The sequence below is a fragment of the Populus nigra genome, chromosome 1, assembly GCF_951802175.1.
Source record: "Populus nigra chromosome 1, ddPopNigr1.1, whole genome shotgun sequence".
Classification (NCBI taxonomy): domain Eukaryota; kingdom Viridiplantae; phylum Streptophyta; class Magnoliopsida; order Malpighiales; family Salicaceae; genus Populus; species Populus nigra.
This window is the reverse complement of record NC_084852.1, coordinates 22,372,481-22,508,458: the sequence shown is the minus strand read 5'-3', so window position 1 is coordinate 22,508,458 and position 135,978 is coordinate 22,372,481. Positions and strand designations below refer to the sequence as shown.

Genomic DNA, 135,978 nt, shown 5'->3' with positions numbered 1-135,978 from the left:
TAGAGAGAGAGAGAGAGAGAGAGAGAGAGAGACATGAACGTTCCAGTTCCTATGATGTGATGGTTTTCGTTGACCTAACATCTTATGTTCTGTGTCCAAATGCTCTTTATAATGTTGAGCGCAATCAATCCAATGCGTGCCTGTTCCATAATTTTCTGGTAGCAGTGGACTGAGTGAAGTGCCTGGTGTTTCCCTTTTCTTCTCTGCCAGGCTTGTCGATAATAGTTTACCTAGTTTTACTTGGAATTGTTGTTATAGTTAATGTTGAGGCTTGTCAATGTTTAGTGCCTTGACATGAAACCCAAAGTGAGCGTTGAGTCTTTTGTGTTCGTCACTGCTTCCTTGATGTATGTTTAACAGGTGCATATAAGTCACCCGAATTCGATCTGGTGATAGATATTGGAAATGCATACAGAGTATTTTCAAACATAAGCATCACAGTAATAGTGAACATGAAAATAAATTGCAGTGGTGTCTGTAGGCAGGACACAGTCAAAATCTTGCATTTGAGAACGAAGTATTCATGTACCAGAGAGTTTGATTCATCCATGACAGTTTGCAGATATATTTATCTTCTTATGATGCATATACAAGAAAGAAAAAAATGGTTTTCTATGCAAGAACTCTTCACAGAGCCTGATTGCCGTTCCTGTCATGGACATCAACTCATGCATTAACAATCATTTGAAGTTGGTTCTGGTAGATCTGTTGCGTGTGATTCTGTGAGCCGACTATTGGAATGCCAATGCACAAACCTAATGTCCTTCATGATAAGCTGTTTTCTTTTGCGTTATATGTAGGTGGTTATTCCATTTTCCCTTCGCACCTATTCTCCCTTTATAAATGTTTAGATTCTGAGTGTTATATGCTGCTTTCGTTCCATCAGGATTATCGTTATCACTTGCCAAGTCAATTATGTTAATTTATTTTGTCAAATGAATTTATAGAATGATTCATGGTATGCGCATTAAGGATGGAAAAGCAGCATATGTCAGTCGATTTGTCAGGACATCACGACTTAAACAAGAAGAGTTTTTTGGAGGTGCCAAGTTTATGAAGGTACGTTCCTGAACCACCTGAAAAGGGTTTCGTTTAAGATGGAATTATTTTGTGAAATTTCTGGGGGATCATTTTTAGCTTACGTACAAAGCTCTGATGTTCTCATTATCCAACTCTAAAAATTCAAATAGCTGTTGTGATTTTAAGAGCGATTTCAGATGTGTAACATTAAGGTTGTGGAAAGTATGTGATGCCCTGCCTCTCTTCTGAGTAAGAGGTTATTCGTTGCATAAATATTGCGAGTAATGCTCCATCTTCCGCGATCGGAGCTCGCTAACAGTATCCTTGTTTGTCTCTGTATGCTTCAAGTATAGTAAATAGCTGAGTTTAATCACAATTTCAGTCCCATTAAACCATCTAAAACTTTGACTGGGAAGAATCTTCGATTAAAGTAAGCTACAAGGCTGGATGGAACACTCCCTATGCAGTGCGACCTGTACATGCGATTATATGAAATTTTTTCTTTTGCCTTGTCTTTATAGTACACATAGTAATTTGGCTATATTAATTTATGAATCATTCCTGGGAAACAGCAGATTTGAATTTTATAAGGTAAATATTGTAATCTCACTGCGAAGTTAGTAGCCTTGAGTAAATTTTGGATCTTTGACATTGCTTGATGCTCTAAGGGCTCCTGCATGCACTCATACCTCTTGTAGCTTTGCTCATAAATCAAGAGTATACGAACCTTTTGCTGCATATTATCTCTCGAATAATTTTCTTCTGTTCTTTGACCTGTCATTTGCAGATTGGAGACCTCAAGGGGCTGTTTGGATTACTTATGGATAACATACAATTACTTCGACTGAAAACAAAAGTATTGGACAACTCATATGGAATTGGGACCGGTAAGTTGGGTTTTTTTTGGCTGGCTATGAAGTTTGGTCCAGAGATGCCATTATACATATCAAGCACCCTCATAAAATTTAGTGCAAGAAGAAACTTATTGTCTGCAATCCTCTTCCAGGCAATACAAATCTCATTTATCACAATAGAAAACTTTTAGCACTTCAAGAGGCTGATAAACCCTGTAAGCTCATCTTCTCTCTCTAATTTACTTCTGTGAAGATCATAGAATTTCCCGAGTGAGAAAGCTGTGTGCTCTTTTGCGGTCCTTTTGTGGAGAACTGGAGTGATGCCCTTTGAATCTTGCAGACGTGGTTAAAGTTATGGAAGATGGAGACCTGCAAACTCTTGGCCTGTTGGATTACGACAAAAGACTAAAACATCCTTTCACTGCTCATCCAAAGGTGGATCCATTCACTGGTAATGTCCACCTGCGTGAAAAGAAATTCAGCAACTAGTTTTACTGAAGTGGAACACTAACATTACAAAATCCCTTCTTGCAGGAGAGATGTTTACCTTTGGGTATTCAGTTGAACCGCCATATGTGACATACAGAGTCATTTCAAAGGATGGTGTCATGCATGACCCTGTACCAATAACAATATCAGACCCCATCATGATGCATGACTTTGCAATTACAGAGAACTATGCAGTTTTTTTGGATCTTCCTTTGTACTTCCGACCAAAGGTACAATAATGTCTCAGTTATTGCAGTTTCGGGACACAGTTCATAAAACTTATACTACATTTCTCCTAAGAAAACAACACTCTAGCATTTTCAATTGATTATATGGGGGGGGGGGATCATTTATTTTGAGGTTGTGAATGATTTGACTGCATGCCTGCATATACATGTATAATTTTACACAATCCAATCAGGTAAAGTTTCTTTATTCCTCTTTTTAAAGATAAATGACTCTAAATCAATATTATAAGATCTTTGTATGGCTTGATGAGTCAACCTATAATCTAACCAGTTCAGGTAAGTGGAAAAATTCAATTTTTTTTTTTTACCAAAACGACATTAATTTTAGGTTTCTTTAAATAATAGTAATGAAAGCACCTGCGTTAACCTTCCCGGTTGGCGACTCCAGCCTTGAATCGGGTCAACCTCAGGCCTAGTATTTAACTATGCTCTAAATAGAAAAAATATCAGGCCAGTAATTTCAAAAAATACTGAACAAGTCAAGTTCCGCGTGTTAGTTTCTGTTACTTGTAACCTAGACTAAGCAAAAGCACTGCATAATGCTATGCATGGGTTAATTATAAAATGCCTCTCGATCGAATCTCGTCCAGCCATAAGAAAGTTATGGTTGTTTTCTGCAAACTTTTATTCCAAGTTCTTGACCAAATATGAATGAATATATATCAGTTTCCTTCACTATCGGTTTGCTTTTCACTTTCTCCCAGATTTTAATTCTAACAGAACTTTCTGGACAGCTAAAAGCATCCTTATGTAACTTGCATGAAAAGTCACTTTAGTACTTGAGTTTTTGTACTAGATTTCATTCATGGTATGGAATGTAATAGAAACAATGAGCCTTAAATATTTTCCTTGACAACTTTTCAGGAAATGGTGAAAGATAAGAAGTTCGTATTCACATTTGATGCAACAAAAAAAGCTCGTTTTGGTGTCCTTCCACGATATGCAAAGGATGACCTCCTAATCAAATGGTTTGAGCTTCCAAATTGCTTCATATTCCACAACGGTGAGCTCCTTTCTTTCCCATGTTTTAAATTCCAAAAACATTAGCCTCCTGAGTTGATAAATATGTAATATGAACACACTTAGCCAGCATGTCTTTAGGTTATTGTGCTTTATCCTGGTTTCTATCACTGGCTAGGAATTTGATCCTTTGTGTCTTTAGCTTACATCAAGCTTCATTGTCTGATTTGCTGGAACCGCCTAGCCAGATCTTCTTGCCAATTAAATTCAATCAACATAGAGGCATCCTCTCGCAAAATATGTAGCCAACGTTTACATGCATGTTTTTCAAAAATTGTCACCCTTGGCACTTGACATGCGTATTGTTGACAATCAAATTTAGAAGACATAAATTAATAAGTCAAAGTGATGTAAACAAATATATATAAACTGCAGTAGGCTGTCTTTTAGGTTTCTCTTTAACCTTGAAAAGTCTCTTTATATGCCAGCTTGCTGTTCCTAAATTTATAGTCTGGCTTCTCTTATGTGTAACGTAAAAAAGTTGACTTTATTTTTGGAAGTGAAATTTTATTTTGCCAATGCCGCTGATATATCTTTGTGGAATTTCAAATATACAAAGGCTTCTATTTGCTTATGAACAAGACGCCAGATTTTTTCCTGTCTTCAAGAGTCCACTCTAACTTTATTTGCTGACTTTTGTTAGCCAATGCCTGGGAGGAGGAGGATGAGATTGTTTTAATCACTTGCCGCCTTCAAGATCCAGGTTTCAATGTGGCCAATTGGGCTGTCAAAGAAAAGCAAGAGAATTTTGTAGATGAACTGTAGGAGAAATATGAAACATTGCAGTGAATTTTTCAGGAGTTTGATTTTTAAGTGTTTCTGATGGCCCTTTTTTTCTTTCTGAGCAGGTATGAGATGAGATTCAATATGAAAACTGGTGTAGCTTCACAAAAGAAACTATCAGAATCTGCTGTTGATTTTCCCAGGGTGAATGAGAGTTACACTGGCAGGTTTACATCTACTCTGTGCAGCATTTGTGTCAACGAAGTGCTGTTCTTTGGTTTGAGTACATTTTGCTGTTTCATATTTTACATGTGGTGTTGAGTGAATCAAGTCCTTTTCCTATCATTTTTATCTAATGATTGTCTTGTGTGAATTCAGGAAACAAAGATATGTATACGGAACCCTTGTGGACAGCATTGCAAAGGCCACAGGGATTGTCAAATTTGATCTACATTCAGAGCCTGAGCCAGGAAAAGGAAAGATTGAAGTTGGAGGAAACGTCAAAGGCATCTTCGACCTTGGTCCTGGTAGATTTGGTTCAGAGGCTGTCTTCATCCCTCGTGAGCCAGGCACCACTTCCGAGGAAGATGATGGATACCTGATATTCTTTGCACATGATGAAAATACTGGGTAATTGCTTTCACTTTCACTTTCAGCAATGAAGACCTGGCTTTCACTTTCACTTTCCCTTTGACTTTTCTGTTTCTGTTATTCTTTCCGAGGGGCATTAAGGACGGGGTGGTTTGCAGGTTCATTTAAGGTTTAAGCTTAATTCATGGTTTATTTAGAAATTAACTTTCCATCTTTAACATGCAGAAAATCATCAGTGAATGTAATTGATGCAAAAACAATGTCAGCCAATCCTGTTGCAGTTGTTGAGTTACCACACAGAGTTCCATATGGGCTCCATGCCTTCTTTGTTTCAGAGGTGAGCGTAATCTTGGTTGCTTCCAGACTTTGTTTAATTTGAATCCTCCATACTCGATTCATTTCTGAACTTCCTTGCACTGGAAGTTGTTTTCGATGAGAGGGAGGAAGGATTTCCAGGGGGTTGTGGAGTGATGCCATAAAAATTTGAAGTTTTTTTTCTTTCCCCATTGAGAAATCAATCAACTGAAGTTAGGAAGCACCAAAGAGTTGATGAACAAATAACAGCAAACAGGTATTGATTTGATTCGTAAGATGCGGAGATTGAGTCGACCATCTGGGATACCAAGCAACCGAACAAGTATCTGGGTAGCTACTTTTTTATTTTCTGTGCTGTGATTCTAACCATACTTCATCACATGTTGAACAGGAACAACTTCAAGAACAGGAAAAACTGTAATTGCGCAGCAGAGTGTCTAGACAACCATTTCGGCATGAGATGTCAGACCATCTGTCAAACGGAGAACCGGAAGCAAAGTAATTTACATTTGTCGTTACCTCTTACGCTGCAGTTTATTCCTGTATTCACTGCAAACCCTTAAACTATAAAAGCAAAATAAGAATAATTCTGCACTGTTACATTCTGATACAACAATTACAGAAACACGCGCGCAAATACAATCCATGACAGGAGTTACCACTGTTCTAGTTCTATTCCAACCCAGTTACCCAGAGTAATTTGTCCTGAATTGAACTAGAGAATACCCTTTTCTTTGCAGCATTGAATGGCTCCATCAAACATTTCGTCAAGTCCATACCTAAATTTGAAACCAGAATCCAGTAGTTTCTTTGAGGATACATTAGGGATTTTAAAGCCTACAACATCCTTTAAATATCCGCCTAAAAAGAAATATGAGCACTTGGTTAATTTTCAATTTTAAAGATTAAGTGAAGAATTTTGCAGAAAGGAATAGACATTACTCACTCTAATGTTGGTATTGAGGGGGTACTTGGCACAAGAATTTTAGACATCTCTTCTGTAATATCTCACATCGGCGGGTGAGGAGTTGGTTGTTGGCCTTATTAGTAGTGTTGGTTGCTAACATGTTGTATGTGTTTTGGGGAGTCCGGCTCAAAAGTGGGCTCGCATCACCAAGAACAAAACCGTGATGGCGTTAAGGTTCAAAGCGGACAATATACAACATGTTGGGCTGGGCTGTTACATTTGGTATTAGAGCCGGTGTCATTGGTTGTCCGATGGTGCCGACGGAGTTGTCGGGCTCCTTAAGAGGGGTGGATTGTAATATCCCACATCGGCGGGCGAGGAGTTGGTTGCTGGCCTTATTAGTAGTGCTGGTTGCTAACATGTTATACGCGTTTTGGGGCGTCAGGCTCAGAAGTGGGCTTGCGTCACCAAGAACAAAACCGTGAGGGCGGTAAGGCTCAAAGCGGACAATATACAACATGTTAAGACGAGTTGTTACATCTTCAATTATCTTCAATTGTTATTATGTCTGAAGAACAAATATATCTTCTTTTTTTGCTTCAGGATATTCAAGGATGAAAATATGTGCCCTAGCCACATCATCAATGTGTACCATAGATGTGTTGATTACTAATTCGTACAGTTTCTGATCATCTGAAATGATGTCCGTTAGATCAACAGCTTTCAGAACATCATAAAAGAAAAACTTATTTAATGTGCAAACCTTTAGATATCAAAATTTCTTCGGTTGTTCGAGCCGGTTGAAACCATATTTTAGAAATTTGAAGTTTCAATTATATGTGAAACTTCAACCAAGGATTAAGGTGCAAAAAATACGAAAATACAAGAATTAAGATTTATCATATCAGGGGTCAATTTGAGTTAAATTGAAAGTTTGATGAAAAATAGAAGTTAAATTGCATAATTTAGAAACCAAGGACTAATTTGAAAAAAAACACGTAAATTAAAGGATCTTAATCAATGTTTCTAAGGACGTAATTGAAAAGAATAGAAACTTTTTGGGTCAATTGAGAGTGCATATGTTGAAATTAGAAGAAAAGGGACTATATTGAAATTTCCTAAAATTTATTTGAAAACTCTAATTTTTAGGGTTTAGACAAACAACATGTCACTCAGGCTTTAATGAAGAGAATGAATAACATATCGTTTAAATCTTTGTGCCTTCTTATTCTTCAGCCAAAAGGGTTAATCAAGAGGTCACTTTCAGACGAATAAAATTGGCATCTCCAATCATCTCAAAGGCTCTAATCAACACCAATCGAACAAGAAAAACTTCCTTTACAAGGATAAAAATATCCTCATCAAATGTTTGTACCTCATTTACTTGACAACATCTTGTCCCTAGTCAGTTCCTCTGCATTGTCATATTCAAGATGATCGAGAACTAACCTTTCAATCAATGAATGTGGAGTCTCAGACCTCCAAATCAAATGTGGTTTGTTCTCAATGGTAAATCTATATCCTTTCTACAATATTCAGGTCCATAAATGATGCGATTATGTCTTAATCTCCACAATGATCTCGATAAAATACCTAACCCAGTCAACTATCATTGAATAACAAATTCACCTATGAAAGAAAAGACTCCAAAGTTCTCCTCATGCTTGGATTCAATTTAAAAAAAGAAAAAAAAATGAGACTATACAGGTTTTGGAAGAGAAAGAATAAGAATCTTTCATAAAATCTCTTGGCAAACCACCATTGTTTTGCAATTGCCTGTTTTGGTTTGCTTATAAAAAGGTAGATGCTCTTGAGTAGTGGATAAAAATAAACAAAGAAAAAATAGAGAGGAGAAACACAATATGAAATCATAGAGAAAATAGAAAGGAAAGACAAAGAAAATTTTGAAAGAAGTTCTTGAGTTATTGAGAGAAAACTCCAAACAAATATTGTTCAAAATAAAGAAAAAGGAAAGGCATTGAAAATTAAGGATAAAAGGAGCTAGAAACTAAGGTAAAAGAAGCAAGAAGCTATAGAAAAGAGGACATGAGGGACAGAAAAGCATATTGCATTTTCAAGGTATACACCTATTTTAGATGAGAGGTTTTAGCTTATTGGTCACACTCCCTCTTTTTTTAATGCCTTTTAAACTTTTGTATGATTGTTTATTATTCGTACATTATGTTTTAGTTGCTAATGCTTGTGTTTAAATGCATTTACTCATGTTTGAACTAATATGCATATGCATGTTTAAGATAAAATTTGATGCACAGTTTGTAGTTTTAGGGCTGAAATTTGATGTTATTAATGTTGTTTAAAAGTCATTCTAGCATGTTTAGATGTCTAGTTTAATAGACAAATCTATTTTTATTCTTTTTGTTTCTCAACAAAATGTGACTATATGTTGTTCTTGATGAAATATTAGGTTGATGAAGCTAAGTTCATGATAATGTCAATAAAAAATAGGTGTTAGAATCAATAAAACAATGTTTATAGTTAATGATATGCCTTTTGATTTGTTTATGGAATGTATGGCTAAATCATTGTTTTATGTTTCCATTTGCTTTCTTTTATGTTCATAAGAGTTTTGGTAGGTCAATACAAGCACATTTGAAGCAATTTTGATTGGTTTAAGGTTTGTTTCTGAGGGTTTTTTAACTTAGTTTCTAGGTCTATGCATTTTCTAGGTTTTTCTAGGTTTTGAGTTTGAATGTTCATTGTTGTTAAATTTGATTTTTCATAAATGATTATTTTAGCCCACTTTATGTAATTTGATCAAATCTTAAACCAATATATAATGATTCTCTTCCATTATTTTCTCCATTAATTACTTATCTTGGATCAATTGATCCTTAAAAATTTGAATGCTTGAGTTTGTGTTTTTTACTGTCGAGTTTGATTTCAAGCCATTCTTGGTTTATTTTTCTTATGCAATGCATCATTATACTTTAATATTCCATACTTTGTGTTTCTATGCCTTTGACTGGATATGATTTGACCTAAATTTGTAATTTTGTTTCTGGATTCTTTGCTAGTTCTTCATGTTTTTGGCAAGATTCAAACAAAAATCTCCTTTAATTTTCGTTCTTGTAAATCCAAGGATAGGTCATGTTTTTGAGCATTTGGGCTTGGACTGGAAAGCCCATCCTAATTTTTAATTTAACTATTAAGCCTATGATTTTTAATCGAGGACGTGTTTGACAAACACTCCCTACTGATTCTTTTCTAGCATTGTTTCATTTTCTTTTTTAATGTTTTCTGAACGCAACCCTTGTTTTTTTTTTAATTAATTCAATTTTATGACTTCAAGGGATTTAATTTACAATATTTTTTTATGCCTCTCATATTTTGCTTTTTATTATTTATTATTTGGAACTATAACCTATACGAGAGGTGTTTTCTAATATTAAATAAACATGTTTCCTTTCATAAAAACAACAAATTTTTATTTAAAAAATGCATTTAAATATTTTTATTATATATGACCAAGTCTTAAAGTAAAAAAAATAAATAAATAATACAATTCATGATTTTAGCATTCCTTGAAAATACCAAAATTTTTTTAAAAAATAGTTATATATTTTTACATGCGTTTCTGGATTTAATAATAAGATTATGATATGTTTTGAGTGAGAAAAGAGTTATTACAATAAGAAAGGGAGACATATATAGGGATTGTTTGTCTTTAAAGTTGTATACGTGGCACAATCTAAAGTTTAAGAGTTAAAAACATAATTTATGTTTTTTTACTTCAAAATCTGTGTTGCAATTTCAAAGACAAACACACTTTATTGGTAATGATAATTAACTATAACTAAAAGAGTTCAATATTTCATTGTGGACTGCACTGTTTGTTTGTTTTTTTATGCTTTTCAGTTTTTTTTAATGATTTTTTTTCTTTAATTTAATTTGTTAATGTTACATTTTTTTTCTATTTAGTTATCAGACTTTCAAGACACGGATCCCGAGTTTGACAGGTTAACCCAAAATATTTTTTTTGCTTTTTTTTTAATTATTTTTTTTTGTTTAATTTAGTTTGTTAATGTTAAATTTTTTCTATTTAGTTATCAAACTTCATGACATGGATCTCGGGTTTGATGGGTTAACCTGGTTTGATGGGTTAACTCGTCAAATTTTTTTTTCCTGAGTAGTTTTTTCCCCCTGTTTTTTATGCGTTTCACTGTGGACTGCACACTACAGTCCACAGAGAAAAAGCTTATGCCTTTCAAGTTTTTTTTTTTACTTTTTTTGTGTTTTTTCTTTTTAATGAATTTTTTTTGTTTAATTTAATTTGTTAATGTTAATTTTTTTTTCTATTTAGTTATCAGACTTTCATGACACGGATCCTGGATTTGATGAGTTAACCTTGTTTGAAGGGTTAACCCAAATTTTTTTTGGTTTTTTTCTTTTTAATTAATTTTTTTCATTTAATTTAGTTTGTTAATGTTAAATTGTTTTCTATTTAATTATCAAACTTTCATGAGATGGATCCCGAGTTTCTATTTAAATAATTTTTTTCATTTAATTTAGTTTGTTGATGGGTTAACCTAGTTTGACGGGTTAACTCGTTAGTTCTGGGTTAACCCGTCAATTTTTTTTTTCTATTTAGTTATCAAACTTTCACGACACGAATCCAAGGTTTGATGAATTAACCTGATTTGAAGGGTTAACCCAGTTGATTCAGATTTTTTTTTCTTTTTCTTCATTAGTTTTTTTTTTCTTATTGGTTTTTTTCTTTGTTTTTTTTCTTTTTAATTAATCTATTTAATTATCACACTTTTATAACACGACCTTGCGACCAGACTTACATCCAAGGCTTTTGAGTCTGATATTGCAGCCAGACCCACTTAAACTTAAGTCATGCAAGTTTAATATTATTATTAATATTATAAATATTACTCTTGGGCCAAGTGTTGCACTTAGACCCAAGGCTCTTGGATATATCTTTCAGAAAGACCTACCACTATTAGATCTTAACCTCTTTTTGATTTTTTTATGCAAAAAAATAATAATAACTCGCGGCGTATGATTTTCTTTTTTTGATTTTTTTTTTGGTTTTTTGTTTTTAGGCCTTTTACTATGGACTGCATAATGCCCACAATGAAAAGGTTGATACCTTTTTTTTTTTGCTTTTTTTAATGATTTTTTTAATTTAGTTTGTTAATATTAATTTTTTTATTTAATTATCAGACTTTCATGACACGAATCCCAGGTTTGACGAGTTAACTTAGTTGATTCATATTTTTTTTCTTCATTAGTTTTTTTCTTCCAGTAGTTTTTTTTCTTTGTTTTTTTCTTTTTAATTAATCTTTCCTTTTCATTTAGTTCATTCATATTAATTTTTTTTCTATTTAGTTATCACATTCTCATGACACGAATCTCAGGTTTGATGGGTTAACCTGATTTGACAGATTAACCCAATTGATTCAGATTTTCTTTTCTTTTTCTTCATTATTTTTTTTCTTCAATTTCATCATTTAATATTATAACTATAACTAAAAGAGATCAATCTTTCACTATGGATTGCACTATGCAAATCCATAGTGAAAGGCAGATGCTTTTTAGTTATAGGTTTTTTTTCTTACTTTTTTTTTTGTTTTTTTAATTAATATTTTTTTGTTTAATTTAGTTTGTTAATTAATTTTTTTCTATTTAGTTATCATACTTTCATGACATAGATCCTAAGTTTAACATGTTAACTTGGTATAATGGGTTAAACCAGTTGATTCAAATTTTTTTTCTTAAATAGTTTTTTTCTTCTAATTTCATCTTTTAATATCGATTTGATTAAGGATTAAACTTTATGATTTGTTTTGTTTATTTTTTATTAGATTATTGTGATCTGATGAGGGGATTTTATTGTACCCCTCCTTGCAAAACACTATTTCATTGGAATAGTGCTTTGTTTTGTTTTTTTTTTCAATGAATTTTTTTTTTGTTTCCTTGAACTCATAAAATAAAACTTAAAAAACAAGGTACAACAAGAGGAACAAGGAAAAGTGAAAGTGAAAGGTGTTAGAACATAGTTTTTAAATCTATATTACCCGACAAATACTAGTTTGGATTTTTTTAAAAATAAAAATATAAATTTATCTAGTATGTCACGGTTAAAAAAGTAGATTGATCCATAAGCCTTTTAAATTAGGTAAAACTCAGTTATAATTCAAACAAAAACTGTTAAATTTAGTCTGATTAACCTGATCTGTCACCATCAAAAATTTTGTTTCAAGGAGTAGTCTAATTATGTATGAATAAGAGTATATTGGACACTAGAAAAACAGTAATTGCACATATTTAGTTATAATCATAAAATACAATAATTATAAATGTTAATTGCATCTGGAAGTGTGAGAATGGAATTGAGCAAACGAGTTTTTGAGCATAAAATCGGGGTGGTGGTTATTTTTTAAAATATTTTTTATTTTAAAAAGTAATTTTTATTTTTTTAATATCAGCACATCAAAATCATATAAAAATATTAAAAAATTTAATTTTTTAATTTTTTTCTAATAAAAAACAAGTTAAAACTCACTGGTATTATCCGCCGCAATCCTTATTAAGTGCAACTGTTCGCATCTGGGATAACGGGAGCTATGCTTTTTAGGCGCTGAAGACAGGTGAAAGAGACCTTGTACCTAGAACACACCAACAGCCTTTTAAAAAAATAATAATCGATTGAGCTTGTTATTGCATAAGATATTCAATTGACAGCCTCAACATTTTTTTTAATTCGATGAACAGCTAGGTTTCTTTTGGCATTTTCTTAGCAAAGGCACCATACCTCTGTCTGTCATCAAGTTACGACCAATTGAGTAAGCCAACAACATAGCATTTTCTTATAGTTAGCAAAGATACCATTCTTCTCCGTCCTTAATGACCAGAAATTTATCTTTTGATGCTTTCCTGTCCTTGTTAAGAAAAGACCCAAAGGATGAAACTGGTCCTTTTTTAATCGTTCATACCAGTCTAATCTGCTCAAAAAAAAAAAAAATACTAATAATAACAACGAGATGACATGTCCGCGCGCTGCCGCGGGCTTATAAAAGAAATACACTTAATAGCGTTATAATTATGAACCAACGCTAGATAAGTAATATAAATTAAAGGTATGATGGAGCAAATATTTCATGACGAAAAAAAAAGTTGTGTTGGTGATCAAAAACTTAGAGACTGAACAAAATGATTTGTAGCAATTTACCGTATTTTGTGAGGTAAAATACAGTGCTTTCGCCACATGATTTAACTTTTCAGTTAATAAAAAGAAAAAAAAATTACAAAGCTAAATTCTCTACCAACTTAATATTAAAAAAAAAACCAACAAAGATAATTTTGAAAGGAAAAAAACCTATGAGAAAAAACGTTGTAGCAATTGACAATGTTTTGTGAGGAAAACTATAACGTTTTTCCCAATAAAATAAAATAAAAAACCATTTAGAGAAATATTGTAGCAATCCACAGTGTTATGTGAGAAAAACTACAACGCTTTCCTCATATGATTTAGTTTTACTGTAATTATAATTCTTAACCAACTTAATATTTTAAAAAAAAAATCGACAAAGATAATTTTGGAAAAAATCATAAAAAAATCACATGGAAAAACACTACAACAATTCACAGTGTTTTAAAGAAAAAAATTACAAAACTAAATTCTTAATCAGCTCAATATTAAAAAAAATCGACATAGATAATTTTAGAAAAAAAAATAACAAAAGAAACACCAAAAAAAGAAAAAAAATCATGTTGGAAACACTGTAGCAATTCACAGTGTTTTGTGATGAAAGCTACAGTGCTTCCCTACATGATTTAGCCTTATTTGTAATGACTTGTAATTATAATTTACAAACAACTCAATATTAAAAAAATAAAATTAAAAAAGATAATTTGAAAAAAGTTATAAAAAAAACCATACGGAGAGACACTGTAGCAATCCACAATGTTTTATGAGCAAAGCTACAATGTTTTCCCCACACAATTAAGCTTTATTACAAAGTTAAATTCTAACCAACTCAATATTAAAAAAAAATAAAATCGACAAAGATAATTTTGAAAAAAAATATCACAAAAAAAGAAACACACAAAATAAATTGAAAGAAAACCATGTGAGGAAAAACTGTATCAATCCATAGTGTTTTGTGAGGAAAAACTTGTATTTACTTATAATTGCAATTCTTAACCAGCTTAATATTTAAAAAATAAAATTGATAAAAATAATTTTAGGAAAAAACATTATAAAAACAGAAAAAAAACCATGTGGGAAAAAACACTGTAGCAATCAACAATAATTTTCAAAAAAAGTTACAGTGCTTTCTTAATATATTGTAACTATAATTTTTAATCTGCTCAATATTAAAAAATAAAATAAAAAAGATAATTTTGGAGAAAAAAAACCATACGGAGAAACACTGTAGCAATCAACAATGTTTTAAAGAAAAAAAAATTACCAAATCAAATTCTCAATCTGCTCAATATTAAAAAATATTAACAAATATAATTTTAAAAAATAAAGAAATAAAATAGAAAAACTATGTGGAAAAATATTGTAGCAATTCACAGTATTTTAAAAAAATTATAAAGCAAAAATTTTAACCAGGTCAATATTTAAAAGGTAAAATCAACAAAAATAATTTTGAAAAAAAATAAAAAAATAAAAAAATAAGAAAGTTGAAAAAAAAAAAATTTTAAAAAGGAAAAATAATAAAAAAAGAGAAAAAAGTTAGAATAAAAAATTCACTGTTATAATTAACATTGAAATATGTGTAGGGAATCAGTGATTCCCCACACCATTCAGAGTATGTTTTAATAATGTCAAGCGTAGCAGTCATGCCTGGCACCCACGTCCTCGAAGAAATATTCGTCAGTCATCCAGCATCAATTTTCTCCAAAACAAACAAAAATCTCCAGCTCCAATGGCTCGCACCTCCCATACACAAACAAGTGGTCGGCATCATCGCCATGAGAAAAACACAGCCCTTCTCCTCTATAAAAAAAGACACGCAATGCAACTTCTTGTTGTTTCCATCACAAGTTAGTACCATCTCTGCCAGGAAGAGAAACTGAAATGGCGGAGAAAAAGCAAGAGGACGGCGTCGGAGCTGGATGCCCAATAGTGGAGGTGAATCCAAAGCCGCAAAAAGGACTGACTTCAAAACTCGTCGACTACTTGGAAAAGCTGATTATGAAATTGATGCATGATACATCTCAATCACATCCTTATCTCTCCGGTAACTTCGCTCCGGTTCTTGAAGAAACTGCTCCCGTTAAGGACCTTCCTGTCGAAGGTCACCTCCCTGTAAGTACTACTTGCTAATCACTGTTTGGCTTCATAATATTATATTATATAAATAATATCTGAAAGTAATAAATAATTCATATACTCCTTAATTAGTAGTCAGCTAACGCCCGCTTTGTCGCGGATCGTATCAAAAGCCTTTTTGTAACATAAATAAATATAATATGTACGATTATGTACCTGTTGTAGCGTGTTTTTGTATATTAAAAAAAACAATTAGCCATGAATTGAAAAATCAATATTAAACATAAAAAATAGTTATTAATATCAATTAAACACTAAATTAAAAAATTAAAAGATAAATACAAATTAAAATATCTATCATTGAGGACTTCTTCAAAGTTTTTTTTATCTAAATATATATATATAAAAAATTAATTTAAATCTCATCCAAACAAAATAATTATTATTAGAATAATTTATCCTTTTCTTATCACTATTTTTTCTTAATATAGCTTTTCTAGAAATGTTATTTGTTCGGTTAAAACTAAAAGCAACTAGAATAAATATATATAAATTTTTTTTTTGTTTAAATATGGATTTATGATTCATGTAATTTTTTTATAAAAAAATAATTTTTAAAAAATAATCATTCATAAAAAAATAATAATTAGAATGACTTGAAATTGTTTTCATAAAATATTTTGCATAGCAAATCTACGTTGAATAATCAATGGAATGATTTCAAAAGAAAAACTTAAATCCTACTAAAACAAATAATATTAAATTGACTGATATCATTAAAATAAAATCTTAAATATAATTTTATTTATTTAATTTTAATTACATTTAAAAAAATAATCACTAATGGTTGAGAAAAAAGTGTTTGCTATTCAATTTTAAAAATAAAAAGCAAATAACTTAAAAGCTCCGATCAGCAAAGGAAGGAAAAACCTTAAACCCTAACTTTCCAATCCAAATATCTATATTCTTTGTTTATAGCTGTTTGAAACTTTAAAAAGTCTTTAAATAATATTTTATAGAATGTTTGATCTTTTAAACCATAACAAAATTGAACAAAAATGCACTTGTATACTTTTTAATGAAATTATTATAAAATTATTTATCTATTGATGAAGAAAATATAATAATATTTATAAATTCTTTACAAATCTAACTTACTGATTACAATTCTCTTTTTATAATCCTGAAATGTATTTAGTCGTGATGAAATCAAATACTTAAAACCCTAATTAACTAACAAAAAAGGTAAAACCTTAAACCCTACCCTAACATTCATTTTTTTAAAATATGTTTAAAATTGAATAGTATTTAATGGAATAATACTCTAAAAATAATTATATGAAATTTAAATTAAAAAATAAATAAATAAGGGATCATAAAATTAGCCAAGTAGCCTTGTTCTACAAGGCCAGTTTCTAGCCCAAACAAAGCTGATTAAGCACACACAAGCTTGTAAAGATAGGGTCAAGTGCCTGGCTCACTTGTATTTTTTTTTGGGTCAGAATAGATGGACAACACATTGTTTATAGCGAAAAACAACTCATCGTCAACTGATGGAAATAGAACTTTAGCCACTTTAGGTGACTGAAAAGTTGGGTTTTCAACTTTTAAGTCAAAAAACTATTTTCAATCTTTTTTCAAACTAAAATCACTTAAGAAATATCCTAGAGATCTCAATAAACCATTTCTAGTCTTAAATATTTAGCATTTAATAAGTTAAAAAAAGTAAAGTAAAAAAACTTCTCGAGCCCCAACTTATTTTTTTAGTAAGATAAAGGTTAAATAACATCTTAATAGAACTTTCTTGTTAAATAATGTCAACCAATCACTTTTTTTATTATTATTATTTTTTAATGATTTTTTCTCTCTCTTAAATGGAGGGGCTGAAAATAAAAAATAATGAACTTTTAAATTAAAATTAAAACTTTAAAAACTATAAAGGCTATAAAGTAATAACAGGAAAAATAGGTGGATTAAAAAGAACTTCCGGTGAGAATTTCAAACTAACCATAGTTTTTTACTTGTTTTGTATTTTTCTATGAATTATGTGATTCTATTGAAAATTCAAAATTTAGCTCATTAAATTCAATTACAAAAGGATGTAGTTGAAAAAAAGACTAGAGGTATGAAAATGAAAAAAAGTAGACATTATGGATTCAACTAGTAAAACCGTAGAGTTCATCATCTGGTTGAAATTTGATTACCTTATGACTAAAAAGTTAGATTTTTAACTTTTATGTCTCAAAAACTCATTTTCAACCATTTTTTACACTAAAAATACCTAAGAAACATCTTAATAAACCCATTCTTGGTCATAAATCAACATTTAATTTGTTGAAAAGCAACTCGAATTCAAAAAAGATTTCAAGCCTCGTTCTTTTTTTTTTTTGACAAGATAAAGTCTAAACGAAACTTTAATTGAACTTCTGTCACCAAATGAAACATGTTAACAACAAGATCGATCTTGTTGGAATGTGGCTAACTTACAACTTTCTCTCTTCTTCGTAGTTTTCTAGCAACACTCTCTCATTTCTCAAACCTTGAGATTGAAAAATAAAAAAAATGAACTTTTAAATCAAAACTAAAATCTCAAAAATTATAAGGTCTATAAAGGAAGAAGAAGGAAAATACGATGACTAAAAAGATTTTTTAGCGAGAATTTCATATTGCTACAAAGTTTTCCATTATTGTTTTATAGTTTTGTCTTTTTTCTTTAAATTTTGTGATTCTACCACGAATTTAAACTATAGTTCATTAAATTCAACTGTAAAAGGATGCAATTAAAAAAAGTTTGAGTACACAAATAAATAAAAAAATTAGGCACTATGATTCAAATATTAAAACCACGAGCTCTTTAGTTATATTGTAAATAATGTAATGTAAATTGTCTCCGTTTTGTCCATGTGAAGTTTATAATGTAAGGACTATGGACACCACTTATCTCCACATTGGTATGATATTGTCCACTTTGGGCCTAAGCCCTCATGGATTTGCTCTTGAGCTATACCCAAAAGGCCTCAAACCAATGGAGATATTTATCCATCCTTATATACCCATAATCCTTCCCATTTCTAGCCAATGTGGGACTTTGGTAGTATACCCAACAATCCTCCCCTCGAACAAAGGACCACCGAGCCTCCCCTCAAACCGATCATTCATCCATCCACTCTCTACCAACCAAGATTCTTCATTCTCTACTTCACCGTGTTTGGGTCAGGACACGTCCATGAAGCATCCGGAGAGCACTACCTGACTTGAGAGTTTGCTCTTTCTAGGTCAACTCCTCTTCACCGTGTTGGGATCAGGACACGTCCATGAAGGGAGCACACCGCCTATCCAATAGAGCTGCTCCATGGATTACATCGTGATTGGGGGCCCACCACCTTCTGTTCTGCATTCCGAGGATTCATCCATCATGGGCTAACTCCGGGGGCCTGGCTCTGATACCACTTGTAAGGACTATGGACACCACTTATCTCCACATTGGTATGATATTGTCCACTTTGGGCCTAAGCCCTCATGGATTTGCTCTTGAGCTATACCCAAAAGGCCTCAAACCAATGGAGATATTTATCCATCCTTATATACCCATAATCCTTCCCATTTCTAGCCAATGTGGGACTTTGGTAGTATACCCAACATATAAACCATTCATTACGTTCTGTTGTAGTTGGAAATTCCATGATCATTGGCTCGTTAATTAAGTAATCAGAAATAAGGTTAACGGATGTTGGATGACCGCTGGAGTTTACTGGTAAATTCTAAAGGAAAATTAGACTGTGATAGAGCTCAGCACAGTACGACAACAGATATATTAAGTCATGAAAATGTTCAGTTTAACAAAGATTTAGAATTATTAACAGTAATATACTAATCTTAAATCAATTAAAAGAAAAATGGACCATATCTGTGTAGTTTATTTATTTTGTTAGGCAATAAAATTGAAATGAAGTTTCACTGATTTTTCTTTATTTAGGAATGCATGAATGGGGAGTTTGTGAGGGTGGGTCCTAACCCGAAGTTTGCACCCGTGGCTGGATACAATTGGTAACTCAATGCTTGTTTGTCATTGTAAATGAAAATGAAGTGGTTGTTCAGCTGAGCATTTGTGCTAAATCCTTGCTTGGTTGGCTGCGCAGGTTTGATGGAGACGGGTATGTTGCGCTGATACATTGCTGATTTTGGTTTTTCCTCTACTCCTCTCTGCATATATATATATATAGAGAGAGAGAGAGAGAGAGAGAGAGATGAACGTTCCAGTTCATATGATGTGATGGTTTCTGTTGACCTAACATCTTATGTTCTGTGTCCAAATGATCTTTATAAGTCAATGTTTAGTGCCTTGACATGAAACCCAAAGTGAGCGTTGAGTCTTTTGTGTTCGTAACTGGTTCCTTGATGTTTGTTTAACAGGTGCATATAAGTCACCCGAATTCGATCTGGTGATAGATATTGGAAATGGATACAGAGTATTTTCGAACATAAGCATCACAGTAATATTGAACTTGAAAATAAATTGCAGTGGTGTCTGTAGGCAGGACACAGTCAAAATCTTGCATTTGAGAACGAAGTATTCATGTACCAGAGAGTTTGATTCATCAATGATGGTTTGCAGATATATTTATCTTCTTATGATGCATATAAAAGAAAGAAAAAAATGGTTTTCTATGAAAGAACTCTTCACAGAGCCTGATCGCCGTTCCTGTCATGGACATCAACTCATGCATTAACAATTATTTGAAGTTGGTTCTGGTAGATCTGTTGCGTGTGATTCTGTGAGCCGACTATTGGAATGCCAATGCACAAACCTAATGTCCTTCATGATAAGCTGTTTTCTTTTGCGTTATATGTAGGTGGTTATTCCATTTTCCCTTCGCACCTATTCTCCCTTTATAAATGTTTAGATTCTGAGTGTTATATGCTGCTTTCGTTCCATCAGGATTATCGTTATCACTTACCAAGTCAATTATGTTAATTTATTTTGTCAAATGAATTTATAGAATGATTCATGGTATGCGCATTAAGGATGGAAAAGCAGCATATGTCAGTCGATTTGTCAGGACATCACGACTTAAACAAGAAGAGTTTTTTGGAGGTGCCAAGTTTATGAAGGTACGTTCCTGAACCACCTGAAAAGGGTTTCGTTTAAGATGGAATTATTTTGTGAAATTTCTGGGGGATCATTTTTAGCTTACGTACAAAGCTCTGATGTTCTCATTATCCAACTCTAAAAATTCAAATAGCTGTTGTGATTTTAAGAGCGATTTCAGAGGTGTAACAGTAAGGTTGTGGAAAGTATGTGATGCCCTGCCTCTCTTCTGAGTAAGAGGTTATTCGTTGCATAAATATTGCGAGTAATGCTCCATCTTCCGCGATCGGAGCTCGCTAACAGTATTCTTGTTTGTCTCTGTATGCTTTGAGTATAGTAAATAGCTGAGTTTATTCATTTATGAATCATTCCTGGGAAACAGCAGATTTGAATTTTATAAGGTAAATATTGTAATCTCACTGCAAAGTTAGTAGCCTTGAGTTAATTTTGAATCTTTAACATTGCTTGATGCCGTAAGGGCAATGCTCTCATACCTCCTGTAGCTTTGCTCATAAATCAAGAGTATATGAGCCTTTTGCTGAATATTTTCTCTCGAATAATTGTCTTCTGTTCTTTGACCTGTCATTTGCAGATTGGAGACCTCAGGGGGCTGTTTGGATTACTTATGGTTAACATACAAATACTTCGACTGAAAACAAAAGTATTGGACAGGTCATATGGAATTGGGACCGGTAAGTTGGGTTTCTTTTGGCTAGCGATGAAGTTCCGGAGATGCTATTTTACATATCAAGCATCCTCATAAAATTGAGTGTTAGAAGAAACTAATTGTCTGCAACCCTCTGATCCAGGCAATACAAATCTCATTTATCACAATGGAAAACTTTTAGCACTTCAAGAGGCTGATAAACCCTGTAAGCTCATCTTCTCTCTTTAATTTACTTGCGAGAAGATCATAGAATTTCCCGAGAGAGAGAGTTGTGCGGTGCTCTTTTGCCGTCCTTTTGTGGAGAACTGGAATGACGCCCTTTGAATCTTGCAGACGTGGTTAAAGTTATGGAAGATGGAGATCTGCAAACTCTTGGCCTGTTGGATTACGACAAAAGACTAAAACATCCTTTCACTGCTCATCCAAAGGTGGATCCATTCACTGGTAATGTCCACCTGCGTGAAAAGAAATTCAGCAACTAGTTTTACTGAAGTGGAACACTAACATTAAAAAACCCCTTCTTGCAGGAGAGATGTTTACCTTTGGGTATTCACATGAACCACCATATGTGACATACAGAGTCATTTCAAAGGATGGTGTCATGCATGACCCTGTACCAATAACAATATCAGACCCCATCATGATGCATGACTTTGCAATTACAGAGAACTATGCAGTTTTTTTGGATCTTCCTTTGTACTTCCGACCAAAGGTAAATTAATGTCTCAGTTATTGCAGTTTCTGGACACGGTTCATAATACTTCTAAAACAAATGAATGAATGGTTTACGAGGTCGTATGAGTGTGTCTTTGATGAATATCTATGCAAGTGAAAGGTTCTTATTTTACGTATCTGCTCGTACACTACATTTCTCTTAAGAAAACAACACTCCAGCATTTTCAATTGATTATATGGGGGGGGGGGGGGGGGGGTGGACAGGAATCATTGATTTTGAGGTTGTGAATGATTTGACTGTATCCAATCAGGTAAATCCTCTATTTGAAGATAACTGACTTTAAATCAATGTTATAAGACCTTGCATGGCCTAACAAGTGGCGACTACAGCCTTGGGCCGGGTCAACTTCTGGGCTAGTATTGTAACTATGCTCTAAATAGAAAGAATACCAGGCCAGTCATTTCAAAAACACTGAACAAGTCGAGTTCCATGTATTAGTTTCTTTTAATTGTAACCAAGTCTAAGCAACAGCAAAGCATAATGCTATGCATGGGGTAGTTATACTATTTTGATTTTAATCACCATCATTTTTATTTTAAAGGTGAAGGAATGAATGCTGGTCGCTCATCTCTGTTGATATTTTTGCAACCAACAGAACATCTAGCTAATTTCTAGCTAGAAAATACCACTCAGTTCTCGTCCAACCATAAGAAAGTTATGGTTTTTTTCTGCAAAATTTTATTCTAAGTTCTCAACCAAAATGCATGAATATCAGTTTCCTTGACTGTCGGTTTGCTTTTAAATTTCTCCCAGATTTTAATTCTAACAGAACTTTCTGGACAGCTAAAAGCAGCCTTCTGTAACTTGCATGAAAAGTCACATTAAGACTTGAATTTTGTTCTAGATTTCATTCATGGTATGGAATGTAATAGAAACAACGAACCTTAAATATTTTCCTTGACAACTTTTCAGGAAATGGTGAAAGATAAGAAGTTCATATTCACATTTGATGCAACAAAAAAAGCTCGTTTTGGTGTCCTTCCACGATATGCTAAGGATGACCTCCTAATCAAATGGTTTGAGCTTCCAAATTGCTTCATATTCCACAATGGTGAGCTCCTTTCTTTCACATGTTTTAAATTCCAAAAACATTAGCCTCCTATGTTGATAAATATGTAATATGAACACACTTAGCCAGCATGTCTTTAGGTTATTGTGCTTTATCCTGGTTTCTATCACTGGCTAGGAATTTGATCCTTTGTGTCTTTAGCTTACATCAAGCTTCATTGTCTGATTTTCTGGGACTACCTAGCCAGATCTTCTTGTCAATTAAATTCAATCAACAAAGAGGCATCCTCGCACAAAATTTGTAGTCAACTTTTCTATGCATAGTTTTCGAAAATTGTCACCTTTGGCACTTGACATGCGTAATGTTGACAATCAAATTTAGAAGTCAAAGTGATGTAAACAAATATATATAAACTGCAGTAGGCTGTCTTTTAGGTTCCTCTTTAACCTTGAAAAATTATGCCAGCCTGCTGTTCCTAAAATTATAGTCCGGCTTCTCTTATGTGTAACTCAAAAAAATCGACTCTATTTTTGAAAGTGAAATTTTCTTTTGCCAATGCCACTGATATATCTTAGTGGAATTTCAAATATACAAAGGCTTCTATTTGCTTATGAACAAGACGCCAGATTTTTTCCTGTCTTCATGAGCCCGTTCTAACTTTATTTGCTGACTTTTGTTAGCCAATGCCTGGGAGGAGGAGGATGAGATTATTTTAATCACTTGCCGCCTTCAAGATCCAGGTTTGGATGTGGCCAATGGGGCTGTCAAAGAAAAGCATGAGAATTTTGTAGATGAACTGTAGGAGTAATATGACACATTCCTGTGAATTTTATGGTAGTTTGATTTTAAGTGTTTCTGATGGCCTTTTTTTCTTTCCGAGCAGGTATGAGATGAGATTCAATATGAAAACTGGTGTAGCTTCACAAAAGAAACTATCAGAATCTGCTGTTGATTTTCCCAGGGTGAATGAGAGTTACACTGGCAGGTTTACATCTACTCTGTGCAGCATTTGTGTCAATGAAGTGCTGTTCATTGGTTTGTGTACATTTTGCTGTTTCATATTTTACATGTGGTGTTGAGTGAATCATGTCTTTTTCCTATCATTTTTATCTAATGATTGTCTTGTGTGAATTCAGGAAACAAAGATATGTATACGGAACCCTTCTGAACAGCAATGCAAAGGTCACAGGGATTGTCAAATTTGATCTACAGGCAGAGCCTGAGCCAGGAAAAGAAAAGATTGAAGTTGGAGGAAATGTCAAAGGCATCTTTGACCTTGGTCCTGGTAGATTTGGTTCAGAGGCTGTATTCGTCCGTCGTAAGCCAGGCATCACTTCTGAGGAAGATGATGGATACCTGATATTCTTTGCACATGATGAAAATACTGGGTAATTGCTCTCGTTTCTTACCTCAATTTGTAAATCTGCCAACGACTATTGCTTTATGTCTTTCTTCAAGAAATTTTCTTTCCATTTCCATCCAACCTAAAAAGTGACTATATGCCCACCAATGAAGACCTGGCTTTCGCTTTCACTTTCACTTTCCCTTTGACTTTTCTGTTTCTGTTATTCTTTCCGAGGGGCATCAAGGACGGGGTGGTTTGCAGTTCATTTAAGGTTTAAGCTTAATTCATGGTTTATTTAGAAATTAACTCTCCAACTTTAATATACAGAAAATCATCAGTGAATGTAATTGATGCAAAAACAATGTCAGCCAATCCTGTTGCAGTTGTTGAGTTACCACACAGAGTTCCATATGGGTTCCATGCCTTCTTTGTTTCAGAGGTGAGCGTAATCTTGGTTGCTTCTGGACTTTGTTTAATTTGAATCCTCCATACTCGATTCATTTCTGAACTTCCTTGCACTGGAAGATGTTTTCCATGAGGGGCAGGAAGGATTTCCAGGGAGTGGAAGAGTGATGCCATAAAATTTTAAGTTTTTTTTTTCTTTCCCCATTGAGAAATCAATCAACTGAAGTAAGGAAACACCAAAGAGTTGATGACCAAATAACAGCTAAAAGGCATTGATTTGATTCATAAGATGCGGAGATTGAGTCGACCATCTCGGATACCCAGCAATGGAACAAGTGAGCTGTGATTCTAACCAAACTTCATTACATGTTGAACAGGAACAACTTCAAGAACAGGCAGAACTGTAATTGCGCAGCAGAGTGTCTAGACAACCATTTCGGCATGAGATGGCAGACCTCTGTCAAACGGAGAACCGGAAGCAAAGCAACTATTATCACTGCTACAAACACCCCCTCATCTACCAGAGAGGCGGTATTCAACTGTCATATTTCATACTCAACTTTACGCAAATGTCAGTTTTTATGTTACCAGGATGACTACTTATATGAGTTTTCTGCTATTTATTTCGCTTAGAATAATAAAGAAAATCACTAAATCTTCAGATTAAGTTAAACTTCATGAAATAAATTAGATAATTCCTTTATATTCATAGTGAATCCCTAATATAATATAATAGTAATTAAACATTTTTTAAAGAAAAAGTATAAACAACTCCCAATTCGATTGGGAATCAAATTTTCAAAGGAAGAAGCCACTCGGATTTATTTGCAAGTAAAACTAAAATAAAATGAGATCAATAAATTTATGAAAAAAAAAGGAGAGAGACCCATCCCTCAGCACAAACGCCTAGTATTCACCTGCAGGTGCAAGAAACCTATGAAAGGGTTGGTTAGTTCCTCTGCCTCTTCTTCTGCGGATTAAAAGAGCATCCAATCCATCCTTCCCTTATAAATTGTTCTATTTATAAATAAAAAACAGAGATTCGATTTCATGCATCGTATCCCAACTCCCTGGAGGTTGAAGCATTTGAAGAGCAGGGGCTTGTTTGGTCCTGATTGTGTTTGGTGCACGTTGTATTGATGTGCTGTGCCACTACGTTGTAAGATTAAATATATCAAATTATTTGATAATAAAATATTATGAGGTTGTAAGTAAAATCATTATAAAAAATAACTTAAATTAAACATTTTAAAAAAACTAAATGAATAGCTAAAAAGTGAATTCTTTTTTAAGAAAATTCGTATTTATTACCACAACGTACAACCGAGACATTCCTCTAGGCTCCGGTGATGGCACGCCTCCCAAGTTCATGAGCACATCCATGTTTCCGAGTAAACCATTCATGCGCAGGAAAAGCTATTCAATGCCCCCATGATTTTGTCCTCGTTCTCTCCCTCGTTGCCCGACAATAATACAGAGCTGCCTCCAAATCTCTCCACCCCGAACATTTGGCAGAATGGCGATGAATTTGACCCAAAAGATCAATAAGCATATCCGTGTGCAATACGACAAGCCAAACATTTTTCGAAACAATCACTAATCACTAGGATGAAGATGAGGTGAATCCCAAAAGGAATCAGGAGGGAAAAGACAAGGAAATAATAATAACCGACTCCTTAAAACTGTTGAGATGGTAGGGTAAAAGAGGTAAACCCTCTGCTCACACATAAAGAAATGATCACACGAAAGTTAAGTTCAAACGCAGACCACTGGAATTACTACATTTGGGATTAATTCCTGCAAGGTAGATACACTAGTTTTTGCCATATTTACAGAAGCGACGAAAAGAAGAGATATGCAATTAGTTCAAGTCTGAAGACAGCATGAAGTCCATCACAACATATGATATGCTCCACTCACACCACCAGCATGCACCAAGTAACAAAGACCCAAAGCCAAGAATGAATTGCCTGAGAAACACCACACGCTGAAAGTTCCCCCCCCAAGTTGGACATGGCTGATGCCTCCAGCTTTGCCTGCCAAAGAGAAACCTCCCATAAGATACAATGACAGGCAGGGAGAAAAGGGAACTTAAATGGTGTCTATATCATTTTAATCATCAAACCAATGGAGTAATGCTGAAGGGGCACGTACAACTCAAAGGTGGAAATTTAATAAATGGAGACGTTCCCATTAGACACCCCATTCCCATGTGTGGTTTCCTTCTGCTGACCCAAGAAGCTGCCATCATCTGATAATGAATGATATCTTGATGAGAGTCCATTGCCATTACCATGGCCATTGGAGGAAGCGTGTGTTTGCATGTCTTGAACCATGGACTCTTTTCCTTCCTGCAGATCACCGGAGGAATCCAAATCTCCAGTACCTTCAGGGGGCAAACATTCAGAAACTGAAAAGTAAGGGGATTGTTTTCTAATATTAGCACCAGAATTAATACCTTTATCTGACGTTGGATTGGCAGCATTATGATCAAGCTTCTTTGTATTAAGGAAACGACCTCCACAACCCCTTGCCCTTCTCATAGCATGCTGGTGTCGAGACTCATGAAGATATGGCTGTGGCAAACAACAAGAGACTTGAATCATTTAACCGGCAATTTCTAAATTTAGAATGCAAACTGTAAGTGCAAAAAATCACCATTAATTTCAGACCATAACAATAAACAGTGAAGAATGACAGACATTTGCAAGTGCAAAAAATCTCCATTAATTACTTCGACACTCAAAGCAGTTTCATCCCACTTCATGTGAATTTGTCTATTCAAAATGCTCATTAACTCGGAGATTGTCAACTATGGGGTGCTTCTTACATCCATTATATCAAAATGACACTCATTTCTCTTTCTTGACTTGCAACATTCATCAAAAATACATCTATTTACTAAAACCAGGAAAAGCCAAATCAAATTCCCAATGTGCCTCTCCTTTCAAAAGAAGTAGAATTATCCAGGGAAAGAATTCACAATCATATATGTCCAAGTAAATTTACTACTGGGAACAACTTTAAAATCATCATCAATAAGTAAACTAGGCCTTAAATAAGTGACTGTTCGTTAGCCCAGGAAAAGGATACTGAAAATTTAACTTCTATCAACTCCATTTATGGAAGAACCACATAAAATCAATGAATTTTCAAAGAGAATTTAAGGTGGTATCTATTTATCTAAACCTAAAATTTTGCCATTGGAAATACTAAATGATTTCAGCGGATGAAAAAATTGATACATCGATTTTACCTTTCTAACTTTTACTGCTTTCTTTTCAAGCTCTGCCTTAGCACGTGCCTGTCTTCGCCTCATAATACCATTAAACTGTTTTGCATTTACATAAACAGGTTCCTCTTCCATTTCAAGGGGCAAAGGCATCCTGGCGTGAGTCATTCCATAAAATTGAGGCACCTAGTATCACAGCAAGAAATTTCTTCTATAAATGTCTGAAAACAATAATTAAATAGAAGAACATTAATTTAATCATTTCTCATGTCATTATCAGGACCAAATAAGACAGCACTCTAGCTGGCTCTCAGACCAGACATGCAATGAAATACCCATCGAAAGATGGTCAAACCAACAGTACTGAGAAAAAACCAGCATAAGACCATAAGTTGAACTTCAGGGTGGATTTTATCACATTAAATCCCAACTAACAGCCATGAAGTTTTGACTGGCCTGTGTCGGTTCTATATCTCAAATTTTATCCTCTTACTGTCAAACAATAAAAACAAAAACAAATAAGTCAATACACATGCACCAAAAAAAACATTTGTCAACCTACCATAAGAAATCATTTGGTTTTCATCTGACGATGAACATGATCTTTCTTTTTTGTTTTTTCATAATTTAGTCTACAAGAAATAAACTTAATGCATAAGTGGTGGTCCAACCATGAACCATATGCTCAACAGCTGAATTGGTGAGCCGATGACTTGACCATTGATGGGTAAATGTATGTAATTGTTTGGATAATCATGAAAAACAGAGTATAGAAATCTGTTGGTCTTGGTTGTCTCATTCCTCGATCAACTTCTGTTCACGATGCCAGATCACCACTTGAATGGGAACTGGCAATGTGAACAAAAAACTGCAAATATAAATTCAATAATTAAACAGAAGAGTGTTTCTAAACTAAGAAGCAATTATAGGTATGAAACCGTGAAGTATGCCAAATGTAGTATGTAATAAGATTTGGATATGGAGCATGCCAAATGTGGTACAACTGTCTTTCTGTTGTTAAAGTTTTACTATATACATGGGACCATGAAGTTCATACCATAGCTTGTGGTCTGTACGAAGCAAAGATCCCACCGTACTGTGGATCTGTATATGGATGTGAAGTCAAAACCTGAAAAAATAAGAGAACTCAGAATTCTGGGTGCATAGAAGTTGGAGCCAGGTAAGGCAAAGTCCAAGAGACATTTAGCTGCCAGTGGCAGACAACTGTGTGTGCTCACAAATGTGCACGTTGAGTGTGCACTAGAAAGACAGGTGCTCACATGCACAGAGGAAAGACAGAGAAATAGAAATCTTACAATTGAGTGGCCAACAAGTTCCATCTGGGAATTTGGTTCAAGGTGTCCGTCCATAGTAACAGTTGTTGGTGATGGGACATGATTGAGATGGTGTTGCCCAATACCTTCATCTGGTCAAGAAAAGAAACACTGGTGAGTACTCACCGGCCAAAGTGTGAAACTTGCAACGATATCATCCATCTAAGAGAAAAGGGTACATCTGAATTTCTTGAACAAGGGGCAAACATGTCATACTAAATTTTATTGTGCTGAAGATTAAAAGTCACTAAGGCACCAGTAATCAACACAAAGCAAGCATTCTCACACATTTTTTATCAAAGTAAAAAATAAACTCAGCACGTGCATTTATATCAAAATATTATTCTCAGGTGGAGGGATTTCTAAACTGTTGCTACAATTTAATCCCTTCAGTTTTCTGCATCTGATGCAGTACATTGAGTAGAGTCACGTCTTCCTACCAGAATTTGGGCGGTGGCAGAGGTAAGGGAGTCTAGCAGAATACTACTGGCCGAGAACAAAATACAAATGGGGTCAAAGAGAAGACTACAGTAAAAGGAAGACACTGTTCCGAATCAAATTTGCAATGTGTTTGGACTTTGGACATGAAATTCAGAGAAACAAATTGGTATTAAAAACTTTATGCTCATAATATTTATCTAACAGCAGGAAAAGAAAAATAGCCTTCGGATTTTTCTTTTCCTTGAGTTGTTCTCCACATCCCCACTTCCACAAAAAGACCTTTACAACTTCAAGAAACACAACTGGGAGTATAAACCTAATGCTCCCTTGTCTAACCAACCAAAAACAAAAGAAATGATATTTTAAATGTACTTGTGAGTCCTAAACTCAAAAAAAAAAAAAAAAAAACACATTCAGGATTTATTGTTAAACAGAAAAAAATAGAGGAACAACGAAGCCTCCTAAATAAAAGATTTCTCAAAGACTTGACATTCCCTGAACTCCTGAAAGTGATGAGGAAGGTTAGATATATACAATAGCCCCGATACACTACCTTCAAAATTCAAAATGATTGAAATACTTTTACATGAACTCGTGTACCAGATGCAATTTTAAGTGCATGTCCTAACTGTGGAGCTTGATTATTTTCAGGAGCTCTCCGTCATTTTGGAGCCTCCAACATCCATATTACCTTTGCAAATGAATATGATACCCAGAGTGAAATAAAAGGAGCAGTATCCTTGCAATACCGAGAAACTTTGTCCATGCTAGATTATTCCTCTTCTTCCTTTTCCGTTGTGCAAGATCGAATCTTGTTCTTTCTAGCTAAATTTCATCATTGTTTAAGAATAAAACCTTCATGTAAAAACTGTAGAGAGTAAGTAGAATATGCATGGAAAAACCAATTTGTGATGTTAACCACGAACCATTGAATGCTTGGCTGAGTAAGTTAAATTCAATGACCCATTTTAAAGACATAGAAACATCATGTTGATCACTTTCATGAAGCAAAAAGAAGCGTAATGCCTAAACAGTTAATATAAGATAACTGTTGAGATAATAATAATATCTTCGTGCAAACATACTAGCAAAAGAAAGAGACGGTGTCAAGGATTACTACCAGATAGTGATGTTACATCGGTCTGCGTATCTTTGTTCAATATAGCTCCTTTCTGTAAGCCAGTATTAACTTTTGATTGTGTCACTGCATTCAGAAGAGAACCGTTCAGGTTCTCTACTGAAGACAACTTCGATGCAGTTTCGCCCAAAGAGGGATTGTTCCCCACTTCACGCCACCAAGGTTGGGAGTAAACGTTTGATTGGAACAGGCTCTGTCCACTGTGGTCTAAACGTCGATCTTCTTTTTCAGATTTTGCCGGCATCATTCACGTCGTCCTCCTAGAAAAGATTCAGAAATCCTAATTTCTCAATAACTTATTCAAAATAAAACTTTATATATATAACACTTCTATGCAAAATCCAATCTCCATTGAATTTCTCAACATCGCAGCCACCGCCAAAAAAATAAACGGAGTGTCACGGAAAATAAAGAGCTTCGTTTCAAGCTTAACCAAAAACAAAGTTTATTCAAAATTCAATAGCTTCAATACCAAACTCACTTATATAGACCTAAAAACAGCAAATTTTAGCTCAATTAAGGTATGATTCTCATCAAGAAATCCTAAATCCACTCCATCCTATAAGTTTCACAGCAAAAAGCAATCAAATCAAGCCAAGCCAAAGTCCAGTTCTAACTACCCTTTCTATTTGAAGAACCAAAGATAAAAAAAAATTCCAAATTTCTCCTTTCCCACAAGTTTTCTAGCAGCCCAAATACAGAAATTCTCCTAAGAACATGACCTTATCATGAAAAACACAGATTAAAGACTCAATTAAAAGCCCACAACTAAGTATAGATCCAAGCATGGGGAGAGATGAAGAGAGAATTGCTTACTGTGAAATTAGAAACACTAAAGAAGCTTGGATTTTTGGAGAATCTATAGGGAAGTCATTGATTTTGTTTCATCTTTGTTAAATGTTTCTGTGTGTAAGGTAAACCCCAACAGAGAGACAGTGGCATTTTGATGAAGAGGAATATATATTATAGAAATTAGTGTTTTGGATATTTCAGAAATAATAAAAATTCATTTCTTTATTATTATTATTATTTCCATTTACAGTTCACGGAAAGGTCGTTTTCTTTGTCTGTTCTTTAGAAGAAAATGATAAATTTAAGGACACGAGGTATCTCAACTTTCTGGTGTGACAAAACCACCCTTGGGTCAATTCAGATCTCCTTGTCTCTTTCTTTTACTTCCGTTCTTGTCTTTGATTACAAATCAGTGGAAATTCTGTTCTACCATGTATATTCTAATTTTTTAAGAAAAACTAAAATGGGTAGTAGATTTAGACCAGGTTTGTTTACGATTACATGCCATGCTTTTCAAAAAAATCTTAATTTTTTTAAATTATTTTTTTAATTTTCTTATTTTTTATATGCTAATATTAAAAATAATTTTTTTAAAATAAATAAATATTATTTTAATGCATTTCTAACTAAAAATAACTTTAAAAAATAATAATTATCATAATGTTAGATATTATTTTATTCTAACTTTTTTACTGTTGTTCTAGATTTATTAGAATTGCGTATCAGAATAATAAAATTATAATTTTACTCTTGACAACAAAACATAAATGGTCTTAGCAGCGAAGTAAAGTGGTATTTTTGTTGTTTTTACAGTAAAATGAATAATATACTTTTAGAAACAGAAATTGGCTAACTAGTGGGTAGGGTCTTTTACAACTTTTTCGTTTTAAGTGCATAGTAAAATGATAAAAATATCTTTGTTTATATATATATATATATATATATATATATATATATTAATTTAAAAATGTTGGTCGTGAGTGAAATTTACGTAAACGCACATGGGTACTCCTGTATTTTTTGGATGGTGTGTACGACATCATTTTTACGGTCAAACTTCAGTTTCCACAATGATGTTTTAATCCTCACGATGTCACCTTCATTCCTGGACGGCACATGTGGCAAACAAGTATCGGCTTTTGAGCCGGTGACCTTTTTTATTCTTCTTTCTTTCCTCTCTCCTTGGTTTCGTAGCTTTCCTTTGAACATTTTCAAAGCAGACTTTTGATTTCTTTTTTTTTATTGCTATTTTTTTATTTTAAATAATCTATAGATTAGGAATTTTCTTTCGATTTAACCCTTTGAATTTTTTTACATTTCAGAATTTGTTCACATTCTTTTCATTGTTAATTATTTTAATCATTCTCTTAATTAAATTATCTTTTCAATGGCATATATTTTAATTTAATTTATTTTATGTCAGATTTAGTTCTTATTTTTTTACTGATATTTATATTGTTTTTAATTCTTTTTTATTGGAACTTTTTTTTTCGATTTCATCCATTGGTATTTTATTAATCATGATTTTGTTCAGATCACGATTTAAAAGATTGGACCAAGTTGGTTTAAATCTTTCTTTTCATGTCTCTTTTCTTAAAATTGATTTTTTCTGATTTCATCCCTCCATGGAATTATCTCAATCTTATGTGTCAGGCAACAGGTTTCACGTGTTAATCTAACTTGACCCAACCCAATATTGTTTTATTTATTTATTTATTTATTTATTTATTTATTTATTTATTGTTGCTGCTTGTTTTTTATCGTGTCATCAAATTAATCAAGACTTAACACGACTCCCAAATTTCTTTTACTTCTTTAAAAACGCTACTGTCACCTAGATATATTTTTTTCCTACTTAAAAAAAATAGTCTAGCCCGCAAAATGGTGCAGGCCTCCAATCTAGTCATATGTAAAAGAAAACATGAAAATAAAAAAAGATAAGCAACTATAGTGTTTAATGATTTTTATTACGATATGATTTATAATTACTAGATAAGTTGCTCACGCTATACTACAAGCTACCTTTTAACATGCAAGAGATGTTTCATTGAAATATTCATTGAGCGTAGATCAGGAAAAAACATGTAGATGTTGTTAGCACATTTTTTAGTAGAAAGAAAAATTTAATTTTTTTCAAAATACACTCATTTTTGTTTTTTAAATATTAAGATAACTACATATTGGATAGGTCAAGGTTCACCCGTCAAATACACATTCAGGTCATAGACCTGGTGTTGTTCACTTACTCTGTTTTTTTTATATCTTTTATTTAATTACATGATAATAGAGATAGACACTTATAAAAAATCATGAAATATTTTTTCTCAAAAAAGAAAACAAACATAACAGGCTATACAAAAATAACACTTGCCAAAATTAAAAAGAAAAAAACAATTATAATCTTATTGGAAAATAAACTAAAAATTTAATGGTATTTCAAAAAATAACAACCCAAATATATGTTTAATTAAAATAACAAAGTAATATATAGTGTGTGCGCGCGCGCTTTGTTTAGTTATATAATTTCTAATTAAATAAAAAAGTAATAAAGAAAAAGCCAAGTATGCGGACGAGGAGGGCCAGCACCTATAGCCAATATAAAATCAAGCCCAACATATGGACTTAGCAACCCAACCTAAGCACCTGGGCCTAATTTTTTTATTATTATTATGTAAATGGGTAGAAAATGTTTTGTCCGTCCATTTGTTTAAAAAAACAGAAAAGAAATAGATGACACATTGTCTACCATCTAGAATTCAACAACCATAAAGGTGTTCAAATATCAAGGGGTGTTATTTTTTCCTAAAAAGTTCACTTTTCAACCAATTTTCACCTAAAAACACCACTAGAACCTCCGAAAACTAATTAATCAACCTAAGAAACCCTAAAAACAGTTCAAGAAAAATTTCTCTCTAGCCCGGTTTATTTTTTTCAGGCAATATGATGGTTTAAAAGACCTCAATGAGATTTTCCTTGTCAAATAGAACTTGTTGACACTAGGATCGACCTTTTTTGTTGTTGGAATGTGACCAAACGTTCTCTCCCCTTCGCTATAATCTAATGACTTTCTTCCCTCTCTTAAATATAGGGACTAGAATTTGAATAAAATGAAGTCTTGGATTAAAGTATATAATGTCCAAACTAAAAGGATAAAAAATGAATCTAGACAAAATTATCTTAAAGGTATCGAAACCTAGGCTCTGATAACCCGAAAGAATTTGAATTAAAAAAAGGTTGCCATTTCACAAAGAGTTTAATTATGGTCCCTTTATTTTTAATTATTCATAAACAATAAAATTGGAATATATTTTACAAAATCAAGAACCAAACCAATGGTAGATTGTATTTTTAGGCTCTGATAACCCGAAAGAAAGTAACATGAATCAAATAATCAAGCTGAATCACCGATCAATGTAATGCGGAAGGATAAAATTAGAAGAGAAAAAAAGCCCGACGGCCAAACTTTAAAAAAAAAAGTAAATAAAGGAGCAAAAAATAAAAAAATAGTTTTTTAATAAAGAGTTGCCATTTTAATTTTGATTCCCTTTCTTTTAATCATTTGCAAACAATGAACCTGGATTCTTCTTTGCAAAATAAAAAACCAAATCAATACGAGGACTTTTTTTAGGCCATAAAAATCTAAAAATAGTAACACCAAATAAATCACGTCCATTCATGACTCAACACCATGTGGAAGAATGAAATTGAAAATGAAAAATTGATGACTGAAGTAAAGAAAAAATAAAACATGTTATGGGAATTCATAGTGTTTTCACTAAAAAATTTACAATGTTTCAATAACGAATGAAACAATGATCTCTTTTAAGTTTTGTTAATGTGATAATCCATGCATATTCATTTTCTAACACTATAGTGTAGCATAGTTGTAGTTACCATTATTTATGTAAAAGAATTAAGGGCTCTATTTAGAATTTGCATACAAGTCTAATATTATGAGATTTCAATATAAAAGATGGGATAGAAATGTTATAATTAATCTTTTTTTAATTTTAATTTTAATTTTAAGTGATTGGTTTAATGATCAAGAACATATATTTTTTTATTTAAATTTTAAGACCAATAGTGATGAAATTCAATTCTATCCCATGGGCTTGAAGGCCAAGTTGAGGTCTGGGATAAGATTGTTAATTTCCTAAATCTGGCAATCTGGTTCATCTTTTCTTGGTGAAATGGTTGATGAATCATACTCGACACCTACAAATGGTCCCCTCCTTCGAGTTGAGGAACTCTCTGATAATTAAGGCAGTATTATATAAGAGAAATAACAATCCTTTTTTAAAAGAAAGCCCCCCCACACACACACATGTCATTCATAGTAGAGGAAAACCAAACTTCACGAGCGGAGGTTACATTCCTTCCTTTTATAACCCCCGAGGTTTTATCCTTTATGGAAGGGGAAAATGTTCACATGTCATCAAAATACCTTTGTTTTGTAACAATAAAATATCTTTGATTTATGGTCTCACCAAGGAGCCCAAGATTCTTTTGGAGTTAGAATGAGCACAAGCTTAGTGTGGCCCACTGATGCTTGAAGCTCAGCACTTGGCTGAGCTTAAAGATGATGGGTCTGACATCTCTTCAGACCCATATAAATATGGGTTTAGCACTTTGCTGAGTTTAGGAAAAATAGGTCTAGCATTTCACAAAATTCATAAACACATAGGCTCAACACTTCGATAAGCCCAAAGATGATAGGTCATAACCCCCTTTATGGTTATCCTTTTAAAGGGTTGTTTTAGACAAAAATAATAATAATATTGATCCATCAATATCCCATAGATCTTTGGGTATTATACAGAGAGATTTTGAAAAGTCTCTGATAGTAGTAAATGAAACCCTTTTGTCTTCTCCATAAGATTTTATGCGTCTTTCATAGGGATTTTTAAGTCCAGATGGCTTCTTTTTTTAGGGGGTTTGTCTTCAGGAAATGAAATGACACCTAACTTTCAATGTAGTATTTGAGTAGTCTTCTTGATATTTATGATGACACGAAAGGTTCTTTATTTGATGGTAGGGATGGAGGAATATTTTCTTTATAACCCTAGTTGTTCTTGCTTTTACATTTCTTTCATTTTTACTTAGTGATTTTTGAAGAAAAACTAATCTTTATAGAGAAGATCTTAAGTCACCTCTTCTTTAATCGAAGAAAATTCACAAACAAACATTCTCAAGACCTTTTTTCATATATATTTTTTTAATAATAACAAAATGGATCATAGAAATATCAGGTTTGTCTAAAAAAAAGAAGTGTTTAGTCCCTGACGAGGAGTTCCAGTTTCAACCAAAACTTGAAAGAAGTAATGGGAGACATGGGTTCCTCATATTGTGACCTAGGGTAAGAGCGGGTGCCACATTGGCGGCTTCTTTTAGTGGTGAGGAGTAGGGAAGGTATCTTCGTATAAATTCATATTCTGCCCCTTCCAGAGATATTCAAGAGAGATGAAGGTCTCCTTCAACTCCTAAAGATGATGTCCCCAGTAACATTTATACCGCGAGCATGGAATTCGTGACTTGTAACCAACCTAGCAAATATATATAGCCCAAGTGTCTCACTTTGATGAACGCATCAACCGATTGACCTTAAGCACCTCTCATGATTATTTTGAAATTACTGCCCTCATCAGCATATATGTAATGAGATACTCTTTCCCTTTTATCAAGGATTTATGAGGGATGTGTTCAATTACTGCAAGTTGGGTCTAAGCTAGTTAGATCCCAATGGGTGGATAATTGTGTCCTCTTTTGAAAAATTTTGCAGAATGGTTATGCTCGAGCCTACAGTAAATGTTTCCAAAAGTTGCTACCAACTGGTCGCCGACACAAATGGTGGCAACACTATGTGTTGGTTTTTCACCTTTGTTAATAGGAGTAATAACACTATGAAAAATATTTTGGCTGGGAAGCCAACGTCTGTTAAGAAATGGAGGGGAAGATGACTCATCATAAGATAAATTAAGACAATCAATTGTTGAGAAGGATTGCAATTAATTTGGGGCTGTTCCCACTATTAGAGGGTCCCCCTACGAAGTAAATAATAAGTCTCATTTAAGCTTGAATGAGGAGAAGAACTATGCTGTGCTGGGTTCGACCCACACCAATTATAAAATTGATAAAATGGTCAAGGGATATTACCAGGCTATTTTGTAAGGTATAAAGTCATCTGGTCATTTTCTTTTGTTTTTGCCTCATTTCAAAACCTGATCTCCCTTTGTCCCTACAAGGTTAATAACTGAAGGAGGATGAGATGTGTCATGGGATCCTCCTATAAAGAGTTTGCTCGAGGGGATTTTATCTCGTGCCATTGGTTGAGGCAAAGGTAAAGAGAGGAGGGGAGACTTCCCCCATCTTCATTAGGGAACTCCTTACTCTTGAAGGCCCTACCTCTATAGAGACAACAGTGAGGGCTATATCCCCCGTAAAAGCTAAAGGTCGTGATCTTTCCTTATATAGAGAAAAAGTAAACATGACTCTCCATATAATGATTGCTGGTGCCGCCATCTACTTCAAGAAAAGAAAAATCTCTACCCAGTGGCAACTCATGCTTCACTCTTACTAGTACAGGCTCTTACATTTATGTTCTCTTTGCCTTAACTTCCTACATTACCAACTAGAACCTCTACCAGAGCTAGCACTAAAGAGTTCAAGGATGTTTTCTCAAACTTGGCTCTGGTTTGTAATCCGTTTAATTTTTCAACCCTGACAGATGAGGAGAGGTAACTTATAGAGGATATAGTTGTAGGGAGAACGGACCTCGGGAAGCCTGGCCTCGAGGTGATGAAAACACTAGAGAGAGTCTTCACCATCCCATCAGATATCATAGCGATGTCTGATGAAATCTTTCATCATCATTTGGTTTTAACTAGCCAAATGGCTTTTAATTTAAGGAAAAATAAACCCTTATTTCTTTTTTACTTTGGTTTGATGATAACCTCTTTTAACATATACCCTTGACAAACCTTTATGATGTGAGCCCACTCCTAGAGGTGTTGAGCTACCAAAAGGGGTTATATGAGGACGGTCACGGTTGTGAGCATGAAAAATCAAGCTGCGTTCGAACAACTGCAAGGGAAAAATGTCATCATGGAGATCGAATTATAGAGCGTTAAGGTGGCTTATACCACACTAAAGGACCAAGAATAAGACCTTACTCTTGAGTTGAGTTTCAGGAAAAAAACGCTCAGGCCTCCTACAACCAGGTGGTTCCCCTAAGGTAAGACCTCTTTAAAGCTAGGGCCTCCTAAGTTAGTCTGCAAGATGACCTTGTTGCCACACGAGTTGAGCTTGTTATTGCAGGTAGAGGTGTTCACGGTCTGGTCCAGTCTGATTTGGGCCTAAAATCCCAATTGAATTGAGTGATGAAATTTCCTAAGAAAATAAATTGAAATGAATTGAAAACCAGTTCAAGTAGATCAATGAAGATAGGTTTTTTGGGATGAAACTAGAAAATCTAATCATAACAGCAAGCAAATAAAAAAAAAGTGAAAATTTATTGAACAAATTATTTACTAAACTCTCTAAAGGTCCTTACTGGAGTATGCAAAGGAAAATTTATCGAACAAGAAAATTATGCAAGTTGCAAGACACTACCAGTGGTAGTGGCAGGCAGTGAATGCATCAACCTTTTTAAAAGTAAAATTGTGGTTAGTGTAGATGAATGAGGGAGAACACTTTCAGTCTTAATCTAAAAAAATCCACTTCTAACAAATGTACAAGAAAAGTGGAGTGGATTATACATTGGCTCATCATGGCTTCTGTTATGTAGATTATACACTTTAAATGATGAAGTATAATAAATGAAAGCAATTATTGTAAAACAAAACCAAAAAGCATTTAAGAATCAAAAGAAAAACTAAACACCTAAACCAAAAGAAAAACTTTTTCAAGTCATAATTATTGGCTTACTACCTCCAGTTGCTAAAAACCTCAGATATACCTTTGAATAACATATTCATTGATAGCTTGACTGATGATGGATTAAACAAGTGGATAAATTTCCAAGATTGGGCCATTTATGGGTCTTTTATTGGTTTTTCTCTCTCTTTGAAAGACCTCCAATGGCTTCAGCACAAATATGGGTCCGATATAACGACTCATGATTATATTGGACCCATAAAGACAAATAGAAAATAAATAAATTCATATGATCCTTAGATTCTACATATTAAAGTGGGTTTTTGAAGAAAATAAAAAAGGAAAAAGAAGGAAAGGGGAGACAACAGATTAAGATGTTGTATCAAAAGAGGGAGAACGATAGGGGAAAAATGGTAGATGAAGTAATTTGTAACAGAGAAATTGGTGATGGTAGTTAAAGAGAGAGATAGAATGAGATGATTATAGTATTTAGTAGGAAAGTAGGGGAATTTTTAAGTCTAAGGAACTTAAGTTAGGTTACTTTTCTACTTATACCTCTTTTTTCTTAAGTAGGTTTAAGCCTTTAAAGCATAATGGATTCGGTTCAGTTACCTGGTTTTAGTGTCTAAAACCACAACCAAACCAAATTGAGTGAGTTTTATGATTTTTAAATCGGTTTTTTCTCTTAGTTCGGTGTTTTTAGTTAATTTTTCTTGGTTTTAATAGTTTAATTGATTGGTAGGTTTGTTTAACACCCCTAGCTACTAGAGAAGAAAACTGGCATTTACAAGTGAAGTTAGAAGTCCTAAAGGATTCTCATAAGAAGTTTCAAGAAATTTTCAAGGGTTTAGCAGCTTTGATTTAGACGATGAGAGACAAGATTTTCCCAGCCATATCCAACCGATACTTCTTCGATCTTTCAAGAGGAACACAAGTGGATTTCAACGCAGCCTTCTATCTGTTTCTTAACCATGATTTCACATATGTATTCTCACTCAGGGTCATTTCAGCCTAACGAGGGGAGTATCTAGTTGAGGAACCTGGGCTGGATTCTTAAATCCCTCTACACACACACACACACACACACACACACACACACACACACACACACACACACACATATTTTCTTTTATGTACATCATTTCTTTTATAATATAATTATTTTATCTTCATATATTTTTTTCCATGAGCTTAAAGTCCTTGTGTAGAGTTCTTGTCTAGATCCAATGCATATATTTAGTTAAACATTTATATGTCCAACGCCTATATTTAAGAGATCATTTTCGGGTCCAACGCTCATTCTTAAAAGATTGTTTATGGTTCCAATGCCCATATTTAGCTAACCATTTATGGGCCCGATGTCCATACTTAGAAGATCATTTCTAAATGGTCCTGCCTTCTGGGAATCGATAAGGAATATCATTTGTAGGCATTTGCTTATTGTTGATGCAATGTCTATTTTATCCTTGGAGAAAAGTGATCGCATTAGGGAAAACATGTTAATCTCTTCCAAGGTAAAATGTGTCATAGCACTAGGAAGATGTTCATTACTTCCAAAGTAAGTGTGTTTTCGCACTAGGAAGATGTTCATTACTTCCAAAGTAAGTGTGTTATAGCACTAGGAAGATGTTCATTACTTTCAAAGTAAGTGTGTTATCGCACTAGGAAGAGTAAATTCATCCCATCTTTGAAAGATTTAAGAGGCTTGCATCATGGGGAGACTGTATCCATCCCTATTGCTGATACAATGTGCCTATCATATTAGGAATCAATCACTTCTAAGATAAAATATGTCGTAGCACTAAAGAGATGTTCAATACTCCCAAAATAAATATTTCATCGCACCAAAGAGAATAAACTCATCTCATCTTTGGAAGATTTATGACTTGAAAAGTACAAAGCATTTGTTATTTTGAATAATATAATTCATATACAAGAAATTTAAATTTTTAGTCATTAACCATAATACATTTCTATCATGTTTTAGGGTGTAGCCTTCAAAAAAAAAACATGTCATTCATAGTAGAGAAAAAATAAACCTGGCAAGTGGAGATTACATTGACTTCTTTTATAGCCCCTAAGATCTCGTCGTTCATAGAAGGAGAAATGATTCAAATATCAGAAAAATATATTTGACTTATGGTCTCACTAAAGAGCCTAAGATTTATTTGGAGTTAAAGCGAGCACAGGCCCAACACGACCTACTAATGCTTGAAGCTCAATACTTGACTGAATTCAGAGATTATAGGTCTGATATCTCACCAAACGTATATACGTCTGAGCTCAACACTTGACTAAATCCAGAGATAATAGCTCACAACCTTATTTATAGTCATCTTGTTGAACGACTGTTGTAGAAAAAAAACATTAATCCATTAAATAGTTAATTTTTAAAAAAATTTTAAATACGCCAAAATAATGTATAAAGTGTAGTTTTAGAAAAAAAATGATTTTTAATTAACATATAAATCAATTCAAAAAGTTCTTTATCATCAAACCAAATAAAAAAATCTCTTTTATTTGTGTAGCATTCTCAGATTGAAATTAATTAAACAAAATTTCTCTTTTATATTTATTCCAGTTGAAATCTACACTCATTTTGTATTATTTTTTTGTCTTGGAAAATTAATAAGATTTAACTTAATTTATATTGGAAGCTTCTTCCAACTGGGTCGAGCTTTTAAAAAAGAGTACCTGAAATCAGCTGAAAGTACATACACTTCATTTCCTTTGGTCCAGAAAGAAAGGAAAACAAGTACCGTAGCTGAAATCGAACCAAGTAGCAGCAGATCGGTTATTTATCGAATCCCAAAAGAAAACATGCAACACAGTTGGAGTTCGTGCAATTTTTTATTTTTATTTTTTGTTCAATTAAGGAAAAAACAAACGAAAAGAAAGAAAAACAAGTTTAATGTCCAAGTTGAGTAGTTACACATCATGACCAGGTTGTCCCAAAGGTAAGTGAGGGGCATTATTCTCACTTTTTCTTGCAGAAGTTGTGGAGTTCCCTTTACCTTTTAGAAACGCTTGACTACCAAGTTTAATCTTTAACAACCATTTGATAGAAGTTTTTAGTTGATAAGTTACTATCCAACTAGCAATCGAGTGGGTCTGATCAGCACTTTTTGTAGATCTTTTGGGTGTTTGCAAATCCAATCACATTATACCAAGCTCCTTGATCCTTAGGCTTTTCTTTGTCATGACTCTATGTGTTTTTTATTATTTTTTTTAAGCTTTCAAACGACATTCTAGCGGTAATTTCTAATCTCTAATCTCGACTCTTAATTAATTAAAAGATTAATTGTTTAATATTATGATAATTTTTTATTTTTGTTTAATTATGTAGAAAAACCATAAGTAGTTTTTATTTTTTATATCAAGCCTTACAAATAATTATATTTCAAATCTTGATTCTATAAAAGTTAAAATAATTTATTAAGATGTATTTTTTATTTATTTTATATATACAAATTTATTTTATAACAATTTTAACCATATATATTTTTTTAAACCCACTTTTTAAAAACTACAATTAAAAATATTTTATCTAGATTACCTTTGAGAGTTCGTGGTCTTGTACCTTCAGTCAAGTCTCTAATGTGCGTAGACGAACCGTACCCTATTTGGGGTTAAAATTAGCGAACGTAGGGAGCAGGGCATTTTGGGCATTATGCTCACAGCATGGTGCAAAAAATATTCTCTTGTATAAGGAATAAAAAGAAAAGAAAAGGAAAGAAAAATTATTCTCCTGCACAAGGATTTAAAATATATATGTTTTGTTTTTTATTGCATGTGCCGACGTTTGTGGGGGGAAGCCACTGCGTGTCAGAACATAATGGCTTAGATGGGGCCCACCCACTAATGCCATGCCACGTTGATCGCACGCATATAGCAATTGTCAAACCCTAGGCAGTGGCCTGTGGAACGTTAACGGCGTTTGGTGACGGCATTCTTGTCCTGATCCTAGGTAGCAGCCACCCAAGAAGTCCAACAGAAAAAACAAGAAGTTAAAATGGTAATAGCAATAATGACCTTGTCGGTTGGTTCTCTATTCCAATAATTTACCCGATCTCACGACTCTCTTTAATCACTTTGTGTTTGGACAAAGCAGGCAAATCGTGAGATGGACGGGAATACACGAACATAGACAGAAGACTCCTTCGCAGGCTACTGGAGGGATGAAAACGACGTGTTCATCTAAGCTAGTGTCGGGAGGACTATTCTTGCAACTTTACAAGGTATTTGGAGGATTTTTTTTTTAATGTGTTTTGTTTATAAATATATTAAAATAATATTTTTTTAATTTTTAAAAAATTATTTTTGACAATAATATATCAAAACAATCTAAAAATATAAAAAATAATAATTTTAAATAAAAAAAATTCAAACATTCATGAAAAGATATTTGAAATTTAATTCTACACGGGCAATGATATCCATTAATTTATTAGCTAAATGATAATTGATATATACAATATGATAAATTTCTTCACATGAATTTTCAAAAACTTGCTATGCAAAAAATGGGATTTGCATTAAAATTGATGCCTTGATTATTATTATTATTATTATTATTATTATTATTATTATTATTATTATATATATCATAAATAATATAAAAATATTACGAGTAAAAACAATTTTTCTAGTTTGTTTATTCCAATCATTGATCTAAAATATTTTTACAATAAATTTAGGTAGGTCATTATAATAGTTAATTATCCAAAATGTTTTTAATTACTAATTATTTTTTACTAAAACATAAGAGAAATTCGAGTATCTTGAATATATATAAGAAAAATAAGTATATAAAAAAAGTAAGATTTTAAATATTTTATTTTACTTGGGATAAAATAACAAGTGTATGTGAAAGAAATGTTAGAGGTTATAGAATGTGAAGGGGAAAGGCATAGTTAGAAATAAAAGAGTTCAGGTCATTAAGTTTTATTAAGTATCATTCTCATTCTAATTATTTGATTGAAATACAAAGAGAAAGAACATTACCTAAATATACATCAGAACTACTAACTAATTTTATCCTACACGAAAAAAATGTTTCATGCAATCAGCTATATGACAGGCTGGAAAGCTAAAGGAAAGGACAAAGAATTCCTAACTAATTCCAACTAGAAAAAAAAAAGCAAAAACAATAAAAAAAAATGGTAAAACAATTATTCTTTCTCTTCCAACAACTTTCTATCTTTCATATTCTTTAACAACCCCCACAAGATGGAGCATGGTAGTTTACTATGCCCATCTTGGACATGTGAGAAGACAACAAGTATGCAGGCAGAGCTTTTGTAAAAACATTAATCAGTTGATACTTTATAGAGATGTGTGCAGTCTTCAAAATCCCTTCTTGAATTTTTTCACGGATAAGGTGATAATCCAACTCAATGTGCTTGGTCTTTTTGTGGAATACGGGATTCAAAGTAATATGCATCGTACCTTTGTTATCACGATGCAACACAACAATATAAGGATGAGAGTCATGACACGATAGAAAATGCAAGATTACTTAGAAGAAAACACAACCAAGTAATCTCTAAACTGGTAGTAGCCATGGCACAATACTTAGCCTCTACTAAAGAATGAGACACCTCTGATTGCTTCTTAGATTTTCAAGAGACCAAAGATGAACAATGGAAGGTGCAAAATAAAAAAATAGAACGTTTGGTGTTAGGATATGATGCCTAGTCAGAATCACAATAGGCTACAATGTCTGAATTGCTTGAAGAGGGAAAGAAAAGCCCCTACCCTAACGTCTCTTTGATGTATTTAAGGATTTTAAATGTTGTTATCAAGTATAGATCAAGTGATTTATGAATTAACTTAAGATTTGCACACTATTAGATAAATTTGGTCTCGTGATTGTCAAGTATAAAAGTCTCCCAATTAACTACCTGTAATAAGTATGATCAAATAAGAGTGTACCATCTTCTTTGTTAAGCTTCAAATTTTGATCCATAGAAAGCTTAGAAAGCCAAGATCCTAGAGTGCCAGAACTTGTTAAAATGTCTAGAGCATATTTCCTCTAACATATTTATATCCCTTGTTCTATTCTAACAACTTCGATCCTAAGAAGATACCTCAATTTTTCTAAATCTTTGATCTTGAACTTATTGTTGAGGAAGACCTTGATATCCTCGACAATAACAGGAGAGTCACTTGCTAATATGATATCATCTACATATATTAGCAGTGATGTGAAGGAATGATTATCTTGTTTGATGAATAAGCTATAATCAAATTTGGACTGACAAAAGCCAAATTCAAGCAAAGAGGTAGAGAAACTTGAGTACCATTGACACGATACTTGCTTTAACTTATAAAAACTCTTAAGTAGTCTACAAACTTGATGAGTTTGGCCTTGGGTATATCCAGGACGTCGTTTCATGTACATTTCCTCATATAAGTTTTTACAAAGGAATGTGTTATTGACGTCAATCTGATGCAGATCCCAGCCCTTAACTGCAGCTATGGCCAAAAGACATCTTATTCTGAATTGTTTGGAAACATGGGAGAAAGTTTCGTGGTAGTCAATACCATCTTGTTGTGTGTATCCCTTTGCAACTAATCTCACATTGAATCTTTAAATGTTGTCATCTAAATTGTACTTTATCTTATAAATATATTTGCAGTCAATAGGTCTTTTTCCAGGAGGAAGATCAATCATTATCCATGTCTGGTTAGACTCAAAAGCTTTTAACTCATTCTTCATGACTTTACACCAATGAGGTTCTTTAACAGCTTAGGCATATGTTTATGGCTCAATGTGTTAAGATATGGAAGCAGAGAATACTTAAAAATGTAAAGATAATTTATTGCATGAAAGGAAATTACTCAAATAAAATTGTTTACCTGAAATAGCCTCAGCTGTCATGACCTAAATTAGATCACAAGAGTTGAAGGAAGTCAGGTGACAATAAAAGTCTTGTAAGTATTTGGGAGCTTGTTTCATCTTAGCAAACTTAAGAAAATGAAGAGAAGAAGTAGATGAGTGTGGTGTAGGAGGTGATGTTGTGTAAATAAAAGAATGTTGATGAATGAAGAAGGAAGTATGATCTGATTGTGATGGGTTAGGCTGAATATTTGTGTTAATTGTATCAGAATAAATGTTTTCATTTAAAGATGAATCATTTGAATTGAAGTGTGAGCAAGGGTTTTCAGACATTGGACTAAAATGAGTGCAAGTATCATACATAGGATTTGAAGTAAGAGGATAACGAGAATTAAGTTGTTGATGTACCATTTTTTTAGAACATGTTGTATCAGAAGAAGTTTTGGATACAAATGTTTTAAAAGGAAAACTATACTCTTGAAAGGTTACATCTTTGTACGAAAAAAAATGTCATTTGTTTATAAGTCTAACAACTTATAACCCTTCACCCTTAAAAAAATAACCAAGAAATATACACCTTCTTGCCTACGAGTCAAAATTCTTCCTTACCTGACTTATAGTGGTGGTAAAATAGAGGCACCCAAATAGTCTCAAGTGATAATAAATAGGACTGGTTTTGAAAAAGGCTTCATAAGGTGTCTTATTTGTAGTAAATATGTAGGGCTACAATTTACAATATAAGTTATAGTGAATATACAATCATTTAAGAGTTAAAGAGGTAAGTTATCTTGAAATATAAGAGCTCTAGCATTATTTATGTGTTGATATTTTCTCTCAACGATCTCATTTTTCTATAGGGTTTCTATATAAGTTCTTTGGTGAATAATGTCATTTTTATAGAAAAAATCTCTCATTTAGAACTCTATCCCATTATCACTTTTTAAGTACTTAACCTTAGCTCTAAATTGAGTATTAATCAAATTATAGAATGACTCTATAGATTTTCATGCATCTGACTTGTTTTTTAGTAAATAAACCCAAGTACCACAGGATAGATCATCGATAATAGTAAAAAAATATCTATTTTCATCATAAGCAACCACAAAATATAGCCCTTATAAGTCAAAGTGTATAAGTTCAAAATTGAAAAAAGATTTGTACATGCTTTTATTAAAAGGAAGTCTATGTTATCCTGCCATGTGGCAAACCGAGCAAGGAGTTTCATTGCTAGTAAAGCATAAGTTTTTTTTTAATTACAATTGGATCTTGAATTAATTGTAATCTAGAGTTGGAAATGTAGCTTAGGCGATAATGTCGTAGATTAGAAACATGATTAGTGTTTGCAACATAAGCAAAAAGTAGATGATAAGTATCATAATACTTGGATAATTTACACATTAAAGCAATAAGAGATACTTCAATGTGTTGGAGGTGGTAAAGACCATTCTTTATTTCACTCAATCAAATCGTTATCCACAATGTGAGGTCCTATAGAAAACAAACATTGGACAGAAAAACAAAACAACAATGGATGTTTTTAGCTAGTATTGGTGAATAAAGGAGATTGAAAATAAATGAAGGAACACATAAAAAATTTTTAAGAGTGATTAATTTAGAGAGCTTAACAATGCCTATAAATGTGACTAGGACCTCCTGACCATTGGGAAGTTTGACATTATAAGACACAATGACTGTGATTTTTGTAAAAAACAATGGTGCTACAAATCATACGATGTGTAGCTTTTGTATTTATAATCCAATAAACATTAGCAATATCAAAAAAAATTATGTGTGTAAGTGGAGAGACAGGTTGCGATACTAGATATAGATGTAAGACTTGTGTAGTTAATGAAAGGGGTGGTTGAATTATAAGGCATAAGAGAATGAGTATCTGCTAGATTGTGCTTTTTATGAAAAAACTACAAGATTTTTTAATACTAATTCAGAATCAAAGTCATTTAGTCAGTGTGATTCTTTGAAAAATCCTCAGTTACAATCATGTTGGACTAACTAGCATGCACATTTGATCTCTTTACCTTGTTATATAACTTGTGACCAGAAGGCTATCCCATTAGCTTGTAACACTTTTATACTAAATGACCACTCATATAACAATGACTACAAGTGAGAGGTTTTTCATTTCCTACCTTGAAACAGTCCTCCAAGAGATGCCCCTGAATCTTATAATAAGGGCAATAAGATCTGCTAAATGACCTAAAACTTGTGGATGTATTTATGGTGAAAAGAGTCATTGATTCAAGGGTAGGTGTGCAAAACAACATCTGATGTTGTTGAATGAGGGAGAAAACTTACTAACTCATTGTATGGGATCCATTAACATGATCCGATCTTGTATGTTGGAGTATGTTTCATTCAAACCCATTAGAAACTGAAATACAAAATTTTATTGATAGCAAGCATCCAAGACCTCTATCTGTTCACAAGAGCATTCTGGCATAGTAGATATTGGCCAAATCATTCCCTTGATTCAAGTTAACTAAAGCCTTTTTTAGTTGAAAATTTTGTGGCCTAATTTGTTGAGTAAGTCTCTCACATAGCTCATTCTAAATCTCATATGCATTATTAATAAGGATAAAAAAGGATTTCACTGAAGGACTTATAAAGTTATGAATCTAAAAAACAATCATATTGTTGCATCTCTCCCAAGTTTCCAGAAGAGGATAGTTAGGATTTAAGGGTCTTGTGATACTGTTATCAGCAAAACGAGATTGTTTTTTGCTCTAAGAGCCCTTTTTATGGGCCTTACCTAAGTGACATAGTTCTATGTGGTTAAGAGATCAGTGACCAAACTGAGAACTGATGTATCACCATTGTCAAGACCATAGCTTTTAAACTTGACCCGGTCCAAGACCCGGGTTTCGGGTTTTAATTGGGTCACCGGGTCGCCTATGTCAATTATGTTTTTTTAAAATCAAAACGACGTCGTTTTAGTAAAAAACAAAAGTCAACGGGTTGCAGCCGAGTTTTTGACTGGGTTTTACCAGGTCACCCCGGGTTTTGCCTTTTCCTATTTTTCTTAAACCCGGCACAGTTCTAGTCTCATGTCGGTCGGGTTCCGGGTCGACCCGCTAGGCCGAGCCGGGTTTCAAAACTATGGTCAAGACGGTATAGGCTATTTTGATTTGATAAGTTGGGAAAATATGAGGTTGATTTCATAGCAATAATTGGTATTTGTTGATTTTCGGTTTCTTTCTTCGTGGTTAGCTAAGCAATCATAAGCTCTGATACCATGAAAAAAATGTTAGAGGTTGCAGAACGAGAAGGGGAAAGGAATAGTCATAAACAAAGAGAGTTCATGCCATTAAGTTTTTTTCTAATATCATTCTCATTCCAGCTGTTTGCATGAATTATAAAAAGAAAAAAAAGATCCTATATATACATCAGAACTATTAACTAATTATATCCTACACGAAAAGAATGTTACATGTTACACTTAACTAGCTATATGACAGGCTGGAAAGCTAAAAGAAAGGACAAAGAATTCCTAGGACAAAGAATTCCTAACCAATTCCAGTTGAAAAAAATAGAAATACAATAAAAAAAATAAAACAGTAAAACAATTATCCTTTCTTTATCAACAACTTTCTATCTTCCACATTCTTTAAGAGTATTTGTATTGATATTTAAAGCATGTACTCAAAGGATTAGATGTTGTTATAATTAATAATGTCTGCTTTCTACTCATTCTTTTAGTTTCAACATATTTAATGGAATTTATTTTCTTAAATTTATTTGATTTATGTAGTTATCTTTTAAAATTATATATTCTTAATTTGCATTAAAATGAAGTGAACAATCCCTCTTGAATTTAAACAATTTTGTTTTTGTAAGATGGTGAGATTTAACGAATGGAATGTTTGATGAGTTTTTGTGTTTTATTTATATTTTATTTTTTAAAAAAGAAAGAAGAAAGACTTTGACTTGCAATTTTTGATTCAAACAGGTATTTTTTTAGGGAGAAAATACAGATATTAATACTAATTTATTCAAATAAATGAATTTTCATTTTAATCAAGATATAATATCATCCTTTTCTAGTTTCTCTCATCTTAGATGCTAAAGGGATTTAACATTAAATATCTGGTTTTTCTTTTATTATTCTCAAATTCTCATTACAGTAACTGATTTTTTGAAATAATTAAGGTTAGCTACAAACTTATTGATCACTTCAAACAAGCTAAGTGTAATTAAGACGAATTGAATATACATGGTATGAGCTTAAAATTAAGGTGAACTCATTGTAGGACAAACAATATCTGAGATATGCCATGCTCGAGGATTGGAAAATTAGACGAGCTGAGGACGAGGAGGCAGAATTATGGCTGGGGCCATTTGCTGCTTTCGGCAAAATAAAACTTGCCAGAAAAGCATCAATTCCGTTGTAATTAGTACTTACTGCTGATAGACAGACCACCACATGATAGTGGGGGATTTGGATAGTTTGTTTGTTTCTGAATTTTAAAAGTTTTTTTTTTAATACTTTTGAAATTTGTTTATTTAAAATTATTGTTTTTAGATTATTTTAATATATTGATATTAGAAATTAATTTAAATATATATATATATATATATATATATATATTATTTTAATATATTTATAGTAAGAAACACTTTAACATAAAAAAATCAGTGATTGAATATCAAATGGGGTCAAGTCAGAAGACACGTGGTAACACACTGGCTGTACTACACCAAGATAAAGCCAGAAGACACGTGCTAACATACTGGCTGTAGTACACCAAGATAAAGCCACGTGGAGAGCAGCGGGTGATCCTAATTCCGTATAAGCTAACTGCTGCCATTAGTGGGTGGTAAATGGTTAGATGACAAAAGCTGCTGTCGTCATGCAGAGCTGGCAAGTTCTGGGCCTGATATTTTCTCGGTGGCTCTTTTTCTACCCGCGGTGGATTTTTGTTACTCCGTGGATTTTACATGTAGGTTTTTTTTTTGTGGTGTTTTGGTAAAAACGATGAGCAATGTGCCTCGCCAAACAACTTCAGATCACATACATATATTAGCATCCAAGAAAATTGTTCATCGCCGACAATCAATTCTTTTTTTAATTATTTTTCAGAACTACTTTCAAGATTTTGTACATTGGAAGACAGGCCTCTCATGAAAAGAACGATAAAGATGAGATGCCAGGATTCATTGGCTTGATTTTACTTTAATGACGGATCAAGAAAATCATTAATGAACTACAAAAAAACCACTCAACCGATCCTAAAACACTCATCTTTTGGCATTTCATCTTCACTTCTTATTCTTCTTCCCCGGAACGGGAGGATGGATTCCTTCCTTTCTCCTCTTTTCATGGCTATCCCAGGAAAGCTTTTGTGTTTAAAGGAGTGCAGTTATCATCAGTCTTCACATATTGATGTAGCATTACATTATACATAAATGGCACCTGGATTTTAATTATTCTCACAATCAGGTGTCAACAAACTTGGATTGCATCTCGTTTTTTTACTTGCACTTGGATTGCAGGCACGCATGATGAACATATTATACTGCCCAGTATATGTACAACCTTCTACCTTGACTTCGTTTCATCAAATACACAAATATTTCCATTAAATTCTCGAGTGAACAATTTTTTTTCTGCATGAAAAAGGTTCGGACTTCAACTCACTGTAGCTCCATTAGCAGGTCCCTACCATGCCTTCTAAACTTTTCTGGTCATATATGTTAAGCACAAGAACACCATCCCTTGGATCTGGCAGCTGCCGTCCAGTTATGGAAACATTCCCTCAAGAAACTCATCAAAGTTGTCATCATCGTCTGTTTTTTTATTGCCTCCAGAAATTGTAGGCTTTTTACCTGCCAAAGGAAAAGAAGGTACAAGGTGTTGAGTTCGCCATTTATGGCCAAACATATTGCCATGAAGCAAAACAAATTTTTCCAAGAAGAGTACAGAAATCATTATGCTTTAGTTAGAACGGGAAAACAGGGACAGAGGCAATGAGTTCCACTGCCATCCATTACACTTCAGTTTGACATCATTCTAAAATCCCTTTAGCAATCAGGTAGAACCAAAGCTTATTTTGCTACTAATGTTTTCAAGGCAATTGCCCTTCGTCTTGTATTAGCACAGCTGACTAAACAGCACTCCAGTAATCCTCCCTTTAATTCAAAAGTTGTTCAACTTGAGATGGATTAAGGTCACATGTAACATTTGTTTGTTTAAACCGACCCTCCAGATATGGAGCCAATTCTATAGAACAAAAGCTCCAATTCAAACTTTGAGAAAAGAAAAGCATAATGGCACCTTTGAAAGGACACACAAACAGCGAGTGAAAATACCCACAAGTGAATGTCATCACATAGGAAACTGTAAATGAAAAATAAACATGTTATCATTATTTGTAGCCACAAACCTCTTCTCTTCTCCTCGCTCCCTTCATTGTCCAAATCATCAACAACCTCAAGTAGTTCCCTGAAAGGTGGACCGTGAGCTTTCTATACAGCAAGTCAGGGACAATAAAAATTTACCAGGACATAGGTTCACAAGTGGACAAGAATCTGCAAAGTGCTCATACCGTTTTCTTATACGATCTCCTTTCTCCCTTTTCTCTATTTGTTCCTTCTCTTTTCTTCTTTTGTAATGAAGTTTCTCAGCACATCTATTTGGAAACAGTTAACATTTTAGAAAGGAATTAGTAAAAGAACTGGAATGAAGTGAAATAATATGAAAATACATTAAGGAGATGTATTTCATGGGAACAAAAGCAAAGATACCCAAGGCAAAGTAAAATACCAGATGATGACATTCTCATCTGAATTTTGAATTTAATTAACTAAACTCCTCAGCAAAAGTTCTATATTTAGATGGTACTGATACCTAACTAATGTGTTCTGACATTATAGTAGGGCATCACATTGAATCCGGCTCAAAAAAAAAAAACAGGATTTTGCAAAGGCACCATATATCAATAAGGCGGAACTGATCAACTGACAAAACCATACAAAGATGATAAGACCTATAAGTCAAAAATAAGTGAAATAGTTTCTGACTACAGCATTATTCAGATCCCAAATCTGCAGCAATGCTGCCAAGGCACACCACGTTTCACATAACCATGTAGTTAGATTCTGGGGACAGTTAAAGCTACATAGAAACAGAGTATTACAAAAGCAAAAGTAAATGGGTGTGCCAACCTTTATAGATAACCAACCCACCTGTCACAAAGTATCAACTTCACCAGGGCTTGCTTGTTTTCACCAGCTTCAAAATAAGAAAAGTTCACCTGCAGGCATCAGAATGCAAAGATCATACAGAGAAATGAAACTGTAGCCAAATTGAGAGAGCAAGATGTAATGATGCTCAAACTATACACAAGCATACAAACTATAATGCTATTAAATTTATTGCTGGAAGTATAAACACTTGCCTCATAGCTTGCCAAACCATCTTTCACATCACAATGCTTGTTACCACAAATGAACTGCCCTGACAGAAAGGGGAATAAATCAATTTCCAATCCCCAAACAACAAGACATTCTTTCAATGCCATTCCATCATGAATGATATTACAGCACAGTAGTACCCAAACAAGCAGGAAGAGAACCAGAAGTTTTAACAAGCTTTTTGTGGAAAAAATCAGCATCACAAAAATTTCCAGAGCCCCAACTTTCTCTAGCATCCTTTAAACTCATAAAATTGAAGGGAAAATTTGACAGTATTTAATAAAAAATCTATTTCATAAATCTTGGGCATAGACGCAAACATTAAAAAATATATATATATATATGTTTAGATTTAGATTACTAATGCGTTGGAGCCTGAGTTAAAAAAGATCTAATGGTAGCATTTACATATTAGAACCAAGACCCGACTGATAATTAATATTTTGCTTGGATGAGTAAAATGCCGTGGCAATACCCATACTTCAAACACCTGAACAAGCTTCTAGTTGTGCAAAACAGGTAATAAAGATGTGATGCTGACAGTTATGCATCAGGCATGTTTATCACAGCATTTCAGTTAACACTATAAATAAAAGTGTTTCCATGGATAAAAACAAAAGAAGACGGATTGCTTCCTGAAATGGCATCTAATCCTTGAATAAAATCACTAATGCGTGTGATTGAGACTGTAACTAAAATAACCAGCAAAGAAAAAATATTACCTTTTCCAGATATGACTTCCTTCTCTGTCCTCCATCTCAAACCAATCTATAAGGAAGAATTCAAAAATAGAGAAATATTATATCAAATAGAATGCAACTCACCATTGAGTGTTTAGAAAGATTTTGTATTAAGTCTTGGCGTGCAATATAGCAGTTTAACACATCCTTTCTGTTTTTCCTTTTAGAAGCACATATCCTCTCTTTTTTAAAAAAAAAAAAAATCACTAATTCTGCAACAACGAACTTGTGCATACCAAATCCAATAAAGTAGTCAGTTTCCACAGAACCCTGATAGTCCCAAAACATTTGGCAATGCTGCTTCAATTCACCACACAAAGTCAAAAATATGCTTTTTATTCAAGTTTCTCTATGTGATAAAAGGACTTAGAGAGGCAAACAGCCAGAAAAACAGAAATCTTGCCCTACTTCCCAGCAAGAAGAAAGATAGGGTAATGCATTTCAAGATACCGTCCTCTAACAAAGATGAAATAAATGCCAAGTTTAGACCATATGGGATGAGGGGAAAAAAGCCAGAAGAAAATAATGTGCAATGTCAGAAAAGGAAAATCCAATCTACAACTCATATTTTGCAGCCAGTTTACTTTATTCTTTTGATGTAACAATGAAATATATTCTCAAGCACATATGAACCTTGTAGTGTGACAGTTTCATTTCATTACAGCTCAGATTAGATGACTTTGTGTAATGGAAACCGCATACCTTGCCAACCTTGTAGTGTGACATATCAGCAATGCAATATCTTCAAAGAGTCTAAGGAAGTGCACAGCATATTAAAGAGGATTTTAGATGTAGTAGTAACAAATATAGTTCAGAACATATGATAGTTCTTAACCATAATATTGTTCAGAACATCGAACATCTGTTCGCAAAGGATACTCTTTAAAAAGCTTATCATAGTAACGCTTCACAAGCCTTTGCTCCCAGGATGCATCCATATCATCTTCCTCCGAGCGTATGAACCTTGACAAATTAAAGGGAGGTGATAGATGACATAATTGCAGAGTCTAAATTAGAAAGGAAGAAAAAAGACACATTAACCATGTAGGTGTGGATGGATTTTCCACCATCAAAAGTGTCACAGAATAGGATTCAAGATCGAAAATGATTCGGTGTGAATTGAGCATGAAACGAAATGAATGATAATACAACAAGCAGTGAATTAAACTTTAACATATGTGGTTGGATGGAAACATATCATCCCCGTACTTAACTGGACATTAAATAATACCCTCTTGCAGACTCGAAAATCAATGTTTTTATTCCTCGCCCTTTCTTGTTCTAGCACTAAATTGAGCCATAGGACTCCTTATGTAAATCACGTAATTGCACTAGAAATAAAAAGATATGCCAACAAGCTTGTGCCAACTGCCAAATAGTTCCTAATTGGCACTCACCTCCTTTAATACATCTTTCTAACCTGATTAATTATCAGTTTGATATCATTGTTAACAAAAGTTATTTAGGGCATCCATGCTGGACAAAAAATCACAAAAATACTCAGCACATCCAAGTCTACCTGGGCAGCTAAACTTATACATCAAAAAAATAAATAAAAAAATGATCAACATCACCAACAATCTCATGGATGCTTGTAACAAGGCAACACAAGAAGATTAAAAAAAATCCACAGTGAATCAACTTACCGGTATCCTTCTCTTAGGGTGTCTCTGTCTGTTCTAATCGGAAGCTTCTCATTGGTAGATTTTCCTTTCCCATAATAACTAACTGCACAAAAACACGAATGCCAAAATACATCCCGAAATTGCCCAGATAAAACAGTTATAATCTTGATATATATTTTTCCAAACCAAAACTTAGCCTATACAAACACACACACGAGAAGAAAAAACAGTCATGAGAAATAATTTGCAAGTGATGTAAAGAAAAGAAAGGAAAAGAAATATAAGGATGATTGTAGCCTCCTTCCTTTCTTAGAGGAGGAGATTGTTCACCATCCCTTTTTGCTTTAGGACATTGAGGAAAGGAATACTCTACAAACACATTGCTTCGTATTTGCATAAATCCCTTCTATGTCCTCATTTCAGCCTTTCTTTTAAAGATAAAAAACAATATCATTTCCTTCAATTTTTCTTTTATAACAACGAAATATTTATTAATCCATTTAAACAGAAAAATCTATACAGCAAAATCACTAAATTCGATTAAACAAATAAATTAGAATCGGTGATTGTACCGTAATCGTTCAAAAATTTCTTGTGGCGATCGTAAGCGTTGAGGCCTCGAATATGAGATTGATATTGCCTTAAAACATCAAAAATTAAAAAAAAATGATAAGTCCATTGAAGGATATGTATGTACACTCATTTTTAAATTTTCAAGAGAAAGAGCAAGTGAAGAGAATTACTGTTTTCTCTCTTCTCTGTCGAAGACTGCAGATTTTAGAGAGCCAAAAGAGGCCATGTATCTCCTTCCAGAATACAAAACCCTAGAAAATAAATCTGTAATAAAATTTTGCTGCTGTGTAAACAAACAAGAGTGTTAAATCAGATGATGTCTGTCCAGTGCTCGTTCAACTTACATCACAAGGCTTCGCATTTCTTAAGACTTTACATGCTTGTGGATTTGGGCCGGTCCGGGCCGTAATAATTTTTCTTAAGGGTTCGTTTGGGTCGGGTTGGGCACGTTGATAATTAAGGGCTTTGGATATTATTGAAGTTTTTACTCTTTTGATGAAATCCTTTTTCCTAATTCTTTAAAAATCAAAAATTATTTGTAGGTACTGTTTGTTTTTTTTGTGTTTTAAAATTGTTTTTAAAAAATTTAAAATTTTTTTCTTTAAATTAATATTTTTTTGATATTTTTAAATTATTTTGATGTGCTAATATCAAAAATATTTTTTTAAAAAATAAAAAATAATATTTTAATATATTTCTGAGTAAAAAATACTTTAAAAAGCAACCACACTCTCAGACATATTCATAATCTATCCTTCTTCGTTAGTTTTATATAAATAATTATTTATTAACAGATAAAATTCAATAAAATAACAAAAAATATTTATAATTAAAAGAATAATAAGCAAAAGACCTGCAATCTTGATTAGTTAAATCTAGTTAGTTTTTAGGATTGTAATATTATTCATTTTTTAAAATATTTTTTGTTTTAAAAAATATTAAAATAATATATATTTTTTATTTTTAAAAAATTATTTTTAATATTAATATATTAAAATAATTCAAAACAATAAAATAAATTTTAAAAATATTTTTTTTAACATAAGAACATTCTTAATCAACCACTGACGTTTTATTCTTATTCTGTACTATCATTTGCTCGTCTAACCAATAATTGTTTTTTTTTTGAAATATTCTTAATGTGATTTTATTCAATTTATTGAAAAATACAAGATACTCAACGCTCAGAAGCGGCCCCACCTGTTGCGGTGTTTTTAAGAGTACGTTTGCATGGTATTTAAAAAAAAATTATTTTTTTTAAAATAAAAAAAAATATATTTTATTTTGATAAGCCAGTATCAAGATTAATTTTTAAAACTTAAAAAAATTATTTTAATATATTTTAAAAATAAAATAATTTAAACACTACTATCATAATCCCACACCACAGATAAAATAAATCAAGATCAACACTTATCATTCACGCCCCCAAAAAAATGAAATCACGCCAGTCACCACACCAGGGGAGATATTCGCAGCTTGCAATTGTTCCCACGTGGCATTTCCCACTGCTGCAAAGGCATTGTCGTTCAACGCGCTTTTCGGACATTCTTGTTTCTATTGCCGTTGAAAAAAACATTACCTTTCCACTCTTACGTGGCACAACACTACTGGGTAAGTAAAACCCATAGAAAGAAAAACCGTAACGGCGGCAGCTGTAGTCGAAAGACAGAACAACTGTCTCCCACCTATGTTTTTCATTCTAGATTTTTTAGCAGAGGGGCAAAAAATTAATAATATTTGTAAGAAGAAGAAATGATTGGCAATGTATGATCTGTTTATTTTTTTTTTTTTTTATCTTCAATACGGGAATTGCCTCGCAATTATTTCCTTCTCAAGTAGCGTCTGTCAGTGCAGTCTGTCACTGAAAAACTCGCAGTTGGTGTGTCGTCGCTTTCGTGTCCTGTCTCTGTATAACAGCTATGCTACACCTACCACGAAAACAAAATCCATAACTAATTCTACATTTATTTAAATAAACATATAGAGAGACAGAGCTGTTGATTTGCATTGATCGTCTTTCTCACTACCTCCTTCAATCCACTCTCTTTCTTTCTCTGTAGCACCGGTCTTCGACTGCGTGAGTCTGCAGGTCACTGTTCACTTTCTGATTACTGTTTTCTATTCTGAGATCTCGTGGAGTTTTTTTAGTCATATTGAATTCGATTTCTAGGGGATGGAAGAAAGTGTGTCGTTTTTGTTTCTAGCTCAACAAACCTGGCTATTTTGTGTTCAAGCTAGTGGTTTAAGTCAATTTTGTAATTTTCTGAAAATCAAAAGGAAGTTCGAGTTTGATTGCTTTGTTTATAATGCTCTTCTAGAGATTTGAGGCTGATTAGCCTCTTTTTGGTGAGCTTAGCTGATGGCTCATTTTGCTTACTGGATATATATCTTTGTTTAATTGTGTATTTATCGAGCAGCGCAGTTTGATTCTCGTTCTCTCTTTATGCAGTAGATCTGAGAGATAAGAGGTTGGTTTTGAAGTGGAGAGTTAGAGAGAAGCTGACACTTCTTAGCTCTTTGTATGATTAGGGATGCATAGAGTTTGGTGAGGCCCTACCGTTATTTCTATCCACTGTTCAATTCTGGGGTAAAGATAGCAGGTCTCAATGGAATCAGAAGGTGAAACCGGGGTAAGTACCGATGACGATTATAGTACATATTTTGAGTGTTTTAGTCTGGTTTAGATTGCTCTTTGGAGTTAGGTTCATTGAAACTCCTTGTATGGTTTCTGAAATGAGTGCATTTTGCTTGGCTACACAGGCAAAGCCCATGAAAAGTACAGGTGGACAAGTTTGCCAGATCTGTGGTGATAATGTTGGCAAGACCGCGGATGGTGAACCGTTTGTTGCTTGCGATGTTTGTGCATTTCCAGTGTGCAGGCCTTGCTACGAGTACGAGAGGAAGGATGGCAATCAGTCTTGCCCTCAGTGCAAAACCAGATACAAGAGGCTCAAAGGTAGGCTGAACAGCATGGTCTTACTATATGCTTTATTCAATGTCAGAAAATGAAGAGATTGTGACTCTGATTCGAGTGCAACTTATTTTTGTTGAGTGCATATAAATTTTAAATTGTAATATCACATTAGTGTTTGGACGTTAAAAATAATGTGAAAATCGTTTCTTTCATGCAATGGAATGGAAAATGAAAATTCTCATGCCATCAAAAGCCAGCTCTTTTGGAAGAGGAGGAGTTGCATAAATAAAGGCTGATAGCAAGTCAATTCCTCACCGGATAACTGACTTTTTGTATGATGTTATTAACTTTGAAGTAGTTTTAGCATTAACTGTGAGGTCATATCAGGTAGCCCTGCCATTCTTGGTGACAGAGAAGAGGATGGTGATGCTGATAATGGTGCTAGTGATTTTAATTACTCTTCAGAAAATCAAAACCAGAAACAGAAGATTGCGGAACGCATGCTGAGCTGGCAGATGACTTATGGACGAGGGGAAGATGCTGGAGCTCCAAATTATGATAAAGAGGTTTCGCATAACCATATTCCACTACTCACCAATGGACATGAGGTAAGTCAATCAGCTTATGGTATGCTGTTGCTCTTCTTGTTCAAAAAAACTAAAAATAAAATCAAAACTTGAAATCGAGATGATTTTTTAATGCAAGCCTGGAGTTTAATCTTTGCCTAAATATAACTTTTAGGTTTCTGGAGAGCTGTTTGCTGCATCACCTGAGCATATTTCTATGGCCTCTCCTGGTGCTGGTGGTGGGAAGCGCATCCCTTATGCATCTGATGTCCATCAATCATGTACATCCCTCGTTCTTGTGTTATATTTTTGTATGCTATATGGTCATACGTGGCATTTATTCTTTATGTTTTTTGCAGCTAATGTGAGGGTTGTGGACCCAGTAAGGGAGTTTGGTTCACCAGGACTGGGCAATGTGGCCTGGAAGGAAAGAGTTGATGGCTGGAAGATGAAGCAGTACAAGACAGTTGTTCCTATGAGTACTGCTCATGCTCCTTCTGAAAGGGGTGCTGGAGATATTGATGCTGCCACGGATGTGCTTGTGGATGACTCTTTACTGTAAGTTTCCACGTGGTTACGTTTACCATGTTTTCATAATCCATCCCAATAATGTAACAGGGCCTTCCAAATTTTCACATCGCTTGCAATCTATTCTGATATTTGGAGCATATGCAGTTAGCAATAATTGAGAATAGAAAACTAGGTGCTAACTACACTCAAATACTAGACGATAATACTCCTACACTCAAATACTAGACTATAATACTGCTGCCTGTGTTCTTGCAGGAATGATGAGGCTCGGCAACCTCTTTCGAGGAAGGTTTCCATTCCTTCTTCTAGGATTAATCCATACAGGATGGTTATTGTTTTGCGGCTTGTTATCCTCTGCATTTTCTTGCACTACCGAATAACAAATCCTGTACGTAATGCCTATGCTCTGTGGTTAATATCTGTGATATGTGAGATTTGGTTTGCAATATCCTGGATACTGGATCAGTTCCCCAAGTGGCTCCCTGTAAATCGTGAAACATATCTTGACAGGCTTGCTTTGAGGTAGGGTTTCTTTTGCGTCTGCCCTTCTTGCTGCAATCAAATCTCTTCCCATGCTTCTCAAGTAATGATAACCTTTCCTTTTCCATATTTAAGATTTTGATTTTTGTTCTATATGGGTAACAGATATGACAATGAAGGAGAACCGTCCCAGCTAGCTGCTGTTGACATTTTTGTCAGTACTGTGGACCCTTTAAAGGAGCCCCCTTTGGTGACAGCAAATACAGTGCTATCTATTCTTGCAGTTGACTACCCAATTGACAAAGTCTCATGCTATGTCTCTGATGATGGTGCTGCAATGTTGACATTTGAAGCTTTGTCCGAGACTTCAGAGTTTGCCAGGAAATGGGTGCCCTTCTGCAAGAAGTACAGCATTGAGCCTCGGGCTCCAGAATGGTACTTTGCACAGAAGATTGACTACTTGAAGGATAAAGTGCAGCCATCTTTTGTCAAAGACCGTAGAGCTATGAAGGTATCAATTCAGTGCTTTGTTTACTTAGCCATGCCACTGTTTTCCATAGTTGAACCCTTCTTATGGCAAACTTCCTGTTGTCGCAGAGAGAATATGAAGAATTTAAAATTCGTATCAATGGGCTTGTTGCCAAGGCGCAAAAGGTGCCTGAAGAAGGATGGATTATGCAAGATGGGACCCCATGGCCAGGAAATAACACCAGAGACCATCCAGGAATGATTCAGGTAACAGCATTTTGGCTTTTCTTTATGGTTCAAGTTTTCATTGATTAGGCATGTTCTCTTAAGCTTTGGGCAACTTTTCTCTTCTAGCCTATAATGTTAAAAATATCTATGATATTGTGCACACCGGACAATTTCTTGTATCTTGTTGTACTGCACGTTATTTGCCTCGTATACTCTTTTAGTTTTTTTTTCCCTAGTCATGTCGTGTCCAGCCTCATGCTCTTTATTCTGCCTCTAAGTTTTGCAAATTTTTGAATTTGGATTCATGAGTTCGCTGAAGCCAATCAAATGAACTCATATACCAAGCACAAGTACCCTAAGAAAGTTCTCATTTTCACCTTCAGGTTTTCTTGGGCCAAAGTGGAGGGCTTGATTCTGATGGTAATGAGCTTCCGCGGTTAGTTTATGTTTCTCGTGAAAAGCGTCCGGGCTTCCAGCACCACAAGAAAGCTGGTGCCATGAATTCACTTGTGAGTAGATAACTATAGGAGTTATTATATGAAGTATGCAAGTATGTATATTATTTCTTCAGGTCTGGACTTATTTTAACATTCACTTGCACCTCTTTCAGGTTCGTGTATCAGCCGTGCTAACTAATGGGCCTTTCTTGCTGAATCTTGATTGTGATCACTACATAAACAATAGCAAGGCTTTGAGAGAAGCTATGTGTTTCATGATGGATCCTAACCTTGGGAAACATGTCTGCTATGTTCAGTTTCCACAAAGATTTGATGGCATTGACAGGAATGATCGATATGCCAATCGCAATACTGTATTCTTTGATGTAAGTTCTTCAGCTTGATTAAGTAATGTTTGCCTTTCCAGTATGGTGTCATTCAATGGTTTGTTTTTGGCTTTGTGCTATGTCTGTTATGTGTTGATGATTTGGCTGATCAGAGTGCGGCATAAAACTATTTGCCATTGCTTAATGTTATTTATTTATTGTGTGAATATTAGATAAACTTGAGGGGTCTGGATGGTATTCAAGGACCTGTCTATGTGGGTACTGGATGTGTCTTTAACAGGACAGCATTGTATGGTTATGAACCTCCCCTCAAACCCAAGCATAAGAAACCAGGCATGCTGTCTTCACTCTGTGGTGGATCACGAAAGAAGGGTTCTAAATCAAGCAAAAAGGGATCTGACAAGAAGAAATCTGGAAAGCATGTAGATCCCACTGTACCCATTTTCAGCTTGGACGATATAGAAGAAGGCGTTGAAGGTACATTTTATGTTTTCTCATTCTGTTTCGTATAAATATATTATTAGAAGGCATTTTATTCATTTTCTTACTGCAGGTGAGGGTTATCAGCAACAGTATCTTTAACATCTAAAGTTGATAAGTCAACCATGAAACTGAATTTGGTCTTTAACCCATGACTCTATACTGGTCCATGAAACAATATTATTGCAACCTTTAGTGTGGAAGTTAGATACATCGTCATGTTTTTCACTTGTGAGCATATAGTTAATTGTTTATACAAGTACCAACTGATCTTGCTGGGGTAGCATGAATTGATCGCTGGAAGTTTCTTCAGTTTCAAATTACTGAATCATATTAGGTGTGACTAAGATTTTTTTATGTACATTTGTAAATTCAGGAGCTGGATTTGATGATGAGAAGTCACTTCTTATGTCTCAAATGAGCCTGGAGAAGAGGTTTGGCCAGTCAGCTGTTTTTGTTGCTTCCACACTTATGGAGAATGGCGGTGTTCCTCAGTCTGCAACACCAGAAACTCTTCTTAAAGAAGCTATTCATGTCATTAGTTGTGGGTATGAGGACAAAACAGATTGGGGATCTGAGGTATGTTTATTTCTTTTGTTTATGGCTTTAACTTCCATTGGGGCACTGTCAGCTGTTTTTGCCAATAGTTCCTTCTGCACATTTGAGCAGATTTATGTATTTCGTGAATTTGAGGACCGTGATCTGATGTTCTTGGGATAGTTGTGATGAGGATGAGGATGCAATATAATATAATGAGCAAAAATATGTTCTGTACCAAGATAATCCTTCCTATATTGTATTCCAAAGTTTACAGGCCTAAAGGAAGCCTCTGGATTAGGCAAACCTTAAAACTGATCTGTTCATTACAAACATCTCAAATTTAGTTTGATTTTGTTGCCTGCATACAAGCTTTGCTTACTCTAGCTGTTTTACCTTTGTTGTACTTTCTTGATTCCTCACAAGAGCTTTGATGCTTGTTTCTCAAACTGCAGATTGGATGGATCTATGGTTCTGTCACAGAAGACATTCTTACTGGTTTTAAGATGCATGCCCGTGGTTGGCGGTCAATTTATTGCATGCCCAAGCGCCCAGCCTTTAAAGGGTCTGCTCCTATTAATCTTTCTGATCGTCTGAACCAAGTGCTTCGATGGGCTCTGGGTTCTGTTGAAATTCTTCTCAGTCGGCATTGTCCAATTTGGTATGGCTATGGTGGTAGGCTGAAATGGCTTGAGAGGTTTGCATATGTAAACACTACTATTTATCCAATCACCGCCATTCCTCTTCTCCTGTATTGCACACTTCCAGCTATCTGTCTACTTACAGACAAATTCATTATTCCACAGGTTAGTTACACCACAGTTTCTGTCCATGCAGCCTCTGTATGTCCGAACTTGGTCTTGAAGGCATTTTGTTTCTCTGTGCTCCTTGTTTGTGCAGTCCCTGCTCACCTGGGAACTGCCTATAGGGAGGGTAGTAGGTTATCTGCGAGTGATTTTAAAGAAACCAAAAATATTGCCAATATGGCATTTTGGTTTGATTGCCAAAATTATTGAAATTTCAACGTTTTAATATTTTGTGATTTATGTTTATGGATATGCATTCAATCGGCATCTAATGTATTGCCCCTGTGTGTAGCTTGCAAGAGACTTCCCATCACTGCATCTTTAGCATCTACTAAGCCTTTGCTTCACTTGTTCTGTTGCAGATTAGTAACATCGCAAGCATATGGTTTATTTCTCTCTTTCTTTCCATCTTTGCAACCGGTATCTTGGAGATGAGGTGGAGTGGTGTTGGGATTGATGAGTGGTGGAGGAATGAACAGTTTTGGGTTATCGGTGGTGTTTCAGCCCATCTTTTCGCTGTTTTCCAAGGCTTGCTCAAAGTACTTGCTGGCATTGACACCAACTTCACTGTTACGTCAAAGGCATCAGACGACGACGGTGGTTTTGCTGAATTATACTTGTTCAAATGGACAACTCTACTTGTCCCGCCAACAACTCTCCTCATCGTCAACTTGGTGGGTGTTGTTGCCGGGATATCCCATGCAATCAACAGTGGTTATCAGTCATGGGGTCCACTCTTTGGCAAGCTTTTCTTCGCTTTCTGGGTGATCATCCATCTCTATCCTTTCCTCAAAGGTTTGATGGGTCGCCAGAACCGGACACCCACCATTGTTGTCGTGTGGTCTATTCTCCTTGCTTCAATCTTTTCCTTGTTGTGGGTGAGAGTTGATCCCTTCACCACTAGAGTTACTGGTCCAGATGTCGAGCAGTGCGGCATCAACTGTTAGAGAAGAAAGGAGACTGAACTGATTTCGGGTGCTATCCTCGTCAAAAAAAAAGGAAAAAAGGAAAAAAAGGTAAAGTGGTGAGTGGGTTTAAGTGATTCCCTCATGCTTTTTGCCGTACGCCTTCGTATTAATTACATGTGTAGATAATAGGTGATGTACTTAAATTATTTGTGGCAGTTTCATGAGGGGATTCGTTTGTAATATTTTGGACGTGAACTTGTAGATTTCGCTGGTGGAACAAAAATTCAATTTATTTTGTAACTCTGTTTACAAGAGAAACCTCGTATTAAGAAGACTGCATAGTTAGTTAGTTACCCTTCAATTGTCCTCTATCCTTCCACTCTTGCAAGCAAACTGCTCTCTGTCAAAATCACACTCAGCAAGCTCCTTTGCAGTTTCATTCATAGTTGCAACTTGCAAGCAAGCTCCTTTCTGTCAGAAATGTAAATTTATTCAGCAAAGCAAGCAAGCAGACAACATTTTAACCGGGTGATGGGCTGCTGGGGACAATCACCTTTGAAAGTCGTCTTACTTTTGGAGTTCGTCAGTTGCTAGCGCAAGTCATAATTTATGCCCAATTGCCTGTAATAATTTTTAGCGTTTTCTTGGTTTCACTTTCAGTAATTGAGAGAGAACGAGAGGAGTAAGCCCGTGGTAGAGTGTAAGGCATATTGCATGCTGGCAAATATTCGCAAGTCCATATCGTGTTCATACAATTATAAAGCCCAGTTAGCATTTTGGTCCGAAGACAAAATTGCTTTTTCACAACGGGTTGTGTCGACCTTCCCCTCTCTCATAAATCCAAGCAATGTAATTTCAGCATGTTTGGGGTTATGGTTGAACCGTTTATGTTTGTTTTTTAAAATATTTTTTATGTTTTTTTATTATTTTGATATACTGAAATTAAAAATATTATTTAATATATTTTTAAATAAAAATATTTTAAAAAATAATCTGCACCACACGCTTAAACAAGATAACAATACCTGAATTTTGGAAAATAACATGATCTGCTCCCATGTTTGGATGCTAATCAAAATTGACCGCCAATATTATAACCTCGAGATTCTCTTACTTATATTTTTTAAAAAAATAATTTTTTTTAATTTTTTTATTTTAAATTAATATTTTTTATATTTTTAGATCATTTTAATGTATTGATATAAAAATAACTTATAAAAAAATAAAAATAAAAATATTATTTTAATGTATTTTCAAGTAAAAAATATTTTAAAAAATAATAGTAGTCATATTCTCAAATATTCTTGAAGAACCATATAGAGCAACTCTAAAGAGTGTGCTAAATAGAAAACCAAAAATAAAAAAAAAAATTATTTTAACTCTTCCATGCTTGTTTTACATGCTCTAAAAGAAATGTTAAACAAAATGTTAAAATGACTTCTCTTTAAAAAATATTATTTCTATTTATTTAAAAAAAAACCAAAACTAAGAAAGTGAGGCCAATAAAAAAATAAACCAACTACATACAATCATATAGAAAGAAAAAACATTAAAATCATACTAAAAAAAATACTTGTTTTTTCTACTACAATATAATTAACTTTTTAACCAGTTTTGTTTTTAAAAAAACTACACATAATAATAATAAAAAACTATACTTATTCTATTTAAAATATTATTTTATCATTATAGCTATTCAAAATAGCATCCTCTTCAAGATGCTATCGCTACAGATAATTTATCCTGACACAGTAAGCTTTGGTGATCTCGTCCCCTCTCCGCCCCCCACCACCACCCGGTACATCTCCCACCTCCTGCATGCAAGAGATGACAAATCATATACATGCGTGATCATTGTTCTTATACGGTCGAATGTGATATTATTATTTTTTAAAGGTTTTTTAAAAAAATATTGAAGTAATATATTTTTATTTTTAATATTAATACAACAAAACAATTTAAAATTATAAAAAAATAATTAAAAACATATTTAAAAAAACACAAATAAATAAAGCGGTGCCAGCACATGCACTCAGCACGCGTGGCACGTAGAAAGCTGGAACGTGTCAAAAATCCTTCGATGTTGGAAACGTGGCAAAGCGCGGTAAACATACATATAGCAGTAAGCAGTGTCTTTGGACAACAATCATGTAACGAATCTTGGCCAAGGATTTTGTTTGTTTCCCGCGAAAGTTTTTGCAATGGTGATCACTGAAGAACCAATTCTCTCTAGGTTGGACCGTTTAGACAACATGGTAAGCTTATCAACTGTTGAGTTTGAATCTTTTGAGATGTATAGTATTAATTACATTGGGTGATTTTTGGCCTTCTGTATCTTTTCCTCTATGCTTTTCCCCCCCTTCTTTTTTGGTTCTTAGGTTTGAGTGTTTTTAATCTCGTTCTGGGGTAATTCTTTTCTTTCTAATCTTATCGTATAAGTAAATTGCTTGCATTAAAAAGAAAAAAGAAAGGGCGATTGTACTTTGCAATCCTTTTTTCGGGGAGCCATGGTGCTAAATGCGGATGTGGCCTGCAAGATGTTAATTTCATTATCAGAAAACTAGTAAAGGTTGATGATCTTCGTACAAGCTGCTATGCCATCAATAACCTAATTAATAAGCTTACTGAACATTTTGAATACTCCCATGTCTTCTTCATCTCTGCTAGTCGGTGCTAAAGGCCAGAAAAGAGGGTGTTTTTCTCCCTCCTCTTGATAAAATGGGAAGACATTTGGTAAACAAAATGACTAAATAAAACTAGCTAGTAGACATGGGAGGAAACAAGGCAAGCCCATATAAGGGTTTCTCCGCTTGTGAAGGTCTAGTCCCAGCACGCACGGCCAAATTAGCTGTAACAGCTAGCATCTACTGCATATTCCTTCTTTACTAGGAATCGATGCGACAAGACAAATCACTTAGTTAAACAAGTACCATTAGCTGTTTGATCAATTAGTTTTGTAATTGCCTTCCTTTTCCACACTGATTAATTAAAGCCTGACTAACAATAATCGAGCTATCAAACTTTCTGTGGCTAGGCGGTCTTCACTTTTGCTCTTTTATCAAGAGAACTTTTTTCGTTTGGGCCCATATATGTTTTTAAAACGCGTGTGTGCTTATGATCACCAGATGAGGGAGCTAGCGGAGCTTGGAGGCTGCAACAGGCCTCCAAAGAGCTCATCTCCATGCAGTGGGACCCTTGCAGGTGAAGGCAAAGTCTCATTCGTTGATCTTTCCCCAGAGAGCTTAGAGAAGCACTGCCGTCCGATCAGCAATGTCATGATGGAGACTGAAGTAAAGGGCACCCTCGTTGAGAGACTTGACCATTTAGAGGAACGTGTACTGAAGGTGAGTGCTGTGGAAAGATGTTTATCAGCCATTAATTGATGGCCATTTAAAAGGACGAGTAACTTATTCTGATGTATTGTATCAGCTTTGTGTGCAGCTAGAGGGTGGATTAGAGGCTGACAAGCACAGGGAAGAAGGGAGGACAGAGAAAAGGAAGCACAAGAAGGGGTTGAAGGGGCTTGTTGAGAAAATAGTCAAAGGAAATAAAAAGCACAGGGACATGGAGTGAAGCGCAAGCTCTTCTTTTTCTTGTTTCTTTTCAATTTCAGAGCTTGTTACAGCTTCAATGTGTTTTCTCCTCTCCTGTACGTGTACGTGAGGTTCTCAGTTTTTTGTTTTTTATTTTTTAGCTTGTTTGCTTGCTTCAAAAATAGTTTTTATTTGGAAAGTGGTTGTTTCAAAAAGTAAATTATTTTATAATATTTAATAGTATAAAAATAAATTAAAAAATACTCTTCATTTTAATTATGTTAGTTTATAAAAAATAAGCTGAAAAATAATTTATTAATATTTTATTTTTTTAAGTTTATTAAAATAATAAGAAATAAATCTTAAAAAAAAATCTAATTTCATGAATTATCTCAAATAAAATAAATAATAATCAAAATAATAGAGATTAAATCTAACAAATAAAAAAAAATAAAAAATGATGAAATTAAAATAGTAATAATTACAATTTCATAAATTATTTCAAATAAAATAAGTAATAATCAAATGAATGAGGATCAAATTTAATAGATAAAAAAAATTTAATTAAAAAAATGATAAGAGAAAAGCAAATAACAATCATAAAAATAAGGATCAAATTTAATATAAAAATTAAATTAAATTAAATTTTAAGGGATGAAATTAAAAAAAAAATCAAACAAAATATATATATATCAATTAAAAGTTTGAGGATCAAATTTGATATAATCAATAAATAATATGATATTTTTAAATTTTTCACAACTTCTAAAAAGTATTTTCTGCTCAAAATAAAACAAAAATACTTTCCTGAAAATTAATTGAAAAATATTTTTCAACAAAAAAAAATTTTAATAATAATTTTTAAAAAATCATTTTCCAGGCTAAGAAACACCCCCTTTGAATGCATTTGTTTTTCCACCGAAAAAAAGCAATTTAGCAATAAAACAAAAGAGAAAATGTGGATCTATACACTGGAAAAAACGCACTGCCTAGTGAAGGCACCTGTTCTGGTAGGCCTTCAGACTGCGTCGTCTAATAAAAACAATCTTAGCACGTTAAAGTTTTCCAGCGTTTATTTTTTAATATCAGTATGTTAAAAAAAATAAAAAATAAATAATAAATTATTGCAAAACAGCTTTTGACGCGCTTCTAAACGCGCCCAATAAATGAAATGAAAGAAAGACGGAGAAAATGATAAAAACGAAGATGGGATTTTCCACAGCGCGTGGTACGGGGATTTTGATCATTCCACAATCAACCATGTGATCCATGGACTGTCCTTTTTCCTCCATTTAGTCATCATCATTTTTCAACAAATTATTTTATCTGACAAAACTATATCCTGTGATTGACAGGATTTATATTTTGTCCCTTTACTTGGTCAATCTTTTCCCTGGACTATCTCGTGCGTGGGGTCCACCCACTTCAAATATTTTTGGCTCGTATAATCAACAAATTATTGTTATATAGATTAAGTTGGAAACCATACAAAAGCAAAAAGTTTTGGCAGCAGCGACAATGAGAAAACTTTAATTAATTTCGTGATTCGTATCCATATTATTTATTTAAATTCAGGTTAATTGATCTACCAATTCATAAAAAAAATTATAAAATTATCAAAATTAAAATCCGAGACGAGATTTTTAAAATTTAAATATGTAACGGTCAGAATGCTACTCTAAAAAAAATAATATCTAAAAACTCTTGTAAAAATTTAAACATGATCTAACAGTCAGATTAAAAGTTATGGCCTTTTTAGGTCGTTATTTTTATCCGATACAACCAAACATTTTCTTGATCTTAAACCTATTCCACTGGTCTATAAATATTTATGTTAGACCATCTATATAATCTATTTAGAGCATATTCTCATTTTAGTCATCCACTTAATCTTAGAATCATCTATCAGCGTAAGTCCAACTGCATCATTGATGTTGAAAAACAGAAGATAACTATAGTGTAAGCAATAAAATTATAAGAGCATGTTTAAAAGTATGATTGTGGTTATTTTAAAAAATATTTTTTATTCATAAAAGTATGTCAATAATATTTCTTTAGTTTTAAAAAATTATTTTGAAATCAACCTATTAAAATGATTTGAAAATATAAAAAATATATTGATTTAAAATGAAAAAAATTTCAAATTTTTTTAAAAGTACTTTTCAAATACAGTGCTAAACTCCTTTTAAATATTGTGTTTTTAAAGCGGAATGAAAGTATAATACTTTATCAAAAAAAAATTTCAAATGTATTAATTTATTAAAATTTTAAAAAGACTGTTAAATTTCCAAATTTGATAGAATATGTTTATTACCTTAACATACGAGTGATGTGATGCACTTAAATGTTTCGTAACAACATTCTATTTACCCGAGAAAAGGAAAAGCTACACGTGGCACATTGGCACTCGTCCTTCCATCCGTCTATATCTCAATAGTACTGCCACTGACTATTCCTTCTAATCTGACGGTGGAAAACACTACCATCTGGTTACATCTGAGCCCTCAAGTGTTCTTTTAATGGCCCTTCTATTGATTATCCTGAGTCCTTCTCCTGGCGGAAGATGTCCTTCAGCACGAATACCAAGCAGTTTCAACTCTCCATAGGCCACTGATTTTTTTTATCTCCTTCATTAAAGAGGGACAGGAATTATTCTACAGATGGCATTCTTTCCGTGGCCCAAATTTGATGCCCGTTGATCTCATTAAACACGATGACCATGCCAGATGTTCAGCGATGAGGGCATCGGCATCACATGCTTCGTGAAGCATTGTTATCGTGCATTTTCTACAATTCTCTTTTTTTTTTTTTTTTATATTAGCATATCAAAACAATTTAAAAACATAAAAAATATAAATTTTAAATAATTTTTATAAAAGCACAATTTAACCATAAAATGATATTTTTATCTTTATCAAATTATAGAACTTATTTGACAATGTAATTATAAGTATTTTTTAATTTAACCACACGTTACCGTAGTTGAGATGGAGCTGTCCAGTACACACACGGGTTGGCCTATGCAAAGAGAGGGGCCTGCATTTTGATCCCTTTTTTTAATATATATATATATATATATATATATATATATATATATATATATAGAGAGAGAGAGAGAGAGAGAGAGAGAGAGAGAGAGAGAGAGAGAGAGAGAGAGAGAGCAAGCTGGAGAGGGTGATTTTTGGCATGATATTAATATTAAATTGGGATCGACGAGGAAACAAGTATGTTGTCCGCTCATCCTTGATTTCAAACTTTTTGTATATGGAACAACGGCAGGTGAGATACGGTACTCTCTCTACTCAGTACTCTCCTAAGAATATTAACAAGAAAAAAAAACTAAAACTCCTAACACAAATACTGTAGCGATTTTACTACAGTTCTAACTAGAATAGAAATTTACTATTTTGTCATTCCTAACAAAAATAAAAAAAAAGCCCTGGCAGTGGGACAATAAAATAGTTTTATTGAACTGACATGCAGGACTGGTTTTGACTTTTTTTATAGCATAGTAAAATAATTCAATTAATATTAAATTTAAATTATCTTCATGTAAGCACAATAAATTTTCATCATTTCATTATTATTTTTTTTGTGATTATAGAGTTGGATTAGAGATAATTTTGTATTTTATTAGCTATAAAAATATTATTTAATATTACAAAGTTGATGGCACGTGTTGTTTATCCAGATATGCGTGGCTATGTTCGCGCTTTCAAAAGACGCATGTTATGGCGTTCGGTGGCCAAAAAACCATCATCCATGAAAGTGTTTGAATCTTCATAAAAGCCCCTCCATCACTTGGTGACGTGTGTGTCTAACACCCATTTGATTTGGTGTTTATGACCTTTTCTGGGCTGTGTGTTTTGAAGGTTAACCCAGATTAGAATTTCATGGGTTGATTCCAAGTTTAGGATTTCAAGTTTATTGATTAATTTCAAGTTTAGGATTTCATGGGTTGTGTGTTTTGAAGGTTAACCCAGATTTAAAAAGTTCCATTTTCATCCCATTTTTAAGCTTAGGATTTTTCAATTTCATTGTTCAACTTTCATTTAAATGAAGATTATATTTTGTTATTTTTATTTATTTGATTTCTATAAGTTTTTTCACTAATTTTGAGAATGACTCAGATTATTCTAGTTCTTTTTATTTGTAGTTCTTTGGTGAGTTCAATTTGATATATTTTTTAAATTGATATTTTTTTTCTCATCTTTTATTATTAGATTGATTTAGGTTTTTTTTATGATTTTTTAACTTAATATTTTTTTTACATTATGTCCTCAGCATTGAGTTGTCATATAAATAAGCTTCATAATCTTTTTTAGTTTGTTTTTTATTAGGTTTTCTCATTTGCGTGATTTAGGTGGCAAGGTTTGGTTAGCTAGCTCGATTTGCTAGTTGTTTTATCGGTTTTTTTTTTGTTAATTGACTCTTTTTTTTCAATTTCAAGTTTTCACATTGGATTTATTTGGAGTTGAATTTTAGTTTTTTTTTTTTTTTTTATTAACTTATCTTAGTCTCATGACATGACTTATATATTTGACATACTCGTTTAGATTGATTTACGTTATTTTTTATCTTTTTCATTTTTAGTTTTTTTTATTATTTTCTTCTTTTTTCCATGTGATTGGTTGAAATCTTAGCCTTGTAAGTTTTTGTGTTTTGATAGCCATTTTTTACATGTTTCTATTTTTTTTTTTCTTGTTTAAGATGATTCATTTACTATCATTATTTGTTCTTTTATAATTTAATTAAATTATACCGATCATTTTCTCTAATTGGATCTATATCTATATCTCGAGTCATGTTTGTTTTTTAACATTTTTTTTTAACATGCTTGAATCACTTAAGTGTCCTTTTTCTAATCGATAAAACAATATTTCGGTTACGGGTCCACAAATCTAGTTTATAGACTAATCAATCAAACCCAAATATATTTTTTGGGTTGGTAGAATGAAAACACAACATTGATTTCAATGAACGAAGATTCGGAGCAAAGACGTTTTGGAGTGCGAAACCACCTTCTTTTGTTTCGATTTATATTTTAGTCCCGATAAATAAATGGCCAAATGCTGATAGTGGTTATTGGAAGTTTGGAACTATTGCCACGAGGGAGAGGGATCTATTTCAATCTATCATTAAATTCATTTGAACTTTTTGTAATAAAAAATTAAAAATCTAACATAAAAATATCAAAATACCCCATAACTCTGAAAATTATAAATAAACTCATATAAAAAGACAAAAACACCTTTGAATGTATATCTTATTTTTTTTTTTGTCTTTTTCAAGGGTAAAGATATATTTAATTGTAGCCTAAAAAGGAAAAAAAATAAAAAAAACTCTTGATCAACAACTCTAGTTTTTTTTCCTCAAGGACAAAGAAATATTTTTACTGTTTTAAAGTTTATTAAAAGATAAAAAAACACTGGTCAACAATTCTAAATTTTATTGACTTCAGGGGTACAAACATAATTGTACTATGTAAATTTTTTGAAAAAGACTCAAATATCCCCAAACAATCGTTTAGTGATAAATAAGCCACTAGAAAAGATCATAATAGCCCCATAATCAAGACTGCCATTTTTTCCACTTAAGGGTAAAATAATAATTTCATCATAGCAATTCACAATGAACTTTATATAGTGCTACAGTGAAAAAGCTCACACACAATATGTTTTATTCAACTAGCTATTTGACTCGTGCTCCGCCGGGGGTCATAATATTTTTTTAAAAAAACTGAGTATACAAGCTATTTTGATAAGGTTTTTTTACATAAAAAATTAAAAGTGTAAATAAAAAAGCTTATTCAGACATCTAATTAAATAAATTGATAATCATCTATGTAAATAAACAAAAAAAAATCATTAATAATAACTATAAGAGAAACTTGAAAAATTGAGAGATGAATGTAGATCAATATATTTGATCTCGTAAAATGAGATATTTATTCGTTTGTGTCTATTGAATTTGTTTATTAAAATCAATAAAAAATAATAGAAATAGAAACATATATTAAACTGAGTGAGTAAAATAAAAGAAAAACAAATACCATGCAAGGCTATAAATATTAGAAATATTATTTCAAAGTAACTATTTTTTATAAAGAAAGCTTATCTTTATAAAAAAATATCTTCAAAAATTAAATACAAAAAATTATTTATCAAAAAACAACCTACAAGACCCATGGTCTAAGTCATGAAATAAAGATAAACCGATAAAAAATAAATTGAAGATAACTATTAAATCAATTTTTTTTTAAATAATGCATAATGATAAAATCATAAAAGAAAATGAGAAAAAAAGGATTCTTAATCGTATCAACTCTTAAAACTCGTGACTAGTGTTATTAGATCGGAAGTGCAAAAAATGGAAAAAATTGCAAAACCCAATCCCCAACAAATTAAGCACCGAAGAATGAAACTGAAAACAAAATCAATCACACAAAAAATGTAATTAAAAAAATGAGGGTGAAAATAAAAAAATAAATAAATTAGAGGGCATTAACAAAATCTAAATTGGAGGGTTAAATTGAAAAGAAAAAAAATTAACAAAAGGAAAAGAAAATCAAAATAATAAGGGCTAAATTGAAAAAAAAAACTTTGGTTGAAGGATAAAATTGAAAAAAACAAAAATTTAACAAAAAAACCCATGGAAATAAAAAAAAATAAAGACTAAATTGAAAAAATAACATATAAGAAACTATAATTTAAGGGAGGACAAATGTGCGCTTTCTCTATAAAAGACAGAAAAGTAGGAGAAAACAAGAAGATCATCGGTGACAAACTGCCCATCAACCACAATTACGCGCTACACCGGGAAAGATAGGGCGAGACGGTGCTTCCAATGAGGAATAACAAATTTGGCTATAGGGAGGCGTCACACATGCCGTCTAAAAGGCACAAGCACCTCCCGAGCGTGGATGTGTGAAGGATACATGCCAGTAGTTTTTTTTTTTAATGACCAATGAATTATTAAAAAAGATCAAATTACCCTCCAAACCCAGGCATCCTAGCTATTTTTATTGAAAGGACAACAATGTAATTTAATTATCACAATAAATAGTCTTCAGTGTTCGTGTGCACAATAATTTCCATAGTATATATATAAAATAATTTATCCTTTCTAGTTTTGTTCCTCTCCATCCCTTAATCTATGATCTTATGATACATTTTCAATTTTTTTTAGCGTTTATATAGGTTTTTCTTTTTATCATTGAAACCTCCCGGAATAATATTTATATTTGACAACCAAGCCTACAGTTAATAAGTAAAAATATTCAATGATTTCAACCACATTATTCTTTAAAAAATAGTTTGAATCAAATGTGGACAATTAATGTGATTTTAAATAATCCTTTGAGATTGAAATCAGTACTTTTGAAAAATGAGATCAAGTGGAATTTAGTTTTGTCGTGATTTATTAAAAGTTCTCATAAATATAAGCTGTCCTGTACCGCGTGATGATACTTTTGCTAGTGTTGTCTAAGGATGAATAACATTGTAGGTAGTTTGATATTACGTTAATGATTATTTTTTAAAATATTTTTTATTTAAAAATTTATTAAAATAATATTTTTTTATTTTTATTTTGAACACCAATACAATAAAATAATATAAAAATAATTTGAAGTAAACAAAAAAATAACAAATAATTTTTTTTTCAAAAGTACTTAAAAAAAACAGGTTTAAAGAGTGTGCGGCATATATAGTACATCGAACTAATTACCTAATACAACTAAAAAACCTTGGAAATCATCAAAGATTTTTTTTCTTTCAATTTAATCCCTTCCCTCTTTTTACATTTTTCTCCTTAATTTTTTCTTTCATCTCATCTTTTTTCTCTCTCTTAATTTCATCATTAGACTTTTTTTAACAATCATTCAGATTATCTTTAGATTGATCCAATTGACTAAATCACGTCAGAGTAATTTCAAGTTCATCTTCCCCCCTTCAATTTCATCAATATATTTTTTTTAGCAATCATTTGAGTTGTTTGTAGACCATAGTTATTAAACCCGGTCTGGGGATTGACCCGACCAAATGCCAGGTCCCGGGTTTCATGGGTCAACCCGAATCAACCCGAAAAATTAAAAAAATGAAAGTTTTAATATTTTATATGAAAAAATTAAGAAAAAATCCATGTAAGTATAGGCTATACATATTATAAATAATGAAGTTTAAAAGAATATTTTTTAAAAAATTTTATCCCACATTGAAAAAACATAACTTTTTTCTTTGGAACATAGAGTATATATATTAATGGGTTTCAAATCACACATCGAAAGAACATAACTTTTTTCTTGTGAACATAGAGTATGAAAAAAAATAGTTTTTTTTTCTTGGAAACATAGAATATATATACTAATGGGTTTCAAATCTTACATTAAAAAAACATAGCTTTTTTCTTAGAAACATATAGTACATATACCAACAGGTTTCAAATCCCACATTAAAAAGATACTATGTTATCTTTTTAAGTTGAAATATTTAAATCAAAAGGTTTTTTATCCCACATTGAAAAAATATATCTTTTTTCTTGGGAACATAGAGTATATATATTAATGAGTTTCAAATCCCATATTTGAAAAAAAAAAAAACACCGAGTCTCGCCCGAGTCACGGGGTAACCCGTCGGGTCGACCAGGTCTCACCCGGGTCAACCGGGTCTCACCTGGGTCCCCCGGGTCACAGGGTAACCTGTCGGGTCGACCGGGTTTGGCCGGGTCATTGCAACAGTTGGTCTTTTGACAAACTCGAACCAGTCTAGTCCCTGGGTCGACCCGTCGGGCCGATCCGGGTTTAATAACTATGCTTTAGAGTAATCAAATCGATTGGATCATGCCGAGACAACTCCTAAGTGATTTAGTTTTAAAATTGGGTTAGGTAAGAAATCAGGTTGAGAGGTTTTTTCCTATCAATTTTGTCTTTTTTTTCTTCTTAATTTTATCCTTGAATTTTTGTATCGGTCAGTCGAGTTGTCTTTTCATTGGCTATATCGACTAAGTCACATTGAGACAACTTTTATATGGTTTAATTTTAAATCCAAGCTAAACAAGGAGTCGATCGAGTTGTCTTTTAATCGACCAAGTCGAGAAAACTCTTACATTGTTTAATTTTAAATTCAAGTTATGTAAGGAGTTGAGTCAAAAAGTTTTTTTTATCAATTTTATTCTCAAAATTGTTTTTATCGGTCGAATGAGTTGACTCTAGAAAGCCCAAGTTAATTGGGTCATGTCGGGTCAACTTCTGCATTATTTAATTTTAAATCCATGTCATGGAAGAAGTTGGGTCAAATGGGTTTTTTCTATCAATTTCATCTTCAGACTATTTTTATCTGTTAACCAAGTTGTCATCGGACTAATTAGGTTGACCGAGTCATATTAGATTAACTCTCATATTATTTCAAGATTAACCTGTTAAAACGAGTTTAATTATAATACTAAATAATTTAATTTTTATTGTCAATATATTTTTTATTACATTAAAAAACCCCTAATTCGATCCGCAACTTAAAATTTACCAATAAACTAAGTGGTCTCTACCAAATCCTTCGATGATTAAAAATAGTTCATCACCTGTAGAATTACGAATGAAAACATCAATCTATGCAACACACAAACCCTCGTTCTTGTTCAGCTTGTCATTAAAAATAAATAAATTATACACTCCTTTTATCATTTTGAACGCAGATTCAGCATTAAAAACTGTTTCTAAACAAACAATAAATAAAAAAATCAAATTGAAAAAAAATCTCACATAATATCATAATTTTATATATATATATATATATATATATATATATATATATATATATATATATATATATCATGATTATCTCATATATCCTGACCATGGCAATGAAATAATCTAATTTTTTTGGTATACAAATTCTTAACGATAAAAACTTTCATTCAGCGATGGTTTCGAAAGTTTTTATGACTGGTCCTATCATTAGAAAGTTTCTCTCATTTTTCTTTCCTCATTCTATTTTTTTATTTGTTTTTCTATGTTTTTCACTTTTATATATTTTACTTTGTCTAGGTAGGTAAAAAACAATTCATTTAAGATAAACACTCAATATTGTACAAGCGAAAGGCACGAGAAAAGGGGTCTCTCTGGCTTGATGATCATGCTGCAACTATAGTTGTAGCTTAACTGTAGATTAGCAATGGTTAAAAAATATATTTGATTAAAATAGTTTGAGCCTGCTTTTCCGATCTATATATGAGCATGAACAATACTAAATTCCGAAGCCCTACAAAGCATAGAGCGACAATATATATTGGAGGACTGCCCCAAATTCCGAATCATCATGTGCTGTAGATAGGATGCCATCAACGACAATCTCAGTATCCATCTCTATTATCACGTGTTGAAGCTAGATTGGCCAGGGCTTCCGCCATTAGAGGATTGTAAATACCTCTATTCTGCCAACATCCACACCACAAGACCTGTCCCCGACGGTCCCTAATAATAAATCTTGTACCCATTGCAAGGTTCTGACTGAATAGTACTGCAGCATCCATGTTGCATTTAAGTGAAGCTTCCCATTTGGACACAGCTGTAGTAAGCAAATCCCCTGTCGTGCCGAGATGCATATTGACATAAGAGGGATGAGCTGCCTTCCATTGCGCATAAGAGTCTAACCCCAAGCTGAGAGCTCGATCTACTGCAAGATAATCGAGAGGAATTCCACATTCGGTCATTACGTTGTCGCCAATACAATCCATGCCACCAGCGCAAAATGCACACATCCTCCGTACTTCCTGATTGCAATTGCATGGAAAGGCACGCTCTAAATGCTTGCAGGTGCGTCGTGGCTGGATGAAAGTTCATATCTCGCCAGCAAGCTTTTGTGTATTGGCAATGCATGAGAACATGGTCAATAGATTCGTCACTTTGCTCGCAAAGAATGGCACCGATTGTCCTCAATCTCAACACCTCGCTGCCTTAGACTCAAGCGCGTAGGAATACTCTCAGTGCATGCCCTCCATAGAAAGAACTTGATTTTAAGAGGCAGCTTGAGATCATTCCATAATTCTAGTTTCTCAGTCTCTAAGGCTACTCTATATCCTGACTTGGCCGAATACATCCCATTTTTGCTAAAGTGCCAAATTCTCTTACCCTTCAATACCGATGCAGATAATGGAATACTACTAATGGCCAAAACATCTCGTGGGAGAAATAAAGCTTCTAGCAGATTCCGATCCCACCTCCTCTCTTTGGGAATCATAAGATCACTGACCCTCGTATTCTCCAAACCCTCGATTACTGGAGTTTCGACAACCCGACACGAATCATCCTTAATCCATGCATCATTCCACACATGTATCAAGTTCCCTAAACCGACTCGCCATCTACACCCCCTCCTAGTCATCTCCTGTGAACTATGGATGCTCCGCCACACATAACTAGGATTATGCCCTAATTAGCATTTAAAAAATCCCCTTTTGGGAAGTATCTAGCTTTGATAACCTTGCTCGCAGGTGAGCGAGGTACATTAAGCAGCTTACACCCTCGCTTTATCATCCAACTATTTTAATTATTATTTTCATTTCATCATCATTGTTACTGCTATTTTATCAATAACACATCCTAATCTATGCAAAAAAGGACCGGATCTTTGTGTCGAAGAGAGAGTTGCAGAGGTATTTGATGACGGAGACTTGTGACCTACAGTGGGCCGGAAATCCAGGTAAAGAGAGGATGCTTGTTCTTTTATTCTAGACTTATTAGCCAAAAATGGATGACAATGTAGAACTTTACGTTCGGACTTGTCTAGTGTGCTAACAAGACAAGACCTTACGGTAGTGATAGACAAGCTTGTTATAGCTGTTGTCAATTTCAGACAAGCCTTGGGTGTCAGTTTTGATGGACTTCATTGTTGGGTTTCCGAAGGATAATGGCATAAACACGATCATGGTTATCGTAGAGAGATTCACCAAGTATGCATTATTTGTGGCTGCTTCGATAATGTGTACAATTGAGGTTGCCGCTGGGTTGTTCTATCGAAATGTGGTGAAGTATTTTGGAGTGCCTTTCAATATTATAAGTGATCACGATGTGCGATTCATAGGCAGATTCTTGACAACATTACTCAACATGATGGGGACAAAACTGAAGTTTTCCACTGCTAATCATTCGCAAACTGATAGGCAAACAAAAAGAATAAATGCTTTGTTTGAGGAATATTTGAGACACTTCGTGACAACAATGCAATGACATTGGTTGGGATTGCTAGATAGTTGGCAATTTTGCTACAATCTTCAAAAGTCCTCGGCAACAAAAGCAAGCCCATTTGAGTTGGTTTTGGGAACACAACCCCAAACCCCTACCAAGATTGTTGTATGAAAATCTGGTGGGAAAAATCCAGTTGTGTATAGGTTAGTGATATAGAGACAAGAATTGTTTGAGCAAGCCCAAAATAGCTTGTGTAAGGCTAGAAAAAGGATGTTGAATTATGCTAACCAGAAACGAAGACTGTTGGAATTCAGTGAGGGCTACAAGGTGTTGCTCAAATCAACTCTACAAATTTGAAAGAAAATTATGAAGAGTACAAAGCATCGAGAGTTGGTGCTAAAATATAATGGACCTTTTGAAATCAAGGAAAAAATAAAGGTTAATGCCCATAGATTAAAGCTGCCAGAATGGCTAAAGCTTTACTCAGTTTTTCATGGAAGTTATTTGAGACCTTTCCATGAAGATCAAGAAGATCAAAATAAAGTAAGTCGTAAAAAGCTCTTTTAATGATTTATAAACAATTTGATAATGGTATTGTCAAGATCATGGATTATCGTTAACTCGGTTAATATACAAAGAATTGACGAACTAAGTTTTTAGTAAAATGAGAGAAAAACTCGAAGGTTTTGTTAGAAAAAGACACGTATTTGTGGCAATTAAAAGATAAAGTGTAGGAATACTTCACCTCTATTCTGAAAAGGACGTCAGACTCTTTTGGTTGGGGGGTTTGTTAGAGTTCTAGGTGTAAGCACACACCAAGGTATGCATATTGTCTTAAATTTAGTAGCGAAGGATAGTGGCAGCCGATATTAGAAAGCAGTGAATTCGCCAGGTAGTGTGTATTAGTTTCGTGCGAGTCATGGGTTCTCGACTTGGTATGAAACTGGACTTGGATGATGAACTTTCCAAGGTGGAAAAAACACAATTGGAATGTCAGTAGAGGGCTGGCATTTAGACAAACAAATTTCGGGTTACATGTACAACAATGTGGTGCGTAGTTATAACGATTACAATCGTGACATCATGGGGGAAATGGTTGTCCAGATTATAGGGACATGAATGTTGAACATGAGGATTGCTCCTCAAGACACTAAGATCATGGGTCAAAACCATCCATTAAGTTCATGGGAACATAAAGGAGAAAGTGTCCATTTACTTTCTAAAAAGTAGGAATGATAGTTATATGTTTTGTAACCTCTCATACTTGTTCATAAATAAGCTTAAAAGGCATTGGTTGTGTAGCATGCAATATTTGTGTATAGCACACACATATTTCTATTATGTAAATCCTTTGTTTACGAGATTACTAAAGGTTAAGAGATTTTCTTGTATTTGCTATGTGCTTTGAGATTATTTACGTGTGTTTGTTATTTACTTACAATAAGAAAATTATGGGAGCCTCTTTAGGTTAGCAAAACACATAATTATAGGTAAACACGAGTGAAAGGAGAGGCAAGCCTCAGTCTAGTTGGGACTAGACTGTCGCATAGGTCTTAATTTTGAGGTGAAAACTTTAACCCCACCATAACCACCTCACCACCAACTCCTCTTTCACGATCACCTTGACCACCATCACCATCATCTCACCATGACCACCTCTTCTACCACGACCACGACCATCTCCTTTACAATCACCACTAGCTCCTCCTCCATGACCACCTCTATCGTAAAAAAATATTTACATGTAAAATATTTTCATAATTTTTTTTTCAAACTAAACATTGAATTTTTTTTATATGTAAAATAATTTCCATTCGTAAAATATTTTAAGTGAAACAAATAGACCCTTTGTATTTGTTGTTTGTAAGCTATAATTTAGTTTATATAACATGCAATTTTATATAATTAAGAAATCAAATTTCAAGGTTTGTGTCCAAGCAATTACATTTGACTTAAGTCCAAAGCTACTTTGTTTAAGTTTGTTTATGACTATTCAACTTATTGGTATCATTTACATTACAAAATAAATCTTGTATTTTTTACATGGGATAATGAGTGTTTAGGTTTCATAAAAATATAATAACCAAAAGTTTTATGAGATTTATTTTTTATTCATCTATAAATTATTTAATCATATTATTTTTTGTATTATTTTTTTGTTAACAAATGATTTTTAATAAAACTTTAATTTAAGAGGGAATGAAACTTACTCTTACTTTTAATTTGATTTCAAACACAACCATTAATCATTAGTTTGTTAAATAATAATATTAACCCATCAATAACAAATCACTTCAATAACTTCAATTCATAGAATTAAAAATTTATTTGCAATTAGCACATGAATTAAAAATAAACAGCCAATTAACATAGGAGTAAAAAGTTTTGATGAAATAATATATTTTTTAAGTTGTGGTTTGAAACTGCAAAATGCGACATCAATTAATTGTCGCGGTTCATAAATATAACATCAATTATATGTCATGTTTTTTAACAGCGACATTATTAATGCAACATATAATTGATGTCACATTTCTGAACCGCGATAATTAATTGATGTCGTTTTTCTAAACTGTGACATAAATTAAATTCAATAATCATCCCAATCATTCCATGAAAATTCCAGCAACCAATTTCCCATATATCTAAATCTAACAAAAAATGATTTTTATAAGATTTATTATTAGTTTGTTAATCTTATATTTAATTTAGTTAATGATTTCATAGAGTAAGAAATTTTACAATCTTAACAAAATCTAAGAAGAGTTTCCCTTATTTTGAAACTATAAATTTTATCATACTTAAAAATACCTACAAAGAACCAAATAACCAAACACAACAAATTTTTATATTTTATAATCTTAAATAGCCTTAGAAATGTAAATAAATAAACATATACACATGCAAAATGAGTCTCAAATACTTTAATAATACAAAATTCAAGTAATTGAAATCTCAAAATATATCAACATAACATATCTATCTACATCTATGTCATTTACTGGATGATCTAGGTTCATCAATAACGCAATTGCATCTTGCTCTTACTCCTACCTAAGTAGCCTTGTTCTTCATCATGATATCATTAAGAGTTAACCTCTCTTCAAAGATATCAAGTTCATTGCAACAAACATTGAACCATCAAAACATATATTTGTATCATCTGTTTCTTCATCAATATCATGAAGCACATATATAGTCTCTACGACCTGCTGTAACAACAACCAACCTAATATTAATAAAACATCAATGTTAAATTAAAATATCAATAAATAAAATCCAACTTTTAACATATATTAATTCTAAAAATATTTGATTACTTATGATATTTTTAACTCGCTGGGCATTTTGCTCATATTACAAGTATATAGGTGGATGAACTTGCTCAAGATTCAATGTAATGACCTAACATGTGATACTTATATACCAAGTCAAATACTCCTTTGTAATCACTTGATGTATCTATGCAAATATCTCATTCTTTTGTACATCCCACTGTGAAACATAAATTTCAAGATGACATAAGCAAACATAATCATTATTTTTACCCTGATGGTTTATAACGTGTAACGCATCTCTTATATCGATGTCAACTTAAATGTGTTGTCTACAACTGAATTGTCATATAACCTGATATAGGCAACATAACTCGACCATGTAAAAAAATCAACGAGACCACTAATGTTCATCCCGTTAGTGAAAATAGCCGGAGCAACTATCAATCTTTCATCCAAATAAGGTGTTCACTTGACATGTAGAAGATAAGTTTCTTAAATATTAAACAACAATAATTCAGTGAAATTAAGCTTTTAATTTAACAAATGGTTCAAAAAATTCATAGATAACATGTTTATCTAGCTTGCTCTAGTAAAATGACAACATATGTGTTGGATTATTATCAAATACTCTACTAGCACACAACCTAGTATTGCAAACATGTCGGTTTAATTTTATTTTTAAAGTTACATATATATATATATATATATATATATAATTGCAAAAATATCATTGCAATACCTATATCCTAGTTGAAGCTAAAGTGTAACCTTCGTAATTTTAATAGTTATAAGTTTCAATCTAGGTATTTAGGGCTAGCCCACATAAAGATGCTTCTAATACCATAACTGTTATTAAAAAAAAAAACAAGTTGTTTATTTTGTATTGATAACAAACATTTAAAAAGCAAATAGTAATTTTAAGTTATTCGATTCATACATGTATAAGTAGAAAACATCCCTCAACTTATTGGATCCATTTCATGCATGTAAGACATAAATGTTTGTATAGATATGTTAAGACAGCAAATCCCAATCTATATATGGTAATGACATCAAAATCATCCGAGAGTGTCAGATAAATTAAAGGCACACATCTTATCATGAAGTTTGTGAATAATACAATGCTAAACAAATAGAGTATATATGCTCTGACATACCTACATAACAAATTAAAATTACAACACTAATTCACATATACTTAACTAACAATTAACATATTCAAATAATAATTTGATGGATACCTCTGTAAGATCTCGTTGTTAGTATCACTTGATGGTATGGTACATGTCTCTTTAATCCATTTAAAATGTATATTGCCCTTTTCAATTCAGAAAGCGAGAGTGCAAATACAAATACATACTCATTTAACACAATTCGATTACATATGCCAATAAATGTGACTACTTGTTCATTAATATAAATTCTAAGCAAAACTGTCACATCCTGTAATGTCGACGTCATTTTCCCATGCCTAAGATGAAATGTGTGTGTCTCACATCTCCATCGCTCAATTAGTCCATGGATCAAGTCGTGATCAAGCGTTATGTGCTCCAGATAACTTATGTATAAAAAACTAACCTAAAACACATATGGCAGAACTTGCTCAAGCAATTTCTTTCGCTTACGTGTCTGAAAATAAATCATGGTCTTATCCTGCATAATAATTTAAAATATAATTACATAAATATATAATACATGTAATGTTAAGTAATGGAAAAACTTATTTACATTAAATATTTTTATAATCCCAACAAAAACATCCTTTGATCAATCTCTATCCAACAACTACAGGACAAAAGTGTCAGTGGGTCCGACATGCATGTAATGTGACCTAAAATCTCCATGAAAATAGTCATGCTTTCTGGGAATGTCATCATCATAATATGGCCACTTAACATGAGAAGAAGATCTACTATGAGTAGATGTATTTGATGTGAAACTAGATAAGTTTAATATGCTTTTAAAAAATATCATAATATATTTTAACAAATATTTATTTTGTCATACAATTATATTATCATATATACGTTGTCGATTATGACATGTTTTTCTATTATGACCTATGTCATTTCATATGCCACACCTATAATATATATGACCCTCTCTTGCATCCACCTCGCAATTAAGTAGACATTAATCGACCATTCTAAATTTCTATTAGATGTGTCTGCTTTAACTTAAAATCTAGTGTAATTAGTCCATTCTAACTTGTGTTATAATGGATGAAATGACACATCATATGCTGATTTGTAGCTCTAATTCGTGTAATAATAATTAATAAATTATGTAAAGTCTAAGTGATTCATAACAAACATGCAAGAATATATGAATATGAATGTTGAAATGTCTGTCATTTACCTTATATGTATGTTATATCATTCAATCTGATTTTCTTTCTGAATTTCTTTATAATAATAAGGGTGTTGACTTGGAAAACTTGTTACTGAAAGTTGAATAACATTGCATTATGATATCTTGATCTATCCCTGCTCATTGTCAATTAAACTTGAATTGATGAGGGGCAAATTCTTCCCTGTTGAATAAAATCTTTTATTTCATGTCTTTGCTTGATCCAATATCTATTACACCTATAAAATATCAATTGCAATAGGATTGAAATAGGCTTTGCACAAACACCTTTCAGAACATGATTAAATGATTCTAAAAGATTTGTTGTCATTTTACTATACGAGTGACCATTATCATAATACAATGCTCTTTTTTGGTTCTCGTTCAAACTATTCTTGATATGTTAAGTCTAACTTATACATTCTTTCATACCATAAATCAAAATTTCATCTTGAAGGTTTATAACACATCTTTATCGAATTTTTTTCCCGTAGATGATTATTTGAATTTATAATCAAAGTTGCTAACAAAATATCAGGCATAATATTGATGTTATCCTATAGGTTCACGTCAAATTTTTGTTACTTCAATCTTTATGCTTTCATGTCTATATGATATTATACATATACATGTTTATCACCTATAACATATATTTGTAAGCAAAGCAAAAACCATCTTCAATTATAGTTATTTTTTTTGTCAACAATTGCAAAAGCCAACAGGTGTATCCCATTATTTGCATAAAAAACAACTTTAATTAATAACTTCCCATCATATACTGATAAGTGATTTACAATACTTGAAACCTTTAATACAATCTTTAGATGACAAAAAACTCTCTAAAAAACTATTGTACTATCATCAAGATTTTCTTTGTGTGTCCAATCAATAGTTGTTCCAGGATTTGATTTTTTTATTACCAATAAAAACCTTGATAAAATTTCAAAATACTCCTCATGTGAACTAGAAAGATGCTCGAGCATCTTCTGTTTTTACAACTCATACCTTGTCATATGATATTTTATCTTATAATGCAATTTTATTTCATCATGTATGCTTGTAAATGTTATTGAAAGATTATTCATTACTAGGGTTGATATAACATTAACAATGAAATTTGCATCGTGTTGATAATGATATTTTTAGACAAAGAATGAGGTACATGTGTGTGCCACTTTTAACTTTGTTATCTTAAATGAATCTGACCTTTTATGATATCCCCTACGTAAATACCACTTATATTTAGGTGCTTGCATACATTGTAATTGAAGAAATATTGAGTTCGACCGTTAGATTTAGTATTTAATCGAATGTGTGATATACCACCATTTAATTGCATGAACCAATTTTTTTACTGCTAATTGTTTGTCTAACCTTCAAATCAAAGCTTCCTGGAAACATTTACAACTAAGTGCTCAATGATGATAAATAAAAAAGTAAACCTAAAAGCATCTCCAGATTCAGGAACACAAGGTATTATTTTATCATTAACATTATCTTCAACCTTATTATCAACATTATTATCAACATTTACTGTTATTTTTGGGTCTAACGTCTCTTCATTCTCGTTGTCACTAAGCTCATAATAATGAAAGATATGTTGTTTGGCAAATGAATTGTCAAACATAGTATCATCGATATTTCATAGTGAATCATCCAACAATAAATTATTTTTCCCTCTCCTAACTAACTTTAAAGGACAGACAAAAGTCAGGACACACAAAGATTTTGGTTGACTATTCATATACAAACCACTATGTTTAATTCGCATTGGATGAAAAAATTAATCATTTTTTCTAAAACTGCCATTATATATAATCAGTACAGGTTAACACTGATGCTTACCAATTTGACACCTCAAAATTATTTCAACATCAATATTACCAGCCAAGTCCATGCCAAATAGTTTTTTTTTTCATTTCCACACCCGACACGCCTAAATTACCATATAACAACAAACTACTCCTGCCATTATATGTGATAGTACTGTTTACATCAGGAATAATAGTTCCGCCGTAATGACATAACATAAATATGTTATAAGACATTCTGCAAAAAACAAAAATCAACTTATGGTCAATTGGATATAATTTTAACTAAATTGCATTACCTTAACTCTAATTGATAAAATTTATAGTAAAATCAATCAAATTCCCAAATTTAACGAAGCATACTTGACCAAGATTAAATATAATTCATGATATCAAATCTAATTTATATTTCATTCTCAATTGGATTAAATAAAACCCAAATTCATAGCAAATTAAAACAATTCAAAGAAAATATCAAATTCAACAATTTATCCACATTCAACACATCGTGTAAATCTTCATAATTCTACCTCATTCATACTCTATTGCATGAAATCATCAAGCATAGTGATAACATCATTAGCTAATTCCAACAATCCACATAAAATTCCTAATTCTACAACTTATCTAAAATTCAATGCAATACATAATTAATTGAAATAATTAATTTGTAATTAATTTAATTTATTTCCATTCAACTATATCAAATCAACCTTAATTGATGATATACATAGCTCATTTATCATCAATTCAACAAACCCTAAATTCAACCTATACTATAAACAATGATTTCATTTAAGCTAAATCAAACAAAAATTCATAGTAATGTAGTATGTTTACATTGCTTGTAGGACTAGAGAAAAGGCTCGAGCAATGATAACAAAGGTGACAACAATAGATTTTAAAGAGGAAAACATTCTAGGATGTTTGAAGTTTAAGATGAGTTCAATTTTTAGGTGTTTTAAGGGTAAAAAAACAAGTTGCTGGTGGGGGGTTTCAGAGAGAAAAAGGTTGTGAACGATGGTTTTGAGAGAGAGAAGGAGTCGTGCCTGTCTGTGTTCTTCAATCTATGGAGGAGTTTAAATTTCACGACACGTCGCGTTTTTGTAGCGCAACATATTAAGTTATATGTCACGTTCACTCTTCTGAAGCGCGACAACTATTTTATCGTACTTAAGAATAATGGCATGCCGACATCTAATATATAGTGACAATGTAAAATGTATAATTTCACCAATTTTTTTTAAAAGGTGTTATTTTATCAACATTCTTAAATTACTGTGCTAATTTTAAAAAAAATTCTATTATATTTGACTATACAATTAAGTGTTTGTTTGTCACTGTTATAAAGATTGTATTTTAAAATATTTTTTTTAGAAATATATTAAAATAATATTTTTATTTTTTAAAATTAATTTTTAATATTAGCATATAAAAATATTATATAAAAATAGGAATAAAATATTTTTTTAATTTGTTTTTTAAAATACAGTTCAAATAGTAAAGAAAAATTGACCACTGCACTGACTTGCGGATTCCAAGTACCCATTTAAATCCACCTCAATAACCGCCACACCCCTTTAACCGGTAACTCCACTCCTTGAGTTTCAACACCAAACCGGTCATGCACCTTATCTATACGCATCGACCAAACCAGTCTCCCTTCACTTATACAAAGTTCAAAAATTTGACTCGCATCTCAATGTAATTTGATGTGAATTTCAATGTCGTTTCATTTCCTTTCTTGTCATGGACTAAATAAATTTAAATAAATTCATTACAAATTCCTTGGCTCTTCATTTCATTTCATTTCAATTTCAATATCTGAACGTTACAGCTTTGCACCCTCCGCTCCCCCTCCGTCTCTCCCTAAGCGAAACTGAAACAGAAACAAAAACAAAAGGCACCCTCTCTTGTTTCATAGATTACATCGATGGAGGTAGCAGCTAAGTGCTGCCTGTCTCTAGTAACTTATCCTTCCCCTTCAAAACGACATGCTGTTTCGGCTCTCAAATCTTTCTATTTTGATCGATTATGAAGTGAATCAATTTTATTATGCATTTCTCTTAATTTTTAAAGCTACCCAGAGCTGTTTCTTGCTTCAAATTTTATTAATCGGTAAGTTAATTGCTAGTCAATTATTTAAGCTTACAGAGTTGTTAGATTATTTGATACTTTTAGATAATGGGGAGATTATATTCTGGTCTGTTCAGTACAGCTGTGAGATTCTCGATTCCACTGTAATAAAATTCCTCATCTTGATAATCAGAATCTTTGCTTTTCGTTAGTTTTAGGTTAGGTTGTGTTTAGATCTGTAATTGATTCTATTCATTTCGTTGCTATCATCAATCTTGTAGCTTTTAGTTTAGTATGGTTTCCTTTTCTTTCTCTGATTTGTCTTTTTTAATTTTTGTTATATATGAATCCGTTTAATATTTGACCACGTTTATTATAAACAGATAGATTTTAGTCCTAATAATATACAAGATGAAGAAGACTCAAAAGCTTCTCTTCCTCCCTTTTTTATTTTTTTGTTTAATTTATTTCTGGTCAGACACCATCTATGCGGTGAGTCTAGCTCTGTGGAGGGGAGTAGCTTGTGTTTTTTGGGTTTGTGAGGAGTGGGGAACTTCACTCCATTGAAGGACTCATGGGTCTTAAATCTTTATATTGTCTCCTTATTTAGCTCATGTTATGATGTGCCTTTTGTTTTTTAATGGATGGAGTCGAGTAAGGTGAATTTTGGATTTTGAGTGAATCTAAGTGATGTTATTTTGTTTGAACTTCAGGTGATTGAAGCATGTGCGGTGGTCCCGAGCAATCTGCTAAATCATCATCGACTTCAACTCCATCTACTGTAGGAGCCACACCTATTTACCAAAGATATGAATTGTCTAAGTGTAGAAACAGAAGATAATTTCTCTAGCTTACTTGAACTTGCTGCTAACAACGATGCTGAAGGCTTTAAGAGATTTATAAAGCGGGATGCTTCCTCTATTAATGAGGCTGGTTTTTGGTATGTCCGCCAGAAAGGGTCGAAGCAGATTGTTCTTGACCAAAGAACTCCTCTTATGGTCGCTGCTACGTATGGCAGCCTTGATGTTCTCAAGCTTATTCTGGATCATGCTAAGGTTGATGTGAATCTGTCTTGTGGAAAGGAAAAAACTACTGCTCTTCATTGTGCTTCTTCTGGTGGATCTATCAATGTAGTTGATGTGGTTAAGCTGCTGTTATCAGCAGGAGCAGATCCTAACTGCCTCGATGTCAATGGAGATCGCCCTGGTGATGTTATTGTTGTTCCTCCAAAGCTACAGAGCATGAAAGTCGCTCTTGAAGAGCTTCTCTCAAAAACTGATTCCGATGGTTCTGTTGCGGAGCATGAATTTAATGGCTCTGTTGGTGTTAGCAATTTACGGATCTCAATTAGCAACTCCAACTTTAGCTCACCAACTCTTTCTTCATCACCAGAAAATGGTTCACCACCTTCTCCTTCTGTGTTGATTTATTCTCCAAGGGCCTCAAAGTTTAATAATCTGCCCGGCAGCTCTACACCAGAGAAGAAAGAATACCCTATTGATCCATCTCTTCCTGACATCAAGAACAGCATCTATGCAACTGATGAGTTCCGCATGTTCTCTTTTAAGGTTCGCCCATGTTCTCGTGCATACTCCCATGACTGGACTGAATGCCCATTTGTTCACCCAGGAGAGAATGCACGCAGAAGAGATCCACGAAAGTTCCACTACAGCTGTGTGCCCTGCCCTGATTTTCGTAAAGGTGCCTGTAGGCGTGGGGACATGTGTGAATATGCACATGGGGTTTTTGAGTGCTGGCTTCACCCAGCTCAATACCGAACTCGGCTTTGCAAAGATGGCACGAGCTGCAACAGACAAGTCTGCTTTTTTGCCCACACGCCAGAGGAGCTCCGGCCCTTGTATGTTTCTACAGGATCTGCTATCCCTTCACCTCGATCATCTCAATCTGCAGCCAGTGTTATGGACATGGCTGCTGCTCTGAGTCTTTTGCCTGGTTCCCCATCATCAGTCTCTGCAATGTCCCCTACCCCATTCAACCAACCCATGTCTCCTGCAAATGGCATTTCTCACTCGTCCATGGCTTGGCCACAACCTAATGTGCCGACACTTCATCTTCCAGGAAGCAACTTCCAATCCAGCCGCTTGAGATCATCCTTTAGTGCCCGGGATATCCCACCCGAGGACTTCAATTTGCTGCCAGATTTTGATTCCCAACAACAGATATTAAATGATTTAACATGTTTCTCGCAGTCTCAGAACAATTCTGCTTCTTTCAGTCGTTCTGGGTGGTCTAAAACACTAAATCCTTCAAATCTTGAAGAACTGTTCACTGCTGAAATGTCTTCTCCTAGGTTTGCTGATCAAGCAGCTGCTGTTTTCTCTCCAACGCATAAATCAGCTTATCTCAATCAGTTGCAACAGCAGCAGAGTATGTTATCACCCATCAACACAAGTGCGTTCTCCCCAAAAAATGTTGAGCACCATCTACTGCACTCTGCATTCGGTGTTGGATCTCCTGGAAGGATGTCGCCAAGAAGCATGGAGCCTATCTCTCCAAGGGGATCTCGATTATCTACTCTTGCTCAGCGAGAGAAGCAGCAGCAACAGCTACGAAGCCTAAGCTCAAGGGATCTGGGATCCAACAACCCTGTGGCACATAATGTAAATTCTTGGTCTAAATGGGGATCCCCTAATGGAAAATTAGACTGGTCAGTTAATGAAGATGAATTGGGCCGGCTACGCAGATCCTCATCCTTTGAGCTTGGAAACAATGGTGAGGAGCCTGACCTGTCCTGGGTCCAATCTCTAGTGAAGGAATCGCCTCCTGAGGTGCTTAAAGAAAAGCTTGCAATTCCAGTACCTGGTGCTGCACCGTCACCTGATGTGGCAATGGGATTGAGTTCAAATTCTCAAATTAATCCTGTTTTAGAATCTTGGCTTGAGCAGATGCAAATTGATAAGAAGCAACAGCCAGTAGTCTAGTCAAAACAAATTGGTTTTTACTCATCAGGGTAGGATGAAAGTAATTTCACCGAGGTACATATTTTTATTGGATTTTTGGCTGGTATGGGGAAGCTAAGAAGATGAATGGTAGTAGAAATTCGGCAAGAGGGGTGGCGGTAAAGAGTTGGCAAGAACTGTCGGGGAAATCATTCAATTTTTGTACCATTTTATTGTTTAAATCAAACTCGGAATGTTGAAGGCATCTCTGGGCTGTGTTAAGGAAAAGCCAGTGCAGGTTTCTCTTCCGTTCAATATATCTGATCAGGACAATTTTTTGCTTTTGCTTACTTCTCAACTGAACAAGGTTGCAGAAGGCTACATGTTTCATCTTGCCATGGAATTAGGAGCTTTGTATCCGTTTAATAGTTCATTGTCTTAGTATTTACGTGTTTGTGGATGGATGGAGGAAGGTGAGCTGAAGGAAGTTTTGTCAAGAAGCTCTCCCATGTATTTAGGATGTGTTTCATTTAAGAATTTTGCATTATCGTGGAAGGAGAGGGGTGATGGAGTTGGGGAGGATTATGTTCTTTGAAAATGTTAAGCTGAATTAAAGTTATTATTTCCGTACCTTTACTGTTTTGATTCTTTCGAATTTTCACTGTGTTGGTGCTTGTGTTAGGTTTCATCATGCATCATCTGTGTAGCTGCATGATTTTGATTTTTGCGGGGTTCAATGGCAATTCACGACGCGGTGGGAACCTTCTAGTGGATGTTTTACTGCGAAGATCATCAAATGCGGGAGCATAGTCTTAATTGGAGAAATCCTTTTTAATCTTTTGTTTGTGGGAAGTGACAGTAAAAATACAGGAGATTAAGTCAATGGATGGATAATAATATTTTACTATTTCTTTTCTTTCCCATTGTTCTAATCTTGGTGGATATATATTTTTATTTTATTAGAAAATGTGTGGGTCTGCTCGCGTAATTGTGCCCTTGTGGGAGGATCTCTTAAAAAACAGATCTTGATGGAGTCCTGGACTTTTGCCCATCAATATGTGAGTCCCTTCATCTTTGATGGTGCCATTTGACTATCAAATTCGGGGTGTTCTCTGGGATGTTTCTTTTATGATAGTCCCTTCATCTTTGATGGTCCCTCCACTTTCATAACATGTAAAGCATGACTATGGGTGTTCTAATATAAATCAGAGTAGAATTATGATGATAATTGAAAGAAAACCCAAGGAAATTTTCCAACTCCGGGGCCGACCATGACTAATTCATGAAGCACAGCACCTATTAGACTTATTAGACATCTAATCTATACAGAGCAATTTCATAACAACAGATTTGCCACATGAAAAACCAGCACCCATAAAAGCAAAGGCTAAAAGAAGGAATTGGAGGGGAATAATTTAATTGGTCAGATTTGAAATGCTCTTTAGAGATCACTAATTGGAATATTACTAATATCAGAATCATTAGAAATTTACATAGTCATTAATTTCAGGACCTCAGGAGATTAGTTAAGATACTAATTAACTACCATGCAACAAATACACGGTTGATTTAGAGAGTTATTTAGGCAACTCTTTTTTCTAGTCAAGCAATTTTTTTTTTTAATTTTTTTAGTAAACTTTCAATTGTCAAATTCTTTTTAAATTTCTCTATGTTTTACTTACCTATTTGTGTCTTTTTCGATAGAGCTTTTGGTTTTCAGCTCTCGCCCCTTTGTTGTTGCCGCTTTTGCTTTTGCTCGGTGATGTAGCCTTGTCGGTAAAACTACAATTTCTTTAAGACAACATATCTTTTTTTCTTTGCTTTTTTTTAAAAAAGTTTTTTTGCTCATCATTATGATTTAATTGAAACTTCATGGTCCATTCGAAACTATTTACCTTTTATAAACTGTTCACTTTTTTTTTTTTGGCAAGTTTCGTCTTAGATTTGTTGGGCATCGATGCTGTGTTGCTTAGTTTGTTAAGTTGTTTCATACTTTTTAATTCTTCTAAGTTGTTGGCTCATCGTTGATTCTTGGTGTTTCCACACGATTTAAGTTGTTCATTTTTTTCCTAGGTTTATTGTGCTGTTTTTTTTTTTTGGGAATTTTTGTATCTACTTTTTCCATTGCAAAATGCTTATCACTTTTTTTTTTTAAAAAAGGAATTTGTTGTCTTGGTTATTTTTTCTCATTTGTATCATGATGTTAGGTTCAAAGTTTTTGTCTCAATTTTTTTTTAATTAACATAGGTGTTTGGGTTAGCTTGCGCGTATCTTGACTGATTCCACGGGTCTGAAGTTAACGACCATGTAAACCTCCAATAGCTATTATTTTAACAACTACAGAGAGAACAAACCGTTTAATCTCAAGTTCTTATCACTAAACCACATACTAGTAGCCATCATATTAACGACTATGTAAGTTTTTGTCTCATTATTGCTTCTTATTGTTTCACACCATAATTTATGTCATCTATGTTTTCTTTCTTATTTAATCCTAAGATGCAGTTTTTAAAATTTTTTTTTTCATTGAGATGCATTTTTTTTAATTAGATATTGTTACACTGCTATGCTGCATTAATTTATCTCCACTCATATTCTTGAAATCAACTACTGCAAACTGCTAGATTTTATGATTCTTATACATTGGAATATTACAAGATGATATTCTCCTAAAAAAATCAGTATTATGGAATATTATATGTTCATTGAGAATCGTTCTTGAGATTGACATGCATTTTTGAGAAAGATATGATGGCACTCTCGCTTCTATGGCTATCAGAAAAAGCTAGTAGAAGGTACTCATTTAATGTTTTTCTTGTTTTAATGTTTTTTAAAAAGGCCTCACAATTAGTACATCTCGATTTTATAACATTTTTTTTTGATCTATGTTAATTAGCAAATGATTTACTCAATACATTTTTTTTTATTATTATAAATGTGCAGTCTTCTACTCCTAGATCATAGTTACTAAACCTGGATCGGGCCGACGAGTTGACCCGGAACCCGGTTGACTTGGTGGCTGGACCGGTCTGGGTTTGTCAAAAGACCGATCAGTGCAATGACCCGGCCAAACCTGATTGTCCCGGGCAAACTAGGTTGACCTGGTGTTTTTTTTTTTTTTTTCAAATGTGGTTATGCCCCTCTCTTTTCATATTTTTTTAGTTAGTTATTAACACTTTTTAAAGTTTACTATATAAGTATTAAAAAGTGTTTTATTTTTTTAATGTGAGATTTGAAACTCTTTAGTATATATATTCTATGTTTCTAAGAAAAAAGTTATTTTTTAACTGTGGGATTTGAAACCCTTTTGTATATATTCTCTATCTTCACAAGAAAAAAAGTTATGTTTTTTTAATGTGGGATTTGAAATCCTTTAATAAATATATTTTATGTTCTTAAGAAAAAGTTATTTTTTCAATGTGGGATTTGAAACCCGTTCGTATATATACTCTATGTTCACAAGAAAAAAGTTATGTTTTATTAACGTGGGATAAAAAACTTTTTGGTTTAAATACTTCAACTCAAAATGATAACATAATATCTTTTCATTATGGGATTTGAAGCTCTTTATTATATATGCTCTATGTTTACAAGCAAAAAATTATGTTTTTTCAATGTGGGATTTGAAACTCATTAGTATATATACTCTATGTTCCCAAGAAAAAAATTATTTTTTCAATGTGGGATTTAAAGCCATTTCGTATATATACTCTATATTCACAAGAAAAAAGTTATGTTTTATTAACGTGGGATAAAAAACTTTTTGGTTTAAATACTTCAACTCAAAATGATAACATAATATCTTTTTAATGTGGGATTTGAAGCTCTTTAGTATATATATATATATATATATATATATATATATATATATATATATATATATATATATATATATATTCACAAGAAAAAAGTTATGTTTTTTCAATGTGGGATAATTTTTTTTGTTTAAATACTTCAACTTAAAAGCATAACATAATATCTTTTCAATGTGAGATAAAAAATTTTTAAATTTTTTTTTTAAATTTCATTATTTACAACATGTATAGCCTATTTTCATATGAATTTTTTTTTAAAATTTTTTATATGAAATATTAAAATTTTAAATATATTTTTAAAATTTTTCCGGGTTGATCCATTAAACCCGAGACTCGACCTCTTGGCCGGGTCAACTCTGAACCGGGTTTGATAACTATTTACTAGATATTGTTTCACAATTTTGAATGTCCAAGGTTTTTTTTAGTTTTTTTTTTATTAGAGAAAACTTGAGATTTGACCACATATAACTTTTAATTAATTTATTTATTTTCACATGTCAATCGACAAAAGAACTCCCTTAGTTTGCTTTTATAACACTTTCCAATCAAACCTTTGGTTCCTCATCTTCTCCTCACGATCAGTTTAGGTTATCCATGGAGGAATTTTTTTTTTTTTTTAAATTTCATCTCCAGCTCTTAGTTTAGTTTACTTTTTTTTTAAAAAAAAACTATGGCTTTTTCTGCAATTTAAAATGTTAGATTTCCTTTAAAGAAAAAGTCTCATTTCTTATTTGTTTTGTTACTAAGAGGTGATTTAAAATTGTGTTCCAATGAGTAATGACTGCACAGAAACAAAGACTACAACCATACTATGTCATCAGTGAAGAGAATGATATATTCTTATTGTATTACAGAGAAAGCAAAGGTTACAATTTATACTAATGGCTTAATACAAAGAGCCTACATTATAGCCTACGATCAGACCTAATTATCTATGAATAAGGAAACAAATAAGTAAAGATTCAATTACAGTATTTGCCTAAACTTGATTTCCTATTCTGTGGTTGATTTCCTATGCTGTGCTTGGTTTCCTTTAACACTCCCCCTCAAGTTAGAGTGTATGTTAATTACACCCAACTTGCTAAGTAAAGTCTCAAACTGTGTGGAGCTTAATGGCTTAGTAAACAAGTCAGCCGGTTGATGTGTAGTTCGAATGTAGGCTGTCTGAATCATTCCTGCTTGAATTTTCTCACGTATCAAATGACAGTCTATTTCTATGTGCTTGGTTCGCTCATGAAAGACGGGATTCGATGCTATGTGCATTGCTGCTTGATTATCGCAGAATAAGGTTACCGGCTGTGTGTGATTTATCTGCAAGTCCTTCAAAATGTTTTTCAGCCATGTAATTTCGCAGCATGTAGTAGCCATGGAGCGATATTCTGCCTCTGCACTTGAACGTGATATTGTTGTCTGTTTCTTGGTCCTCCATGAAACTGGTGCTTCTCCAAGTAAAATGCAGTAACCAGTAACTGATCTTCTCGTGTCCTTACAACGAGCCCAATCAGCATCACAAAATGCTCGTAACTGAAGTGCGCCTGTGGACGGCAACAAGATGCCTTGCCCAGGTGTTTGTTTGATATATTTGAGCACTTTATAAGCTGCATCCAGATGTGGTTGGCGGGGCTTATCCATGAACTGACTTAGGATGTGCACAACATAAGTCAAGTTTGGTCTAGTTATTGTAAGGTAGAGTAATCTGCCAACTAACCTCCTGTATGTTGATCCATCTTCCAAAAGCTTTCCATCAGATTGTGTTAGGGACATATTTTGCTCTAAGGGAAACCGAGATGGCTTGACACCCAAAAACCCCGCATCATCCAAAATGTCGAGTGCATATTTTCTCTGTGACAAACTAATGCCATGTCGTGATTTGGCAACCTCGATGCCAAGGAAGTATTTCAGTTGCCCCAAGTCCTTAAGTTTGAATTGTTTGGATAAGAAGAGTTTGGTGTTCTCTATGTCCTGCAAATTATTCCCAGCTAATATCACATCATCAACATATATCAGTAATGCTAGAAAGTTACCATGATGGCTTCAGACGAACAAGGAATAATCAGATAGGGACTGATGGAATCCTGCAGCCTTGAGTGCACCGGACAGCTTGATAAACCACTGTCTAGAGGCTTGTTTTAAGCCATACAGGGATTTATGAAGTTTGCAAACGCGTGTCTCCCCCTTTCGCCCGAAGCCAGGAGGCAAAGTCATGTATACATCCTCATCCAAGTCACCATGCAAGAATGCATTGTTGACATCAAGTTGATGTAAATGCCAACCACGCAAAGCTGCCACAGTAAGTAAGAGGCGGACAGTGACCATCTTGGCTACGGGAGCAAAGGTTTCCTGATAATCAACGCCTTCAACTTGGCTGTAGCCCTTAGCCACCAGTCGTGCCTTATAGCATTCCACTGTCCCATCGGCCTTCAACTTGATTTTGTATACCCATTTGCAGCCGATCAGCCGTTTGTGGGATGGTAAAGGTACCAAACTCCAAGTCCCAGTTGCCTGTAAAGCAGCTATCTCATGGTGCATGGCCTCACGCCACTGAGGATGTTGAACAGCCTGTGAGAAACTAGTGGGTTCTTTGAGGAGAGTGAGTTGAGCAGTATAAGCTTTGTGATGGGGAGAAAGGTGAGTATAAGATAAATAGGCAGAGAGGGGATAAGCAATACTTGAAGTGTGAACCATGTTCGTGGATGATGTTGGGTCAGGCCTTGAAGGGAGAGTCATGGCAAGATGAAAATCCTGCAAGTAAGAAGGAGTGGTGATAGAACGACTGCCACGACGAAGGGTAGGAATGGGCACAGGCGAGGAGGTGTGCTGTATGGGAGATAAATCGGGTAGTGGATTTTCAGTAGGACTGGCTGGAGATGGGGACTCTGTGAGGGGAGATAGAGGAGTAGATGAGGTGGGGGAAGGATGGGTTTGGGAATTGGGTGAGCTAGGAAGTGGAGGACAGGGAAGCAGAGGAGGGGGTTCAAAATGTATGTCGAAAGGTAAGGATGGAGTGGGAGTGGGGGTGGGAGGCGAAAATGATGGGGGATTAGTAGGTGATGCAGATGTAAGAAAGGGAAATATGGATTCAAAGAAAACGACATCCCTGGAGACTATTATTCGTTGTGTAGCTAGATCAAAAACTCTATACCCCTTTTTCCCATAAGGATAGCCAAGAAAAAGACACCGAGATGCTCGAGGATCAAATTTGGAGCGACTTTGGGCATGGGTGGAAACAAAACATAAGCAACCAAATACTCGTAAGTGCGAGTAATTGGGAACTATGTTGAAGAGTTTTTCATATGGTGTTTTTCCAAGGAGAGTGGGGGTTGGTGTTCGATTTATGAGATAAGCGGAAGCAAGAATAGCGTCACCCCAAAATTGGTGAGGAAGACCGGTTTGAAGAAGTAAAGCACGTGCCATATTTAATAAATGCCTATGTTTGCGTTCGGCAACGCCATTTTGTTGTGGAGTATTAATGCAACTGGTTTGATGAATAATACCTTTGTGAGCGTAAAAGCTTTCAAGTTTGAATTCAAGACCGTTATCACTACGAATCATTTTGACTTTGGAATCAAATTGGTTTTCAGCAATGTTGATGAAATTGGCTAGAAGATCCCTAGTGTCAGATTTGTGTTTCATAAGATAAATCCATGTGCACCTAGTATGATCATCAACGATAGTAAGAAAATATTTGGCACCTGAAATAGAAGGAATTTTATAACCACCCCAAATGTCAACATGGATTAAATCAAATGAAGATGTAGTAGTAATGGAACTTGAAGAAAATGAAAGTCTGGTTTGTTTTGCTAACGGACAAATCAAACACTTGTCGTTAGAGCAAGAATTAACTTTAGGAAATAATGGAGAGACTTTGGTTGAGGGATGCCCAAGACGTTGATGCCAAAGGTTTGGGTTAGAAGTTTTGGCATGGTTGCAGGTTCCTTTCTTGGCTTGGTCGAGAAAGTAGAGACCCTCCCATTCAATTCCCGTCCCAATCATCTTCCCCGAACGTAGGTCCTGAATCACACAAAATTGGCTTAGAAAAATGGTTATGCAAGAAGAATCAAAGGCTAGTTTGCTAATGGAAATTAAATTCAATCAGAAATATGGGACACATAAAACATTATCAAGGATCAAATCAGGAGATAGATGAACTCTGCCTATGTGAGTTACTTGTGCTATTGATCCATTCGGTAATTCAACAGTGCGGCCATTAACCGGTCTTGAGTATGTGAGCAGATTTTGGTCATAAATCATATGATCTATGCACCCACTATCCAAAATCCATGTGCTCCGGTTGCCATTAGAGAAGAGTGAAAAAGCTTTACCTGAGAGCTCATCATGAGTTGGACAGTTACTAATATGGTTGGCAGAGGATGTTTTAGTTTTTAACATGCTGAGTATCTGTTTGCACTCGTCAGGTGTGAAAGGAAAGTTCATCTCTTTCCTTTTATTCTCATGGGATGCAACTTGATTTCCCTTGGAAATTGCCATATTAAACTCAGCTTCAGTTACTGCTTTCTTCTTGCGACAATATTCAGCCGTATGTCCCTTCCAGCGGCAGAAAGTGCATCTGAGATGTGCGCGACAATCCTTGGTGTTGTGATTTGTTCTGTTGCATCTGGAGCATCTCTGTTCAGTTTCAGTCTCAGTCTCATGGCTTGAATTCTTTACGGCAAAGGCAACAGCCTCTGGTTGAGCAAGACTTTTCCTAGTTGTCACTTCTGATTGTTTTTCATGACGAAGAACCAGTGAATATGCCTTGTTTATTGTTGGTAATGGATCCTGCAACAGAGTGTTGCTACGAACACCCACATACGAATCACTAAGACCCATGAGAAATTTCATGGTTTTCTGTGTGTCCAAGTATGCAGCCACTTCCTTGGCTGATCCACAAGTGCATGTTGGAAAGGTGCAGAGTGCATCACGCTCATCCCATAAACCTTTCAGTTTTGTAAAGTAGGATCCCACAGACATGTTGCCTTGCACACAGTTGTGAATTTCATTCTCAATATTAAATAACTGAACCACATTCACATGTGAGAATCTTTCTTGTAAATCAAGCCACATTTGTCTGGCATCCTTGCAGTTGATGACGCTGGCTGCAATATCTTTGGACATAGATCCCAGCAGCCAAGTTTTAACCAAACTATTACACCGATTCCATTGTTGATGCTCATCTGGTTTCTTCTCATCAGGCTCCTTCATTGAGCCATCTATCAATCCAATCTTGTTTTTAGCTGTCAGAGCCATAGTCATGGATTGGCTCCATGTGCTGTAGTTGTCTTCAACCAAAGGTTGTGGCACAAGAACAGCGCCAGGTTGATCTGAATGGTGAAGGTAAAGCTGGTGATTGGGATGATCCCATCTTGCTCCTAAAGACATGCTTCCTTGGTTTTCGTCTCCCATGAAAGTTGGCTAAAGGGTTTGTGTTTTATTTTGATACCTAGATTAATTGCTCTGATACCATGAAGAGAATGATATATTCTTATTGTATTACAGAGAAAACAAAGGTTACAATTTATACTAATGGCTTAATACAAAGAGCCTACATTATAGCCTACGATCAGACCTAATTATCTATGAATAAGGAAACAAATAAGTAAAGATTCAATTACAGTATTTGCCTAAACTTGATTTCTTATTCTGTGGTTGATTTCCTATGCTGTGCTTGGTTTCCTTTAACAATCGGAGCAAATCAAAACCTGCCGCCAAACTTCCTGAATTATGTTTTCTTTCACTTCCATGGGTGTCACCATTGACCACTCTGTCAATGAGGTCCCAGGGCCATATGTGTTTAAGATTAACAGTCATTGTCATCATCTTGTGGGTTCTCTTATACCGTCTTATGGAGAAGAACCTAAGTCTGCTCAGCTCTATAGTTATGATACAGATAATGAAGTTAGCAATCGATTGGCTCCTTTTACCAATGACTCTTTCTTCACGTCTCTGGATGAAAATATCATCCGTGGGCTTATAGATAAGCTTAACAACACAAATGAACTAACAAAACTCTTTCGGTCAGCAAATGAAAGGGTTCATAGAGGAATTGTCCGTAATTATAAACTTCGATTAATTGGTCCACGAGATAATGACTCTAGGAAAAATTATGATCCTGCATCAAGTGATATTGGTGGTTTAGTTGTGGAGGATATTGGTGTATTTTCTTCAGAACATGATATAATCATTGAGTACTGCTCCAGCTCTTTGCAAAGAACATCTAAGTTACATCCTAAAATATTTATGGCCTTGCAATACCAGCTTTTGTTTCCTTTTGGAGAGGATGAGTTTCATTGCAATATCCCACTTGCAGAACAAACTCATGTGAGCTGTAACACATGTGTAATAGAAACAGAGATGGAAGGAATATGAGATATTATAGGAACAATGATGGAAATAATATATTTTCATCTCAGGATAGCATAATTATAGGAACTGAATATGTATAGCCTAAAATAGAAGATTCATTCTAGTAGTATAAATATGTAACAAGCCACTATGTTAATTTTTAATCGGAAAATAAAGTGTAATTATTCTAACATGGTATCAGAACATTCTACCTTTTTCTGCTTCAAAAAACCCTAATACTTGCCTTTGTTTTTTCTTTTCTTCTTTCTTTTTCCCTCCGCCTACCATGACTTTAGAAGTTGGTATAGAGCATTCTGATGTAACTCAACCAGAGTCCATGTTTACAGAATTCACCACAAAAATCACTGAGGCTCTTAGCAAAATCCAAACACCGACCATGACTACTAAGCCTCCTGCTGCTCCGATCGGCATCAAGTTGAATGGCACCAACTATGCCTTCTGGTCCCAAGTTGTCGAGATGTGCATCTTAGGCAAAGAAAAATTGGGATATATCAATGATGATTTTCCACAACCACCAACAACAGATCCTCTCTTTCACAAATGATGTACAGACAATGCCATTGTCAAATGATGGCTAATTAACTCGATGGATCCCTCATTAATAGGGAATTTTATGCAGTTCCCCACTGCAAAGATGGTGTGGGACTCCATTGCTACTATTTTTTTTGATGGAAGTGATACATCTCAGGTTTATAACCTGAGACGTCGTGTGACACAACTCAAACAAGCTGGAGGGACTCTGGAACAATACTACAACGACCTTCAGGGGTTATGGCGTGAGATTGACTTTTGGCGTCCTAATCCAATGGATTGTGCAGTTGATATTCACAAGTATAACACTATCATTCAAGAAGACCAGGTGTATGTTTTCTTGGATGGCCTTGACAACCGACTGGACAAAATCAGAGGAGATGTACTGCAACTTCGTCCATTCCCTACTGTTGAGGAAGCATATGCTCATGTTTGCCGTGAAGCAAGTCGCCAGAATGTTATGATCACCGACAACGAGAATATTCCTTGGGCTGTTCTCGCCACCAAGGGACTGCGACTTGGGCCAACCAACTCTATTTCTAATATACATCATGGGAAGCAGAAATCTCGAGCATCAATTAAAGGCTTAAAATGCACTCATTGTGGAAATCAAAAGCATACACGTGAAAATTGCTTCAAGTTGCATGGGTATCCAGATTGGTGGAATGACCTCCAGGCAAAAAAACACCGTGACACAGCTAATAAAGAAGTGGCCCTTGGCACTGCAGCAGTGGTTAATACAGAACCTCACCTGTCCTTTACACCACAGTTACAGCCTCACAGTTCCTCATCCTCAGACCCAGGTAACCTTGGTTGTGTTTGTGTTAATTCACCATGCGATGTTGAATGTGGTACATGGCTACTGGACTCTGGCGCTACTGATCACATGACGTTTGATGCTCAAGATTTCATCAAAACATCCTTACCAAGACGTACCAATATCGCCAATGCTAATGGTGTCATCTCCCCAGTCACTGGTGTAGGCACAATGATATTAACACATACATTGCAGCTGCCTAATACATTACTTGTTCCATCTCTGTCTCATAAGCTCCTCTCCGTAAGCCAAATAACCTCTGATCTTAATTGTCTTGTGCTTATGTATCCTACCTTCTGTCTTATTCAGGACATTCTCATCAAGGAGATCATTGAGCGTGGTACTAAGAGAGGGGGACTATATTATATGGAAGACTTCAGTATGGGAAGAGCACATCATATGTAACACTCGGTTGGAATAAAAGAGAAGGAGATCTGGCTTTGGCATTATCGTTTAGGACACCCGTCCTTCACTTATATAAAACATCTGTTCCCAGAGTTGTCCTCTCAAGTGCAACATTTTGATTTTCAATGTGTAACCTGCACTTTAGCAAAAAGCCATAGGGTCACTTATCCTGCGCATTTGAATAAAAAGGATACTCCGTTTTCTTTGATACATTCCGATGTGTGGGGTCTTTCTCCAATTCATACAATATCAGGGTTCAAATGGTTTGTGTTCTTTGTGGATGACTGCACCCGCATGACTTGGCTCTATCTGCTAAAACATAAAGATGAAGTATTCAGTGTGTTTAAATCATTTCATGCTATGGTAAATACATAATTTTCTGCTAAGATTCAAGTGCTTCGTTTGGACAATGGTGGTGAATATGTTAATCACCAATTTCGTGATTATTTCAATCTTCACGGCATTCTTCATGAAACCTCATGTCCTCAAACTCCTCAGCAAAATGGTATTGGTGAGCGGAAAAATCAACATATTCTTGAAACTGCCAGAGCTCTCCTCATTAATGCTCATGCTCCCTTTCGGTATTGGGCTGATGCAGTTACTACTGCTGTGCATCTCCTGAACAGATTACCTTCTAAAGTGCTGAGTTTCCAAACTCCATTACAAGTTCTTGCAAAACATACTCATTTGCCTTCAGTCTTGATGCTTCCACCCCGTGTGTTTGGGTGCGTGGCTTATGTCCATCTTCATAAGAACCAGTGAACTAAGCTGGATCCATGTGCTCGTCGATGTCTTTTTTTGGAATATGCATTTCATCAGAAGGGCTATAGATGTTATGATCCTGCTTCGCATCGCATTTATATCTCGATGGATGTCACCTTCATGGAAACATAAACTTTTTTTCCACCCGATTCTCTTCTTCAGGGGGAGACAAAATAAGAAGAATCGAAATGGATGGAACTGAACTGGCTAGGCTTGTCTGAAGCACATGTGGAACCAATACAGTCAGCTTGTGCTTCTCATCAAGAAGCCAATCATGAAGGTGCAGTTCCAGAAGTTGCAGAAAATACAGTGTTAGAAGCTGTAGAAATTCCAGAAGCTGCAGAAGATGTAGTTCCAGAAGCTGTAGTTTCCCATCATCAAGACGACAGTGTAGTTTCTTCCCCCTCTATGGTACCCGAACACCCAACTCCTGAGAATGATCCTGAGGTAAGATCTTTGAACACCAATATCATAGAATCTTCTACTGGTTATATCCTACCTCACAGGCACAATCGTGGGAAACCACCAAGGCGATACTCACCAGATATTGAAGAAAGGAGATCACGATACCCCATTGCTAATTATGTGTCCACACAGGGACTGCCGGATTCCCTCAAGACTTTTATGCATGACATCTCTACTAATCACGTCCCTACAGGAGTGGAGGAAGCCATGAAAAACCCGAAGTGGGCCCAAGCAATCAGAGAAGAAATGGAAGCCTTAATGAAAAATAAAACATGGAACTTAGTAGCATTACCGAGAGGAAAGAAGATAGTGGGGTGCAAGTGGGTGTTTTCTGTGAAATATAAAGCAGATGGATATGTGGAAAGGTATAAGGCAAGACTTATGGCAAAAGGGTATACACAGGTATATGGTGTAGACTACCGAGAAACTTTCTCTCCAGTTGCTAAACTAAACACTATCAGAGTATTGTTGTCTATTGTAGCGAATCTAGATTGGCCATTACTTCAGTTTGACGTGAAGAACGCCTTTCTTCATGTTGACCTTGAAGAGGAGGTGTATATGGACATTCCTTCTGGCTACTCAGTAACTATGGGAAAGAATAAAGTGTGTAAATTGCAGTGAGCCTTGTATGGACTAAAACAATCGCCACGAGCATGGTTTGGAAGATTTAGCTTGGCAATGAAGAAGTATGGCTTTACACAAAGCAACTCAGATCATACTTTATTTCTCAAAAGACAGCAGGGCAAGGTAACAACTTTAATTATTTATGTCGATGATATAATTATTACAGGAGATGATAGAGAAGAAATATCGCAACTCCAAGGGCAATTGGCCAACGAATTTGAGATGAAAAATCTAGGTGGGTTAAAGTATTTTCTGGGAATAGAAGTTGCAAGGTCAAATCAAGGTATTTTTCTTTCCCAGACCTATTATCGGAAGTTGGATTGTTGGAGTGCAAACCAGTAGATACCCCGATTGTTTAAAATCACAAGCTTGGAATTTATCCGGACCAGAAATTAGCTGATAAGGGGAAATATCAGCGATTAGTTGGCAAACTAATCTATTTATCACATACTCGTCCAGATATTGCATATGCGGTAGGTGTGGTGAGTCAATTTATACATTGTCCAAGTGAGGAACACATGGAGACAGTTACTCGAATACTGAAATACCTGAAGTCATCTCCGGGGAAAGGGCTTATATTTTCTAAGAATGGTAATTTGGAAGTCAAGGGCTATACAGATGCAGATTGGGCCGGGAATTGCCTAGATAGAAAGTTGACCTCAAGGTATTTCACATTTGTTGGTGGAAATCTTGTGACATAGAGGAGTAAGAAACAAAATGTGGTGGCACTCTCTAGTGCTGAATCAGAATTTCGATGAATGGCTAAAGGTTTATGTGAACTTTTTTGGCTAAAAAAATTGCTAACTGAGATTGGTTTCGCTCCTAAATCAGAAATGAGTCTCTTCTGTGATAATAAAGCTGCAATAAATATTTCTCAAAATCCTGTCCAACATGATAGAACTAAACATGTGGAGGTTGATCGACACTTCATCAAGCATAACCTTGAAATGAAGACAATTCAATTCCCATTTGTCAAATCTGAAGATCAACTAGCAGATATACTTACCAAGGCCGTGTCCAGCAAAGAGTTCCATAGCTCACTAGTCAAGTTGCGCATAAGGGATCCATATGCATCAACTTGAGGGGGAGTGTTGACGTGAGCTGTAACACATGTGTAATAGGAACAGAGATGGAAGGAATAAGAGATATTATAGGAACAGAGATGGAAAGAATATCTTTCCATCTCAGGATAGCATAATTATAGGAACTGAATATGTATAGCCTAAAATAGAAGATTCATTCTAGTAGTATAAATATGTAACAAGCCACTGTGTTAATTTTTAATCAGAAAATAAAGTGTAATTATTCTAACAATATTAGGGCAAATCAAAATGATCTTAGAACAGACACATATCAAGGCATGTATGAATCTGTTCTTAAAAGGGATGTTGAATGCTCTTTTTTAATTGGAGGCCCTAGAGGCATGATCAATAACTATCATGATGCCATGGCGATTTGCAAACATTATGCTAATTCAGATCTTTTTATCACATTCACTTACAATGTCCATTTGCCTGAAATTCAAATAGAGCTTAAAAAGTATAAGTCTTTTAAGACTGAAGACAAGCTTGATATTCTTACGCCAGCCTATCGAGCCAAACTTGCATATATGCTATCATTCATTAAATCAAGAAAGCCTTTTGGTAAATTTCGTGGGGTGTAGTATAATTGGTTAGATTTTAGGTTTGATTTTTAGAGATTAACAAATTCGAGTTTCACAAACCTCAGGACCACTAGAAGTTTATATGGTCATTAACTCCAGGGTTCGTAAGATTAGTCGAGGTGCGGGCAAGCTGATCCGAATATCCACGTTAATAATAATAATAAAAAGCCTTTTAGTAATCCTGAGGGATTTAGCTCAATTGGTCAGGCTCTGAGTTAGCTCCCTAGAGGTCACTAGTTCGAGTCCCACAAATCTCGGGCCATTAGAGGCTTACATGATCGTTAATTTCAGGGCTCGTAAAATTAGCCGAGGTGAACGTAAGCTAGTCTGGACACCTCCATTAAAAAAAAAAATCTTTTGGTAGAACTATTTCCGGTGCATGTTTTAAAACACCTCACACTTTTCTTTATCTTAAAAAATTATTATTATTTTTAAAATTTTTTTATTTGACGTCTTTTTTTTTTAGATGTTTGCACTGTTGAGTTTCAAAAAAGGGGTCCGCTATACTCTCACTTGCTCATCTGGTTAGGTGTGGAATTTAAATGTTACACCCCAGCTGATACTGACTCAATTGTCTCAGCTGAAATCCCAGATAAAATTAATGACCCAATTTGTTATGAAATTGTTTCTACATTTATGATCCACGATCCATGCTGCGTTGCAGATACGAAAGCTAGATACATGAAAGCTGGGTGATGCTCAAAAGATTTCCCAAAGAAATTCCAAACTAGAATAATTCTAAATAAGAGCGGCTTTGTTTACTACAAACAACGTGATCTACAAGGGTCTTTTGTAATAAAAAAAATGACATCAAACTCGATAATAGCTATGTTGTGCATATAACCAAGAACTTTCGATGCGATACGTACAATGCCCACATTAATATTGATTTTTTTTTTTGCCATTCAGCACTTATAAAATATCTATTCATGTATCTTAGTGAAGGAGATGACATGTGTCAAATGGATGTTCAAAGAGAAAATCAAGATGAAATAAAAACAAATCTTAACTGTCATTTTTTATGCCCTTGTGAAGCTGTCTGGAGGCTCTTGCAATTTCCTATTCATTCTAGAACACCAGCTGTTGATCGTCTTCAGGTCCACCTCCCACTTCATCAAAATATTGTTTTTCCTGGTCATCAACCTTTGCCATCAGCTCTTAGAAGACCTGGGTTTGATTGGACTATGCTCACTGAATGGTTTCAAATGAATATTAATGATCCATCTGCATATGATCTTTATTATTCACAGTTTCCAAATAAATATGTCTAGGATGCAAATCAGAGAAAATGGACTAGCAGGAAAAAAAAAGGTTTTAATTTAGGCCGCATGACGTATATCCATCCTACTGCTGTAGAACTTTACTTTCTTCGAATTCTTTTAAACCATGTTAAAGGGGCAACAAGTTTTGAGGACTGAGAAAAGTTTCTGGGGTTGTTCATCCATCATTTCAACTTGCTTTCAAGGCTTTAGGCATGCTTGGAGATGACAAGGAATGGGCTGATGCTTTTTGCGAAGCCATTTTGACTGCTACATCCCCACAAATTAGACAATCTTTTGTCAGTATAATCCTATTCTATCAAGTTGCTGATCCTTTGGCTTTATTCTCTCACTTCTAGCATTCAATGCATGACGGCATTCTCATTCGTGTTAGATCTTCCTAGGGCATGCCAAATCTTCGGTTGTCTGATGATGAACTTAAAAATTATGTTTTATACGAGCTTAAACACCTTTTTAATGTTGCCGCCACAACTCTTTAAGGATCACAAATTGCCAATGCCCGATGGTCGATTATTAGATGAGATCAAGAATAGACGGTTAAGAGAAGAGCTAATCTATGATGTAAATGATCTGCAAGAACAACATTCCTTCTCCTATCCAAGCCTTAATAAATGTCAGAAACAAGTTTATGAATAAGTTTGTTAACTCTGTTCTTTCTAAACAAGAAGTTTTGGCTTTTGTCCATGGGTACAGAGGTACTGGCAAAACCTTTTTATGGCACACATTAATCACTAGGTAGAATAAGGTCTGAAGGCTTCGTTGTGCTTCTTGTTGCTTCATGTGGGATTGCTTCTTTGCTTTTACCTGGGGGGTCGTACCGCTCATTCAAGGTTTAAAAACTCCACTCTCATTTACCGACACTTCCTAATGTGAGATAAAGAAGAATACACATCTAGCACGGCTAATTGAAATGACATCTTTAATTGTCTGGGATGAGGCTTCTTTGAACAATAAATGTTGCATTGAAGCCTTGGATCGCTCATTAAAAGATGTTCTTACAAGCAGCATAAATGCTCATTTAGTTAAACCATTTGGTGGGAAATCTGTTTTGGGGTGATTTCCGTCGACTCTTAACTGTTATTCCTGGCGGTACAATGGAGGAAATATTAATGCTTCTCTTTCCAGATCTTTACTCTGGCCACATTTCAAGATTTTCACTATTAACGAGAATATGAGATTTTCATCGAATGGCCTATCTATCGAGGACAGAGACAATCTAATGAAATTTTCTCAAAGGATTCTTTTAATTGGTAATGGTGATATAGTCGATTTTCCATCATCTGACGATCATGATGAATGCTTTGTTAAGATACCTGACGATCTACTACTACTTGATGCAAGCTCGGATCCAATTTCATTAACTGTATCATATGTTTATCCAGGCATTGACAATACCTGCCTCGATCCTAGCTATTTTAAAGAAAGAGCTGTTGTGACAACACAGAATGCAACCGTCGATGAAATAAATCATTTTGCTCTTAGCATCGTGCCTGGTGAAGAAGAAACCTATCTTAGCACCGACTCTGTTTGCACAACATCAAGTGAAAGCGACAATGTTGATCTTTTATACCCATCAGAGTTTATCGATAGCCTATAGTTCAATGGTATGTCTTAGCGCTCAAGATCGGCACAACAATAATGCTGCTTCGCAATATAAGCCCAGCAACTGGCCTCTGCAATGGAACAAGATTAACAGTGTCACCAAGAGATGCCTCGCTTTTCATGACATCCATTATTGAGGGGAATTTATATGAACCAAGGGGTTTTACACCTTTGAGAACAGATATCCTAATACAGCTGTTGGTCATGAGGCTGTCATAGATCTCAAATAAGATCTTAAAGCTACTGCTATTGATTCTCCCACACCCACTGTTCCTGGATATTCTTTCAAACTCACAGATTTCGCACCTGTTCTGGCAAAAGGAAAAGGATCGCGTCTCTTAACAGGTTTACCATCAACCTTTTCTTTTAAAAAGAAATCTTAACCTCCTTTTTTAATGCATAACAAATTACCCTTTCCTTTATGCGGATGTCATTGGGAGGCTTAAAGGAATTCATCAGCCTATGGAGAAAGTTTTGTTTGGTTCGTGGCCAAAACCTTGAAGATAAGAGAGAGTTTATCATTGAAAACATGCTGTACACCCTCAATTATTTTTCCTTATTGCCTTACTATATTTTCAGTTTTATCATGCCCTCTTATTTTTTGTTTTAATTCGATTTAATCATTATAGGGGCAACGAAATCCGAATGATTCTGCTCTTAATTCTGATCAACATCCCATCATTGCTGTTTTTGTTGGTTTTTGTGTATCTGAATACCTTGGTATGATAAAAATCTTTAACATTATAGCATAAAGTACTTTGTATTATTAAACCTTTTTTTTTTTTTTTTGCTTTCTTACAACATTGTAATCATTTCTTGTCTTAATAATCTTCAACTTTAGATGTTTCTGAATACCTTGGTATGATAAAAATCTTTAAAATTATAGCATAAAGCATGTCTTTTTTGGCTTTCTTGCAGCATTGTAATCATTTCGTATCTCAATACATCTTCAACTTTAGATGTTTTACATGCATTCAATTTCTTTTTATCATTTTATTTTGCAACCTTTCGTATCTTTATTTTTTCCTCCCAGGAAAGCCAAACCTATGCGGAACAGCTGCATCTGTTTGGTATTTTAATCCAGGCATCCCTGAGATTTTGCCATACCATCATTACTTAGTCTTCCTCATATTTCTTTTACTTTACGCTTTCATTTCCTATGTTTTTTTTGTTTCCTTTTATAAACTTTTGCATAATTGTTCAAACTTTCATACAACTTTGGGCAAATTCCAGTTGAGGCCCCTGTTGTTCCAGCATCAACAAATGCTATTAAATCACTTGACGAGCAAATCACTCTCAGACTATGATTTATTCAATGGTTGGTGGTATGATAGCTGTCCAGAATGTAACAAGGGTCAAGGCCCTATCAAGAAATAACAATTACCTTCGATGCACTGAGCATGACCTTACCCAGTGCACCTGCTCCATGGTATAAAAAATAATTTTGTTGCTAAAGATGTTCTAATTTTTTACACTCATCTGCCATGTGCTTTTGATTCCTTTTCTGCATCCAGGTTCAGACTTGAATTTGTTGTGGTTGATGATCAAGACGTAACAAGCTTCAAAATGGTACTTGGCAAGACTGCTGAAATTTTTTTTAAAAATTCCATAAAATAATGGTCGCACCGCTGCCTCAAAGGAGCACTGAATCACAGGCTACATGAACTAAAATCAAAATGGGACCATCAAGTTTGATGTATGGTTCTTGAACAATCACATACTGTCGGCAACAACAGCACCACATGTAGGCCAGATTCGAAGTTGGCAAAATATATGTAATGCAGGTTGCTTATTCTGATCTGGGAACCTATTCCACGCTGGAATCAATTGGTTTTCCAAAAGTATGTGGTGGATATTTGAAACACTAGAAAAAACATTGAGATTTACAAGTATTGGTGTCGGTAGTTCGGTCATTCAGATTTCTAGAAATAATTGAATCCTAAACTAAACTTTTTTCTTTGTATGTTGTGCTGTTCAAAATACCTGCATATTTTTACTCATTTCCCTCTTTATGGCCAAGCACACTTCTCATGCTCATCTATGCACAAATTACTTCTTGCCTGTGCATGGATAGTAATAGTAGGATCTGTGGCTTACAAGTATCGTGACAAAAATTACACCTGCTTACAGTTTCTTTGTCATTAACAGTTAATATGTTAGATTTTTAGGCAAAATTCATCTTCCTTAAATTTTAACTTTACATTTAACCTCATGACTATTTTTTTTTTCACTAATCTAATAAATACATTTTTATTTTCTTCTTTGCTCATTTATTTCTACATGCAATCACAGTTAAGTTTTCTACCTTTTTTTCACCAACATACCAACATAAATATGTCTATTGCCCTAAATTGCTGCGCGCGCTTCCCATAATTTGCTGTTTTCAATTATCATCCCTGCTTATATATATTCAGCATTTGTTGCAGGTTCTTTTGCTTTTTTACATGTACCTGAGCACTGTTGAACTTTTTTGAGCTGCTAGAAAAAATTCTTTTGCTATACATTTTGTTTCTTGGGCAATCTATGGTGTTCTTCTTTGCATGCTTGGCCTGCCTTATTCTCTCAGGTTTTTTTGGTAACATTTTGTTTCTTCGCACGGGCATGTTTGCTATGTTATTTAAGGGTTATATTATTGTCTTACCTTTTGAAGATAAATTGCAATCATGTTATTTCTCTATAATTCAACTCTTTCCTCATCAGGAATTTCGGTTCATATTATGGCTTATTAATTATTGTTCTTGGTTGTTCACCTTACAGCATTTTCTTGCTAGAACAATATTTTGTTGTCTCATTAAGTAGTTCTTTAAAACATACTTAGCACAATCATTTTTGCAAACACACTTTATACAATCGAAACCTAAAATGGTTGGAAAACATGGGAAACGAAGCTTGGAAATTTGGATGTTAAAAGATAGAATTATGGGTGTAAACATATTAAATAATTTGTGGTGTTGCGGTGAAAATGATGGAAATTAGATTTTTAGGAATTATAATATGTGAATATTAATTTAACAACATGAAAATAGGGATAAAGTTGGTATAAATATAAGTTTAGAATTTAGATTAAATTATATAAATGAGTATGTAGGTATGTATGAAAATTAAATATATTTTTGGAATATATGAGTAATCATGCTTTACATGTTATGGAAGTAGAGGAAAATATTTCAGAGATAAAATTATACTTAGGTAGTTGGTAACTAGTGATGTCCGGTAAACCAAAATGACTGATAACTGATACCTACAAAAGATTTTATTTGATAGACGTTGAGACTTTCAGATGTTTAAATCAGTAACTTTATAGAGATAAAATATAATAATATTTTAAAGAAAAACTCTAAAAATATGTATGTTGAAAGTATTAAGAATGAACAGATTATGAACACTGAATTTGAAGGATTCATAATGTATTTATAACCTATGAGTCTTATCTTTTTGTGAAGAGAAAGAATTAAAGTGTAATTTTACTCTTGTGATATTTCGAGCCATATTCTACTCAAAATAACACGTATTGGATTAATATAAAATATTGAGGGACCCGCGTGGAGTCTTGAAAAAATTTCTAAGGAAGTGTTGAGCTCGGGTATGGTGTTCAAGTACATTAGAGTTGAAAAATAGGTTCAGGAGCGCTGCCTGAACCCAAGCATGTTGGGCTTGGGCATGATAGCTTAAGCCTACGGGGGTGCTGGGGTGCACACCCAGCATGGGCTCGGGCTTCTTGCTAGAGTTCATTTTCCTTAGGTGTTGGGCTTGGGTTACCAAGCCTATTCACTTTGAGCCCATGTTGTATGCACAAAGAAATGCTTTTTTGAGATTTTTGGAGTGCTTTTTGGGACATTAAATCTGGATCCATCAGAACACAAACTTAATTTTTCGAAAGAGCAAAGCGCATCTCATTTGTCAATATGTAGTGGGCAACTAAACGTGGCTCTGATTGATGTAGACAAAGATACAAACGTGTGACAGGATTAACTGCAGAAAGAAGTGTATTGAAGCGAAACGGAATCACACACACAAACATATAGTAGACAAAAGAGAAAAAGGTATATAAGGACAAAAAAATGTCACTGCAACACTCAAAGTCCTGAGGTTTACATTGTCCTATGACAACAATCGCCCTCTGAGAAAGCGCCATGGTCCAGTTCCAGTTCCCATCCTGCAAGATTAGTGGCAATTCCATGTAAATCAACTTGTAGCATCAAAGAATCAATGAACTATCATAATAAAGACTGCTACTTTCCTGAACATTTTTTCTTTTTCATAAAATGTTTGGTATTCTGTTTCAGTTTTGTATGTTTCCAGATATCATAAATCGTTGAAATCAAGCGAATTTTGCAGGTTTGGGTCTGAAAGATTATCACATGGACAGCCAATAAAATAGTTTTGGTCCATCTAATTATCGTGATTTATATTATAAAGAAAAAGAAAGTGGAATGTCATTTGGTATTAACAAGCAACATTACCTCCATACGCCGGCAAATGTGCGTAGCCCCATGAAGATGGTCAAGGCAACCCAAATTCCAACAAATCCACCGGTTTTAGAGAGAACAAAAATGGCTGCAATGCTTGCTGTGGCCACTAGAACCTGAAGAGAATAAATTAAACTAGGAAATTTCATCAGAGAAGAATTTAGAAAGATTGAAGTCACAATAGATTATTCTGTTTATTTATGGAATGAACAATGGCTGATAAACTTACCATGGAATATGAAGAGTACGCAAAATCAGATGCTCCAAAGTTTACACCATCAAAGACAAAAGCTAGCGCGTTGATGGGTTGTGTACCAGCAACAAACTGATGGGTGGATAGAGCAAGAGATGAGTCTAAGTTGAAAAAAATAAAATAGAAAAAGAGAATTTTACAAATGAATTTGTAGATGGGAATTACCGGAATGCCGATGGCTATGATACGAAGAACATTAGGATCTTTTGAAAATATTATATCACCAAAGTGCAGGGCAAGTCCAACAACCACAGCTAGCCCAATACCAAGAATAAAACTCATCTGCACAACACCACCAGTCACAATTTGAGCCTGTGGTTATTTTTAGAGGAAAAGGAAAACCAAAACATGGGAGGATGTATCAATACAGTTGTTATTGGCGTACCTGTAACACTCGGGTGGCAGCAGTTGTTGCCTTTTGGTAGTCCTTTTCAGCAAATGCACAAGCAATGATTGCCTACAGGAGTTGAAGAAAAACACACTTAATGATTAGTCTGAATGAAAAATTGGAAATTAGACAGTATATGTTTTCTGAAAACAGACTACGAGAAGAAGGCTGAGCGTTCTTTAAGAGTTACGAAAATGTGACATGTTTTGAATGATAACCTGTTAAAAGTACAATTGCAGCTCCTACCAGAATAGTCCTTATGGTATTTTTACCGCATGATTAACAGGAAATGCACTGACAGGGTCTAAAATTGAACACTAATAATCACATAAACCAGGAACAAAAAATCCTTACAGGGTATTTTTACCTGTCCAGCAACAGCCAAGCCATCTGCAAGAAGTGATGATGTCAACCAAACTTGTAAGCAGATCTGGAAGGCAGCCATAGTTGTTGAACCCAGTCGTGCAGCCCTTGATGCTGCCAGGGTCACACAGATTGTGGCGGCTATAACTCGTGCTAACAACAGAAAACCTGCATCCAGCAGAGAAATGAAGTTAGAGAAAATGCATTGATCGCGTATTCAAAACTTTCGTACCAAGGCAGCAAACTAATTATAAACTAACTACAACCAATGACAAGAAGGAAAATCTTCAAAACAGTGATCAGAGCAAGAGTGCTTAAACCCCTCACCATTTTTGAGGAACCGACTAAATTGCAAATCTTTCACACTTGGGGGCAAAAGATCAATTTTCTTCATCAACCTCCACAAGAGGATCACTGAAATCAAGTACCTATAGGGATTACGAGGAATGAAAACAAAATTGATAAACACGAGTCCTTTGAAAACTAATCGTTGTAAACATTGAACACCATATTAACTGCACACATGGAAGAATATTAGTACTTACTGGGAAAGGACGTGAGCAATAGCAGCACCACTGACACCCCAGCGACAGACGAAGATAAATATCGGGTCTAAGATGATATTTGTTAAATCTCCTGTAACTGTGGTAGACGAAAAGAACCAAAGAAAGAGTTAGTGGAGTCCCAAAATCTCAGGCAGGAAAGTTGGATTTATGTCCACAAACAGAATGACGATATTTGTTAAATCTCCTATAAATGTATATGTTTAATATATATGTTAGATTTCACATTGGTCAGAAATATAGAATGAATCTGCTGAGAACTAAGACATTGCTTATGAAAAGTGGGAATGGATGAAAAGAAGCTGAAACTAAAACGAAATGTCTCTCACCAGTGGCGTATAAAGGGGTTTTTGTGTCTTTAAAGCCTCGAAAGACCCCTTGCATTGCCAATGACAAAAGAACTGCAGGAGAACCTAGAGCTCTCAATGTCAAGTACTTCCTTGCAGGGTTTAACATCGCTGAACCCTATCCAATACAAATGATAGCACCGTCACTTCTCTAATGAATAAAAGCAGCAGAAATGAACAGATGCAGAGTAACAGAAATAATACTAGTGAGGAGACTGAAACTGAAGGCACTTACAGATTTCACACCCATAATATGCAGGAGAGGTTTTGCCCCAAATATGAGGAATATAGCTTGCACTAGACCAAGAATTCCACCAACAATCAATGCTGTCGACGCTGAGGGGATATGTCGCCTCTCGTTCTTTTGTTTGGGATTTACACTTTTTGTGTCAGTATGAGTGGAAGACCTGCTTGTGATTGTCTTGCAATCTGATGAAGAAAATACCAACACTATTTATGCTAGTATGATATGATAATGGTTTTCATGCTGTCTTTTCAGAAAATTTTAGAATACGGGCACATGTTCTAGAAGGCAATGCTATAACTTGGGATAATGGCAGATGATCAATGAGAACGAGAGAGTTTGTGTACCATCCTCCGACAGTGAATCTTTATTTTCGATGTTCTTTGCGTTGTTTGTGGCTGAGCCTTTCTCTAAGCTCTCAAGCATTTCATCATTAGGAACTGATTCTTTCGCTTCACCACTTTTCGAATCTTTCTTCAAGTCCTCAGCCTTCTCCGCTTCAATTTTGGTATTTCTGTGAACTGTATCTTCCTCAGCAACAAAAGAAGTCGTTATACTAACCAATGGGAATATGGTGACTTTTGAGGCCTGATTAAATATGGCAATAGCAACTCCTACCGCAGCTATTTCCACTGGACCTGTGCAAAATAAAAATTAAAATCATCTTTAGTGTCAGATCTATTCCCTTGTTGGTGTGTTGCATTAAACAACAAGATACAGCCGATAGAGTAGAACTGAATAACAATTTGATCATGATCAGTAGGATATTAATCTAGATCATAACAACTTTTCCTGTCAGGAAAGCTGAGGCAAATGCCACTGCAATTATTTTTTTGGATAAACAAATAGATACTGTAATTGATTGTGGAGTAACAAGGGCACTGCATTAGGAAAGTGTTCTTGGGGGTTTCCAGGTACATTAAAGCTACTAAACAGTCATTTTGAGATTTTATAGATTTCCACCATGTTGGTTTCGTTGTGAATGTGCAGTATGAGAGAGTTGCTTTGGTAAAGATCACCAAGTACCTAAACCAGATTCACTTCTTTTATTGAACAACTGAAGGGGAATACGCTAAATGCTGTTAACTGAGACACAGAAAGTTCTGCTGCAGTTCCAGTGTGTCAAAATCTTAATAACACTTGGCACTACGAGAGTTTTATGCAATGCGTAATGATTTTAAATTTTCACCATCTTACAACCTTGATGGCAGGATATATAGTTTTAAAAGTTACACAGCAAGAATTGTATTGTCAAAATGCTGCCATTTCGCAATTAAATTCTGCAGCTAGCTGACCGAACAATCATAGGACATGAGAACAAACCTAGACGGCCAACGAAGGCTGTGTCAATCAGGGAGGCAACGGGATCAGCGGCTAAAGCCATTGCTGCAGGCAATGCAATCCTTATGATCTCCGAACCAAGTTCATCCTTCTTGAATAGTCTGAAAATGGAACCAACTTTAGCTCATAGATAAAGTTTCTCTTCACTTGTCTAGAAGAAGAAAACATACAGCCTTAAGTTCCCTCTTAACAGATAAATAGGGAAATCATAAAGAAAAGCAAAAAAAAAAAATAAAAAAAAATAAAACCTTGCATGCATGGGACTAAATGAAATTATACCTTGCATCTCTAAAGAAAACAGAGAGTGGCATCTTCGACTTTCTCAGGCCAGCTGGCTGCGAAGCACTTTCCTCAGACATGGTATTGAAACCTTAAGTTGTAATTGAATGTTACTCCAAGTGTGAAACTTTTCTAGCTCAGCTAAGCTATGTCTGGATGACAACAAAACAATTCAAGTCTTCACAAGCTTAAGTTCCTATAACCTGCAGAATGCATGGCATAACAGTGGATCACGATTACGGACAATGTTATAAACCCAGCGAGCAATAATGCTCAAGTGCTCAAGTAAGTTCAGAAACCATCCTCGTTTTCTACTACGATATGACAATGGATAAATGCAAGAGTGATTATAGGTAGACGAAAAACTAATGGTACTTGTATAGTATAAACCGGGCCCTACTCTTTATATATATACATATAATTCAATTGGAGCTGTCCGCTTTATATTTTTTGAAAATTTTTTCAGCCGACGCGTCGGCTGGCATTCTCTAGATTTTGGATATTGAGGTAACCATAAAAACAAGGTCTTTGCTGTTTTGACCTAAAATCTCATTACTCAATTTAATTTTGATAAAAAAATCTAAAAATGAGTCTAAACACATTAAAAAACTCATAAATAACCTTAAAAAAACAACATATATAAAAACTCGAAAAAATCTCTTCCTGAGCTTAGATTTGGTTTTTAAAGCAATTTTAAGGTGAAAAACACCTAAGTTGAACCCCTCTCATCAAATGAAATATTTTGACACCTAGATCAATCATTTTGGTGGTTGAAATCGATATGAACGCTAGTTTTCTCTCTCTACCATCGAGATTCAACGTCCTCTCTCTCTCTCCCCTCTAAATCCAGAACTAACAAATAAGAAAAATGAACTTTTGCACCAAAATTAAAATGAAAAACTATTGAGGGATCGAACATGTATAATTTGTAAAGTTGACTAAAGTAAACTTTTTTGTGATAACTTTGAAAGCATCATCCATTTGTGGTGTTTTTCTCACTTTGATCATGCATCTTTCAATTTTGTCCTTAATTAACAAATTTGATTCAATTCAATTGTTCTTTGATTTTGTCAAAAAAAGATGCAATCATGCAAAATAAAAGTTTGAGAACCATAATAAAAAAAAAGAACAGTAAATCCATAGTAAAATGTGAGAAGATGAACATTACAAGTGTGCATAATTGATGATGTTTCAAAATTTAATATGCCTAGGAATGAAGGTTTAGGTGTTTTGATAGTGGATGATCACACGTTCACACAATATTCCATCCAATATTCCATCCCTAGGAACTGGGAGAGTAGGGGATTGGTGGTCAAAATCTTAGTTCTTGCAAAACAATCATCTTTTTATGGGGTTTAGAGACTCTTAGATGATTAAATCAATGATTTTGTAGTAAGAGATTATAATAAATGAATAAATAAGCATTAAATTCTAAAAACAAGAGTGCTAGTTAGTCTTTGTATAATAAATGCTCTGGGAATATATGATAACAAAATAAAGATTGTGAGTCCTTTACCTGAATAGTTTTGAGGGTATTTATAGTCCTTGTACCTTGAACATTGTTGTTTTGCTAAAGACACCGAAAGTCTTTTTCTTTTGAATATATTAGTAAGAAAAAAAATTCCTTACATCAGTATTAATGCTGATAAAAATATTTTCTTACACAACATTATTGTTGATGAGAATTACCCTTATACATCATTAATGTTGATAGACAAACAATAGATCTATAGAAGACTTTATGCCTTAGTTCATATATGATGTTAATGTTGATGAGAATTACCCTTACACATCATTAATATCGATTGAAATATAACCAACTTTTAAAGAAATTCTATATACCTAGGGGTGTAGAGAGATGACTACTTTAAGCTCTTAAGATTTGATGTTAATGGTCACAGGGATAGCCTTGTGACCCGTATGGATCTAGTAAAGACCATCGACTATATGTTTGGATCTGAAATGATTCTAAACCCAAGGATATTGTTCAGACATCTTTCAATGCCCAAACACCCTTATGCTCAGTGTGTAACAGAGCCCAATAGAGTTGGGTTTGACATTTTGCCCGACCCATATGTATTTGAGCTCCGCGCGTAGCCGAGCCCAAGATATTTGGGTATGATGTTTTTCCTTACCCTCATGTGTTTGAGGTTAACTCGCAGCTGATCCTAAAAGAGTTGGGTCTTATATCTTACTAGACCCGTAAGCATATGGATTTAGCATGTTGTTGAGCCCAAGCAAGTTAGGTTCGGGAAGACTCACATGCACTCAGAATCATTGCGTGGTCGAGCCCAAGAAAGTTGGGTTCGACATCTTGCTAGTCCCACAAGCGTACACATAACTAAGTCCTATGGTGTTGGGTCTGGAATCTTGTCATACCTACATACACTGAGACTTAGCACGTAGTTGAGCCTAAGGAAGTTGAGTCTGACATCTTGCTAGTCCTACAGCTGTTTGGACTTAACATGTAATTAAGTCCAAAGAAGTTGGGTCTAACATCTTATTAGACCCGTATTTTTTTGGACTCAACGTGTATATAGCCAAGCTCAGGGGACTTATGGTTGACATCTTATCAGTTCCATAAGCATTTGGGCTCAATACGTGACTCAATTCAAGGATATTGGACCTAGAAATAAAATTAGAATCACATTTCTTAGATTTAATAGTCTATCAAGCTTATACATGTTGGGTCATTACTTTATTTTTGGCCTTTCAATTCAATACCCCTTTTTAAGTAAAAGAGTTGTATTTGAAATATGTTGATCCATCAACCGTGTTTATAACAGAACATTTACAGTCTTTGTAATAATTATGGATACAAAATCTTCCTCCTTGGATTCCTCACTAGACAAACAGAAAATAACTAATATGAATTGAATAGATTTGAAAAATGGAAAACAAAGCCGGCTTTGTGTTCAGTTTTCATAGACATTTCGATGTCCGTAATTGGACTGCTGATACATGTGAGTTCTATAGACAATTCAGTTTTATCCTGGCCTTCGAAACATGTGATTTTCAATTCTTTAATTGAGTGTTAAATTTAAGTGCAAACTGTTTTGGAGTTTATGATTCAATTAATTAATGTATGTAATTTAAATATTTTTTTTATAAAAAAACACTATTTTAATTCAAAAACTAAGTTGTTAGATGAAATCTTAACAATAATTTTATATATTATTAAACACATCTTCTTAAATGAAAACTAATTGAATTTAAAATTTATATAAATTCATAACTGATTTTTGTTTATTTTTAATTTTTTTTTAATTATAACAGGTGGGTGAGCTGTTTGAAATTTTCTTTCTTCATAGAGATCCAATTGGGAATTGAATGATAGATGAAAAAAGATGTATCATTTATTTCAAAATAAAAAGTCAGTAACCTAATAAAATAAATTAATATTAAAGCTAGGTATAGTAAATATCATGAGAGCCTATATGAAAATTATGCTTCTTTATTTTGTTTTAATTTTATTCCTATTAATAATTTGAGAATATTACCGAATTTGTCTTGTCTGAAAATAATATAAATTATATTTTTATATTTCATGTAATAAATTAAATTTTTAAATTGAGATGATTTTTTAACTTGGTATCAAAATTTTAATAAATTATTTCATTGTTGTTAATAAAATTAAATACAAAATACATTTTACTTGAGAATATATAATAAAAAATAAGATAAATTATATATTATATATTTTTATTTAATAACTTAAACTTTTACATTCATATAATATAATTCTTTTACTCGGCGGAACAAGTCATGTAGAATTCAAAGAAATCCATTAAAAATTGGGGGTTTGTCTCTCTACTATATTGGGAGGAGATGCGATCGACTGGGCTCATTAGAGAAGAGAAGGGTACTTTCTAAGCAACTCAGCACAAGCCGGTCGAAAACATATTTTTTATGAAAAGCAAACCCAGATATCTCAGGCTCAGGCTTGTTCATGCTTACCGTAACTTTATTTGAGACATTGTTGAAAAGCTCCTATGACCCAGTTTCAAACATGTTTCTATGATACCTTGTGGTGTTTAACATGGTGGTTAAAATATTATTTGTCTAAAATTTAATTTTTTTTGTTTAAAATTAATTTTTTTAATGTTTTTAAATGTAATGTTTTTTAAGGGGTCGGCCAGTCCGTACTTGACAAATGGCAGAAAATCAACATCCTCGCAGTTAGATTACAGCACACCATGCCCAGTCACAACTTTCCCTCTGTCTACTACTATCATTGCATGAGAGCCTTTCGAGCCTAGGTTGGGCCATAACCCATTAGCCACATGCACCCTTTAAGTTATAATTTTGGAAAAAAGGAACCACGTTAACTTTGCTTTGAATGGGTTATGACTTGAAGGATGGGTATGGTTTTTTCAAATTATTTACCAGAAAATGTCTGCGAATATCACTTACATTGAGAAACAAGGATGAATTTCGTTAAGCAAAATTAAAAAAAAAATGTTTGAATAAGCTCGATTTATCTGGTAAGTTAACCAATGATATGTTGATTTAGCTTTTATTCAATTTCAAATTAAATTAAAAACAAGTTTACTAGATTTATCTGGTTTGATTTTTTTCAAAAGAATTTTTTAACTTTATTTTTCAAAAAATTCTTAAAATAATGACGTTTTGAATTAATCCGATAAACCTAAATTAACTCCTTTAAAGTATGAGTCGAGACTTGAGGGAGTGAGGTGAATCACTTTGTTTTCAATAGACTTATTTGTGGCCTCATCCTGATTCAATTCTAGAGAAAATAAGTAAATAATTTCCAACGTTTTTTTAATGGAGCTTATGCTAGAAACGTAAAATGCATATCTTGACAGCCATAGAAGCATTAATATTAATACAAAATTACTAAATCTCGATAAAGAATTCAAGACGTAACTGAATTAGGAAATGAACAAAAAATAAAAATATTTAGCTTACCTTTGCTATCGTAGCGTAACTACTGTGCAAGGCTAGCTCCTTTCCACCAGCTTCTGCCAAGCTTTATCTACCAACCTCCTGAGGATTGCAAGGCAGATACTCCCTCTCCAGTCCCCTTTTATACACACTTTTCCCCACTTTGAAATCTCTGAATTAGCCTATAACAAATTAGCGAGAGTGATCGAGGCACAAAACTTTCGTCCAATTCTAGTCAGAAAATGACACGTTCCTTATGAAAAACTAAATAATTAAGACCTCATTAAGATGAATCAAAGAAAGAAAATTTTAAGCTATTACGTTGATGATGAAAAAGCAAATTGCAACTTCATTTAAATCATTGAATCGAGAATTTATAGACTTGGGGGTAACAATGTCTAGCTTCCAGAAAGGTGGAATTCCACTACCTGATGAGTAATCCAGCTCTCTAACCTTATTGTCTAACTTTTTGCTAAAAAATTAAGTGCTTTTAGAATGTAACGTGAGGGCTTTTTCCCAGATTGTGGTCCGCGTAGGATCCCAATTCCGCATGCTTACAATTTTAGATTACATGACCTGATGGCTATTGCCAGTTGCAGAAAATGGGAATTCTGTTGTATTGAAAGAGATATACGGGGAGAAAAAAAGGATCAAAATATATCACAATCAAAAAAATTATTATCTATTTCATTTTCCTCTAATTGTTTAAAAAATATTTCTTTCCATTACTTGCATTCTCTTAAATGGCACAGATATGGAATCTTCTCACTATAATTAGTTAGCATCATACAATCAATTAATATGGTTTATATACGATGGATGAACATTTATTGCTTGCTTGTTTGTTTGAAACTATTCAAGTTAAGACCCATTGTTCATGGGCTCAACTAAACACTGAGCTCAAATGTATATGAGTTTGGTGAGTGACCAGACTTATCGTTCCTTAGCTTAGTCACACGCTGAGCCCAGATATCTGTGGGTTTATTGAGTTGCCAGACCCATCGTCCTTGGGTGCAACCAAACATTGAGTCCAAACACCTCCTAATGGATCAGAGATATTTTCTCCGGATGAGACCGTAAATCAAAAATATTTTTATCTTGGTGGGACCGTAGATCAGAAATATTTTATTCTAATGAAACATGCCAACCTTTCCCTTACAAGGAAGAGAAGCACCTAAGGGTATAAAAGGAGGAAACAAAGATGATTGCGTTAGGTTTAAATTTTTCTCTTTGCTTTAACAATGAGAATTCAATCTTAATAGATATATCCTTACTAAAAGGGATAACTGATTTTTCTTAAACTAATTCTAATTTAATCATCAAAGAGTCTCCAAATAGATAAAAGGAGATATTTTTCAAGTAACGACAATGATTAACCCATGCTTTCACCATGGAAGGTTGAGTCAGATTGTTAAAATCAAGAGATTAATAACTTTATCTCAGGCCTAGGCCTGGCCTTCAAGCCTATGAAATAAGACATGACCTTATCATTGGCCTTATCTGTAGAAAAATAATAAAAAAGCTATCAATCACTCCTCTAGGAACTAGAATGTTATCATTCCTAATTACCATCGGATTTGGAGCCTTGAAGTTTTGAAAGATTTTCAACAAGTACCAACGAGATGTCGGTTCAAATAGTATAACTTTAGAAGTTATTGCAAATCAGTGGCTTCATTACTATTATCATCCTTAATTACTATCAGAGTTTGAATTTTGAGGTTTTGGAAAGCCTTCAATGGCTACCAATAAAATGAGTTTAATCCATACAACTTCAGAAGTCATTATTAACCAAGGACTCCTGCCAAGTTTGTGGATTTGACAGGGTAGATGATCCTTAAACAAAGAGGTTACCTTCTCTTTCATCATTCATATCTTCACAATAATCGAATGAACTATGTTTATCTATAAAGATTTCTTTTGACGACTACCTAGAAAACCTTTATTGGAAAAACACAATTCCCTTTCCTCTTTAGGGCCCTAAAGCTAGATAGAAATGTATTGTGGTCAATAACTAAAAATGTAAGTTTTTTTATATATGAATAACCAAAGGAACTATGTTTATATGAAAAGATTTCTTTGAACGACTACCCAGAAAACCTTTATCAGAGAAGCACAATTCCCTTTCCTCTTTAGGGCCCTTAAGCTAGATAGAAATGTATTGTGGTCAATGACTAGAAATGTAAGTTTCTTGTATATGAATTATATTGTTTAAAATAACAAATGCTTTCTACTATTCAGGTCTTAAATCTTTCAAAGATGGAATGAATTTACTCTCTCTAGTGCAATAACATATTTACTTTAGAAGTAACAAACGTCTTTCTAGTGCTATGACACAGTTTACCTTGTAAGAGATTGACATGTTCTTTCTAGTGCGATCACACATTTCTACAAGAATGAGATAGACATTGCATCAGCAACTAGGATGGATGCGCTCTGCCTATCAAATATTCCAAAGATGGGATGAATTTACTCTTCTTAAAGTGATAACACATTTACTTTGAAAGTAACGAATGTTTCCTTAGTGTTACAACACATTTTACTGTGAAAGGGATTGACATGTTCTTCCTAATGCGACCATACTTTTCTCCAAGGATGAGATAAACATTACATCAGCAATTAAGGTGGATACGCTTTCCCCATCAAATATTCCAAAGATGGGATGAATTTACTCTCCCTAGAGTGATAACACATTTAATTTGAAAGTAACAAACATCTTCGTAGTGCTATAACATGGTTTACCTTAAAAAGGATTGCCATGTTCTCCCAAATGTGATCGTACCTTTCCCTAATATTGGGATAAACGCTGCATCAGTAATGGGGATGGATATGCTTTTTGCATGAAATCTTTTAAAAATGAGATAAATTTACTCTCCCTAATGAGATAGCATATTTACTTTGAAAGTAACAAATATCTTCTTAGTGCTATGATATAATTTATCTTGGAGGGGATTGACATGTTCTCCCTAGTGCGATTGCACCCTCCTTCAAATACAGGATGAACGTTGCTCAAGCTAAGAATTTTATGTTCCCTTGGGAACAATGCTTGTAAGGCCTTATACAAACCAAAATTAAAATCATTCGACACCACTTCATACCAGAAGGCTTCTTAATGATCCATAATGAATACACCCAAAATAATAGGTGGACATCAGTAAATGACATCTTTTCTTGTTTCTAAAAAGATAAGGCCCTTATAAATCTAGCTAAGGTTAGATTGTTCATTGCCTATACCTAAAAATGCTTTATTAAGTATGGGCATTGGACCTAAAAATACTTTATTAAGTATGGGTGATGGACACAAAACACCTTGTTAAGTGTGGGTGTTTGACTCAAATAAAAACTTTACACAAGGACTAAAATTCATGAAAATCAACAAAAGAACAAAGAGTTGTATTCTAAAAGTGTGATATATACAAAATAAGAACATATACATACATACATAAAAAAAGAGGGGGTTTAAAGATCTAGCCCAAGATTCTCAGCAAAATACTTCACCCACTTAGCTATAGCAGCACTCACTAGGAAAACGTCTGTAAAGTCCAGGACTGGGATTGTATGGAAGGCTGCGCTAAAGTCTACCTACATCCCTCTAGAAAGGTTGAAGAAATACAGGTTGGACATGGCCAAGAATATCCTGTCTCTCATTGTCTCGGTTAAAAATATCGAGCCCTTGAAAACTTCTGAAATTCCTTAGAAGAATCTCTCAAAGACTCTAACTTTGCATGAGGGAAATCCCTTAAAAACTCCATCTTTTCCTAGAGATCCTGGTCCTTTTCTTTAGTAGTAGCGAGCTCAACTCGTATGGAAACAAGCTCAGTCCGTAGATTAACTTGGGAGTCCCTAGCTTGAAGGAGCTCCTTTCTTAGGGAAACTACTTGGTTGTAGGAAGCCTCAAGTGCTTCCTTTCTAGAGCTCAGCTTGATGGAAAGATCTTGTGTTTGGTCATTTAGTCTGGATTATGCCACTTTGATGCTCTACACTTCAACCTTTACAATGTTTTTTTTCCTCCTAAAAACAGTCGAAGGTTGCTTGATTTTCCCTATTTACAGTCATGACCCTCCTCATATAGCTCATTTTGGTCACCCAACGCCTCTGAGAATATGCACACATCATAAAGACCTGTCATGAGAGAATGTTAAAAAAACAAATAACTCCACCAAAACTGAAAAAAAGAGGTTTTAGCCTTACATTGAAAGCTATTTGGCTAGTTGATGCCAAATAGCAATGAAAGCTTTTGTTAGACATCGTGAAGATGTCCGATGACATGGTAATGACCCTCTCTAGAGTTCTCATAACCTCGAGGCCAGCATCCTCAAGGTATGTTCTCCCTTAAACCATAGCCTCCATCAGTTTCCCTTTCTCATCTATTAGAGTTGGAAAATCAAATGGATTACGGCTTAAAGATAAATCAATAAAGACATCCTAGAACTCCACAATACCAACTCTTGTAGAGGTCCCAACTGCCATTTCCTTGGTTGATAAGATAGGAAGTTAAGACAAAGGAAAGATCACCGCATGGGCCTCTATAGGCGGGGCTTGAAGATGGTTGGCCATTAAGGCATAAACTTTTCTCTTCTTGAAGCAGGTGATGACACTTGCGATCATTGTAGATGGAGCCAGACTCTTTTGTTCCCAAGATAAGAGAAGATCATGACCCCCAACTTCCACGGGGGTTTTTGATAGTGTCTTTATGGAGACAAGAAAGAGAATTTCTTAATAAGAAAGGGGGAGTATTCCCTATTTTCTATACCTCTATCTTTGCCAATAGCCTAAGATGAAGATCTCTCGGGCAAACTCTTAATAGAAGGCTCTCGTGACATCTCTCCTTCTGCTCCACCTACCAACCTTATATGGATATAAGAATGTTAGATTTTGAATCAGGATAAAAAAAAAAAGAAGATAACATGACAGGATGACTCTATACCTTGCAAAATAACCTGGTAATATCCCTTGGCCATTTTGTCAATTTCATAGTTGGTTTTGGGAGTAGCCTTAATTTATTGTAGTCCTCCCTAGCGATTGGCAACCTTGATATATCTTGTCGCACGTCATAAAATCCGCGCGGCGTCAGTTGGTGATTTTTCATTTGTCATTTGATTTGATTGGTTCGTTGGGAGTCGCCACCTAGTAATTTTTTGAGAGCTACTAGGAAACCTGATGTACCGGTCTTGTCAGAGATTCACGGGAAAGGGACTGGTTGTGATTAGGAAAAGTATTAGCACCCCTAACACACCCTACCTGAGGTAAGCTGCTTCGTGGATTGATGTGTTTTTAAAATAAAATTTTAGCCCAATTCTAAAGCTTTGATAAATCAGTTATTAATTCCCAAAATATATGTAGATACATGTTCTACATTTTCATGGAAAATACAACATGATTTTATCTGTCCTTTAGATATTTGTGCATTAAAATATTAAATTTATTTTTTTGATTCAATAACATACATAAAAAAAAATACAAACACACATACACTTTCACTATATTTTTCTTTTTCTTTTTCTTTCTTTTTTGTTACATCAACATTAAAAATTATAAAAAGTCAACTAAACAAAAAATACATTAAACAATTTTTACAATTACAAAAATTAGCCCTAAAACAATCTGAAATTTCAGGGATAGCCCTCTACAGTCGGAACAGTGTCAAGAAAGTTTTCTGGGTGCGGGAACAGTGGCGGCGCGTGGGCCTCACGCGCCACCGCCGGTGAAGACCAGCAAGCTGGTAGATCGGGATTGTCTCCTTCTTCTCTTCTCGTCCGTATCGGCGGTGTATCTCCCAGTCACCTGCAAAGTAAACCAACAACACAAACAATTCCGGCTCTCCTTTTTTCAGATCTGCCACGACCTCTTTTGGGTCTGCTTCGTTACAGATCAGCTGCTGCTGCTCATCCTCTTCTCCCTTGTTCCATGTACTGGCAGCAAGGAGTGCTGGAGGCTGGCGACCGGCGGTGAAGGAGATCGGCTGCTGCTGCTGGTGGCCGGTCTGTGGGCACTGTAGAAAGCTGGTTGGAGAAGGAGGATCTGTCGTGGCTTTGTGTTGATGAGAGGGAGAGGGGATAGTGTTTTGGGGGCTGCTGGAGACGATGGGGCAGGTTGAGGGAGAAGAGAAAAAAAACAGGGGCGTGGCTCCAAGGCTAGCGGCCAGAAATGAAGAAAAGAGAGGGGGCTGGCGGCTGCTGCTTAGGGTGCAGGAGAGGAAAAAATGTTCAGCCCTTAGGGTTTTTTGGTTGCCTTCTTTAATTGCAAAATTACCCCCTCTTAAAAATTCAGTGTAGCATGGTATTTATAGGAAAAGTTTTGCTAGGTTTTCAAACTAGTCCCTCAACTTTTCCTTTCATTCTCTTTTCCTCTTTTTGTAAATTTTGATTTTTCTTATTTTTTTGTATTTTTGAAAGTGAGCAATATCAACGTCAACTCAACAAGGAAAATCAGTGATAATAAAATTTACGCGTTAAAAGTTGAACGCGTTCCAAATACCTTTGAAAATTTAAATTCTTTTGAGATGACGTTGAAAATGCTAAAAACGATGCAAATATATCAAAAATGCATTTTTTTTGGGTTTTCATTGTTTTTTTTGCTATTTTTGGTTTTTTCTGAAAAATTATCAAAACATTGGTCAAAAATTGAGTAGCAACATATCTTATGATCAGCCACTCCCCCCTCCAATTCTTGGCAGAGTTGGATTTCCCAGTTAGCGTGTTCTTTATAGCATCGTTGCTCTTATTAGAAAACGTGAAGAAATAACATATGTCGTTGCCGCAATCGATGTCGAAAACAAATTGGTAGCAACTCTTGAAAACATTTATAGTGGGCTCGAGCCTAACTATTCTACAATTTATTTTGAAAGCAGACATGAGTGTCCACATATTGGGATGCAACTGACCCGAGCCCAACTAGTAACAGCTAAACACATCCCTCACAAATCCTTCGAGAGGGAACCCTCACAAATTTTTTGAGAGGGAAGGAATACCTCATCTTGTACATGTAAAGAGGAGCGAAGATTTCAAAAAGACCTTGAGAGGCTCCCAGGGTTAGTTTACTGACGCTTATCAGGGAGAGGCATTTAGGTAATATGCTTGCCAAGTTGTTGGCAAATCATGATTTTCATGTTTGCGATGCATTGCTAGAGACGTCATCCTGAGGGGTTTGAGGCAACCTTCCTCTCTCTTGAGGTTCTTTAACGGGGACAGGAGATTCAACACCCCTTCTCTTGAACATCTATAATAGGATAAGTAGATGGGCCTCTACGAGAGAATCTTTTATCCTTTTCACTAGAGGACAATGCCAGTATGGAACCTCCTCTCTAAACCCTGAGGCTTAATCTGAGGGACCCATGTTTAATGTCTCTCTTTTCATGTTTTGGCTGAAGCCTGAACTCCTCATTAAGAGCTGGAGAACTTCTCTTTCTTGAACTAGGCCATGTGTTTGGGCTTTATTAGTTTTGGTTGAAAAATAATGATATTTTTAAAAAAATTAAGGATGATTCGTACAAGTTTTTCCTGGGTCAAGGAAGATATGGCTTGAGGTCTTTTCTACGAGAGTAGTTTTTTCTCTTTTTTTACAAATCAAACAAAGTAAAAGTAAATGAAAGGTAACAGTAAGAACAATTAGGGTTATAAAAAAAACCCCTACATCTTTACTATGGAATGAAAACTTTTTGTGTCATCATATATCTCGAGAAGGCTACTTAAGTACTACATTGAGTGCTAGTCGTCTTTTTGTTTCCCAAGATGAACCTTCTACCCATTGAAAGAAGCACGTGGACTTAAGGATCCCAACGGTGCTAGGAGGGGCACATAGAGATCTTATGGGAAAGATAAAAAGGTCTCACCTGTTATGGGCAAAGGCTTTTTAAAATCTTCACGTATAATGCCCAAAGATTTAGGATGCTACTGATGGATCAATATTTATTGCTTTTTAGTTGTTTGTTTGAAACTACTCTCTAAAGGGATAACCATGATAAGGTTAAGACCCATCATTCCCAGGCTCAGCCAAGCACTGAGCCTAGGTGCCTATGGGTTTGACGAGTTGCTAGACTTATCGTTCCTAGACTTAACCAAGCGCTAAATCCAGACGTTTATGGGTGTGGCAAGTTGTCAAACCCATCTTTCCTGGGCTCAGCAAGCATTGAGCCTAGATGCTTGTGGGTCTGACGAGTTGCCAAACCCATTGTTTTTTGGTGCAACCAAGGTTGAGCCCAAAGCCCCCTAATAGATTAGAGATATTTTATCTTGATGGATTAAAGATTTTTTCTCATGATGAGACCGTAAATCAAAGATATTTTATCCTAATTGGACATACCAACCTTTTCCCTACAAGAAAAAGAAGCACCCAAGGGGTTACACACGGAGGAAACAAAGATGATCGCGTTAGGTTCAATTTTTTTTTTCTCTTTGCTTTAACAATGACAATTTTATCTTAATAGAAAAACCCTTACTCAAAGAGATTATTGATTTTTCCTGAACCGATTCTAATTTAATCATCAAAGATTCCCTAAATAGATGAAAAAGAATCTTCTGCAGGTAACGACGATGATTTACCTGTGTTTTCACCATGAAAAGGCAAGTTAAATTGCCAGAATCAGATGATTAATGATTTTAACCCGGGCGAGGCTAAACTTTCAAGCGCTCATGACCTCATCAATATTATTTCTAAATCTTAGGATTTTTAGCCCGTGCTTGCGTTATATTAATTACATTTAATTAACTATTAGAAATCCTTGGACCAATTTTTTGCATGCCACCGAGTTCAGTTTTGATTAAATCTTAAGCAAACCTTACTTTATTTAAGTTTTACTAATCACCACATGAGTCCAACGCCAAAAAAAAACATAGTATTGTTTTTTTTTTTTTTGAAAATAAAATAAAATATTGTTGTATTGAATTACAGCACGAAGAAACAAACTTAAATATCTTATCCTTTAAATTGTGTGCCACTACCAATTTTTTAAATGTATTAACATATTCCATTGATCACTACAATTGGAATGCACAATTAGAAAGAAATAAAAGAACAAAAAGAATGATAATAGTTGGCAGGAAAGGAAGGAGGAGCTCACAACAATACACAAATGGTCTACAAAAAGATGTACAAATATTAATGGCAGCTAATATCCAGATTGTTACAAATTATCTAATTAGAAGTTGGCAGTTTCGTGATAAAATCTTCGTTTTAACATCCGAGAGGCTACTGTTAACAGTAGTACTAGAGGTTCTACAAACTTTATGTAGATGGGTCAAACAATTAGGAAGCCAATAGATGTTAATTAAGCAAGCTTGCTCAAAATTCAATCTAAACCAGCAAACTAATCTGGCAAAAAAGACTGGCAGCAGCCTAGCATTAAAGGGGAATTCTAATTCTATATAAGAACTGAGGCACAAGGAGACCACACTTGGGAAATGGGGACACGAGATCTCACAAGAGAGGAAAAAAAAAAAGCATGGACAAACTATAGAAGATGTGTCCAACAATTAGAGAAGCTCAATTATAAATGCTAAAGCGAGCTTGCTGAAAGTGTAATGTAAAGTCTTCCAATTTTGCATATAAGTGTTAGCTACTTCAAGATTATTCTTGCTGGTAATCTCGTACAATGAGCAAAGAGTTTTAGTCTTTTAGACTAAATAGCTTTAGTTTTTAGCAAGTGATGGAAAAAGGGTTCCGGCAGGTTAATTCCTATCTATCCCCGGCTGAACAACATAGTCAAAGAGAGCAGGTAACTTCACGTCTCCTAATTTGCCTCTCCTTTATAGAAAGCTTATAAGAAATACCAAAGCCAATAGATAAAACTTGGTGTGGGTAGCGTAAATTAATGAACTCCTATAAATTAACAATGTCAACCAATCGTCTCAAAGCTTTTAGGACTAATAGATTCATAGAGTTTTTTTTGTATAGAAAATCAGGACTAAAGAAACCCACTTGAGTTTTTATAAGATGAGCGGATCTTCCAGCAGTCCACTTCCAAAAATTCTTATATATCAAGTTTGAGCTCCATTAAAAAAAAAAAGAACATGTCAGGAGTCCTGTTAATATTCTTCGTACAATTGGGAATATGATTGGCACTATTAAAATATATTATAACAGCCAGACAAATCAACTGGGGCAAGCTTGCACGAGTTGCGGTGGATATTGACCTTTGATAGACCAGTTTTGGAGAGATAAAGATTGGAGATGTTGATCAAAAGGTCTCCTACCACAGGTTTGCTATTCTTGTGGTAGGTCTCTTATAACAGCAAGACAAATCAACTGGGGCAATTATTTTTTGTCCTTTCAAAGATTCTGATAAGTCGGGGATAGTAGAGCTAGTGTTAGCCATGGGAGGATGTTCAGCACTGAACCATGTAACCCTAGAGTTGAAGGAGAGAATAGAGCCCTAGGGCCCTGCCGCCCTGGATTCATGCTCCTGCTAATCGACGCCGCAAATCAAGGAAGTGTTAGGATACTGGCATGCAAACCCGACAAGATAAAAGGCAAATAATAGGATAAAATGAGAAATCAAACACACAAGAATTTACGTGGTTCATCCAATTTGGCTACGTCCACGGGCAAGTATAGAAGGATTTTACTAAGTAATGTGGGAATTACAACCTCTCTCTACTAATAGGAGAACAACTGAAATCTCTCTATTACTAGGAGAAAACACCTCACTTACTATCTCACAAAATACCTCACAATTATATGAGATTAATTTCCCTCTCTTACTCTCCTCTTCTCTCTCTTATTTCTCTCTTGGTGTGCTTTTATGGCAAGGATGCACTGCCTATTTATAGGCAAGCATCCTTGCCTTTGTCTTGCAAAAGACAAAGCAAGGCAAGTGGCACCAATTGGTGCTGCAAGTGGCACCGAATTGGTGCCTACTTTGTTGACTTAGCTTGCACCAATTAGTGCTAGCTAACTTCACATTCTCCCACTTGAAGACTTTGATGATTTAATCAAGTCTTCACACTTGATCATTTGTGATTCTTCTATCCTTTCTATACTTGCCA

General features: G+C 34.3%; 9 protein-coding genes across 18 annotated transcripts in view; 5 read left to right on the top strand and 4 right to left on the bottom strand.

Annotated features, from left to right (window-relative positions):
* LOC133700033 (carotenoid 9,10(9',10')-cleavage dioxygenase 1-like) overlaps positions 1–5,929 on the top strand; it is a 9,879-nt gene extending 3,950 nt beyond the window's left edge. The window contains exons 4-14 of the mRNA XM_062123600.1: positions 948–1,059; positions 1,808–1,907; positions 2,027–2,089; positions 2,215–2,325; positions 2,409–2,593; positions 3,476–3,614; positions 4,275–4,392; positions 4,480–4,581; positions 4,733–4,984; positions 5,171–5,282; positions 5,652–5,929. Coding sequence (XP_061979584.1) covers positions 948–1,059; positions 1,808–1,907; positions 2,027–2,089; positions 2,215–2,325; positions 2,409–2,593; positions 3,476–3,614; positions 4,275–4,392; positions 4,480–4,581; positions 4,733–4,984; positions 5,171–5,282; positions 5,652–5,681 — 1,324 coding nt within the window. The 3' untranslated portion in view covers positions 5,682–5,929. The remainder of the gene's footprint in view (positions 1–947; positions 1,060–1,807; positions 1,908–2,026; positions 2,090–2,214; positions 2,326–2,408; positions 2,594–3,475; positions 3,615–4,274; positions 4,393–4,479; positions 4,582–4,732; positions 4,985–5,170; positions 5,283–5,651) is intronic.
* A 9,109-nt stretch (positions 5,930–15,038) lies between these two features.
* On the top strand, positions 15,039–25,338 carry LOC133688925 (carotenoid 9,10(9',10')-cleavage dioxygenase 1-like). Of its 4 annotated transcripts, XM_062108578.1 has the most exons (14): positions 15,045–15,456; positions 19,397–19,467; positions 19,560–19,574; positions 20,421–20,532; positions 21,102–21,201; positions 21,319–21,381; positions 21,510–21,620; positions 21,704–21,888; positions 22,825–22,963; positions 23,602–23,719; positions 23,805–23,906; positions 24,058–24,309; positions 24,594–24,705; positions 25,049–25,338. In XM_062108578.1, exons 1-14 carry the CDS (start codon positions 15,226–15,228, stop codon positions 25,076–25,078), a joined length of 1,641 nt encoding a protein of 546 aa, XP_061964562.1. In that variant the 5' UTR covers positions 15,045–15,225; the 3' UTR covers positions 25,079–25,338. The 4 variants fall into 4 exon arrangements, with proteins under 4 accessions (XP_061964574.1, XP_061964562.1, XP_061964567.1 ...); XM_062108590.1 differs by lacking the exons at positions 24,594–24,705; positions 25,049–25,338 and having other exon boundaries at positions 15,039–15,456; positions 23,805–23,956; positions 24,058–24,230; XM_062108583.1 differs by lacking the exons at positions 15,045–15,456; positions 19,397–19,467; positions 19,560–19,574 and adding an exon at positions 19,625–20,269.
* A 992-nt stretch (positions 25,339–26,330) lies between these two features.
* Positions 26,331–31,792, bottom strand: LOC133686357 (nuclear transcription factor Y subunit A-1-like). The gene is made up of 8 exons (XM_062106965.1): positions 31,633–31,792; positions 30,799–31,076; positions 29,220–29,329; positions 28,961–29,032; positions 27,928–28,089; positions 27,130–27,247; positions 26,826–27,057; positions 26,331–26,707 (listed from the first exon to the last, which is right to left on the bottom strand). The coding sequence occupies exons 2-7, from the start codon at positions 31,061–31,063 to the stop codon at positions 26,843–26,845; spliced, it is 942 nt and encodes a 313-aa protein (XP_061962949.1). The 5' UTR covers positions 31,064–31,076; positions 31,633–31,792; the 3' UTR covers positions 26,331–26,707; positions 26,826–26,842.
* Positions 31,793–51,732: 19,940 nt separating this feature from the next.
* LOC133690223 (uncharacterized) lies at positions 51,733–57,033 on the bottom strand. Its single transcript, XM_062110454.1, has 11 exons — positions 56,858–57,033; positions 56,687–56,754; positions 56,136–56,217; positions 55,369–55,452; positions 55,192–55,231; positions 54,472–54,517; positions 53,734–53,792; positions 53,522–53,589; positions 52,882–52,965; positions 52,720–52,778; positions 51,733–52,162 (listed from the first exon to the last, which is right to left on the bottom strand). The coding sequence occupies exons 1-11, from the start codon at positions 56,911–56,913 to the stop codon at positions 52,077–52,079; spliced, it is 732 nt and encodes a 243-aa protein (XP_061966438.1). The 5' UTR covers positions 56,914–57,033; the 3' UTR covers positions 51,733–52,076.
* A 1,529-nt stretch (positions 57,034–58,562) lies between these two features.
* Positions 58,563–65,745, top strand: LOC133704182 (cellulose synthase A catalytic subunit 3 [UDP-forming]). 6 transcript variants are annotated; one of them, XM_062128986.1, is made up of 15 exons: positions 58,563–58,767; positions 59,140–59,320; positions 59,451–59,646; positions 59,992–60,212; positions 60,346–60,451; positions 60,530–60,728; positions 60,957–61,223; positions 61,347–61,692; positions 61,779–61,916; positions 62,261–62,386; positions 62,488–62,700; positions 62,874–63,138; positions 63,518–63,720; positions 64,134–64,484; positions 64,847–65,745. In XM_062128986.1, exons 2-15 carry the CDS (start codon positions 59,297–59,299, stop codon positions 65,429–65,431), a joined length of 3,240 nt encoding a protein of 1,079 aa, XP_061984970.1. In that variant the 5' UTR covers positions 58,563–58,767; positions 59,140–59,296; the 3' UTR covers positions 65,432–65,745. The 6 variants fall into 6 exon arrangements, with proteins under 6 accessions (XP_061984970.1, XP_061984976.1, XP_061984946.1 ...); XM_062128992.1 differs by having other exon boundaries at positions 58,563–58,779; positions 59,220–59,320; XM_062128962.1 differs by having other exon boundaries at positions 58,563–58,779; positions 59,143–59,320.
* A 1,782-nt stretch (positions 65,746–67,527) lies between these two features.
* LOC133686848 (uncharacterized) lies at positions 67,528–69,124 on the top strand. Of its 2 annotated transcripts, none has more exons than XM_062107000.1 (3): positions 67,528–67,647; positions 68,518–68,736; positions 68,834–69,124. In XM_062107000.1, the coding sequence occupies exons 1-3, from the start codon at positions 67,594–67,596 to the stop codon at positions 68,963–68,965; spliced, it is 405 nt and encodes a 134-aa protein (XP_061962984.1). In that variant the 5' UTR covers positions 67,528–67,593; the 3' UTR covers positions 68,966–69,124. The 2 variants fall into 2 exon arrangements, with proteins under 2 accessions (XP_061962984.1, XP_061962983.1); XM_062106999.1 differs by having other exon boundaries at positions 68,822–69,124.
* Positions 69,125–79,272: 10,148 nt separating this feature from the next.
* LOC133676982 (uncharacterized) lies at positions 79,273–80,303 on the bottom strand. The gene is made up of 2 exons (XM_062098834.1): positions 79,830–80,303; positions 79,273–79,692 (listed from the first exon to the last, which is right to left on the bottom strand). The coding sequence occupies exons 1-2, from the start codon at positions 80,301–80,303 to the stop codon at positions 79,273–79,275; spliced, it is 894 nt and encodes a 297-aa protein (XP_061954818.1).
* Positions 80,304–90,337: 10,034 nt separating this feature from the next.
* LOC133704150 (zinc finger CCCH domain-containing protein 30-like) lies at positions 90,338–94,150 on the top strand. The gene is made up of 2 exons (XM_062128912.1): positions 90,338–90,662; positions 91,334–94,150. Exon 2 carries the CDS (start codon positions 91,430–91,432, stop codon positions 93,560–93,562), a length of 2,133 nt encoding a protein of 710 aa, XP_061984896.1. The 5' UTR covers positions 90,338–90,662; positions 91,334–91,429; the 3' UTR covers positions 93,563–94,150.
* Positions 94,151–115,755: 21,605 nt separating this feature from the next.
* LOC133683101 (protein DETOXIFICATION 43-like) lies at positions 115,756–125,321 on the bottom strand. The gene is made up of 14 exons (XM_062106660.1): positions 125,024–125,321; positions 120,095–120,297; positions 119,798–119,916; positions 118,822–119,112; positions 118,466–118,659; positions 118,213–118,348; positions 117,866–117,962; positions 117,648–117,748; positions 117,325–117,488; positions 116,955–117,026; positions 116,735–116,851; positions 116,546–116,641; positions 116,311–116,432; positions 115,756–116,003 (listed from the first exon to the last, which is right to left on the bottom strand). The coding sequence occupies exons 2-14, from the start codon at positions 120,172–120,174 to the stop codon at positions 115,949–115,951; spliced, it is 1,644 nt and encodes a 547-aa protein (XP_061962644.1). The 5' UTR covers positions 120,175–120,297; positions 125,024–125,321; the 3' UTR covers positions 115,756–115,948.
* Positions 125,322–135,978: the final 10,657 nt, after the last annotated feature.

What these genes read in the sequence shown, in the direction of transcription:
- LOC133688925 (XM_062108578.1), top strand. Translation starts at nt 15,226, where the DNA reads ATGGCGGAGAAAAAGCAAGAGGACGGCGTCGGAGCTGGATGCCCAATA. An exon ending in GTCATATGGAATTGGGACCG is followed by an intron (nt 21,202 to 21,318) that starts GTAAGTTGGGTT and finishes CCTCTGATCCAG; the next exon opens with GCAATACAAATCTCATTTAT. An exon ending in CTTTGTACTTCCGACCAAAG is followed by an intron (nt 21,889 to 22,824) that starts GTAAATTAATGT and finishes ACAACTTTTCAG; the next exon opens with GAAATGGTGAAAGATAAGAA.
- LOC133686357 (XM_062106965.1), bottom strand. Translation starts at nt 31,063, where the DNA reads ATGATGCCGGCAAAATCTGAAAAAGAAGATCGACGTTTAGACCACAGT. An exon ending in CGATGTAACATCACTATCTG is followed by an intron (nt 29,330 to 30,798) that starts GTAGTAATCCTT and finishes TTTCTTGACCAG; the next exon opens with ATGAAGGTATTGGGCAACAC. An exon ending in CGTACAGACCACAAGCTATG is followed by an intron (nt 28,090 to 28,960) that starts GTATGAACTTCA and finishes CTGTGATACTAG; the next exon opens with GTGCCTCAATTTTATGGAAT.
- LOC133690223 (XM_062110454.1), bottom strand. Translation starts at nt 56,913, where the DNA reads ATGGCCTCTTTTGGCTCTCTAAAATCTGCAGTCTTCGACAGAGAAGAG. An exon ending in GGAGATCGTATAAGAAAACG is followed by an intron (nt 52,779 to 52,881) that starts GTATGAGCACTT and finishes TCCACCTTTCAG; the next exon opens with GGAACTACTTGAGGTTGTTG. An exon ending in GAGCGAGGAGAAGAGAAGAG is followed by an intron (nt 52,163 to 52,719) that starts GTTTGTGGCTAC and finishes TTCCTTTGGCAG; the next exon opens with GTAAAAAGCCTACAATTTCT.
- LOC133704182 (XM_062128986.1), top strand. Translation starts at nt 59,297, where the DNA reads ATGGAATCAGAAGGTGAAACCGGG. An exon ending in CTTGTGGATGACTCTTTACT is followed by an intron (nt 60,729 to 60,956) that starts GTAAGTTTCCAC and finishes GTGTTCTTGCAG; the next exon opens with GAATGATGAGGCTCGGCAAC. An exon ending in AAGACCGTAGAGCTATGAAG is followed by an intron (nt 61,693 to 61,778) that starts GTATCAATTCAG and finishes CTGTTGTCGCAG; the next exon opens with AGAGAATATGAAGAATTTAA.
- LOC133686848 (XM_062106999.1), top strand. Translation starts at nt 67,594, where the DNA reads ATGGTGATCACTGAAGAACCAATTCTCTCTAGGTTGGACCGTTTAGAC. An exon ending in TGGACCGTTTAGACAACATG is followed by an intron (nt 67,648 to 68,517) that starts GTAAGCTTATCA and finishes TATGATCACCAG; the next exon opens with ATGAGGGAGCTAGCGGAGCT. An exon ending in TAGAGGAACGTGTACTGAAG is followed by an intron (nt 68,737 to 68,821) that starts GTGAGTGCTGTG and finishes GTATTGTATCAG; the next exon opens with CTTTGTGTGCAGCTAGAGGG.
- LOC133676982 (XM_062098834.1), bottom strand. Translation starts at nt 80,303, where the DNA reads ATGACTAGGAGGGGGTGTAGATGGCGAGTCGGTTTAGGGAACTTGATA. An exon ending in ATCGGTGCCATTCTTTGCGA is followed by an intron (nt 79,693 to 79,829) that starts GCAAAGTGACGA and finishes AATTGCAATCAG; the next exon opens with GAAGTACGGAGGATGTGTGC.
- LOC133704150 (XM_062128912.1), top strand. Translation starts at nt 91,430, where the DNA reads ATGAATTGTCTAAGTGTAGAAACAGAAGATAATTTCTCTAGCTTACTT.
- LOC133683101 (XM_062106660.1), bottom strand. Translation starts at nt 120,174, where the DNA reads ATGTCTGAGGAAAGTGCTTCGCAGCCAGCTGGCCTGAGAAAGTCGAAG. An exon ending in ATTGCTCACGTCCTTTCCCA is followed by an intron (nt 117,749 to 117,865) that starts GTAAGTACTAAT and finishes TAATCCCTATAG; the next exon opens with GTACTTGATTTCAGTGATCC. An exon ending in ACATTTGCCGGCGTATGGAG is followed by an intron (nt 116,004 to 116,310) that starts GTAATGTTGCTT and finishes CTAATCTTGCAG; the next exon opens with GATGGGAACTGGAACTGGAC.